Source organism: Phocoena sinus, chromosome 7, assembly GCF_008692025.1.
Source record: "Phocoena sinus isolate mPhoSin1 chromosome 7, mPhoSin1.pri, whole genome shotgun sequence".
In the NCBI taxonomy this organism is placed as follows: Eukaryota; Metazoa; Chordata; class Mammalia; order Artiodactyla; family Phocoenidae; genus Phocoena; species Phocoena sinus.
Window position 1 is genome coordinate 44345351 of NC_045769.1, and position 122409 is coordinate 44467759.

Consider the following 122409-nt stretch of genomic DNA (forward strand, 5'->3'; position numbering starts at 1 on the left):
TATGAAAACAGCAAACTTCAGACTATGGGAAACTTGACAAGGCAAAAAGCTTGGGTTCTTCAATAGATAAATCATAAAGAAAAGAAACAATGGAAGAGTGAAACTGTACAATAAGAGAGATTTAAAAGACATCCAAAACATTTTAATGGGCAAAACTGTCTATGGATGTGCATTTGGGTGTTATAAACTATAAGGAAACAAGTGAAAATGATTACTATGAAAATCAGGATGGTGGGTACTCTGAGGGGCGGGAGGTGATATGAAATTGGAATGAACACATGGAGGACTTCTGGAATAGCTGGAAAATTCTATTTCTTGACTTGGGTCTTGGCTACAAGAGTGTTTGCCTTATAACAACTCATTGGGGTATACGTTTATTTTGCATTGCCTTTTAAATCTTTTATTTTACAATAGATACAAGGATTAAAAGTAATAAAAACCTATTTAACGTAAAGGATACCTATTCCACGAAAGGGAGAATTTCAACAAAATCCTCTCATATATGTTATTCAAGATTGATAAAGTATCAAAGAGAACCTATTATATTTCCAGTGATTATTATATCTGGCAAAGAGTGGAATGAGGAAAAACGAGGAAAAGTCAGTAAAGAACCAGGTGAGATGGTGAAATACAGGCAGGGACAGTAACCTCTTAATCCTAAAAAAATCCAAGCAATATTGGTAGGTTTAGGTGAGCTGTTTTCTCTGAAGTGGGTTTAGATTGTACATAGAGGAATAAATCTCTATAAAGCCCCAATCATTTGGAAAGTCTGGCCCTTTGAAACTCAGAGCCTAAATATTTCCTTGTTTTAATTATTGCTGAGACAAGTTAAGAGCCTTAAATACTTAGATGGATTATTTTAAACATCATGGTTAGGCAAATTATCTTTAAATGAAAAAAAACAGGAGTGCCCTCAGAACACTACTGCCAAGCCACATGAACATGAAATGAACATGAACATGAGTTTCCAGGGACACACCCGAAGTGTGGTTAGGACCAACAAATTCTAACCTGCAAAATGCACGCCTGAAGAGTCGGCTTCCTCCTCCTTTTCTTCTAATTTGCTCCAATGTCTTAATGGCTTATCCTGCCCATCATTTCAAGGGGCAAGTGACCTAGTTAACTGAACTCTGTCACATTAGATCATCCAGATTAGTCATTGCTCATTCTACTCTATCCCTCCTTTTTTTTTCCCCTGCCTTTTTTGTTTTCTACCATTCCTATTATCTTCTCCTCATTTTCCCCATTATAACCCACACTCCTTTGTCTAATTTTTCTTCTTTCATTATTCTAATAGAAAATATTTGCTATTTTGGAAATTGAATGCTTTACAATGAGGATATGTAAATCCACTAAACAAGACCGAAAGAAGGAAAAACATATGATTTGTGTAGAAGTAACTCCCATTTTGAGTCAGTGTGTAAATTTCAAAAAGAAAACTTTTATCGAAGTTGAGAATAATGCATAAAACTCATTTTTTAAGTCAGCATAAAGTTTCAGACTACCATTTTCAGACACTTATGAGGGCTTTCGGAAGCTGTCAAAAATATCACCATAATAAATTTTTCCCTATCTGTTGTTCTTCCAGTTTTTGTTTTCTGTGATACAACTTCCCACCATCGAGACTGGAAATGCCCAACATTCACTCCACACAGCTTAACAAGGGCATGGGCCAGTCACTTGCTAATGGGACTAGCAAGAGAGTTAGCTGAGAGCGTGAAGGTGAGAGCTTCTAAGAAAGGCTTTATTTCTCTCTTCCAACGATGGAAGGGAAAATAGTGCTCCTGCTTTTGGTTACAGTTGTGTGAGGGAGGACCCAATATCAGTGGCAATGGCAGCTTTTTTCAATTATGAGGAGAAAAGCTTGAAAACAAGTCCCAACAAGCTGAGAGCGGTGGAGTAGAGAACTGAAAACAGCCCGAGACCTTGATAGGATGGTTCAGCTGCTGAATCAACCTGCTGGGACTTCCATGTGACATAATAAATGTCTTCATTGTTTTACTTGGAAATTCTGTTACTTGTAGTTGGAAGCATCCTAATACATACTCTGATAATATAGGTAGACTTCTTGACCCAGTCAAAAGGGACAAGGTATAAATCAAAGTAAACAAATGTAATTGAGTTGGGCAGAATGTTACTGAAATGTCCTAAATAATTACTATTTTTTTCATCCATCTTTACAGACTTTGCTTAATGCAAGCAAAAATATATCTAATTTCTGTCAGATAGACTCTATCGGCAAAATATGATTCATAGTATTAGCAAAACAGAAGTACATTAGTTGAATTATTTATACTTGCCACAATCTCTATTGAAACATGACTAATCTAGAAATTATGATTTGGTTATAGGAACTGCTCAGAACAGATAGCCTTTCTTGTGTCAATTTTCTTCAAAAAATAAAGTATTATTTTATTATAAATAAAACATTATAAATTTCTTCCTAACAGTAGCTTACACTGTCTTTCCACACCCATGGTCACAATAACATCCTGGAAAAATAAGGGAGTCAAAAATCTGTGTAACAACTCCATAATCACTTGGGTCAAGCCAGATATAGAATACAAAGAGACAGCAATATTGGAAATAGAGGCTATTGAGATCTGACTTACAGAAGCAAAGGGGGAGAGAAACAGCAGAACAAAACCTGAGACATATTTATCTCCATCTCCCAGCCTCCACATACCCTTTTAAAAAAAGATTTCTTTCTAAAGACACTTGAAAGAATATAGGTTGAAGAATTTTTCTGAGTAGGCTGTGACCACTGGGGACATCCTGAAGTAGCTGGTGGGAAACTGAAAGCAAGAAGAGAAAATCTGTTTTAACTGAATTGAAGGGCTCCTTAAATTACACACAGTTCTTTTACATTGTCAGTAAATGACTAATAAAGGCAGTTAAAGAACTTAACTAAAAGGATATCTGCAGTTTATAGCTTCCCCTGAAGGAAGAAAAGACTTTCAAATATAATTTTCTCACTATAAATTATTTTTTGGAGAGATTACTCCAGTGGGGCAGGGGGCAGGGTGGGAGGACCAAGATTGTAGAGAATGGCAGATTAAGAAAAATGCTCCCTAAGGGTGAGTTGGCAGAAAAGAAGACTTTGGCAGAGCTTCTTTAGGAATCAAGTCAAGTGGAGTGGCGGGATTGGATGGTGTCCAGGTAAGAAATAAACTAGAATCCCAGTGCTGGGAAAATGTATGCATTTTACATGCAATCCTGAGCTTACTCACTGCAATTTAAACCTATTTCCTTTTTGCTCTTAAGAAAACATAACAAATAAATGGTGACTATTTTTCTGTATCCTAGTTCCTTAAATTAACTCTTAGAAAGCTGCAACTCTTCAACCTTCTTTTCCTCAGATTAACCAAGAACATCCATCTTTTCCCATAGATACAGTACTATTTTCCAGCCATCATCAACTAATCATCCATCACTTTTGAATATTTTTTCCCCACCAGTTTTATAGCATGGTCAAAAGACTATTTGCCTCAGAATCGTAAATGTGGATTCCCAGGCCATACACTGTACCTACTGAATATGAGTCTTTGGAGATGGGACTCTTATCCGCACCAAAATTTGAGAACCACTACTTTAAAGGATTCCACAGCTCTCAATTTGAATGGAAAGATCTGAATTGAATTTGACCAATTATCTTTTATCAAGGACTTTAGCAATTTAGTTTAGAGAACATTTGATGTATTTCCTAATAAATTATATTCTAATCCCTCCCAACATCATTTATTCATACTGAAAAGCTACCTATCTTTTACTTCTGACATGAATTATTAAAATTACTGAACTAGTATATGGCAAGTCAATTTCAAAGTATTTCTTAAATGAAACATGCTAAGAAAATCATGATCCAACAAGTCAACATCTATTTTTATTCTTTTCTTTTATGGAGAAGTCTTGAACAGCCTGTTTTTTTCTCTTGATATATAAAATTCTAAAAATGGGAATTTTTAAAAGGAAGAAATGATGGCATATAACTTCTATAATCTTTGCGGCATTGGTGGATATCATTACCGTCTTTCTACCGTCTTTCTAAATTACCGTTCCTTTCTTTATGAAGGAACCCAAAGTAGTAGAACTGCCTATTTCTTCTAATACATTTAATTAAATGTTCTACCTACCTAGAAACCAAGTGAAAGCTCCTAAATAATTTCTGACATGAGCTAAATTTTACTTCTGATTCATAATGACTGATTATAACCCTATGACAGTTACAGAAAATTAATTAGTTATGAAGAGCAAGAACTCTAGAAATAAAAATGCAGAGGCAGAAATTTGAATTGTAATCTTTTTCACACCATGTGGAAATAGTCATATGGAATTAAAGAACTTGGGTCATTAAAATAATATTAAGGAAGCTCTTTATTATACATTTTTAAAAAATAAGTATAAGTCATATTCTAACAATGTGAATTACATAAAATGCACACACAATATTTTAGCTGTCATTATAAACTTGCCCAAAATTCTACTAACTGTCAAGCATGAAACTTGTAAAACTCAAAATTTAGTCCTAATACTCTTGACTCACTTGGGTTACATGTTAAGAAGAGATATTTGGGGCTCTACACCCGATGGACTGAATCAGTCTCTGGAGGGTATGTCCTGGGAATCTGCATTTACAATGCTAAACATTTACATATTACCCACACAACTAGCATTCTGGCAAGAGTTCCAACTTCTTCCCTATCTATGAGATCCAGATCCCCCAAGTGGCAGTGCTTCGTTTTGTCTTAGAGACGGACGTGGGGTGTTTACCAGAAACGCATAGCTGAGGGACTTCCCTGGTGGCACAGTGGTTAAGAATCCACCCGCCAGTGCAGGGGTCACGGGTTCGATCCCTGGACTGGGAGGATTCCACATGCCAAGGAGCAACGAAGCCCGTGCGCCACAACTACTAAGCCTACGCTCTAGAGCCTGCGAGCCACAACTGCTGAGTCCGCGTGCCACAACTATTGAAGCCCGTGCACCTAGAGCCCGTGCTCTGCAATGAGAGAAGCCACAGCAATGAGAAGCCCGCGCACCGCAACGAAGAGCAGCACCCACTTGCCGCAGCTAGAGAAAGCCTGCGTGTAGCAACGGAGACCCAATGCAGCCAAAAATAAATAAATAAACAAATTTAAAAAATTGTTTCCGAAGCAAAAGCATCAGTGACAATACTCAAAGTATTGCCAATGTTGTTATTAAAAAAAGAAAAATCCATAGCTGAAATCTGTAGGCAATACAATTGGACATCTTCTTCAAAGAGATAATGAATTTTGTCCTTTTTCAAGCATCTCTTTTGGTGTAGAAATGTATGGGCTGGTGTTAAAATCCAATTACAATTAATCGTTTTACATCATCTGGGCAAATTTAATGGTGACCCCCCAACTACAACTTTCTCACCTCACTGACCCACTGATGGGCAAAAATATTCTCTATTTTCTAACAGAAAGATAGAAAGCAAACCTGCATAATAATCCCAGGAGGCTTTGAACAGAAGATTCTGCAGGTGTCCTGTTTATATGGGATTCGGTTTTGGTTTCGTTTGTTTAATCAGTATAGTTCATCTCCTAGAAAGAGGCACACAAATGCTGGTGTAATTTAAGAACAATAGACTGCACTAATCACAGATTGTTAATCCCATCTGCTCCTCATGAGAAGGAAGCAGTGTTCCATGATGTGTCAAAGGGCCTATGAGCCTTCCTAAATCTGACCACTCTCCTTATTCTGTCTTCTTGTATTTCTTTCTCCACAGTTCTTTGGTGTCTTTTTTCCTTTCTTCTCATTGCATTGTCACCACAAAGCTTATCTATTTTCATATGAGAGGTTTTCATATGAGAGAGAGGTTTGGGGAGGTTAGGTCAGATTTCATCATGGTCCCCCAATGACAAAATTATCACCTCCTAAGAGTCTGTTATCTCTGGAAAAAAATTATTGCTATCCTATAAAGAGGAATGTGGTGTTTTGAGTTAGCTTCTTTACTAAGAAGCTAAAGATATTTATTAAGAGTATGCTACATGAATAGCACTTTAAATATTAATTTAATACACTACTTCCTGTCCTTTTATTTCTCTACCTGATACAGCTGTAGGAAAACACACTTGTCGTTCAAGAATATACCTGTTTAAAAAAAGAAAAAGAATATACCTGTTTCTTTTAGCCACGTTTCGTAGTGCCATTCAAAATTAAACTAAATCAAAATGAATATGGTTAGGGAAAATAAATGTTGGGCAAGAGGCAAGTGGGGTCAGGGTCTCTGCTATTTCTCTGGAGATTGTCTGCAGGGTAAGACAAGGTAGGAGTTCAAGTAATAACAGTTTATCTGTAAAAATCATCCTCCCCAGGAGTCCTTTACAAGATTTCTGAACTTTCAAAAAGCCATATATGGGTGTGCACAGGGCACCAGGGGGTTGAAGGCAGTTGGTTAAACCTAACTTTGAAGCCAGGGAAAGTCTAGTGAGTTCTACTCAGACCTTTGGGGAAAATGAGGCTAAGCTAGTTTTAGAGGTTGATTTCTGTTACAACTGGCTTCTCTGAAGTACCTTAGCAGAAGTCCAAAATTAGAAAAGAGGAAATGACCTTTTGTTCTACCGAGTGTTTAGTAGGAAATATTGAATCACATTAATGGGTTTCCAAGGCCTGAGGAGGGTTTGGACCTTAAAAAAAAAAAAAGTACAGTATAATAGTGTTTAAGACTACAAGCTCTATACTCATTATCAATATTAAAACCACACAAGATATTTTTCCAGGTTTATTGAGATATGACTGACATATAACACTATTTGTTTTAGGGGTACAACACAATGATTTGATATATGTATATATTGCACATATAATTTAACATCCGTTTCCTCACAGTTACACATTTTTTTTAATGACGAGAACTTTTAAGATCAACTCTTAGAAATTTTCAAATATTCGTTACAGTGTTGTTAACTTTAGTCACCATTACATCCCCAGAACTTACTTATCGTGTAACTAGCAGAAGTTTGCACCTTTTGACCGCCTTCACCCAGTTCCCCCACCTCCCCCATCCTGGCAACCACCAGCCTGTTCTCTACATCTTTTTAAACACACACACACACACACACACACACGTTAATTTTAGGGGATATATTGGTGAGGGAACGTTTTACATGCCGTTTATACTGAAATGTGAAAAGTCAATGCTATTTAAGCAACCAAATTGCCAATCTGTTATTGTTACAAACAAAAAGGAAAAATAAACTGATTTTTATTTCTAAATAAAGGGTTGCTGAAGGACCTTCGCCTTCCTGGGGTATGACTCTGAGAAGCTCTGACAACTGATCCCTAAAGCCCCACAGTCACGGGTCAGGGCAGTTTTAAGCACAATTCTCAAACGAAGGGTCGGCTCCTCCCCAAACGCTCCAGAGTGAGACGGGGCGGAGCCCGGAGGGCCCCGAAGGCGGGAGGGGCGGGACAGGGCACGAGCGGGGCAGCGGCGGAGGCGGGGCGGCGGGACCTCCGGGTTCCCGCGCGCAGGCCGCAGCGGCCCCTGGTCTCCTTCTGGGCCCCGCGCCATTTCCGCTACTCTCGGCCAAGCGGGACCCACAGGTCTCGTCCTGCCGCTGGGCCGCGCGGAGCTGACCGCCTGGCGGGATGCGGCCGTCCCCGGGGACGTGCTGGCTGCTCTTCTGGCTGCCGCCGCTGGCCGTGCTGCCAGCGGACGCGGTGCGCGGCGAGGAGGACGAGGCGGCGTTGTCAGGTAATCGCGGGCACGGGCGGCGGGCGCGCGCACGCTCCTCGGCTCCCCCGCTCCCTATTCCCACCCTCCTCGCCCCCTCCCCCCCGTCTCGCCCGGCTCCCCCGAGATGGACCAAGCTCTCCTTCTCCGGCGGCGGGGGTGCGGGGAGCTGTTTCCCTGCCCGGCTTTAAGGTTCCCTCCGCGGGCGCGGCCTCCCTTACCGCCTGCTTGGGCTTCCCGGTCTCTGCTGGCACTTGGACATTATAATTTTAGGATTAGAAGCAACTGCAGAGTTCATTCTGGCCCAGTTCCCTCGTTTTGCAGAAGCAGCCGAAGCCCAGAGAAGTTTTGATTAGTCCAAGGACACACAGATAGTCATTGTACAGATGATCCTAGTCTCCCGACTTTAAACACGGCATTTGTATACATCAACTTAGGTTGAAATATTATTATTTATCTAGGTAAAACTTTGGACTCAAGACTAGAGAAGGTTTGGCTTTAGAATTGGACTAAACTTCCCCTGCCCTTACTAGCTCTGTGACCTTGAGTGAGTCATGCTACTACTGGTCACATGTAAAACACGGATAATATTTCACAGGATTACTGTGATGTTTAACGTGTACTTGGTACAAAGGAAACAAGAAATGGTAACTGTTCATAGTGTTGTTATGGGCTGTCTGGAGTGGGGCAAGGCAGGAGTTCTAACTCCACAACTGCTACTAATTTGCTATGAGCTTAACGTTTCTTTTTCATTGTTTTCACTATTTTTAAAAGATTTCCTGGAATCACTGTCCACTAACTTCATCTTATTGCCCCCCTGTGGTTGCAAGGGAGGCAACCAAGTGTAGCTGGGCATAGCTGCTACCCTCCAATAAAATCAGGATTGTTTGTGTAAGGATAAAGGCAGTTATCAGATTGAGCTGGAGCTACCAACTCCTCTGTATCTTGCAGTGAGGTACGCCTTGGGGGACTCTTCTATACCAGTTTTCATTGAATGGACATTTGTTGAGTATTTACTATGTGCTAGGCAGTGTTAAAAGTGCTTTAACTGCATTATCTTATTGAATACTCATAGTAGCCGTATGGGGTAGGTACCAATTATATACCCATTTTACAAAAGAGGGAACAGAGCCTTGGTAGTAGTAGAGGTAACCAGTATGTACTGATGAAAAAGTAAATCACAGATCTGTCTAAGAAGGAGGATTTCTGAGTATGGCTGCAAACAGAAAATTGTAAGTAGCCTTGGACCAGCATCCAGAACCTTGATCTCTCTAGTTCGGTCATTACATTCAGCCACCCACTTGCAGAATTACGTTGGTCCAGGCTCGTCTTTATGGGCCATAGTTTTCTCAACAGTAAAGATGAAGAAGTTCTATTACTGAATGTTCTCCAATAATTTCCTTACCTTTTATTTGCCTCAATGAACCCACTGTTTTTCAGGTTTTTGTTACCAGATGTAGTGTTAACAATGTCAACTAATTTATTTTGTTAATCAAATCATACATAAATGCTTCTGTTCTGCCTGAGACATGCAGGATGCCCACTGAGTTGATAAAATTCTAGTCGACAGCTAAGAGAAATGGCAACCTCTGTAGCCTTATAGCAACACTTGCCCTTACAGATGGGCTTCACAACTGAGACTTTTTTTTCTTTTACATCGTTATTGGAATATAATTGCTTTACAGTGGTGTGTTAGTTTCTGCTTTATAACAAAGTGAATCAATTATACATATACATATGTTCCCCTATCTCCTCCCTCTTGCATCTCCCACCCTCCCTATCCCACCCCTCCAGGCTGTCACAAAGCTCCGAGCTGATCTCCCTGTGCTATGCGGCTGCTTCCCACTAGCTATCTACCTTACGTTTGGTAGTGTATATATGTCCATGCCTCTCTCTCGCTTTGTCACAGCTTACCCTTCCCGCTCCCCATATCCTCAAGTCCATTCTCTAGTAGGTCTGTGTCTTTATTCCTGTCTTACCCCTAGGTTCTTCATGACATATTTTTTTTTTCTTAGATTCCATATATATGTGTTAGCATACGGTATTTGTCTTTCTCTTTCTGACTTACTTCACTCTGTATGACAGACTCTAGGTCTATCCACCTCATTACAAATAGCTCAATTTCGTTTCTTTTTATGGCTGAGTAATAGTCCATTGTATATATGTGCCACATCTTCTTTATCCATTCATCCGATGATGGACACTTAGGTTGTTTCCATCTCCGGGCTATTGTAAATAGAGCTGCAGTGAACATTTTGGTACATGACTCTTTTTGAATTATGGTTTTCTCAGGGTATATGCCCAGTAGTGGGATTGCTGGGTCATATGGTAATTCTATTTGTAGTTTTTTAAGGAACCTCCATAATGTTGTCCATAGTGGCTGTACCAATTCACATTCCCACCAGCAGTGCAAGAGTGTTCCCTTTTCTCCACACCCTCTCCAGCATTTATTGTTTCTAGATTTTTTGATCATGGCCGTTCTGACTGGTGTGAGGTGATATCTCATTGTAGTTTTGATTTGCATTTCTCTAATGATTAATGAAGTTGAGCATTCTTTCATGTGTTTGTTGGCAGTCTGTATATCTTCTTTGGAGAAATGTCTATTTAGTTCTTCTGCCCATTTTTGGATGGGGTTGTTTGTTTTTTTGTTATTGAGCTGTATGAGCTGCTTATATAAATTTTGGAGATTAATCCTTTGTCAGTTGCTTCATTTGCAAATATTTTCTCCCATTCTGAGGGTTGTCTTTTGGTCTTGTTTATGGTTTCCTTTGCTGTGCAAAAGCTTTGAAGTTTCATTAGGTCCCATTTGTTTATTTTTGTTTTTATTTCCATTTCTCTAGGAGGTGGGTCAGAAAGGATCTTGCTGTGATTTATGTCATAGAGTGTTCTGCCTATGTTTTCCTCTAAGAGTTTGATAGTGTCTGCCCTTGCATTTAGGTCTTTAATCCATTTTGAGCTTATTTTTGTGTATGGTGTTAGGGAGTGATTAATCTCATACTTTTACATGTACCTGTCCAGTTTTGCCAGCACCACTTATTGAAGAGACTGTCCTTTCTCCACTGTACATTCCTGCCTCCTTTATCAAAGATAAGGTGACCATATGTACATGGGTTTATCTCTGGGCTTTCTATCCTGTTCCATTGATCTGTCTTTCTGTTTTTGTGCCAGTACCATACTGTCTTGATTACTGTAGCTTTGTAGTATAGTCTGAAGTCAGGGAGCCTGATTCCTCCAGCTCCGTTTTTCATTCTCAAGATTGCTTTGGCTATTCGGGGTCTTTTGTGTTTCCATACAAATTGTGACATTTTTTGTTCTAGTTCTGTGAAAAGTGCCAGTGGTAGTTTGATAGGGATTGCATTGAATCTGTAGATTGCTTTGGGTAGTAGTGTCATTTTCACAATGTTGGTTCTTCCAATCCAAGAACATGGTATATCTCTCTATCTATTTGTATCATCTTTAATTTCTTTCATCAGTGTCTTATAATTTTCTGCATACAGGTCTTTTGTCTCCTTAGGTAGGTTTATTCCTAGATATTTTATTCTTTTTGTTGCAATGGTAAATGGGAGTTTTTTCTTGATTTCACTTTCAGATTTTTCATCATTAGTGTATAGGAATGCCAGAGATTTCTGTGCATTAATTTTGTATCCTGCTACTTTACCAAATTCATTGATTAGCTCTAGTAGTTTTCTGGTAGCATCTTTAAGATTCTCTATGCATAGTATCATGTCATCTGCAAACAGTGACAGCTTTACTTCTTCTTTTACAATTTGGATTCCTTTTACTTCCTTTTCTTCTCTGATTGCCGTGGCTAGAACTTCCAAAACTATGTTGAATAAGAGTGGTGAGAGTGGGCAACCTTGTCTTGTTTCCTGATCTTAGTGGAAATGCTTTCAGTTTTCACCATTGAGGACGATGTTGGCTGTGGGTTTGTCCATATATGGCCTTTATTATGTTGAGGAAAGTTCCCTCTATGCCTACTTTCTGCAGGGTTTTTATCAAATGGGTGTTGAATTTTGTCGAAAAGCTTTCTCTGCATCTATTGAGATGATCATATGGTTTTTCTCCTTCAATTTGTTAATATTGGTGTATCACATTGATTGTTTGCGTATATTGAAGAATCCTTGCATTCCTGGAATAAACCCCACTTGATCATGGTGTATGATCCTTTAATGTGCTGTTGGATTCTGTTTGCTAGTATTTTGTTGAGGATTTTTGCATCTATGTTCATCAGTGATATTGGCCTGTAGTTTTTCTTTCTTTGTGACGTCCTTGTCTGGTTTTGGTATCAAGGTGATGGTGGCTTCGTAGAATGAGTTTGGGAGTGTTTCTCCCTCTGCTATATTTTGGAAGAGTTTTAGAAGGATAGGTGTTAGCTTGTCTCTAAATGTTTGATAGAATTCACCTGTGAAGCCATTCTGGTCCCTGGGCTTTTGTTTGTTGGAAGATTTTTTTTTTTTTTTTTTTTTTTTTTGCGGTACGCGGGCCTCTCACTGCTGTGGCCTCTCCCGTTGCGGAGCACAGGCTCCAGATGCGCAGGCTCAGCAGCCATGGCTCATGGGCCCAGCTGCTCCGCAGCATGTGGGATCTTCCCGGACCAGGGCACGAACCCGTGTCCCCTGCATTGACAGGCGGACTCTCAACCACTGCGCCACCAGGGAAGCCCTGTTTGGAAGATTTTTAATCACAGTTTCAATTTCAGTGCTTGTGATTGGTCTGTTCATATTTCTATTTCTTCCTGATTCAGTCTTGGCAGGTTGTGCATTTCTAAGAATTTGTCCATTTCTTCCAGGTTGTCCATTTTATGGCATAGAGTTGCTTGTAGTAATCTCTCATGATCTTTTGTATTTCTGCAGTGTCAGTTGTTACTTCTCCTTTTTTCATTTCTAATTCTATTGATTTGAGTCTTCTCCCTTTTTTTCTGATGAGTCTGGCTAATGGTTTATCAATTTTGTTTATCTTCTCAAAGAACCAGCTTTTAGTTTTATTGATCTTTGCTATCGTTTCCTTCATTTCTTTTTCATTTATTTCTGATCTGATCTTTATGATTTCTTTCCTTCTGCTAACTTTGGGTTTTTTTTGTTCTTCTTTCTCTAATTGCTTTAGGTGCAAGGTTAGGTTGTTTATTCGAGATGTTTCCTGTTTCTTAAGGTAGGATTGTATTGCTATAAACTTCCCTCTTAGAACTGCTTTTGCTGCATCCCATAGATTTTGGGTTGTCGTGTCTCCATTGTCATTTGTTTCTAGGTATTTTTTATTTCCTTTTTGATTTCTTCAGTGATCACTTCATTATTAAGTAGTGTATTGTTTAGCCTCCATGTGTTTGTATTTTTTACAGATCTTTTCCTGTAATTGATATCTAGTCTCATAGCATTGTGGTCGGAAAAGATACTTGAAACAATTTCAATTTTCTTAAATTTACCAAGGCTTGACTTGTGACCCAAGGTATGATCTATCCTGGAGAATGTTCCATGAGCACTTGAGAAAAATGTGTATTCTGTTGTTTTGGGATGGAATGTCCTATAAATATCAATTAAGTCCATCTTGTTTAATGTATCATTTAAAGCTTGTGTTTCCTTATTTATTTTCATTTTGGATGATTTGTCCATTGGTGAAAGTGGGGTGTTAAAGTCCCCTACTATGAATGTGTTACTGTCGATTTCCTCTTTTATGGCTGTTACTATTTGCCTTATGTATTGAGGTGCTCCTATGTTGGGCACATAAATATTTACAATTGTTATATCTTCTTCTTGGATCGATCCCTTGATCATTATGTAGTGTCCTTCTTTGTCTCTTGTAATAGTCTTTATTTTAAAGTCTATTTTGTCTGATATGAGAATTGCTACTCCAGCTTTCTTTTGGTTTCCATTTGCATGAAATACCTTTTTCCATCCCCTTACTTTCAGTCTGTATGTGTCTCTAGGTCTGAAGTGGGTCTCTTATAGACAGCAAATATATGGGTCTTGTTTTTGTATCCAGTCAGCCAATCTGTGTCTTTTGGTGGGAGCATTTAGTCCATTTACATTTAAGGTAATTATCGATATGTATGTTCCTATTCCCATTTTCTTAATTATTTTGGGTTTGTTATTGTAGGTCTTTTCCTTCTCTTGTGTTTCTTGCCTAGAGAAGTTCCTTTAGCAGTTGTTGTAAAGCTGGTTTGGTGGTGCTGAACTCTCAGCTTTTGCTTGTCTGTAAAGGTTTTAATTTCTCCATCAAATCTGAATGAGATTCTTGCTGGGTAGAGTAATCTTGGTTGCAGGTTTTTCTCCTTCATCACTTTAAATATGTCCTGCCAGTCCCTTCTGGCTTGCAGAGTTTCTGCTGAAATATCAGCTGTTAACCTTACGGGGATTCCCTTGTGTGTTATTTGTTGTTTTTCCCTTGCTGCTTTTAATATGTTTTCTTTGTATTTAATTTTTGACAGTTTGATTAATATGTGTCTTGGCATATTTCTCCTTGGATTTATCCTGTATGGGACTCTCTCTGCTTCCTGGACTTGATTAACTATTTCCTTTCCCATATTGGGGAAGTTTTCAACTATAATCTCTTCAAATATTTTCTCAGTCCCTTTCTTTTTCTCTTCTTCTTCTGGAACCCCTATAATTCGAATGTTGGTGTGTTTAAAGTGGTCCCAGAGGTCTCTGAGACTGTCTTCAGTTCCTTTCATTCTTTTTTCTTTATTCTGCTGTGCAGTAGTTATTTCCACTATTTTATCTTCCAGGTCACTTATCCGTTCTTCTGCCTCAGTTATTCTGCTAGTGATCCCATCTAGAGTATTTTTAATTTCATTTATTGTGTTGTTCATCATTGTTTGTTTCATCTTTAGTTCTTCTAGGTCCTTGTTAAATGTTTCTTGCATTTTGTCTATTCTATTTCCAAGATTTTGGATCATCTTTACTATCATTATTCTGAATTCTTTTTCAGGTAGACTGCTTATTTCCTCTTCATTTCTTTGGTCTGGTGGGTTTTTATCTTGCTCCTTCATCTGCTGTGTGTTTTTCTGTCGTCTCATTTTGCTTATCTTACTGTGTTTGGGGTCTCCTTTTTGCAGGCTGCAGGTTCATAGTTCCCGTTGTTTTTGGTGTCTGTCCCCAGTGGCTAAGGTTGTTTCAGTGGGTTGTGTAGGCTTCCTGGTGGAGGGGACTAGTGCCTGTGTTCTGGTGGATGAGGCTGGATCTTGTCTTTCTGGTGGGCAGGTCCACGTCTGGTGGTGTGTTTTGGAGTGTCTGTGGACTTATTATGATTTTAGGCAGCCTCTCTGCTGTTGGGTGGTGGTGTGTTCCTGTCTTGCTAGTTGTTTGGCATAGGATGTCCAGCACTGTAGCTTGCTGGTCGTTGAGTGAAGCTGGGTGCTGGTGTTGAGATGGAGATCTCTGGGAGATTTTTGCAGTTTGCTATTATGTGGAGCTGGGAGGTCTCTTGTGGACCAGTGTCCTGAAGTTGGCTCTCCCACCTCAGAGGCACAGCACTGACTCCTGGCTGCAGCACCAAGAGCCTTTCATCCACATGGCTCAGAATAAAAGAGAAAAAAAGTAGAAAGAAATAATTAGTGGAAGTAGAAAGAAAGAAAGAAAGGGAGGGAGGAAGGAAGGAGGGAAGGAAGGAAAAGAAGGAAGAAAGAAAGAAGATAAAGTAAAATAAAATAAAGCAAGATAAAATATAATAAAGTTATTAAAATAAAAAATAATTATTAAGAAAAAAATTAAAAAACAAACCAAAAAAAACGGACGGATAGAACCCTAGGACAAATGGTGGAAGCAAAGCTATACAGACAAAATCTCACACAGAAGCATACACATACACATACACACTCACAAAAAGAGGAAAAGGGGAAAAAATCATAAATCTTGCTCTCAAAGTCCACCTCCTTAATTTGGGAAGATTCGTTGTCTATTCATGTATTCCACAGATGCAGGGTACATCAAGTTGATTGTGGAGCTTTAATCCGCTGCTTCTGAGGCTGCTGGGAGAGATTTCCCTTTCTCTTCTTTGTTCTTACAGCTCCCAGGGGCTCAGCTTTGTATTTGGCCCCGCCTCTGCGTGTAGGTCGCCAGAGGGCGTCTGTTCTTCGCTCAGACAGGACGGGGTTAAAGGAGCAGCTGATGCGGGGGCTCTGGCTCACTCAGGCAGGAGGGAGGGAGGGTCACGGAGTGCGGGGCGAGCCTGCGGCGGCAGAGGCAGGCGTGACGTTGCACCAGCCTGAGGCGCGCCGTGCGTTCTCCCGGGGGAGGTGCCCCTGGATCCCAGGACCCTGGCAGGCTCCCCGGAAGGGGGGTGTGGATAGACCTGTGCTTGCACAGAGGCTTCTTGGTAGCGGCAGCAGCAGCAGCCTTAGCGTCTCATGCCCGTCTCTGGGGTCCGCGCTTTTAGCCGCGGCTCGCACCCGTCTCTGGAGCTCCTTTAAGCAGCGCTCTTAATCCCCTCCAGGTACGTGGGGGGTTTCTTGCCTTTTGGGACGTCTGAGGTCTTCTGACAGCGTTCAGTAGGTGTTCTGTAGGAGTTGTTCCACGTGTAGATGTATTTCTGGTGTATCTGTGGGGAGGAAGGTGATCTCCGCGTCTTACTCTTCCGCCATCTTCCTGGAAGCCTGAAGTTTTGACTAAGTATTTTTACCTTAAAAGGTAATTTAGTTTATGACTAAACTCTTTAACTTAATTGTATCTTTATACATTTAGGTAACATAAATGACAAAAGTAGTACAAAAGAGTAATTCTGAATTTATCAGTTAAAGCAAGTGATGTGCAGTTGTCTCTTTTTTTTAATGTATGATATGTAGTCCTAACATTAGATTAATTGAATATTTTCAAATTGAATGGTATTTTATATGAACTAAGGGATTTCACTGGTAAAGGTAACCCTGACTCACATCCTTTGGTAATGTAAAGAATTGCACTTTGTCATAGCAGTTTGGGCACAAATGTCCAGAAGTACACTGTTCTCCAGGAGTCAGGTTTATTGAAAGGTTCAAGAGAGCCTGCCGAGGACTACAGGTAGTTAAGGAGGGCCGTGCTTGGTCCGTGGCCTTGCTGTGGTAGCCATAATAAGCATGGCATTTGGGGTTGGTCCTGCTTATACTCCTAAGTTTTTGGGAAATGAGGCAGAGCTGGGATAGCCCACACTTGCAGACCCCTCTCCTGACCTGAATCAGGCTTGAGGAAATGAATGCCTAGGTTACGGGAGCACCCTCTGGGGAGGAGAAATATTTCAGCTCCAGGGGGAAGCAGTGGCTCTCCCTAGGCAGGTGGTGTTCTCGTCTGACCAAATGAATGATTATTATTACATTTTTATGAATCCCTAGAAATTCCCTTTTGTTTTCTGGATTGCCTTGTGAGGGGATGTTGTTGATACTGTGATATATTTGGATTTGCCCGGATCTGACACTAGGAGGTTCCAATCCTAGCTGAATCAACCAGCAAAGACTGAGACTGCATGAATAAATGACACCTGCAGACCTCCAGCAGCTTCACAGCCCTCAGTGTCAGGGCTGGAACAGGTGGTAGAGTTCACCCAGGCGGTGAAGCTGGCTATAATTTTTGTTTCCTACCCGCAGGCAGAGATAGAGGAAGTAGAAACTGAATAATGAAATGTCTCTAGAAGCTTACTGAAGGGAGGAGGGGCCTAGGAAAGACAACATTTATAAACAATCCAAGATTAAAAGATCTGGTTCCCTCTAGGAAGGCAGTGGGCCAGCTGTGGTAAGAATCTTGATTGTCAAAGTCACTGTCTTATGCTAGTTGGCCATGGCTTAAGATTCGCCTGAACTCACTTGGAGCTAGGGTTGTGGTTTCTTGTGGCTGTGAGTTTCTAGTTCCCTAGATGATTAGGAATTCTTGTGTGGGTGGATTGAGATGCATTCGCCTCAGGAGACAGGTGATAACAATGAGGGCAGCCAGAGGGCACCATGAATTGCTGACACCTTGTCTATAATGTCTCATGTATTGTGTGAATTCAACATCAGTTTCACCTCAAAAGCCAGAGGCTGCTCTGGAGAATTCCAGGGGAGACGCCGTTTGCAACATGCTTTTAGTAGTGTTTCTATAAGTATCAAGAATCAGGGCAACGTACCCCTATCTGTACTTTCCTTAATCTGTTTGAAGACCAAGGTGAAATCAGAGCAAGTTCTTTTCTTCTAACTGGGAGGTCTTTACACGGAGTACACTGATGTACCATATAGAGTACAACAAAAACACGCTGATCACCACCTCCTGCTTCCCTCTGCCCTCTTCTACCTGGCGAGGAGAAAGAAGATGGTTCTCAGCCCAAGGGATATTAAGGGTTACAGCTCTCCACCCTCTAGTTAAGGGTCCATTGATGATGGGGTAGGGTAAGGCGGAGGTGTAGCCTGCAGGTTCTGTGGGTGGGATGGCAATGGCACAGGCTGGACAGGTGTCCAGCATTAGGTTGCTTCAAGGGGAAGAGCAGAGTGCACCCCCTTTTACGGTGCTGGCACTGGCCAGCCTCTTACAAAGACTGGCCAGGCTTTCACTGGGTCGGCTATGCACGCCCAAATAACCTACCAATCCTCTCGAATTACAACACACACATGAAAGACAAATATTTAAATGCTACAGATACGGTAACGAACATGCCATGTCCCTAACTTCATGGAAAGAGAGTATAAACTAAAAAATACATATATAATATGAAGAGAATAAAGCAGAGTAAGCAGAAAGTGGGTGAAAGGGGTAGGAGTGTGCCATTTTAGACAGTGGGGCCAGAGAAGGCCTTCCTGAGAAGGTGAATTTTGAGCAAATACATACGTTATCTATCAGAAGGAGCCAGCTCTGCCGAGATCTGGGGAAGGCCAGTTGCAGGTGGAGGAAACAGCACGTAGGAAAGGTTGAGGCAGGGGCGGCTTGGCATCCTGAGGACAGGACGCTTGGTGTGGCCAGAGAGGCTAAGCAGGAGGAAAGGTCAGAGGTACCCAGGTCCTAGGAAAGGAGGGTGGGTTTCCTTACGGGTGTGATGAGAACTCATTGGAGGGTTTTGAGCAGGTAAACGCTGTGCTCTGGTTGATGTTTCTAAAAGATCCCTGTACTGATTAGAGAACAGGTTGTAGGGGAGCATCATAGGGGCGATTCTGTAAGCAGACCAGCTAGAAGTCCCTTATAGTAACCCAAGTGCAAGAAGACTGCGGCCTGGACAGCAGAGAAGCATTTACTCCTAAATTCAAGCTATTGTGCTCTACCCAAATTGCGTCATCTTGCTCTTAACTGAAGAGTTACAGATATCAAATGATTTAGGAGACAGTCTTAGGACCAAAATGGAAAAAAAAAAAAAAACCTCACTGGAAGGCAGCATTTGTTTGCAAAGCTCAGGCTCCAAAGGGTTTTTCCTCAGACCACTAACAAGAGGGTAGTTCGTGTACTTAGGGGAATTGACTCAGCCCTCGTAGTGGTGGAACGCTCTCTAGGAGAGGGGATGGCCGGAGGGACCCTGGAAAGACCACAAGAAAAGCCCCTAGTGAGCATGCGTATGGTGTTAGGAGTAACCCTGAAGAAAGAACGGGCTGCAGTTAATATTCTCATGATGGTCTGGGCTGCTGGGGTCTGCAGACCACAGACCTCACGCTCTTCACCTGACCCCAGCCCCAGAGTGTGCTCCCTTCCCGACGATAGGTAGGAATCCCCTCTTCCACTGGGGACTCCCAGCGTAAGGTTCTCAACTCCAGCCGCCTGATTTCACCCTGTTCCTGCCTAGAGAGCCCACAGGGGACCGCGGAAGGCAGAACATGGGATACCAGAAGGCGAGTCTGGAGCCCTCCCTGTGGTCACTAGCTGAGGGCTTTTAACGTGCGTGGTGTGTTATCATCGCAGTCGCTCAGGTTCTTCCAGCGTCTGCACTGCCTCCTTGGACACGCGTCTTTCATACGGCCAGCTGCAGCCCCTTGGGGTCCCGGGAGGGCCCTGTCTCCTGTGCAGCCCGTGGCCAGGAGTCATTTGTGTCTCAGATACACGCAAGAAGGCTCCTCAGCATCTGTTGCTTTGTGTGTGTTGTTAACACTGTTCTGCATTCTCCTTTTTGCCCTTGTGTATAAACAGACCATGAAAGAATGCATTTTTAATTTTTGTATCCTATATTTAAAAGAGAGCCTCTAGAGCTTCCTTCTCGTGCCTTTTTGAGATCTGCCTCTTAACCTGGATTCTTATATTTGCATCTCAAACTCTGCAAATTTCTTGGTATATTTAAAAACATATGCATCACAGTGTTAAGAGTAAAGATTAAATGGTTTCACAGCATCACAGTGGAGGGTACTGGATCCTCGTGTAACTTCCCTGCTTTGTGCAGCCACCTGAGAACCTTGACTTTTATGTAGTTGTATTTTCAGAGGTGATGGGCATTCACAGTGTCTGTTTCTTCACTTTTCTCCAGCTTAATGCTAAGGTGTTTCTAGGCAGGATCAGGACCTATCTGGACTTACTTAGTGTTTTTACCTAAATGGATATAATTGTTGAGTTGTTATTACTGGTTACCCGATCCTTCCCCAACTTTGGTGTAGCAGGTTGTTCTAGCTTCATTTCAGGTTTTTCTGGAGGAACAACTGATCACACTCTCCGTAGGGGAGTGAGGGTTGGGGCATAAGGCCTGTTTCTCGATGTGCACGTAAACATTCCCTGTTGCTGTTTCACATTTGACAGACGTAGTGGTGATACCCTATCCTGGGTCCAGAAGCATCTGTGACTTTCATCTCACTTCATTTTAAATTCAAATATAGCAGCAGCCTCAGAAAAAATGAACCCCATTACTTCATAAATTTCTTGTGGCATTTACTACATTTACCATCTGTAATGCTGCACCTGTCTTCTCTCTCTCTCTCTGTTACACTGTGTTATATTGTATTATATATTACATACTATATATAAAATATTTTTTGTGTATTACACAGAACACATGCACATATGTATGTACTACATCTGTCTCCAGCCAAACTTCTCCTGTGCTACAGACCTATCCATCTTCACCTAGCCCCACCAACCAAGACTCAGTACTTCTAAAATTGAACTCTTCCTCTTTTTTTGCTTCTTCTCTAGTATTCCTTATCCCACTCACCGGAACCATCAGGTCATTTCTGGATCTCTGAGTCTGTTGATTCCACTTCCTAGGTGCTCTTACATCTGTTCTTTCTCCTGGCTTCTTAGTTTGTTTCTTGTTTAGACTGCTTCGGGAGCCTCCACAGCTCTTCTGCTTTCAGTCTTCTGCCCCTCTAACATTTTGCGTGGCCTACAGAATGCTCTTTCTAAGACATGACTGTGTTCTCTGTTCCCACAGGTCCATTCTGTGCCTTGCTCTCCCCTGCTCAGTTCCTGGAAACTGGCCTCTGTGGGCTTCTTTGCCCTCTGGCTTCCGATTGGGTTTGGCAGGTGAGAGGCACTGACGGGAGGGCGGGAGAGAGCTCCCCCTGAAGCTCTGGCAGGGCTTGCATCCCCTTAGACTACTGTCCTCTTGGCTCTGGTAACAACGGGTCCTCCCTTTGCCATTTCAGGCCTATGGATGTTGAAGGCTTTCTGCTGTTGTTGGTGCCTGGGAACTTCACGGTTCCTTGTTGTTAATGCCTTAACCCTGCCTACATCTTCACTGAACTCTTCTCAGTGAAACCCTTTGGAATGTCAACAGTGTCTTGCCGAGACTTTGACACTTACCTAAAATCCTTCAATGCTCTGCTTTCTGCGGGAAGTCCACCCTCCTCAGTGTAACAGAAACCACCTAGCTCTCTAGCTGCAGGTGTTGAAATGTCCTGTGTATTCCCTACACTCCGTCCTCGTGAATGGCCGAAGCACTTCCATGATTTCCCTCAACTCCATGGTTCTGTACACATTTGTCACCCCACCCCCTGACTTCTGTCTCGCTGCCTCTGACTGTGCTTCAGTGCTCCTCTCACGTTTCCTCCTTTCTGGGAAGCCTCCCTCAATCCTTGCCCTCTACTTCAAGATTGAAGAAGTGCCTATTCTCCATGCTCTTGCAGTCCCTCCATCTGTCATAAGAGTATTGGTACTGGACTGTAATCTTTTTGTCTGCCTCCTGCTAGATTGGAAAGACTGAAGGACTATAATTACCACGTAGAAGAATTTACTGGCCATAGACTACAAAAACAGCCGTCATTAACCCTGTGAATAAAAAAGAAAGAAGATAAGATTCTGGGCAATTACATATTTAGGAAATATATTCTTTTTTCCGTTTCTCAGTTGCAAGATGTAAAGCTTTGAAGGAAATGGATTTAATTAAAACGTCTCAGTCAGACTGTTACTGCTACAATCAAAAATCCCAAGTGAAATGGAAGTATATGTGGTCAACTGTGCAGGTAAGAGCCTACTTTCAAATTATGTCTTAGGAACAGGGAGTTAAAACGTACTATTTCAAGAGTAGAAGTAGCTTTTGTATGACATAGAGCTGTGTATCAGTATGAAAGCTGCCTGGGGGATTACACACAGCAGTTCAGGTTGGGGGGGGGGGCTATGGGAGGGGACATTAACCTCCATACTCTTCATCAGCCCCTCTCCAACCACTCCAAGTATATATACTATCTGAGTGCAGTGTGCTTGCTGTTCGGACATGGCTCAAGACAATACCTTCTTGCCTACTTTCCAAAATAATTGCTATCTCAGACCCTTCTCTATAGAAACCTGAAGTTACCTCTGATCCCAGGTGTGGTCAAGGTAGTAGTTACTCTTAATAGCCTAGCACTTTCCTTCCTTCAGCATTTAATGAATATTTATTAAGCACCTACTAAGTGCCAGGAATTCTTCTAGGCTCTTAGGATCCATCAGTGAACTAAATAGATCCCCGCTCCCGTGATGTTTACACTCTTGGGAATGGGGGTAGGGGGTAGGGTGGGGTTAGCTATAAATGTAAAAGAGGAGAAAATTATAAAACTAGTAAGTGCTATAAAAAAGAAAATGTAGAGTAAGATAAGTGGAATGAGGGGGGTGGAGGCAAGTTGCAGTATTAAAAAGAGTGGTCAGGGTCTTTCTCATTGAAAAGGTGACACATGAGTAAGATCTCAGTGATGTGAGTTACCCAACAGGGTATCTGAGGGAAGAGTGTTCTGGCTGAGGGAAGAGCTAGGACATCATCATATCAATAGGCACTTGATGTTGCTTTGTACTATTACTGATAACATACACCACTTTGGTCACTTGGTTAAGGTGTTATCTGTCAGTTTACAGTTTTACCACTGTAAGATAACTATTTTCACCTCTGTAATGAATGACTATTTTGAGGGGATAATTTGAGACTATGTATATATTTTATTCCTCATCAAACTTTTACCCCCTAGTTTTATTATCTGTTGATGATGCTTGCCTGAATCAGTTATCATCACGATGTTTATCAAATGGTGATTTTCTAATTCCATTATTCCTTCTACATTTCACTGGCATTCTTCTATAAGGAAGAGTTTTACCTCCCCAATTTATTTATATCCATATAGTTTCATGGATTGCCAATTCATTTGCTGGACTACAATTCCTTACTTTTATTATTTGTTTTGTTATTCAAATTGTCCTAGATTTGGCCAGTAGGAGCCCCTTCGAACTAGCTCTTATGTTCTTTAACTTGTGCCTATCATTATTTGAGCACTTCTTTTACCTTCTGGCAAACAAGATGTTCCCAAGCTTATCCTATAATTTCTTAGACGCAGCTCTGGAGTCATACATTTTTCCAAGGAGCATTCAGTGTCAGGTGTGTTCATTACTACCGGATATCATTATCATATGTGTATATACACACCCATACTCCTATACACATGGCTGTTTCTTCCTTCCTTTCTTTCTTCTTACTTCCTGTCTATCTGTCTTCAAAAACCATGAATTCTGATCTCTCCAACACCACTGGGTTCACTCTAGTCTTTCTCCTTTCCATATCTATAACTCTCTTCTCTGATTGTGAGAAACCTGGTTCCCATTCTCATCAATATATTGATTTATTTGCCTAATCCTAGAGTAATTTCAGAGTTGCTAAGCCATACTGTTGTGAAAAACAAACCTAGTAACAAGAGCTCAGTATTTGTTTACAGTGTGTTTTATCTTTAGTTTGAGGGGTCACAGTCTAAATATTGTGCTCAAAAGTTACTTGGGTTAATTCATTCCTACCCATCCCCCTTCAATATGGTTATATTATTCATTTGAAATACACTTGTTTTTATTTGTTTCCATTTCAGAGTGTTTCCTCATCCTGGTTGACTTTATTGTCATTATTTTTTAGTATGTACAACATTAATATGGCTCAAAAGTCAAAACTACACAAAGGTGTTCTCAGAGAAGCGTCACTCCCCCTCATCCCTTCCCACCCAACCCATGTAGGTAATCAATCTTGTTAGTTTCTGGTATATCTTTCCTGTGTTTCTTTTTACAAAAGTAAGTGGTGATGCGTATTTATAGATGGTGCTTAAAGCCATGGGACTAAGGAGTGAGTTTAGACGGAGAAGAGGAGAGGACCAGCGACTGAGCCTGGGTCAGTCAGATATATTAAGAGGTCTGGGAGGAGGAAGGGGCCAGCAGAGGAGAGAGAGAAAGGGCAACAAGTGAAGGAGGTGCCCAGGGAGCCCCAGGAAGTGCGACAGGGAGGAGGGAGTGATCAGCAGCGCCAGACTCTGTTGATGGATCAGATAGAATGACTGGGAATGAGTTGACCATTCGGTTTAGAAACACCATGCCACTGATGACCTTGTCAGGGGCAGCCTGTTGGAAATGAAAGCCTGACTGAAGTGGCTAAAGAGAGAAATGGGGGAGAGGAACTGGAGGCTGCAGGTATTGGCAACTTTGAAAAAGAATTTTATTGTAGTGGGAAGCGAGGAAAAGGGGTGATAGCTGAAGGGGAAAATGGAGTCAATAAAAGGGTTTTTTTGTGTTTTTCTTTTAGTGGGAAAAATGCCAGCATGTTTGTAAGCTGATAGGAATGGTCTAGTAGAGTGGGAAGAAGTACCGGTGGGATGTCCTTGAGTAGCAAAGGTGGGTCGGATCCAGTGCACAGGTTGGGGGCTTGCCTTTAGAATGGAGCATGTAAATCTCCGTGGCAGGAATTTCCTCTGGAAATGCACAGGCCGGAAGCAGAGCGTGTGCCTGCAGGTGCTGACAGGTGGGGGGATATGGGGATGAGAGCCCTCCCGGTTCTCTTCCGAGTTCTTCCATTCTCCGTGAAGTAGGAAGGATCACCAGCCAGAAGTGAGGCAGGGAGAAGTCATTGGGGTATTGAGGAAGGAGAAGCCGTGAGGTCATCGTTGAAGAGAGTGGAAGAGCCACTGGATAGGAGTGTGTGGTATGATGGCCAGCAGCCTTCCGGTCCTCCTTCAGGTTCACAGTCAAGGGTTTGAAGTGAGAGCACTACGAGTTTCTCCAGCATGATCGGTGGTACAGATGCAAAAGTGGAATAGGTGGAGGGTTGGATTTTGCAAGTGAGTGTGACAAAGCACGAGGGGTACAAACAAGTTAAGGGTACATATAAGGGAATGCTTTATAATGATTGATCGTGGAACTTAGCTGGAAAAGAAGGGGCTGAGGACATCAAGGGTGAGGAGCAGAGGAAAGGTGCTTGCTCCCTGCTGGGGTTAATGCTTGCTGGGGTCGGGGTGTTAAGGGAGGCACGCTGGAAAGGTAGGAGGTGGTGGTCAGCTAGTGGGGTGCATTTCATGCAGCCTGTATTGGAGGCTGCAGTGTGGGACTGACAAGATTGGGGTGTGGCCGCAGGCATGATTAGCTGAGGTGAGTGGAGCATAAGAGGGGAGGAGTTCAAGGAACCAAGAGGACAGGATATTGGAAGGAGTTTTGTGTGTATCTTGTGTATATTTAATCCCGGAGACATGACAGGAAGTAGTATTGGAGAGAGAGCAGCAGAGAGCCAGGAGCTAAAATCCAAGAGAATCGGGGCGTTGGTAGACAGATACTGGGTGATTTCACCTGAGGCCTGAGATTCAGAGCTGGTGCTCTCTTTCCCCTTTTCAGGCTTGCCGTATCCTTGGACAAAGAAGAGAAATAGAGAGGGACAAAGGCAGCAGCAGAGTTGTCCTTTAATGATCCCTGGGCTGTCATCATCTGCTTAGTATTGTAGGTGGTTCTTTGCTGTGAGACTTGAGTAGGACCTGGGGTTGGGTTCTGATCCTTCTTCAGCGGGCATGGTGAGAGAAGCCTGAATCACATATGCTCAGCTGATCTGTAAGATAGAAATGCTTTTTTCTCAGTCACAGTAGAAGTGGTAGATATATAAACCCTATTCTCATTAGATTTATAACCAAATAGTTTGCTACCTATTATTTTCTATCTCATCCATTTTCACATGTCCCTTGGCCACAATAACCTGCTGGAAGAGGGAATTCCATCATCCACAACTCAGGGGAAGAAACACCCACTTTAAGTGTCTGTGCTCCAGTGTGTGCTGACTAAACACAGATCTCTGGATCTGTCCTTGGGATCAGAATGTTGCCAAGTACCTCTGAGTGTTCTTTATTCAACCAGTCTTGGGCTCTCTTTACTCCTTTTCTCATGATTTTAAGAAGCTTATAAGAAGTTTTAACTTCTGTGTTTGTGAATTTGTTTGTTCTTGTTTTGTAGGTGAAAATTACCAGTTCAGGCCTGCTCAGTATTGTATATATCACAGAAAGATATAATTGCCAGTATCCAGAAACCATTCTATCTATTATCAAATGTGTGATTCATAACCTTTGGACACCAAAGGAGTCTAATGATATAACCATAACCATCAATCCGTATGGGGAGACTGTGTGCTTCTCTGTGAAGCCTGCCAGGAAGATATTTATCTATACCGTAAGAGTGAATCGAAACAGTAAGTCTCTTTTTATTATACTTGATTTCTGGAATCAGTTTTTCTGGAGTGACATTTCAGTAAATTGACTTTTTTTCACTACACTACATTGACACAGAATCTTTGTTTGTTGTGTGTCTGTGTCTTTTTTGCTCCAGTTGTGGATTTCAAACTCTTCCTTGTGTTTGTGGCGGGCATTTTCCTCTTCTTTTATGCAAAGACCTTGAGTCAGTAAGTATTCATTTTTACTTTCTTAAATTTGTGAATCAAAAAGAGTAGGACATTTTTAACCCTGTGCTGAATAGTTCCACACTAGTTTGTAGGTCTTGCTTTAGATTTTGCAAACAATTGGTCTGAAGACAGTGTTTGAAAGGTTTTAAAACCAGTAACATTTGTTTGTATAGTATGATATGTACTGGTTACAGAGTACTTTCACATGCATTACTTTGTATTATGTATCAATATACATTTTTTAATAGATTTATTTTAATTAATTTATTTTTTGGCTGTGTTGGGTCTTTTGTTGCTGCGCACGGGCTTTCTCTAGTTGCAGCGAGGGGGGCTACTCTTCGTTGTGGTGCTAGGGCTTCTTATTGCGGTGGCTTCTCTTGTTGCGGAGCACAGGCTCCAGGCGTGCAGGCTTCAGTAGTTGAGACACACAGGCTTCGGTAGTTATGGCTCACGGGCTCTAGAGCGCAGGCTCAGTAGTTGTGGTGCACGGGCTTAGTTGCTTTGTGGCATGTGGGATCTTCCCAGACCAGGGCTCAAACCTGTGTGCCCTGCATTGGCAGGCAGATTCTTAACCACTGTACCACCAGGGAAGCCCCTATACATTATTTTAATTGATTTGATTCTCTTAACAACTATGTGAGCTCTGGATTATTGTTCTCAATTTATAAATGAGAAAACCGACATCCGTCATTACGTGAGTAGTCTTGCCAGGGCTGAAATTTATACTCAGGTTTTCTGATGCTGGGTGCCTTCCTCTCTCTTACATTTGCACCACCTCCTAGATTTGTGGCTCTGATACAGAAGGTTGGATTTAACATATTATCCTGATACTTTTTTTCTTATAACTTCTCTCATGAAAAAGCAATTTCTTTCCAATAATATTTTACTTCTTAACTTGCTATTCTGGACATTATTTATTTTCAAGTTTTTCCTTATGGCTTAAGAGAGTGTGTTTCATGTCCTCCATGGTCTTAATAAATTGGATGTTGCTTACATAGCCTAAAGAGTAAAGCTTGGACTCAGAGGAGATGGGCTGCAGGCCTGAATCCTCCAACTGACAGGTACTGACTTGGGAAAGCCTTTAATTTCTTGGCGCCTTAGTTTCCTCCCATGTAAAATTTTCACAGGACTGTTGTGAGGGCATGTTAAGCTCTCAGACAAGTGCCTGCTATGTGATAGGTGCTCCAATAATTATTATTGGACCAGATTCTAAACATAGAAGATAACTCAGACATTCTGTTTCAAGTTAGTGGCAAGCTACCATAAATTTCAAGTAGAGATTTCATTTTTTAAGAGTATAGGATGTAATTAAAGCTGCCATCTGAGTTTTTCTTCTTAATAATCTTTATGACTACTGTCAAGTTAAACATGTTTCTAATACTGAAAGAGCGACTTGGCATTTAAATGGCTTTTATCTGCTTGTCTTGACAGGAGCCCTGTTTTCTTTTACTCTTCGGGGACTGTGCTAGGTATTCTAATGACATTAGTCTTTGTCCTGTTGCTGGTGAAAAAGTTCATTCCTAAGGTAGGTATACCATGTACAAATGAATAAAAAAATGGAAATCATGATCTCATAAACATGAAAAATTGATTAAAATTAATTCACATTTATTATGAAAGTTCCTAATTCAAACCGTATTTCTACATTGTATAAACTGGCTTAAATTGTATCTTTTCCAAGAGATTCCATTTTTATTTATTACTATGTGTAGGCTTAAGTATTAAGTTTTAACGCTACTTTTTTTGAGACCCTTTTCTTTTCTGGATAATACGTTTTTCTTATGAGTGATGGGGGCTTATTCTCTGCTGAGTGCAGATTTCTCCTGGCTCAGCTGAGGAATGTCATGATGCTGAACCATTGGGGCCTTGAATAACAGCATTGCTCCATCTGGGGATTTCTTCATCATTATTAGTTCCCCCAAAACACGTTCAATGAAAGAATGCCTGGCATTTAGTTGAGGATACATATATATTAGTTCGTGATGCTCATGTTGTAGTCACTCTGATGAAAGCTTGCAACACCAGCATTATTTTGAGATAAATTTATTCTTTAGAACAGTGCTTCTCCAACTGTAGTGTACATGCAAGTCACCCCGGGGGTCCTGTTGAAATGCAGACTCTGATTCAGGAGTCTCAGTGGGCCTGAGAGTCTGCATTCCAGCAAGCGGCCAGGTGACATCGAAGCTGCTGGTGCGTGGATCAGACCTTTAACAAGACACAAGAAGAGTATCTTGAGTTGACCTCAGTGCAGTTTGATACAGAAGTTTTGAATACAAAGGGTTTATTTGTTTCTTTCTATTTTTATGAGAGTGAATGAACCAAAAACTGTGTCATTTATTTTCTTCCACACACAGTATAGCACGTTTTGGGCTCTAATGGTTGGTTGTTGGTTTGCTTCAGTTTATATTGTGTGGCAACTGATGGAAGAGCTGAAGTGGCTGTGGTGTCAAAACAGAATATATATATTAGGTAGGTAAAGCTTTAAATAATATGGTCTATTATTGGTAAAGCTGAGAATTACAGCCAGGGGCCTTCTTTTGACATACGTTTCTCTCCAGAATCCAAATTTTCATTTTGAACTAAGGAGAAGAACTGTTAAAAATAATATTTTATTTTATTCCCATGCTTGGTGACTTCAGTTCACGAGTTCCCATTTTAGACTATTTCTGTATGACATCCTTCTTAGTTTTCTATACTAATGATCAAAAGAGCAAAAAAGCATTTGCCCTTTTTGACTGCATGTGCTTTTGAGTTGTGGTTAAGCTCTAACCACATCTAAATTGTAATGAAAACACTTCTCTAAAATGTGGCTCTTTATTTCTTTTTCTTAATTTATTCAGTATGAAGGTGAGAAATCCTAAATATAAATGACTAATGAAAACTTGACTTTTCAGAAACAGAGACACTTGTTCTTCTTGTTTGATGTTATTTTAAAAAACAAACAAAAAAGAAAAACCCAACTTTTTAAAGTGTTTTATTTGGGAAATTATAGAGAATGGGAGAATCAGTTTTCTCCTAACCTCTTAGTGCCAGATTTCTCCCGTAAGTCCACCCACCCAGAACAAAAGTAATCAATTCTTTGTTTCACTTGAAGGTTTTATGTTTTTAGCCCATTTTTCTTTTTACGCTAAAGTATTTTCAAAGTTAATTATTGCTATTATGGTGTGTTTCCTTAAATACTTCACTAAGCATCTCTACAAGGCAAGAGCATTTTCCTCTATAGTTAAATAACTCTTAAATCTAAAAAAATGAATAATTACATAAAATCATCTATTATCTAGGCCATGTTCAAATTTCCTAAACATCCTTGATGCTTGTTTTGTATAAGGTAGGATATAGTCCAGAATCACATTCTGCATCTATTGTGTCCTGTAAGTCTCTTTTAATCCATAACAGGTTTTGGGGTGTTTTTTTCCCCATCACAATGATATGCCGAAGAGACCAAGTTGTCCTATAGAATGTCCCACTTTCTGGATTTCTCTGATTATTCCTCTGTAGTATAATTTAATTTGTTTCTCTGTCCCCTGTATTTTTTTATAAGCTGGAAGTTAGATCTTGAGGCTTGCGTACATACAAATGAAACACTTGGCGAAATACGTAAGAGGCAATGTGCACGTGACATTGGATCACAACAGGAGACACCACAGAATATCTCACTGTCCCTCTTTTGGTAATACAGAAACTGAGCACTGGACTACGAGGGTGACAGCCCCATCCCTGCACTGTAAAATTATATTTTCATTTAGTGACTAGAAAATAAAAATTAGGAATAGCTTTTGTAGCAGACTGTGACATACACTGAGGCTTATTCCTGACCAAAGCAACTGTGGTAACATTTGCCCTCTAGGACTCTGGACCAGAAAATAGGGATACTTACATATTAATATTATAATAATTTATTATTATACATCCTTAATTATTACAAAAGTCAGCCTAATATCTCACATGGAAGGAATAACTAGCCCTAAATGCATTTTTCAACTTCATTGGAAAAAGAAGACAAAAAGGAAGGTTTTCTGATATGTTCTTAGCTCTAAGCCATATGGCTCTGCCGGTTTTTTCCCCATAACTTTTCAGTTCAGTGTTACGTTGTTTTACATTCTTCTGCTTTTACAGGCTACGTCTTGATAGTTGGGTGTCTCAGCTTTACTGTTTGTTACAAGCACGGGCCCCTCGTGGAGAAGAGGAGCGTGACCCTCTTGGCGTGGGCGCTGCAGCTCCTCTCCCTGCTCCTGGTCTATGCTGGCGTGGCCATTCCTCAGTTCGCCTATGCAGTGATGCTCCTCACCCTGTCGTCCAAGATCCTGCACTACCCACTGAGAGCACTCGCTTACGTGAGATGGTGCGTATCTTTTTTTTTTTTTTTTTTTCCATCATAAATTTGACATTTTGAGCTCTGGTTTTATTTATTTTGGGGGGGGAATTTTTTGGACACATCATAGTTAATCTCACAATTAACTCCACTTCATCTGGATATTTCCCTCTGAGAGGGGGACAGTTAGAGAACATAATAAGCATCTGATTCCATCCCCATTGCTAGTCGTCATTCATCTTTCGGAGGTGCACCACCAATTACTAGGTAATGACAGCTCACCCAGAATTCACTAAAATCAGTGGCAAAATTACTTGGGCTCGGAGTCACCTATAATTTCTACTTCCATTCTACGTTTCCTTTTTTTAGGGCCCAGGACTGCTTTAGAGGTAATTGTGCATATGAGATGAGAGTTAGGGAACAGAAATGAATCACAAATGATTGAAAGTTATGATTTATATAATTCGGTTAAGCCTTTGGAAAGTACAGAAAGAAAGATGAGACAAGTTCTGTTGTCACGGCTTTATGATGTCCTCAGTCACGGAGTCTGAGCACCTGTTTTTGTGTCAGGTGCACAGGTGAAGGAGATGGTCCCTACCCTTGAGGTGCACTTGTTGACACGTAGGCATATGTTTCTATAGCTCTGAAGTGTTAAAGTAGGCCTGCACAGGAACTGTGGTGTGTAGAAAAAGTTCAGGAAAGTTCCTGGAGGAGGTCACTGCGCTGAATTTTAATGAATCAAAACAGCCAGATGAATAAATATAGGAAGGGCCTTCCTGACGGGGAGAAAGGCCAGTTTGGTACCATCACAGGGCCAGTGAGCGAGGTGGGTGTCGGCCAGGTCATGGAGGCATCACAGGCCCTCCTGGAGAATCTGATCTGATCCTGTAACGTGGCGGAGGCAGCTGACCGTTACGTATCTTCGTCAGTGCTCTCTGACTACTGCCTCGACAGGGTTAGAAATCAAATGCCTGGGGCCCAGAAGGTAGTGAAGGAATGAGCCCGAGCAGAGGGAAGGCAGTGGTGAGGACTGTGAAATTCTACAACATTGCTTCCTTGAAAGGGGGTCAGTTGCCATTCACCCTGAGCTGACTGTTGCCATGTGGGAATATGGGCCTTGCCTTGCCAGCTCTTCTGGTTTTCTAGAAAAGCTGGGAATGTGGGTTAGAATGTAAATTCTGACAATGTTTAAATGTTGGCATCTAATCTGAAAATAAAAATACATTCAACAAGCAAAAATCAAAGCAGAGACCATGAACATGCCTCGGGCAGTAGGAGGGGCCCATCTGTCTTCTGGCACAGAGGGTGGAGGTTAAGGGGAGGTTCCAGGGCAGGAGACCAGTCGTCAGACATCACAGCAATCCACGCAAGAGGCGATGAGGGCCTGGAGTAGGGCAGTGAGATCAAGGCAGGAAGAGGGAGTTAATAAATATTTACAAGCTAAACTTGGCTGTGAGGAAGGAGACTCTGTGGTAACTGGTAGTTTCTGGATCTGATGACTGCATGTGTGGTGACGTCACAGGGTTAAAATGCACCAGCGACAGGGCAGGGCCCCTCTGCAGAGGATGCTGGGGAGACTGAAAGGCAGCAGGGTCAGGGGACTGATGCTGACTGCTTCCCCCTGCCCTGTCTCAGAGGTAGACAGTGACTGGGGGTCTCAGAGGTCCCTCTGTCAGGAGGACAGTGGCCACTACACATCCTTCAGACCTCTGGTCCTTTGCCAGGCTTGTGGCCCAAGGAGCCCAAGAGAGAATTCCTTCTACTTTCCCTTTAAACATCCACTGCCCTGCCAAGAGCAAAGTGTGTTCTGTCACGGTGATCCTTTAATGCATTTGCTGTGCGTTCTGTTAACACAAACGTAATGATCAAAATATTGTAACTTCCTCAACTTTTCATCTTGCTAGTGAGTAATTATGTGAAACATTAGGGGATAAAACAGGAACTTATAGGTTAAACAATAAACCAGAGGAAATACTTTGATTTGTATAGTACTTTCTAGTTTGCAAAGAGCTGTTTGAATATATTTTAATAATATATGGTAGCTGTTCTTCTGATTATCTTTGTTGAACACTTATTATAGACCGCTCACTGTGCTAAGCACTTGACACAAAATAATGTATTTCATCTGTACAGTGACCTCCTTGTTGCTTTCATTTTTTTCCATGTGAGCAAGGTGAGGCCCAGAACTGTGAAGGAATTGCCCCAGTTCACACGGTGGGTAAACCTCAAAGCCAGGACTGTGTCCCGGGCTTCTCCTCAGAGCCCAGGAGTTTTCCTCTAGGGAGACAGTGTAGGTATTCAGAAAAGGAGAAGGAAATCATGTCAGTGGTTCCCTAATTGAGCTCATCAACCACCAGACAATCAATAAAAGTTTAAAGATTTTTCAGGTCCCAAACCTCAAGAAAATGTATGTTTAAAACACCTCCTGGTGATTCTGATGCTCATTTATATTTGGGAATCTCTGGTTAAATTAAATTTTAAACCACCTAAAAACATTTTTTTTAACTCATTGGTAAGTATAACATATATGCTAAAACCTTTTCATCATTACCATTTTTATGAGATTCTTCACTTTAGGACTTTTTTGCTTGGAAAAGAATTCCAATCGTGAGCCCCTCAGCATGTAGCAGAGGAAGAATTATTATAAGTGACTGTGTATACACGACCCTTGTACAGTGTTTACTTCCTCTAAGGTTAGTCAGAATCCCCACCACTAGGTGGAGGCGATATTCCACAAATCTTCCCGGCTTCTCTGTTCAGACTAAGTGGCAAGTGATTCTGCTAGGTCTCCATAAAAGGACATCTCAGAGGCTTGCTGCTAAGAAAACCAGCAGGGCAGGCATAAAGAAGCCAGACTTTTAACTGCCTGATTTGAAATCACTGAGGAAGAAAAATGCAATCAACATCTCTATCGGAAATCGATCCTCAAACGCCGTAGGACATTATTTCAGATGGTCCAGGAAGAGGGGAAATGTACTGATAGGCCCAAACTACACGTTCTGTAAACCTCCGTCATGATAACAATAAAGTATAGTATGATATAGAGGAAGTTAAGAATTATTACCGTTACTGTTGAAGAAATGTATTTTTATAAATCTTAAGGGTTGAATTGAGCAACCAAATATGGCCAGGAATCTAGCAACCAAATGCCGCCTGTTTTAGGAAAATGAAGAAATGGTTTACATCAGAAAAGCCGGTGGTTAAGTTTCTTACTGAAGACGAGTACAGGGAACAAGCCGATGCTGCGACGACCCGCGCCCTGGAGGACCTGCGCCAGGCCTGCCGCAGCCCCGGCTTCCCATCCTGGCTGGCCGTCTCCAGGCTCCGGGCGCCTAAAACGTAAGCCCCGCTCCACTGCCCGCAACACAGCTTGGGTTGGAGTTACCATGAAAATAGCATGATGGTTTGGATCAGATACTTCAGGCTAGAAACAGACAACTTCCCTGGATAGCAAATGACGTGGAAGCTGTCAGAGTCGCTTTTGCTTCAGTGCTCTGCCTCGCCCTGTGGAAGTGCCAGTGTCAGAATAAATGTTGATCAGATGTGTTTCATAGGGAAGGCCATAAAGATAACTCATAGGAGAAGGGAGACGGAATGGGATGTGTCACCTTCTTCTCTTCCTACGGGGGACGAAAAGTCATTTGTAAAGGTCACCAAGAAAGACATCTCTGCCCAGCATCTTTTCTCTACTGCTTTCCCTTCTTCCTAGCTTTATCCAAACGACAGTGCCCTCAAATTAAAGATTGAAGGGGGAAAGTCGTGACACTAAAATAAAATAAAATAAAATAGTACTAAAATAAAATAGTACATTTAATAAGAAAGAGAGAAAGAAGGAATTAGAAAGCAGGAGTGGGTATATTTGGCAGCATTCGGTGCTCCTAAGTCTGCCTACTTCTCGATCCTTTCCCTGAACGTCTAGAGAAGGATCACATAAGCCATTCCTGTTTTTACACCCACTGTGCAAATGCCATCCTCTATTGATGCAAAGTCAAATTTAATTAAAGGGGATAAGTAGCCAGGGAACATGTTATCTTCCCAATAAACCTCTCTGTGATAACATTAACTTTATTTAAAACAAATACTAGGTTTGCAGACTTTGTTCTTGGAGGAAGCCACTTGTCACCTGAAGAAATTAGGCTGCATGAAGAACAATATGGCCTTGCGGGTGCCTTCTTGGAAGAGCAGCTCTTTAACCTGAGGACTCCTGACAGTCTGCCTGCACACTGACTTCATTCTGGACAAGGAAGTGGGGAAGGGCAGGGATCCTATTAAAGGTGGGCAGAACTGTACCGGGGAACAGTGGCAAAAGCATTCACTATGGAGAAAAATCAAGTCACACTGGAAAGGAAAACTAAACTGTATTGAAGATAACTGATCCTTCTTGGATAGTTCTGTGTATTGTACTGTAGGTGGCCACCAAGATTCTGTGACAGTCATTACCACTGTCCTTGAATGAAGATTCTCATTAGGAACAAAGGGGTCATGTTGATCTTCAAGGGGCCGGTTAATTTGAATAGGTGCCTTGTCAACTGCAGGGCATTATCCTCTCTTAATCCCCAGAACCTGTGTCAAAAGACTCTGCATTGCTCTTCCTGCGTGTTATCAATGTAAGTGCTGGAAGAGACCTGAGATACACTGGACCAGTATTTTCCAAAGTGTAGTCCACAAGATGCTAATAAGTGTTAGTAGGTAAAGGAATCCTGAGGCCAACTAAGATGGATGCATGATTAAACGTACTGCAGGACTTCTCAGAGCCTTTAATAATGCTAATGCACACTGTGAACTTCCTAAAGAGGAGAAATTGTGTGCAGCATTCTCTGGCTTAATTTGACAACAGAACCCTTTTTCATGAGATTAACATTTCTTGGAACACATGTTTGGAAAATGCTGATGGTGGAGGAATGGAGGTTTCAGAAGGTTAAATAACTTGTCCAAGACCACAGGGCTTTTTAGAGGTAGCCCTGGGACTAAAACTCCATCCCTACTGTTTGCAATGACTCAGGTAGAAGAAGAGACCTTTAGAAATGAGGCGCCATCTCGCCACAGCCTTGGGTCTCACAGTATTGGTGTGAGGGGCCATCTCTCCATAGCCTTGGGTCTCACAATATTCATGACTTATTTTTTAATAATAGCCAACTAACTGTTTGATAACTGTGATAAAGAGAAACATTTCCTATGGTTATATTTTAAAGTTTTGATAAGACTTTTATAGACATATATAAAGATTAGAATTTAGAATTACTTTTTACATTTTTTTGTATGTTGAAATTGAAGGCATTTAACCTCACGTCAACTGGCCTATTTTATTTTATTTTATTTTTACTCCCTAAATTCAGGTCTCAATAGTGTTCACACCTGAATTTCTACAACAATTCTGGCTTGGTTTTTTTTTTTGGCTGCATTGGGTCTTTAATTGCTACACGTGGGCTTTCTCTAGTTGCGGCGAGCAAGGGCTACTCTTCGTTGTTCGTTGCAGTGCATGGGCTTCTCATTGCAGTGGCTTCTCTTGTTGCAGAGCATGGACTCTAGGCTTGGGGGCTTCAGTAGTTGTGGCACGCGGGCTCAGTAGTTGTGGCTCGCGGGTTCTAGAGCACAGGCTCAGTAGTTGTGGTGCACGGGCTTAGTTGCTCTGCAGCATGTGGGATCTTCCCAGATCAGGGCTCGAACTCGTGTCCCCTGCATTGGCAGGCGGATTCTTAACCACTGCACCACCAGGGAAGCCCCTCGACTGGCCTATTTTAAAAAATTGTTTAGTTATACGTGTTTATAACAATTTCCTACAAAACAGATTTGTGATCTTTCTTATAGAGAACAAATCATTTTTCTTCTTGTGCTTCATGATTTTAGACTCCAGAGTGAAATGAGGGACTAACCATGAGCTTTGACCCTGAGGAAAAGAGGCCAAAACATAGGTCTGGGAAAAGATCTGAACATGGCAAAACAATCCAAGGGTTAAGATGTTGCCAACTTCTCTTTAAGAATCAAACGCAGGCTCTTTTGCTGTGGTGGGGCCATAAAGAGTAGCAGCATAAAGAATGAGGAATCTCCCTTTTCTAGAAGGGTTATGGAGGAGGGACACACAGATCACTTGGGCACTGCTTTCCGGAACCAAATTTAGTATAGCGTTTTTCTAAATTGTTCAATAAGAGTGTGGCTGCCTGTTTGGAATTCTTTAGATTGATTTCCAAATGATATTTCCTCTTTGAAGCAGTGTGTCCGTGTTTTACGGGTCTCTATTTTTGCCAGACACCTTTTAATATCAGGAGCTTTGCTATTTTTGTGGAATACACTAAATTTAATCTGTGCTTTCACATAGACTTTGATATAAAAAATCAAAGTATCTTCCATTCAGATTTATGAAGATGATGACTTTTATAAGTGTAAACAGTTGTAATAGCGTTTTTGTTACAGTTTAATCTGATTTTTATTGTTTTGTAATTCTATTTATTGGTGCTATATTTTAAACGTATCAGATGTGTTTGTGGTTGTGCTCACCAAGAGACGGTGTGTGTACTACATAATGTGTGTGTGCATAACGTGTGCAGTCTGCTGGAGTTCCCAGGGGACATCCCAGCCAAGACAGCCACTGGGCCTCACCTGCGCCAGGGTGAACAGGTGCCGACAGTAGAAGAAAGCAGCTCCTGGTGGGCCAACAAGCTAGGTGTAGCTATTTTTATTGTGATTTTTAATTGCAATAAAAATAGCTAAAGGAAGAGAAAAAGAGCAACAAGAGGCTTTGGGGATATTGTTTTTCATTTTTACTTTTAGAGGAAACCATGGATTTGTCAGTTTCTATTATGTGAGTACTGTGAGAAGCTAAATAATTAAAAGCACTGCTTGCGATATATTGGGTGTATTTCTGTTGTGCTTATTTGAATTGGGGTTTGTTATAGTGCTGATCATAGGTCTAGTCCCCATCAAGCAGTATGTATGTCAGCTCCTCTAAGAGATCTTTTTTCTCTCCTTCCCTTCTTCCCTTCTCCTGTCTGTCTATCCGTCTGTCTGTCTCTCCCCACCACCCTACTCCCTCTCTCCTCTTTTTCTTCATTTATTTAAAGGCCTTTAAACAATTTAAATGACCATTCAGTAAAATGGTTATGCCCTTCACAGGTTGTTGACAGTTGGTTCTGTGCCTCATGCCACCCTAGGTGTGCAGTTGTGGAGCACAACAGAACCTTTGTTGTGTTAGTGCGCCCACGAGGTGCCTCACAAAAGCTCACTGTTGTTAGCAAGTTGGACTCTTTGACCCCAAAACATATGAGTGAGATGTAGTGTAGGTCGCCATGCTTAAACAGTCATATTCAATGTTATTTTTTAAAGGTTTTTAAAAAATATTTATTATTTTTGGCCACGTCGGGTCTTGTGGCACGCGGGATCTTTCATTGCAGCGCGCCGGCTTCTCTCTAGTTGTGGCGCACATGCTCAGTAGTTGTGGCGTGCAGGCTTAGTTGCCCCGTATCATGTGGGATCTTAGTTCCGCGGCCAGGGATCAAACCCACGTCCCCTGCGTTGGAAGGCATATTCTTAACCAGTGGACCACCAGGGAGGTCCCTATTTTTTGAAGGTTTTAAAACACATTTTACATTATCACAAAAAATGTTTTGTCAGTTGTATAGTTTGCCAATAATACTTAGAGCTGAATTACAGGGGAGTGTCCATCTGACATTTAGGACAATACTTGAATTTATGACTTTTTAAATCTAGAAATTTATGAAATTTTAGATATTAAGAGATTTGGAATAGCTGACATCGAAACATGTGGAAGAATTAAGACCTCCAGAATGATGTCAAGAAAAGAAAAAGGATCTTATATTATTCTGTATGTGATTATTCCCCAGAGTTAGAGAAGTACAATATTTAAATCACCTTTTTCTTTTGTCCGACTGAAAGAAGGATCCTATGCATAGATAACATAATAGATGTGGAGTTCTGAATATCCCCCACAGTGAGACAGGTATTTTTATCTGACCTGGGAGCCAGCTGTTTTCTGTATATTTTGGATATTAACCCCTTGTTGGTCGCATCATTTGCAAATATTTTCTCCCATTCCATTTTTTTCCCCCCCATAGGTTGTCTTTTCATTTTGTTGATGGTTTCTTTGCTGTGCAAAAACTTTTAAGTTTGATCAGGTCCCGTTAGCTTTACTTTTGCTTTTATTTTTTTTGCCTTGGGAGACTGATCCAAGAAAATATTACTATGATTTATGACAAAGAGTGTTTCACCTGTGTTCTTTTCTAGTTTTATGGTTTCATGTCTTACATTTAGGTGTCTTAGCCATTTTGAGTTTATTTTTGTATATGGTGTGTGGCAGTGTTCTAATATAATTGTTTTGCATGTGGCTGTCCAGCTTTCCCAGCACTATTTGTTGGAGAGACTGTCTTTTCTCCACTGTATATTCTTGCCTCCTTTGTCACAGATTAATTGACCATAGGTGTGTGGGTTTATTTCTGGGTTCTTTGTTCTGTTGATCTACGTGTTTGTTTTTGTGCCAATACCATGCTGTTTTGATTACTGTAGCTTTGTAGTATAGTCTGAAGTCTGGGAGGGTTACACCTCCAGCATTGTTCTTAGTTCTCAGGATTGCTTTGGCAATTTGGGGTCTTTTGTGGTTCCATATAAATTTTTGGATTATTCTAGTTCTGTGGAAAATGTCCTGGTGTTTTGATAGGGATTGCATTAAGTCAGTAGATTGCTTTGGGTAGTATGGCCATTTTAATAATAATGATTCTTCCAATCTAAAAGCATGGGATATCTTTCCATTTCTTTGAATCTTCATTTTCCTTCATCAGTATTTTATAGTTTTCAGCATATAGGTCTTTCACCTCCTTGGTTAAGTTTATTCCTAGATATTTTATTCTTTTTGATGTGATTTTAAATGGGATTGTTTTCTCACTTTCTTTTTCTGATATTTCATTATTAGTGTATAGAAATATTTTGCATTTTGTGTATATTAATCTTGTGTCCTGCAACCTTGCTGAATTCATTTATTAGTTTTAATAGTTTTGGGGTGGAGACTCTAGGGTTCCCTGTATAGAATATCATGTCATGGGCAAATATTACAGTTTCACCTCTTCTCTTTAATTTGGATACCTTTTATTTTTCTTGTCTGATTGCTGTGTCTGGGACTGCCAATACTATGAGAGTACACATCCTTGTCTTGTTCCTGAATTTAGTAGGAAGCTTTCAGCTTTTCACCATTGGGTATTGTGTTGGCTGTGGGTTTGTAGTAAATGGCCTTTATTATGTTGAGTTATGTTCCCTTCTCTATCCACTTTGATGAGAGTTTTGGGTTTGGGGGGTTTTTTTCCCCCTCAGCAAACAGAAGATCCTTTACTGAATCCTGAGTGTGAAAATCTACCATTTAGTTCTTTCTCCCTTCTCCCCGTGAGATTCAATAATCCCTTGATTTGCATGGAACATTGGTGTGTCTGCTTGTTCTTGCTGTTGTGTCCATTTTGTTGTTCTGATGAGAATTTTATCATGAATGGATGTTGAATTTTGTCAAATGCTTTTTGTGCATGTATTGAGATGATCATGTGGTTTTTGTCTTTCCTTTGTTAATGTGGTGTATCACGTTGATTGATTTGTGTGTGTTGAACCATCCTTGTGACCCAGGAATAAATTCAACTTGATCATGCTATATGATCCTTTTAATGCACTGTTGGATTCAGTTTGCTAATATTCTTTTTTTTTTTAACATCTTCATTGGAGTATAATTGCTTTATAATGGTGTGTTAGTTTCTGCTTTATAACAAAGTGAATCAGTTATACATATACATATTTCCCCATATCTCTTCCCTCTCGCATCTCCCTATCCCACCCCTCTACGTGGTCACAAAGAACTGAGCTGATCTCCCTGTGCTATGCGGCTGCTTCCCACTAGCTATCTGTTTTACGTTTGGTAGTGTATATGTGTCCATGCCACTCTCTCACTTTGTCACAGCTTACCCTTCCCCCTCCCCATATCCTGAAGTTCATTCTCTAGTAGGTCTGCATCTTTATTCCTGTCTTGCCCCTAGGTTCTTCATGACCAATTTTTTTTCTTTTTTTTTAGATTCCATATATATGTGTTACCATATGGTATTTGTTTTTCTCTTTCTGACTTACTTCACTCTGTATGACAGACTCTAGGTCCATCCACTTCACGACAAATAACTCAGTTTCATTCCTTTTTATGGCTGAGTAATATTCCTCTGTATATATGTACCACATCTTCTTTATCCATTCATCTGTCGATGGACACTTAGGTTGCTTCCATGTCCTGGCTATTGTAAATAGAGCTGCAATGAACATTTTGGTACATGACTCTTTTTGAATTATGGTTTTCTCAGGGTATTTGCCCAGTAGTGGGATTGCTGGGTTGTATGATAGTTCTATTTTTAGTTTTTTAAGGAACCTCCATACTGTTCTCCATAGTGGCTGTACCAATTCACATTCCCACCAACAGTGCAAGAGCGTTCCTTTTCTCCACACCCTCTCCAGCATGTATTGTTTGTAGATTTTTTGATGATGGCCATTCTGACTGGTGTGAGATGATACCTCATTGTAGTTTTGCGTTGCATTTCTTTAATGATTAATGATGTTGAGCATTCTTTCATGTGTTTGTTGGCAATCTGTGCATCTTCTTTGGAGAAATGTCTATTTAGGTCTTCTGTGCAGTTTTGGACTGGGTTGTTTTTTTGATATTGAGCTGCATGAGCTGCTTGTAAATTTTGGAGATTAATCCTTTGTCAGTTGCTTCGTTTGCAAATATTTTCTCCCATTCTGAGGGTTGTCTTTTGGTCTTGTTTATGGTTTCCTTTGCTGTGCAAAAACTTTGAAGTTTCATTGGGTCCCATTTGTTTATTTTTGTTTTTATTTCCATTTCTCTAGGAGGTGGGTCAAAAAGGATCTTGCTGTGATTTATATCGTAGAGTGTTCTGCCTATGTTTTCCTCTAAGAGTTTGATAGTGTCTGGCCTTACATTTAGGTCTTTAATCCATTTTGAGTTTATCTTTGTGTATGGTGTTAGGGAGTGTTCTAATTTCATTCTTTTCCATGTAGCTGTCCAGTTTTCCCAGCACCACTTATTGAAGAGGCTGTCTTTTCTTCACTGTATATTCTTGCCTCCTTTATCAAAGATAAGGTGACCGACCATATGTGCGTGGGTTTATCTCTGGGCTTTCCATCCTGTTCCACTGAAGTTTGCTAATATTCTGCTGAGGATTTTTGCGTCTGTATTCATCAGAGATATTGGCTTTTGATTTTCTTTTTTTGTAGTGTCTTTGTCTGGTTTTGGTGTCAGGGTAATGGTGGCCTTGTAGAATGAATTTGGGAGTGTTCCTTTCTCTTCAGTTTTTTGGGAACAGTTTGAGAAGGATAGGTATAAGTTCTTCTTTATATATGCTTGGTAGAATTCCCCAGTGAAGCCATCTGGTCCTGGACTTTTATTTGCAGGGAGTTTTTATCATTACAGATTCTATTTCACTTCTGGTGATTGGTCTGTTCAAATTGTTTGTTTCTTCGTGACTCAGTCTTGGCAGGCTGAATATTTCTAGAAATTTGTCCATTTCTTCTGGGTTGTCCAATTTGTTGCCATATAACATTACTTGTCATTTTCCCCCCTTCTCTTCAACTTATGTTTTGATTAATTTTGTCCCTTAACTAATTCATATTTCAAACCACTTAATGTTTACAATGCACGTTGGAACTGAATGTCTTACTAGACAGCTTATTAGGTATAGGTAAACGTTTAACATAGCACTGTAGTTTGGGAGCATGCAGTATGGTTATAGATTAATGTTAACAAAGTACTAAGAGCTAGGGCCTGGATGGGAAATAAGACAACACTCCCCTTGCCATGGGCTATTTGTCACACAAAAATAACGGCAACATTTATTGAGTATTTACTGTGTGTCGGGTATGTCATTTAACCATCAAAAGAACCTGTAAGGCAGATACTGTAATCATCTTAATTTTACAGAGGAGGGCCGTGAGACCCAGAGAGGTTACTTAATGTGAGTTCTCACTGGCAGAACTAAGACTCAAGTCCAGACAATGGGGCTCCAGAGCCGGCAGTCCTAACCCCAGCACTGTAAGGTCCTTGGGTTGCCATCTAAAAACTGGGACCTCCCTGGAGCCACAGTGGGGCACGTGGTCCTGTATTAGCCGTCCGAAGCAGATGGGAGTTGAGTGAGAGTAAGGTGCTCACCTGGACCGGCTCATTTCTTCCCCATTCTGGACATCACCAAGTTTCCAGTTACTCTCTTATCTTAAACCACAGTTTGTCCTCTCATAAGGTAAATTACTTAGTGATTTGAGAACCCACTCCCCCTTTCTCTCACCCCTTTATTCTGTTCCCATCCAGGCACTGACCTTTCTCCCATCTGCCCGATGGTTTGGAATTTTTGAGCCAGGAATTCTTAGAGCTTTGCTGAAATGACACCGGAGTGGTTTGGGGCTTCAGAAGTAGCTTTGTCTTGTCCCACTGCACCCAAGGAGAGAAAAATTTCTGAAGGGAAAATCATATTTTATTTGCCTACAGTCAGCTCTGTCACAGCATGCCCTCATCTTCACAGAATAATGTTAATTTTAGGGTCCAGCCTTTCACAATGAAGATGAGAAAACTAAGACCCAGAGATCTCCCAAAGGTAATTTTCTTCCTCTGTTCCTGCATTGTCTAGTATGGTAGCCACGAGCCACAGATGGCTGTTTAAATTTAAATAACATGAGAGACTTCCCTGTTGGTGCAGTGGTTAAGAATCCACCTGCCAATGTAGGGGACACAGGTTCGAGCCCTTGTCCGGGAAGATCCCACATGCTGCAGAGCAACTAAGCCCGTGCACCAGAACTACTGAGCCTGTGCTGTAGAGCCCGCGAACCACAACTACTGAGCCCACATGCCTAAAGCCCATGCTCTGCAACAAGAGAAGCCACCGCAACAAGAAGCCTGTGCACTGCAACGAAAAGTAGTCCCCACTCACCACAACTAGAGAAAGCCAGCGCACAGCAACGAAGACCCAACGCAGCCAAAAATTAATTAGTTAAAAAAATAAATAACATGAGAAATCTAACTCCTCAGATGCACTAGCCATACTGTAAGCACTTAATAGCCACCTGTGGCTAACGGCTACCACACCTGACAGTGCTGCTTCACGAAGCTGTTGCCTCAGGTTACTGAGCGGTGGGTGTGTCTTCCCAGCTCCCGTGGCACTGGTCTTCAGAGTCCCTGCAACCTCCAAGTTCTCTCTGCAGGGTTGCCAGACCTTCCGAGTTATCTCCAGAGTGGCACTCATGATTAACAGAGCAGCAGGAGTTTGAAGGCGCTGGATTTCTATGTATCTGGGAATAGCTAGCGATCCTAAATGGAACTGCAACTACACAGGGAGTATCAGGCACACAAGGTAAGGGTTCAGAATGGCCGGGGCTGCTTTCAGGCTTGTTCCACCACAACAGAAGCAGAGGGTGGCCTCCCCGCCTCCTGGGGTTGGAGAAGGTCCTGGGTGGACCTGCACTTAGGCATCAGGTGGATCTGAGTTTGAATTCTGGCACTGTGACCTTGTTCCCATAATGTAAGCCGAGTTCAGCTCCAAAATCCTATTTAAAGAGGGGATAGTGATATGTATTACAGTGTGTTGTTGTTAGGACAAACCGATAATGTCATCAGCACACACCAAGCACCCAGTAACAGTGGGTGTGGCTCCTTGTTTCCTGGAATCATTGCTTACCTCCAGATTGGCTGCAAGGAATACCACTTAGATAATGGTCTCAGCACCATCAGTAGCCTCCACGCCCAGCAGTCTTGGAGGAATGGCAAATCAGAGGGGAGCACTTAGCCAACTGCCTGCTTCGTGTGGCCCGTGACAAGACTAATAAGCCAGTAAGGCAGCGATATTCTTCCTGTGAATTCCTGAGGCTTTTCATGAGGTTTATTGGCTGGTGGAGGTATGTGTGTTATTGTCATCTATTATTCTACTTAAGGCCTTGAGTAATAGTTTAATAATCAGTAACTAACCTCTTTGGATCCACATGAGCTCAGCGCTTTGCGTAATTCACTTTTTCTACAATTATGGGGAAAAGCATATGAAACAAGTCATTACGATCGTGATTACCAACCTGGGCTTTGTGACCTCCCTGGGTATTTCCAGGGGATCTCAAAAGGGATTAGAAAATTCTCAAATCAAAATATAATTTGAATTCACTTTAATTTTTTTTTTAAATGGCACTTTGAGGACAGGAGGAAGTCACAAAGTCCACAAACCCATGAAGGTGTCTGCTCTCAAAGGCTGGAAATTACTGCACTATTTAATCACCTCTCACAGTAAACGTCTCATAACAAAGGCCTGTAGAGTTTGATCTCATTCATTACAGAGTGAAGGACTTTTATTTGTTTGGTCACATCGTTATCATTTAAGAAATACTTAAAAATGGTATTTATTTTTATTTCAACATGTCAACTGTGCATTTCCAAAACAGCAGGCTTTTCAGAGGAATAAATCAGAACTGTAAACACAAGACACAGTAGAAGTTTTTTGACTTCCTACAGTCAGTTTCACAAATCCACATACTGTACATTCATAGGTGAGGTTCAGCCTGTCACCCATTTCTTTATTTCTATAATTACATAAGCATAATAAATACATCTGATTTTTAAAGGTCACTTAAAATGAGTCATGATAATTTACAGTACAGTACATTTCAGTTCAAGTGCAAAAATAACTATTTGCTTAATTCTGTTTCTTCCCGTTATTTTGTTTTTAAGCTGTGTTCTGTGGTGAAGCTAGATATCCGAGTGTAGACTTTCTTCTTGCAGATGCAGCTGTGGGCAGAAGTATTGTATCGTGGAGAAGTCCTCACTTTATAATTGGTCCTGCCTAATCAGAGTCAGAGAGTAAGGTGAGTTGCTCATTTTTAACTGTGTTCTTTTCTTTCCTCTCTCCTGTACTCATCCACAGTATTGTACACACTATATAATCGACCTTCCTTCAGCTAAAGCAATGTTCCCTTGTCCACAGCCCTCCCCCAAGGCTTCCCATAACCTCAGCTTTCATTTTTAGCAGCAAGCTTTATGCATGAGTCACCCGGCCATTGTCAACTGTAGCTGTAATATTTACAGTAGCATGCCCGTATCTGAACTGTCCAGTGTCTGACTATGTCTTCGTGGGAAAGAATATACTGAGAATTTTTTCTTTAGTCATTAGAAAGTGTACTTACTTCTTATTTTCCATTCCTGGTTTCCTATTCACCACCTTTTCCCCTCACCAAAAACAAAACAAAAAAACTGAACCAGTGTGTAATTTTTAAAAATTGTATCCCTTCCCTAGGCACTTAAATCTTATACTGTTATTTGTAAGTAAGTAGTACTGCTTAATTAAAGAAACCCTTAGGAATTCAGTGATTTTGTGTGTTTGTTTTAGTCCATCAGCTAATTAGAGCCCAGATCACTATAAAGTTGTAAGTAGTGATAGAGGCTATTTACAGTATCAGTATATTTAGTAAACCCTTGTCTATCAAGCCACAGGATACTAAGTTGGTTGGTTGATTTCAAATATCCCCTCCTCTGGTCTTAAAGCCCATTTAAAACAAAAGGCATTTTAAAGCCCAGCTTAGCTTGCAGTAGTCAGTAACAGCTTTTGCCACTCAAAGAATTGACTATTTTCATTATACACCATACCCATATAAAAATATATTTGCTAGAGATATGCCAAGTTTCTGATGAAACTTTTTCCTTTTTTTTTTTTTTTTTTTAAACAAAAGCATAGATGCCACTAACTTTTATCTGGTTACTTTTAAAATACGTCTTAATTTTTTTTTAATTGTTCTCTTTAAGAGAAACAAAATTATAGATGTATTCTGTTTCTTCCCAGTTTGCATTAAGAACCAAATAATTAGGATAAATAATCAGAAGAGGGAAATTGTATCAGCATTCACCTTGAAACACTTTCTTTCCCTCCACTCATTTAGTGTAACTGCTGGTTTCGACTCTTACTGCCCTGGCAGAGAAGTCCTGTAGTCCTTAACCTACCAATCCAAGAACTGAAAGTCCTCACTGAAATCCATTTTCCTTCTGTGACTCCAGTGGGACTACGGAAGTTGACCTATTTCTGCCAGTATGTACTGTAGCTTCTACATGTGTGAGCGTGTGTGTGTGTGTGTGTGTGTGTATTTCTGCGTTGATGAGTTCAGGTATTCAGCAGCGTATGTGGTGCTGTGCTCCTCAAGGTGCTCCCTCTGTGCTGGCAGAGGAGCCCAGTTCCACGCAGGGTGTGAGATGAGCAGGACCCCTCAGTGTCCCCCAGAGGCAGGCTGAGCCTGCTGGTCCTCAGTCTCCTCCCTGCACGGGTCTACACTGGGGTGAGTGGGGCTGCTCTGCGTCTGAGATGCTGCTGCTTGAGGGGACGGCTGGCTTCTTGATGGGTCAGAGGGAGCCTCACGTGGTCCAGGCCGGGCTCCACCAGTTGGAGAAGTTTCCCGATCCTCACTGGTCCCCTGGAAGGAAAAAATAGGAGGTGCCCCATGGTCAGTGCTAGCAAACTTTTTATACGCTTTCAAGTAAGATATATGAAACATGGGGAGATCATCCTGAAATAAACACTTCAGGAAACAAGTAACAGAGGAATAAGGATAGAATGTCTTACCTTTCATCTCCTTTCCTACGTGCAACTGTCCAAGCCGCATGAAAAACACAGACACTATAAGCAGACGTATCTTGTGGATAAAGGAACGTTACTACCAACATGCCTGTTACTCCTAGGAGAACAATTTACATCAGCACATATTTACTGGGCCCCCACCAGCCACTGTGGCAAGTCACTGGGCAAGCGGCACGGAACGGGAACTCAGTCCACTTGCTAAGACCAGAGAATTCAAGGCTGGAAAGCACCTTGTCCCACAGGAAGTGAGGAAGGCATCCTCAGCCTTGGAGACAGGGCCAGGAAAAGAATGTCCTGAAATTGAGTCCTGATGTATAGTTGGGATTTTAAAGTACACACTAAAAGTTGGTTTGTAAAAATCAGGAAACATTTCTTTTTTTATGGATTTTCCTCTGAATTTAGTACCCATCACTTCAAAGAGCTGAGCACCAAAAAAGAAAAACAAAAGTTTTATTTCTGTAGTTCTAAACTGTAAAAGAAAAAATATTAGTATAATGACTTCTTCATAAGAGTAGCTAAGCCATACTAGCCAGTTTTTATTAATCTTAATATATCATAAAAAATGTTAATGATACTTAAGCCTAATAGGCTTCTGTGAAAACAAGGGTGAGTATCCAAAGTAATGAAAACACTGCCATTCAGGCAGAACTCATCTTTCCTCCTGCATCACCTCCTTGCTTCACATCCTTTCTATGCTCCTCCTACCCTGATATCGTCCTTGACTTGTGAGCAGAGGATTTGTGTGAGTTTATTATCTCGATAAACCAATAGGATCATACATGGACTAGAATGCATTATGGTTATCAGCGAAGAATCAGATTTGGTTTAAATTAGAGAAATATTACAGGTCAGTTTACAAAATTGTGATAAATTTAATTGAGGTAGTTCAAATTAAGGAAATTACTCAAACTACTCTTAAAGTCTTTCCCCTTTATTTTTTTCCTCCTGTGTCCTCTGAAGCTACTCTAGATACAGAGCTGACATGATTCATCAAGTGAAAGGGAGTGATTAATAAAAACACAGGGGAAGTAGACTCATTACTTTGGCTAAACTGTTCATAGAAGTTACGCTTAAACATTTTCCAAAAGTATTATATAGCTTCAGTTACAATTACCTACAGTGTTTTTATCCATGCGATTCGACGCTACTCAGGAGAGACCACACCTCTAGGGACAAGAAAAACCACACTTTTTATCTTTCAGGTGAGCCCGCTAGCAAAACCACATTTCCACTGAGTTAGGTGTCCTGTCAGACCCTTTTAGTGGCTCAGAGTATTACTTAATTTATCAGATATTTATTGAGGTCCTATTATATAGAATGTCCCCATTAGAATTTTTAAATTACAGAGATTTATAATTCACCAAGGCAAGAACCATATATCCATACTGTAACTAATGTCCACCAAAACAGACATTTCAAAGAAATATATAAAATCAGAATGGATTTATTTTCTTTCTTTCAAGAGGTACTGTCTTCTCTGTGAGGCCTTCCTGAACCACATAAGGCAGAATTTTCCCTCTATGGAACCTTGTATACAGCTCTATAATACACTTGTCACAAAGCACTGAAATTATTTGTCTGCATGTCTATTTCCCCCACCAGACCTCCCATAAATCTTGTTGAATGAATAACAATAACTGAAACAACTGAGCCTGCTTAAGGCAAGGCAGCAGAGGAACTTTTTACCTGTAAAGGCTGTATCTCAGAAGCACGGTTGTCTCTTGTTAGCTGCATCATCTCTTTGATTTGGTAGAGTGCGTAAACAAAGGTCACCCAGGGAGAGGAGCTGACACCCCAGGCTGGCTTGTTCACATCCTCCTGTTCTTCCTGGTGCTTGGTTTTCTTAGGTGGTAGTCTGGGCTCAACGCGTGGCAGAACATCTTCTGTCTGTTGCTGGACCAAGTCGATGGTTGCTATGGGAACAGGACTAGAAGGAACAGGAATCCTTTCTGCCAGCATCGTCTTGTCTGGAGAGAAAGCCATGTTTAAATCGTTTCTCAGCGTTTTTACATATTTAAACAGATGTATGTATGTATGTATAAATAAATAATAAAAACTGAACAAATGGACAACCTCGATAAGCCCGTTCTAGTATGCTTGGGAATGTTGATAAGTTGCCGTGTAACAAGGGCGGCTTCTCTACTTGGCTCAAGTACTGAGCAAATGAATGTGATGTTTACCTTCCAGGGTCTCCTTACAGGACTTAACAGACATTAACTTATATTTATTTATGAAATGTATTGGTTCAGTTAACGCATCTGTGGGGCATAGGTTATAGTGAATGTTGCCTTAGGCCCACTTACAGGATTGAGATTTTAAAGATAAGCATCAGAATAGGAAGAATCACACAGTAGCTGCCTTTATTGGCCTTTTACTGAAGGCATGGACTAAACTGCATAAGAGAGATGATCTAGTTAGGATTATAAAAGAACAAGAATAAGAAAAGTCAGTACTGGTCTTTCCTTCTGAGTAACTTGTTGGAATTAAAATCTGTCTCTGGGGTTTCTGTAACAAGTTAGTTTTTCTCTTAACAGAAGCACTTCGGGTACTTGAGGCAAATGCTCCTCAAAGGACAGGACACCACAGAAGATGAGCCCTGTTCCAGGACCCAAGAGCTGAGAAAGAATATTTGTTTTAATGGTTGGCCTTCTTCATTGAAAAAAAAAAAAGTTGATTCCCCCAAAAAGTTGAAAGCTTGTTCTCATCAACACATTATATTGGATATAACCTTCTTTCTGTATGATACGTTTAAGAAGGCCATGCCTAATTAAGGGAAAACTTCAAATTTAAGGTTTAGACATTTTTATCAAATGAAGGTAAAAGCACAGAGATTAATACCATTTCCTACCCCAATAGTAAAATTACTGTATAATCCTATATATATCTGATTTAAATTTTAAATCTCTTTAGAATACCAGAGAAATTTAAAACCAATACTTTCCCCAGTACCTTGTACCGTAAAACAAAACAAAAGCAAGCTGCCTAAAACAACCAGTGTTCTTTTCAACATAGCAAGTGGCTTCTCTCCAGCAGTGGTGCACAAGTTCACTGATACACCCCCGAGAAAATCTAGCCACGCAGGTCTGTGGTACACTCTGTTTCCACCTCTGGGTTTCTGAGGGGTATGTGTAGAACTCCCCACGGCTTCAACCTTTAGAACCATTAAAGAACAATGAACATGCTTACCTTCTTCCTCATCTGGCACCGCCAGCCACTGGATCAGGGCAAAGAACAGGAGGATCACCAGGCAGGCCATGCCAATTCCTCGGAATGTTGCAGCAGCCCCTGTGGAAACAAACAGCACTCTGTAGAGTAATTCCCGGAAAGACAGGTAGCCCTCATCCAAAACTGTCGGTGTTCTAAAGTTCAGGGCAAAGGCAGCAGAGCAAAGAATGGCAAATGGCCATCAGCTTCATATAGTAGGAAAAGCACAGGTCTGGGCAGGTGTCAAGAGATCCAAGTGCTGGTGTTGGATATCTGTCATTGATCAAATTTTAAAACTGCATTTATAAAGTAAAGGACTGTCTCCGAGTGCCATTTTAAAATTCAGTGGTGCTCTCTTCATAAAGACAATTTACCTAACTATATATTAAACAACCTTATTAATCTGTAATTAGAACAGCCGAGCTCAAGTAGTGCTATATATTCAGACATCCCTGAGTCCACCTTCTAGGGACCTGAATACTCAGGATTCCTGGAGCAGAATAATGCCATCTCCACCTCAGCCCCGCCCTTGTATTTCCAATAAGGGAGATCTGACAGGGCAGACAGACTGTGTTGTCACAGATGCAGTGACATTACCAAAGCCAGCATATAGTTAGATTTTTTTGGTTCAAAATCTCCTGATGGAACAACAATGATGAACTCTCTTTCCTCTAGCATTATTATCAGCTGGTTTAGGGTACTTTACTTCAAACCAAAAGCACATGTGATTATTCCTTTGTTTGGCTCCTTTCAGCTATCTGTGTAGCATCGCAGTAAGCTGTCAGAGAAGCGTGCACGGTTACAAGCTGGCTCTGATCATCTTAACCACTGAAGCATATACTGCTCTGCAATTCTGACTACCATGAGAGCTAGAAAGAGAATATATGAACAGTGGAGTTTAGCTTCTGGCAATCTTCAGTAATAACTTGAGTGTTTACTGAGGGGTTGCTAAAAAAATTTGTTAAGTTTTCATCAAAGAAGAAAGAGAAAAAGAGAAAACCTTTCTTACCAAAATAATTGACTAACACGCCTCCGATCATGGCTCCACAACCTCTCCCCAAACCCAGATGAAGGCCCTGCAGGATGCCCTGGGCAGACGTCCTCAGCTCTGGGGGAACCGCAGCGCTGAGATAAGAAATGCAGGCTGCCCAGATGGCCGCGTGTGTCACTCCTGGAGAGGAAGAGGAGCGGGCAGGGTGACCGATCAGCACTCCTTACATTACTCTTTTTTGGAACATGAGTTATTTACTTAACTAGATATATATATATATATATATATATACACATACATATACACACAAACACACACACACACATATACATACCTAATAAAGATAAATATTTTGTGGTAAAATATACGTAACAATATTTATCGTTTAAACATTTTTAAGTGTACGGTTCAGTGGCTTGAAGTACATTCACACTGTTGTGCAACCATCACTACCATCCATCTCCAGAATTTTTTCATCATCCCAAACTGAAATTCAGCACCCGTTAAACAATACTATCTCCAGGCCCTGAGAAACACCACTTACCTTCTGTCTCTATGAATATGACTATGACTGCTCTGGGTACCTCATATAAGTGGAATCATACAGTGTTTGTCCTTTGGTGTCTGGCTTATTTCACTTAGCACAATGTCTTCTGTAGCATGTGCCAGAATTTCCTTTTTAAGGCTAAAGGATATGTAGCCTTGTAACTTTTTTACCCATTCATCTGTTAATGGACATTTGGGCGGTTTCCACCTTTTGGCTACTGTGAATGCTGCTGCTGTGAACGCTGATGTGCGAGTATCTCAGTCCCCGCTGTCAGTTCTTTTGGGTATATACCTAAAAGTGGAATTACTGGGTCATATGGTAATAATATATTTAATACTGTGAGGGGCTGTTTTCCACAGTAGCTGCACCATTTTACATTACTACTAGAAATGCACAAGAGTTCCAGTTTTTCCACATCTCACCAGATGTTATTTTCTGTGTTTTTTTTTTATAATGGCAATCCTAATGGGTATGAAGTGGTATCTCATTGTGCTTTTGATTTGCATGTCCTAATGGCTAGTGATATTGATCATCTTTTTATGTGTTTTTTGGCCATTTGTAAATCTTTAGAGAAAGTCTTTTGTCCATTTTCAAATTGGGTTGTTTGGGTTTTTTGCTGTTGAGTTGTCAGAGTTCCTTATATATTTTGGATATTGACCTCTTACTGGGTACCAGACGTATAGATCAACGGAACAGAATAGACCCCAGAAATAAACCCATGCATGTACAGTCAATCAATCTACAACAAAGGAGGCAAGAATATACAGTGGAGAGAAGACAGTCTCTTCAACAAGTGGTGTTGGGAAAGCTGGACAGCTACGTGTAAATCAGTGAAACCAGAACACTCCCTCATGCCATATACAAAAAATAAACTCAAAATGGTTTAAAGACCTAAATGTAAGACATGACACCATAAAGTTACTATAAGGGAATATAGGCAAAACATTCTCAGACATAAATTGTAGCAATAGTTTCTTAGATCAGTCTCCCAAGGCAAAAGAAATAAAGCAAAAATAAACAAATGGGACTTGATTAAACTTAAAAGGTTTTGCACAGCAAAGGAAACCATCAACAAAATGAAAAGACAATCTAAGAAATGGGAGAAAATATCTGTAAATGACGCAGCCAACAAGGAGTTAATACCCAAAATATATAAACAGCTCATACAACTCAATATCATAAAAACAAGCCAATCAAAATACGGGCAGAAGACCTAAATAGAAATTTCTCCAAAGAAGACATACAGATGGCCAACATGCACATGAAAAGATGCTCATCACTGCTAATTATCAGAGAAATGCAAATCAAAACCACAATGAAGTATCACCTAACATGGGTCAGAATGGCCATCGTTAAAAAGTCTGGAGAGGGTGTGGAGTAAAAGGAACCCTACTACGCTGTTGGTGGGAATGCAAATTGGTACAAACACTATGGAAAACAGTATGGCGTTTCCTATAAAAGCTAAAAATAGAGGTACCAATCCCACTCCTGGGTATATATCCGGAAAAAATTCTAATTTGAAAAGGTACGTGCACCCCAATGTTCATAGCAGCACTATTTACAATAGCCAAGACACGAAAGCAACCCAAATGCCCATCAACAGATGACTGGCTTAAGAAGATGTGGGATATATATATATATATATATATATATATATATATATATATATATACACACATACATACACATACACAGTGGAATAATACTCAGCCATAAAAAAAGAATGAAATATTACCATTTGCAGCAACATGTATGGACCTAGAAATATTACACTTAGTGAAGTAAATCAGACAAAGACAAATACTATATGCTTATATATGGAATACATATTGCTTATATGTGGAATCTAAAAAATTATACAAATGAATCTATATACAAACCAGAAACAGACTCACATAGAAAACAAACATGGTTACCAAAAGCGAGAGGGAGGGCAGGAGGGGTGACAAATTAGGAGTATGGGATTAACAGATACTAACTACTATACATAAGTAGATAAGCAACAAGGATTTACTTATAGCATAGGAAATTATATTCCGTATCTTATAACAACTTATAATGAAATATAATCTGAAAAAAATATAACTGAATCACTTTGCTGTAATCTGAAACACACACAGTATTGTAAATGAACTGTACTTCACTTTTAAAAGATTATTTCCAATTTTTTCCATTATAATTAGCACTATGATTAACAGTTTTGGAGATAAAGCTTTTTTTTTTTTTTTTGCAGTACGCGGACCTCTCACTGTTGTGGCCTCTCCCGTTGCGGAGCACAGGCTCCGGACATGCACGCTCAGCGTCCATGGCTCATGGGCCTAGCCGTTCAGCGGCATGTGGGATCTTCCCGGACCAGGGCACGAACCCGTGTCCCCTGCATCGGCAGGCTGACTCTCAACCACTGTGCCACCAGGGAAGCCCTGGAGATACAGCTTTTTACATATCTTATTTACATTGGCTATAATTCTACAAGTGGAGTTAATGATTCAAAGAATATAAATTTTTTTTTGCCTTTTAATATACAGCTCCAATTTGTTTTCCAAGAGTGTAGAGACTATTTACAATGCCTCATTACCAGTTTCATTATATCTCCACCATTTGTTGGCAGGGAGGGGAGGGTAAAGATAACAGGTGAAAGAAAATTTGATTATTTTAATGTACAGCAACTGTGCATTGTATGAATTTAAATTTTTACTAGAGCACGGCTTTAAGTGTAATACGAAGAGGGACTTCCTTGGTGGTCCAGTGGTAAAGAATCCACCTTCCAATGCAGGGGACATGGGTTCGATCCCTGGTCGGGGAACTAAGATCCCACGTGCCGCGGGGCAGCTGAGCCCATGCGCCACAACTATTGAACTCACACGCCCCAATGAGAGAGCCCATGTGCCACAAACTACAGAGCCCACATGCCCTGGAGCCCGCGTGCCACAACTAGAGAGAAAACCTGCATGCCACAACTAGAGAGAAACCCGAGCAGACTGCATGCCATAACGAAAAAGATCCCACATGCCTCAACAAAGATCCCTTATGCCACAACTCAGACCCAATGCAGCCAAAAAACTAATAAGGAAAATAAATGTAATAGGAAGGTATTGTCACAACAGGTTTTATAGATAGCTGGAAAGGATTAAGAGATCATCTGGTTCTGCCTAGATTAAGTCTTGGACTTGCTTCCTGAAAAATAATCTCATTTGGAGATAATATCAACAGAAACTCAATCTATGTTTTAGAAAATTAAACTGAAAGATTAATATTCATTTAAGATTTAATCTGACAGTCTGCTTCTGCCCAAAATAAAACAACAGGGACTGGATTTACTTCCTTCTTGAAACAACAAACAACTGGACAAAATATATGAAACAGTAGTTCCCAAGACACTGGACATCACCAACAAGGACAGTGATCTCAGAGAGATGGGAAACAATGAGGCGCTCCAGCTTACTGCCTGGTCAGAGTTTGAAAGCTGCAGGGCACAGAGGGGGAACCAGTGAGTTGAAGAGATGGAGCCGACAGTCTGGGGAGACCAAGGCAGCTGGAGCTCCAGGTCAGAGTACCAGAGAGCAGAGAGTTTCACAGAAACTCGAGATCTGCAGATGGTTTCCCTCAAGTATTCAGCAGAGTACTGATTAGCAAGAGCGTGTATAGAAACTATCCAAAGCCAGGGAAAGAACCGCCCAAAAGCATTACAGAAAGCATTCCTCAGAACCCATACAGGGCTGGGAATAATACCTGTTTCCACCAGCCACACTGGAAAAACCCATGATTCCTGGGATTGGTAGAGTACTCAAAAGGGTCTTGTGTTAGTATTATGAAAGGGTTAGGCCTAGTTTAAACACTGCTCTGGTACCATCTAAGTAATGTTTAAAAGCAAGACGCAAAAGGATCACACTAGTTCCAAGTAATCGAGTTGTGTCCCAGAACAAAGCTCAAGAATATCTGTAGGAATACAAAAATATCCAGCACCTAACAAGGTAAAATTCACAATGTCGGACATATAATCAAATTACCAGGATGATTTTACTTAAGTAGATCCATAATAGAATAAACACTATTTTCACTGGGTATATTAGATTATATGCCCTATAGTAAACTGAGAAATATCAAAATAATTTTTCTTATATGTTTCAGTAATTTCAAGTAGGCTGTTTTTTTAACTAGCAAGATGGAAGAGGCAGTATGCACACTTAATTTCCACAGAATTCAAATGAAGTGTTTGCTTTATCTGACTAAACAATTGCAGTACCTTAGATAATGCCAGCCTTCTCAGAACTGAATAATGCCTGGATAGAGTCTTAACTGTAAATGTTGACACAGTAATACACAATTAAAATATTATATGTTTTAAAGAATAGATTATTAAAGATGCAGCTAACTCCATTTCTTTTCAGATATGCATAGTTTTTCATTAACACCAAGGAAAAAACTCAAAAATATTATGAGAAATAAAATGAAATTTATTCAACATTAATTAGATTCAATAGTAACATCCAGCGTAGATTTTGAAATTATTTCTTAAAGATGAATCATCAAAGACCTGAAACCACATCAAATGGTTGTCAATTAACTTTAATGGTGATGCCAAGTCTATTGTTATGTCTATGTTTGACCAATCAATTACAGGATTTACAAGTAGACAAAGATGGGTCTATGTACTTATGTAACCAAAACAGTAACAAATATACTTTCGCTATAATTCTAGATCAAATATAATTCTAGCAGTTATTCTCTTAAATGTGAAGGCTTGGACACACACAAAATCTTCCAATAATAGGGTTTCTTTTTTTTTTTTTTAATTCTAAGGGTTTTCTAAACCTTTGAGTCTTCTAAGATAATTAAAGCATTTTCCAGCAGGATGACTTAAATTAGGATACTTTTAAACTATTGTTAAAATTTGTTGGCTGGTATTAAGTGGCAGTTATAAAAGATTCTCTGTAGTTAGAATTCCAGAGTTTCCTCATTGCTTTTTTGGGACTGATTAGATCACTGGAAACTACACTCTTTAAAGCAACTCAGGGCATTAACTGAAGGGGAAAATAGTAAAGCATTCAGTAAAAAATTTTTTCTCTGGTACTAAAAGCAGAAGAATGAAAGCCATTTGGCTTGTATGTTCCAACATTTTCCAGGGTAGATGTAGAATTAAACTTGGTTTCTCTGAAATACCTTTATTTCAAAATACCATGTAAATAGAAGAATCCATATTACTTCCTAGAAAAGAACTAGCAAATGTAAATCCACAAAAGGGGACTGGGTTGATAACAATACCTTGTATACAAATGACAATTGTGGAGTTTTGGTTCTTGTCCTTAAACTTGAGTATACAACCTAGTAATCATATTAATAATCTGAAACTCTTGCCAATATTTTTACTACACTTGTGTTCTGGTCCTCTATAATAAAGCAATCTAGAAATCTAAAAGAGTAAATGCCACCATTTTCCGTATTTGTAAAATTGTATTTTAGGTATAAAACAACTTTCCTTTAAAATTTAGAGGGTAAAAGATATCATAAGCAGAAAAAAAGAAAATGTTTCTACTTCTTTCCCTTTTATTAGAGAACTGTGAAAAAGGAGTAGATGATTATTCTCTACATGATGAAATAAATAAGCAAATGTATTGCGTCACTGGTAAATGTGTTTACCCTAGAGCTATACCTTTTTAAACCTTTTAGTATGAGGTAACTAAGTTGGTGGATCAAACAGTAAGAATAAAAGGATGTTACCTCCGTGACTGACAGTAGTAACAAAGGCACATGAATTGACTCTCCTTGCAATGTTATTAACTCTTCCTTGGCTACTTGTTACAAAACTACTGATAATTTTGAGTGGCAATTCAACACCAACTCACATAACAGGTGCTTAATAAATATATTTGAGTGGCAATTCAACACCATATGTTAACTGACAACAAGTAACGCTCGAAGACCACACAGGTCATGGAAACTTAGCTTCTCCGTCCTTTCTTACCTTTACTGTGGTCCCTTGGGATTACCTTCAAGGCTAACAGAAACTCAGAGGTCTTTTCACACCACCTACTGCCAAGACCTTAACTGTCTGTGAATACACTACATTTGAATAACCTAGAACCATTAGAAATAATTATGATTAACGTTTAATTTCTCTCATTAATAACATTACTATAGCAGCTTACTCTACCAGGAGCTGTGCTACGTATTTTACAAAGATTATCTCCTTTATTCTTCCTAGTAATAGGTACCATTTTTTTCTTCATTTTCCAAAAAGGCACAGAGAGATTAAAGTGCCTTGTTCAAAGTGACACAGACAACAGGGCAGTGGAACAGGATTTGAACCCAAGGTGTCTAAGCTCGGAACTTCAGTGCTTAAGTACTATACTATACATCCTCATAACCACTGTTAAAAGTATTCTATAATAAATGTAATCATCTAATTTGAGAGGTTTTCTTGATAATATCAAACATGCCCAATAATCTATCAATTTTTTTAAAATGTACATTCTTCCTACCTTCTTCCCCTCCCTCCTAAAAGAGTTCACATCACACATAATATGAAGTTTTTTATATGCCCCAAATAACTCTTTACCTTATAATATTCAACATTCTTACCTGATCCTGCAACACGAATTTCAAGATTGTTCAGTCTCGGCCCACAAGAATGCTCTATTGCAATACACGGCATGTACTGATAGGAACAAGAAAAACTCCTCTCTTCCCAGGAAGACAGCTGCCTTTCGCACAGTGCTGCTTGGCTTGGGAGAAATCACATCATAATGGCACGGGAGGGGTGAGAACTGATGCGGTATCAGGGAACTAGTATTGTTTTGTTTTGTTTTTCTTGCTCTGCCACTGACTTGTGCTTACTGAACACAACACACATATCCCTTTAGCAGTGGCACACTAAAGCAGTTGTGACAAACCTTTTCCATTGATGGACCAAAGCATACATTTCAATTAGCTCAGTGTACCTCTCAAATGCTGAGATTAAAAAAAGTTTCTGAAAGATCAACCTGGTAAAAACCAGTAAGAGACTACTCTTCAAACAACAACGCAAGAAAACAAAAACCAAACCAAAGCAAAAACAAACCCTCCCCTGGGCAGGCGATAAAAGGAGGCAGTCATTGGCTAAGGTAATGCTCCTGTTGTAAGAGAGAAACCTCAGAATCTTAGTGGTTTCACCCATTAGATGTTTTCTTTTCTTGCCCATATAAAGTCCAGTGGTCAAGGGACAGGAAGAGTAGCAGCTCTGCTTCACATAGTCATTCAGGGACCCAGGCTGCAGAGACTCTGTCTTCTTCCTCACATGGTTACCCTGGGCACCGATATCCAGCAAAGGACGGAAGAGAGGATGGCACATGGAAAATTTTATGGGCTGGGTTTAGAAGTGACACGTCATTCCTGCTTACATTCCACTGGGCAGAATCAGTCATATGCTCATACCTAACTGCAAGGAAGGCTAGGAAGTGGAGTCCAGTGTGTATCCATGAAGAAAAGGAAATAGCAGGTGAACAAAGAGCCAGTATCTCTGCCAAAGTCAGGGCCACCAACAGCAATGGACCTTCCAGAAAGAGTAGAGGACCCCACAAAGAGCAGTGGACCTAGCAGAAGCTTCATGAACCTTCTTGTGTCGCATGAAAGAGACTTTATATATGACATGCAAGCACTTCCACGCCCACCCACGTGCAGCACTGCAAGAATCTCCCGCATTCATTCACTCAACAGTCCTTACTGAGCACCCAGACCACGTGCCGGAGCCCCTGCTCTGCACTGAGACTGTGACAATATACAGAACACGTGTTTAACCACCACAGAGCTTATAGTCTGGCGGGTGGAAGGGGGCAGGATTTACCTGAAGGAGGAGCAGGCTGAGCTCCTTGAGGAGAACAAACATACCAGGACCTGGCACAGGGCTTGACACGTAACAGCAGCTGAGCAAAAGAGAGCTGAAACGAACTGAGCAGGCAGTGGCCTGCGGGCTGGGATATGAGGAAGAAAGCACTTGTGGATAAAAGGTACCCTGGGTAACAATGGAGAAAACTTCCAACTCCCACGTATGAGTAAAAACGGAAAGAAGAAATGAAGTTTCTATAAGCTTCACTTTGCAAGTTAAAAAAAGAAAGACATGTAAGTTGCTTAAAAAAAGAAGTCTATAACTAATACAACAATGTTTTGGGGGCCTTTGTGAATTTTACATGCTGGCGTTATACCCTTGGCATACCTTCAAACAGCTCTTAGGAGACTGCCACCCCAAACTGCCTGTGTTTAAGGTCAAGACTTAACAACACTATATACTATATGCCCAATGTCTCCTCATAGCAAGCCACACGTGAGAACTGCTTTTACAGCAAAGCCAGTAAAAATTTCACTTCCCCAAAGATAACTTTAAAAACACTGTACACTGACTAGTCATTTATGGCCGGGCTCTCATGCATAATTGCAATGTAACCTCTGAGGGTAGACTCTTCTAAGTTACATTTCCCCTGGTCCTGATTTTTATTATCACTTTTTATTTTACTTTTATTGCATGTTATTTAACATTTATTGAAGGCTAACTATGTGCCAGGTAATATGCTATATACTTTGCATAGAATAGTTTATTTAATACTCATTAACCTATTCTGTAGCACAAAAGTCTACGAGGCTTAAAGTGATGAAGCAGCTTGCCTAAAGGACACAGAGCTTATAGGTTGGGGAGCTGGAATACAAGATAGTCTAATTCAAGCCTGAGCACTTTGTAGAATGAGGCGGGGACATTAAGTAAATGATTAAAACACACTGCTGTGTTTACAAATGTGCAATGGATGGCAGGATGGTATCCTAGGGGAAAAGCTAACATATTAAAGATTCAACTTTTAAACTTAGTTTTCAGCTTTCCTTCACATATTTATAAGCTTCTGAGATAGAACTTCCTCTATTATTCAAAAGCTTTAATAATTAGAAAATATCAACTATAGTACATTTTGCAGGGGACTGTGAAATCAAACAACAAGCATTTACAGTATATCTTCCTGTGTGCATGCTTCTTTGGAGAATTCAAAAACTGTAAGGTGTGGTCTTTGCACTTAAGGGTTAAAACTAAGTCAGGAAGTAAAACTAGTATTTGTTAAATAAAATAATTGGGTAACAATTAAGTGCTAAACTGTGTAACATAGTCCATAACTCTGAGAACAATTCAGAAAAGGAAGAGCTAAGTGTCAGATGCAGTTTGCCAGAAAAGGATTCTTGCAGCAGAAGTATTTAAAATGAATTCTGAAGGGACAAAATAATGTCTATTTTTAAGAGATTGTATAAGAACTTTTAGTAACTGTAAAGCATGGGAATGATAAAGCATAAACTGCTCTATTACAATCTATGACTATTCTGATGAAAAATTAACTTTAGCAGTAACATCAATGACATCCGTATGCCAATTTAGTCACTGAAATACTAAACTTAGAGCATTTCGTGTATCTTATATATTCATGTGACAAGCTACTTGTGTTTTAAGGGTTAAGTCAGACAGAAAGTTTCCAATATGGATGACAACAGCCTGGAATCACGGGTAGGATTTCCACTGTCAGATAAGGGCTACGTTGTAATGCTTTCATAATTTCTCCACGTTCTTCCTGAGAGGAAGGAAAACGTGATTCTCACTCGGCTGAGTAGGCATACTAAATAAGAGAGTAAAGCTTCATAAATGTCAGTTCAAGCTCTCCTACTGGTGACATTAAAAAACCATCTTTCATCATCATCTTAACCCGGATCCTACTGATCAAGCAATCTGCAGAGAAGGACGCGACACAGACCTCATTTTCACCCTTCAGTGCTTGAGCCATTAATTTGAGTATCACAAAAGGACCTCTTTAGTTACAGCAGCCCTGGCCTGGCCTTACTCTCCTTAAATACATTTTAACAGCAAAAATAATTTGAATCACATCCATCTCAAAGTCTTGCAAGGATTCACAACAAACACCGGCATAAAAATGAGCATAAAAAATGTGACTGTGATTTTTATCAGAAGTGTGTACTCCGGATCACAATCAAGAATATGTGTAAATGCTTCTCGTACAGAAGTAAAGGAGAAAAACATGTGGGTTCTTAAAATGAGATCCTATAAATAAATATAAACTATCCTAATCCCTCCACTGCACCCAGCAATGCTTTTAGGCACTTAGACCCACTGCCTCTTTTTAAAATAAATTACAGGCTCCTTATGAGTAGGAAATACATCTTCTGCTTCTTTACATGGTGGCACCCGTTGCCTACTGAATAACATGTTTGCTGCAAAAGACAAGTGAACGGCTAAAAGGCTGCAAGAGACACTGGCTACTAAATGTGAGAAAGATCATAGGAAAGAAACATCCTCATAATCCCCAACAGTCTTACCTTGACCCCAAAACAGATACCCACATAGCCTCCTTCCTAGGGGTCTAGAGAGGAGGAAATTTGCTTTATCCCCATCCCATCAGCTAATTATTACCAACATAGCCTGAGGAGACACATGCTGAGATGATGAATAAGAGCTTCAGGGAATGAAGGATAACAAGGAATCTTCCTCCATCAGCTACAGGTAACCCCAAAGAGGAAGAGATGAGTAGCCAGAGATATGGAATAAAGCACATCCCTTGTCTCCTCCCCTTCCGTTGCTCCACTAGGTGGTACTAGTTCTTATGGTGTTTTAGGGATGAGGCACGGGGTGAAAGGTTGACAGCTAGACCTCACCTCTATTTTTTTTTTTTTTTTCGGTACGCGGGCCTCTCACTGTTGTGGCCTCTCCCGTTGCGGAGCACTGGCTCCAGACGCGCAGGCTCAGTGGCCATGGCTCACGGGCCCAGCCGCTCCACGGCATGTGGGATCTTCCCGGACCGGGGCACGAACCCGTGTCCCCTGCATCGACAGGCGGACTCTCAACCACTGCGCCACCAGGGAGGCCCCTCACCTCTATTTTTTTAAGAAGACCCTCTGTGTGGCGCTGGGGCCGGAATCAAAGAGTGGAAGTGCTGACTGTTCAGTGTTACAACCATCAGTGATGAGAGCCAATGTCCTGCTTCCCCACCCTCCCCCCTCCTAAGGCTGGGTCTTTGGAAATCGTCAGGTAGCAGTTCCAGTCAAGGGATTAAGGGGCATCTATCATGACAGTGGGCTGTTCCTGTAATTAAATCATTCCGTGTTTTGTCATCATTTCCTGTTTTACTGCATCCTAAGTAGAGCTGCCTTAAGCACAGGGACTTTAAAGTCATTTGGATGAGCCTTGTAAATCTGGAAGAGTTCAGACTGGAAAAACAAACCTGTTCAGTCAGAAGTGTGTTCCTATGAAACAGGATTTATTCCACATAGATAATCCACTGTTTTCCGTAGGGTGGGCATGGGTCAAACAAAGGCAAGGGATTTTTTGTTGTACAGCCAAAACACTCAGCACTCACTTCTGCCAGGGAATGAAACCGTCTCCTCCAGTTTTAGACGCAAAGAGCTCTGTGGAACTGGTCACAGAGCCCTGTGTTAGATGCGGAGACTCCCCGTATTTACAGATTCCCCCTTTTTACTTGCTTCAGATCAGTAACGAGGTTTCTACTGGCACGGGGGAAATAAAATGAAACACAGAGGTATGAACTGTAGCCTGCCACGGGAAGCAGGGATAACTGCCCTAAGGTGCACATAAATACATATTATAAAAATATGTACTGGGTCAGCAGCTTAGGATGACAAACCCATCGAGCCCTAGCCAAAGCCTCCCACTCAGGTTTCCTGAGATGCCATTCCGCTCTCCACGGCTGTGCTTTGGCACGTGGCTCTTCTCTGTGCCAAAATGTCTGCTTTTCTTTAGGCCACTGGGTGGGGTCCTGGTCACCCTTCAAAATCCAGCTTATCTGTGATTTCCTTGGGGAATCTTTTAATAATATCATCCTCCCACTCTCTGCTTCACAAAGCTAATCATTCCCTCCATGGAGCTCCTTCTCTGTTACCTGGCACATTTTTCTGATTCCATCTAACACACTGGGTAGCAATTATGTATTTATACATCTGGCTTCCAGAACAGTGAGACCTTGAGGCCTAAGTTAATATATTGTTTTTTAATTATATTCCCAGCACTCAGCATGCTGCGTGACTCTTGGTGGCTATTTAACATATTTTTAATAAATTAACAGGAAAAAAGACATTTTCGATTCACAACAGCATTTGTTTTTTCCCTCTTATAAAATTCTTCTCTTGTTATAAATGTCTTCTTTAACCACTGTTTTAAAAAAGCTTCTCTCTTTTGCTCTCTTTTCTTTTTTTAAATATATATATATTTATTTATTTGACTGCACTGGGTCTTAGTTGCGGCACACAGGATCTTCAGTTGCGGCATGTGGGATCTAGTTCCCTGACCGGGGACCGAACCCAGGCCCCTTGCACTGGGAAGCGCAGAGTCTTAGCCACTGGGCCACCAGGGAAGTCCCTGCTTTATTTTCTTAAGTCACTAATGCAAACCATCCTTTTTAATCTAATTCATATTAAATTAAAAGGAGAGAAAAAGGTATATGCATGTATTATTATAACAGGTATACCAGTTTTTTTGTTTTTTGTTGTTTTTTTTAAGTAAGAGTCTGCACGTGGTGTCATACCAATAAATAAAGCAGTTAAGTCAGGCGAGCACCCTGCCTCACAGAATAGAGTCTGAATTAGAGGTGGGAACCCCTAAGGCTGTGTTGCTTATACCTTGTTGTTGCACATTTCTTTCCTGCAGTTCATATTTTGTGCTTTGTTTTTCTTACATGACACAATACTGAGATGTATGCCCCACCTCAAGACTATTCAAGAGTTCTAATTATTACAAACAATAATTTCTTATTATAAGACCAAATTTCCATTTTCTATATATTTATAAACAAAATCTCTTTTCATCATTTATACCACTGCATCAGACCTGAGAAAAGCACCTTTAATGTGTGTACATATTTGAATTTTGTAATTTTAATGTGACTATAAATTATGTCACCTTTCAATTAGGATAGGTTTTTTTTTTTTCATTGCCACGATGGGATTTGGTGAATGAGCTTTTGCATTTTATACATTTTGTTTTGATATATAATTGTGAGTCTTTCATCTTAGATATTATGTTGATTGTATGGCATTTGCATCCTCAGGGTCAGGGAAAATGATAATGGCAATCTATAAAGCTAATAAAATTGTATATAGTCATAGACTGTTTGGTACAATTAATGATTTAGGAGCCTGGGCATCCCCGGAAGACCTCAACTCCAATGATGTTATCCTGAACCTTTATTTTAATCATAATGCCAATCACCAAATGGTTTAGCCAAGCTGCTAATAGAACGTCTCAGGATACAGTCTGGATTATATGAGCTAATGAATAGAAATCAATGTTTTTACTACTCTTAAGCCACATGGCAAGAAATTTTTTTCAAAGTTACATGTTGAAGGATCCAGTGAAGCAAAGAGAAGAACTCTGGTCAGGATATTTGAGCAAAGATTTTAAAGGTGCATGGGAAAACAATAGCCTGACTATAAAGCTTGCGTTACAAATCACTAGGTGTGATCAAAGTAACTCAAGAAATATAATAATTATGACCTTTTTTTTTTTTGCAGTAAGCATAGTTAACCTACAAAAATACCAAAATCTTTAAAATATAAATCGTTTTATATTTAAAACCACCTTTGGATGTGTACACCTAACAGCTGTACATGAGAGTTTATTGCAGAGTTCCTCTTTCTTTGTTTAAACACAAGGGTGTGGGAAATAATCCAGCTTTGTTTAGCTCAACAAACACAGAACACTCAGAGGAAGTGAAGAACCAGCGCCCTGACGTAACCTGTTCCTTCACAACCACTTCAAACTCATATAAAACAGTGCCTCTGCCCTTCCTTTGTAGAGTCAGATGCTGAGGGCCACTGAACTTTCATGTAGTCATAACTCAGGTAGAAAAATAATTCTAATTCCAACTGTTAACTTGCCTTGAAGAACTTCCATGGGGAGAACAGTCCAGGCATTTTCCAGGTAGGAAATATAAATATAGCGAGCAGTATTGCAGGCCAGGCCAATGTACAGAACCCTAAAAAAAGCAAAGGAAAATAAGTTGAGGCTCTGGTAGAGATACAAAACATGCAAATATCACCTAGTTTTTCCCCTGCCCAAAACATCCATCATCCAGCAGGCAGTGTTCCAAACTCAGAAGTGGGGAAGCTAAAGGACAATTAAATTTAACCATAAACTCTTAGGAATAAGAAAACTGCTTCTAACACATCTGCTCTCAGCCTTTTCAAAATGCTTGTTAATATAAAAGCAAACATCACCCTTCCTGAAACTTAATTAGTAGCAGAGATGATGCTTTTTTAAGATAGTCTGGGCATACTGCCATCTGTAATGACATTGCTGGCTTCCTTCCAGGTGGCTGTAGGGTAAATATGCCTGGGATTGTAGCCACTTCACTATGATGGGGGAAGGACAGGCTAAAAATGAGAACATGTGAATATGTGGCCCGGCTTGCAATACCCAAGACACCAAGCAGTTTCACAAAGAGACTCTCAAGGTCATTGAAAACTGTCATCCAATGATGAATAATAACTATTTGGAAATCAAACACTTTTTCCTATCAGTTCAACTAATACAAGTTCATTATTTAAAAAAAGAAATCCATGACATCACATGTTTACAAAATTGATAAATATATATCAGCCTCTAGCTTTCACTCTCACAATCACCACCACAAAAATTATGAGTATAAACAAAGGCCTAAAATGGTGAATCCAAGCATAAGGTTACCATCTCTCTCATTCTGAACTAGACAGGCTGGTTTGGAAGCAAATGGTGGCTACTTCTCTTTACAAAAACACAACCCAGGGGATTTCTTTTTCTTGGTTGTTTTCCATTTTCTGTTAATTTTCCCCAACCTTAATGCTTTTCTTGTGTTCTAAATCCAAGTGGATGAAAACTAGAAGGTAAAAGAAATAAACCAATTTGACAATCAGTGGTATTTTCCTAATCTTACTCAACTGTATTTTTATATTAAAATCATTCTTATAAACGGTGTCCTCTTTTTCCAACACTGGATCAAGGAAACGAAATGCTCTGAGGCATCCAGCTGGTATTAACTGCAAATATGGAGCGGAAAGAAATATGGGGAAAGACAACAAAAGGGTTGAGGGGGTGGGGATGGGATAGGAAATGGATATTAGAATGGATTTAGGAGCTCTTCAATAACGAAAAGGTCTGGGTTGTCATATTCTTTGGACTTTATGCTCTTTTTACTTGTATGTTTTGAAGAAAAAAGTATGTTTCAAACCTGTTTGATAAAAAATATGCTGAACAAACTTGCTATAAATCCGTCAGCCAGGGTCCCAATGCTAGGAAACAGCAACGGAAAGCCCACAGGAGATTAAAATGCAAAACACACTATACAAACACACAAGTTACACAAATATGTTTCCTTCCAGGTTCTAAAGCAGCCCTGCTGATGACTTCAACTTAGCCTAACTCATGGTCAGCAAACATTTTCTATAAAGGGCCATATAGTAAATAGGTCTGGTAGGTCTTTTGCACATTCTCAACTCTGCTGCTGTAGCATGAAAGCAACCATAGACAGTATGTAAATGAATAAGCATGGATGGCTGTGTTCTAATAAAATTCGAATTACGAACACTGAAATTTAAATTTCATGCAATTTTCATGTATCACAAAATAGTATGCTTCTTGTGATTTTGTTTTCAACCACTTGAAAGTATAGAAACTTTTCTTAGTTCCTGGGTCCTACAAAACAGGCAGTAGGCCAGATTTGGCCCCTGGCCATAGCTTGCCAACCTCTGACCTAGCTCATTAGTTCTTATTAACTAACTCTGCCTGTACATCAGATTTACTCGGGCAACTGTTAAAAACTACAGTGTCGAGGCCCATGCCACCCTCAGTTAAGGCTCTTTAGGATTGGAACTCAGACTCCGTGCTTTTGAAAGCTCCCCAGGTTATTCAGATACTGAGCCAAAGGTGGAGAACCACTGACCTAGCTCATTCTAAGCAGCTCCAAGTAATTCTTGCCCATAATCCCATCATAAAAAGATTTGGTACGACATCTTCCTTGTGTTCATATTGCCTATCCTGTACCTTTCTTTTGAGCCCACTTCTGAATCAGGGTTACCATGACAACCGTTATTCAATCCAGGCCACAGTCCACAGGGCCTGGCCCTAAGTAACACGTAAGAGGTAGGTTGCGCTATGCCTTCAAACCTCTCTCTACCCCCGTGGAATTCAGCCACTGGAGTCTGTAATTTCTCGGACCCTTAGGTCTCGGATTGCCACCAACCAGCCCAGTGACTACGAGCTTGATATACCTTTCAATTCTTTTCCATGTTTCTAATCTCACAACTGATAGTTCTTTGGGACCAAAGAACTGATAGGTCTTTGTAAAGGTGAAAACACAAAATCAGAAGTATCCAGCGCAAATTACTTCATCTCCTAGAGCCTCAATTTCCTCATATATCAAGTAGACAACAACATCAACTCTGCAGGCTTGTGATAATTACAACACAGTGAGTTGCCCATAATAAGCACTCAATAAAAGGTATTATTATTACTATTCTTATTATTTTAAAGAAAAGTGTCCAAGTATCCTTCTTTTTTCTGATAAAACTTTTATCCCAGAATTCCAAGAGAGAGGACACTAGCATTCCTCCCTCACCAACCATTCTGGTGAAGCCGGTGGCTTAAAAAAATCGGCAAGTGTAAAATGATGAGCAGAAAGGAAGGCAGCATTTTGATCTATGAAAAGGGAAAGAAGTAGACAACACACTTATTGAATAATCACTGAAAAGTATTGCAGCAACCTAAGAATCTCTTTAATATCTGAATGGGATATTTAAACTGCCGTAGTATTCACTGTTATGGGCTGAACTGTGTCCCCTCCAAAATTCATATGTTGAAGGTCTAAGTCCTAACCCCCAGTATCTCAGAGTGTGGCTAGATATGGCGATAGGGCCTTTAAAGAGGTGATTAGGTGAAATGATGTAATATGGGTAGGCCCTAATCCAACATGACTAGTGTCCTGATAAGAAGAGATTAGGACAGAGACAGACACAGAGGGAAGACCAGGTGAAGACACTGGAAGACAAGCCAAGGAGAGAAGTCCTCAGAAGACATACATCCTGCCAACACCTTGATCTTGGGACTTTTAGCTTCCAGAACTGTAAGGAAATAAAATTTCTGTTTTTTAAAGCCAGTCTGTGGTGCTTTGTTATGGCAGCCCTAGGAAATGAATACATGCACACTCATGAAATTAAGGATTTGCTAATAAAAAGGAATTTATAATATGTTTTACTAGATCATCTTCTGGACAAATTATGCTGAATATAGAGCGTATGTCTGGAGTCCTAGAATTTGCCTGAGCATTAAGAGGTCTGGAAATACAGAAAAATAGTCTGAAAAATGCCTCTCAGTGACATACAGAGACCCATTGAACACCTACAGTGAAATAGCTCAGAAACAACATCATTGCTTTCCTATTTCACAACAAGAAGTCAATAAGTATAAAAGCAGACAAGAAATAAAGACCATTTTAGAACAGGTGTTATAGATAACTGATCTATAAAGAACACAATTGGTAAGGAGCAGATGATTCAGCAGGAAACACTACACCATGGAAAACCCAAATCACTGGTCAAACTCCTTGATTCTTTATTTGAGCAAAATATAATGGTAGGAGAAAAGTACTTATGAGTTTCTAATTTCTTACAAAACCACAACCCACAGTGTTGACAGGATAAGTTGATTGGTGATTATCTTATAATGAAACTGGTACTTGTTTTTTTGTTTTATTTTGTTTTTCAGAATGACAGTATTCAAGATACAGAAGCAATTAATTGTGAGTCATCCTGCAATTCCTAACAGAGTGTGGGTTAATTATGATGTCCTACTTTTCTAATTTAAACCATCTATAATATAACATGACTGAATAACCCCTGAGAACATTTCTAAATTACAAAGAACATGAATTTTGCTCAATAAACATTAACTGAGATACCACTATGTAACATACACTGTGCTGGATGAAAGGGAATAAAAATGAAGAGAAATCCTCCTTGCCTGCAAGGAACTTAGTCTAGTGGGGAGACAGGCACAGAAGCAAATAAGTTAAATACAATACCCTAAGAGGTCTGCACAAAGTGCTATGGCTACACAAAGGAGAGGTTCTTAGCTACCCCTGGGGATCCCAGGACACTTGGGTTAGAAGCAAACGGACAAAGGAGGAGGGACAAGCATCACAGGCAGAGGGAACAATAGAAAGGTTAACCATAAAACCTCAAGCATTTGCAGGCAGAGAGGGTATTTGAACGATGTAAGAAGGATCGAAGTCTAAGGATTTATGAAGAGATAAGTGAACTTTTCCAGCCCAGATCCAATCTGGAAATTATTCTCTATTCCAGAGACAATACAGGTTATGAGCAGCAGAGAAAGATTTAAGTAGGATTATCCTACAATGCTCTCAGATATATGAGATGAAAGAGCAACACCACGCAAAGAGGACCCATTCTCAGCCGAATGAGTAATTGGCAGCAAGCATGTTGCAAAGCCTCTAATGGAGAAACAGAAAAGTTCCTCAAAAAAGAAAAAACACTGGATGAAAACAAAATGCCCTGGATAAGGATGGTTCTTATCAACCAGACATGGAGCATTTGCAGATGGAGTCTGAACATGCGCTCAACTTGTGGTACAAGCCCTCGCACAAAGACACAGTGTTCCAACGCACAGAAGTGTTGCTCCAGGGCTGGGTGGAGATGAAGACAGACTAGCAGGACTTCCCTGGTGGCGCAGTGATTAAGAATCCGCCTGCCAGTGCAGGGGACACGGGTTCAAGCCCTGGCCTGGGAAGATCCCACATGCCGCGGAGCAACTAAGCCCGTGTGCCGCAACTACTGAGCCTGCGCTCTAGAGCCCATGAGCCACAACTACTGAAGCCCGCGTGCCTAGAGCCTGTGCTCCGCAACAAGAGAAGCCACCGCAATGAGAAGCTCGCGCACCACAACAAAGAGTAGCCCCCGCTCGCTGCAACTAGAGAAAGCCCACCTGCAGCAACGAAGACCCAATGCAGCCAATAAATAAATAAATAAATTCATAAAAAAAAAAAGACAGACTAGTAACGAACCATGATTCAGAAAGTAATATTTTGACAGGTTAGAGGCCATTGGGACAATGTCCTCAGCTAGAGGACAATGTCACCTAGCTAGAGTTTCATTAGGAACACCAGTTCCTAATGGGAAAGAAGTGCCTCATGTATGAATCAGCTTAGGTTTTCTGTATGGTAAACAGTATATGGACTCACCCTTAGGCTGGGTTCCATCATTCCCAGATCATCCTTTTATGGTCTATATGAACTTGTCAGTAAAAAAAAAAAAAGTTCTTTCAGATATTGCTACACATGTCTTTCTAGAGCAGACAGACACCAGCTGCTAATTAAGGTCAGGATTCTGGTGCTTAATGCAAGCCTTCAGTGTAAGCAGTGCCCACCTCCCCAAGAATGAAGCTTATTTCCAGCATAATCACCCAATACTGACAACCATAGAGTAAGATGATGTTCCCGATTGTCAGCTTTATCAGTAGGAAAATATAAATCCAAACTCTTTAGAAGATAACTAAACTAGAAGGTTTAAGCCTTGAAGAGTTAAATTTTAGTCTCGAAAATTACTGTTTTTTCATATTCATCCCCCTCCTCCCAACCAACCTGCATGATGTAATGTCACTGTGGGTGTCCTCCCAGGATTTCTCTGCCTCTATGTAGCAGAATAGGGTTTTACTGTCACCGTCTGGAATCTCTTGTCCTGCCTCCCCTTTCTTGTCCTCTCTACCCTGTGTCCCATACCCAGGGCTGGCTGGCTTGAACGGATCCTAGCTGGCATTCCTTGGAATTCCCACCCTAAGCAGAGGGCCCGAGCTACCATCACGGGACACTTCTCATGCCACAGTGGTAGCAAAAGCAACCAGAGTGAAGACGTGGCCGAGAGTCAATGACCTGAGCAACATGTGGCAGGAGCTGTCACACCCCATGCCCAGTGCTCACCTAGAAGTGGCAGAGGTGATGACACACCTGTTCCTTCTTCCAAGACATGACTTTGGGCACTAGTATCTCTGATTGTGAGAGTCCTACACTTGAAAGTGCTCATCTCTTCTAAGAAACCATCTCAAATGTCCCCAGGTATAACTGATCCTATCTCACCATCTCAAATGTCCCCAGGTATAACTCTTCCTCTGTTATACTCTCTGTTTCCATTAGAATACTTGTCACAATCTACAAGTGCTATACACAGAAGACTGTGAGTTCCTGGGAGGCAAGGACTGTGTCTTTTTCATCTTGTACTCAAAAGGAGCCTGCCTTACTCAAGTGCTCAGTGAATTATAGTAAAGTAATTTAATATAATCTTATGTAAATGAATAAAACATGAGGACAAAAAGAAGCACTATTTCCATGAAAACAGCGTTTCTCGATGGGCCACCATCATTTTGGATGCTATAATTCTTTATCATATGGGACCCAACCATTCATCGGGGGATGTTTAGGATCCTGGCCCTTGGGCGCTAAGTGACAGTCTCTGAAAAAACCAAAATGCCCCCTCACACATTTCAAAACACCTCGTATTGGGAAGCACTAGATAAGTCCCTTAAAACAAAGGCTTCCTGGTCACTGTATCATAAAATGTCCTGTGTGTGTGTCCATATTCAAGTTATATTAGTACCTAAACAAATCTAGAAAGAGACAGACACCAAACCATGATCAGTGGTTACCTTGGAGATTTATGATTACAGACCATTCATTGTCTAAGGAGTGTACTTCTGTAGATTTTGAGTTTGCATAGTGAGTTATGTACTTTTTGAAAATCACGTAAAAATAACATTTAAAAGATGGGGGAAAAACTATCAAATTAGGCATGGGAAGGTAGCCATTAAAAACTTAGGTTAAAATAATAAAAAAAACTTGGGCTTCCCTGGTGGCGCGGTAGTTGAGAGTCCGCCTGCCGATGCAGGGGACACGGGTTTGTGCCCCGATCCGGGGAGATCCCACATGACACGGAGCGGCTGGGCCCGTGAGCCATGGCCGCTGAGCCTGCACGTTCGGAGCCTGCGCTCCGCAGCGGGAGAGGCCACAACAGTGAGAGCCCATGTACCGCAAAAAAAAAAAATAATAATAATAATAATAATTTAAAAACTAATAGAATTCTGTACCCAAATTGTTTTTAAAGTATCTTTATGTCTGTGTTCCACACAAAAGAAACCAAAACTGATGGAAATCATAACCCCAATAACAGAATCATTTTCAAAGAAAATGTTTGGCCCTACAACCAAAGATTAGCAAATGTTTTTATATTTGTGTTTCAAAATGTTTAAGTTGTGAATATGTTACATTCTTATCATTAAGCCACCAACCACTAACTATTTGATACTGTCACCTAAAGCGAGCTAAAAGTCACTGCAGAACAGCAAGTACAGCATTGTAATCCTCACGTCAGGGAAGGAGAGTTACATACACATGTATTATGCACTCACATGTGAAGAGACTATCTCTGGAAGAAGACACTAGAACCTCATATCACTGATGGGCTCTGGGTGCGGGGTGGAGCTGGGGGACTGTCCCAAAGGTGGGAGAGACTTTACTGAATATCTTTTAGAACTCTTGAATTTCTTCCCTTGTGTGTATCTACTTTCTCAAAGAATAGAGATTAGTCACTGTGCTTCATGTAGCTATAAATAGGCACAGTAAATGATGTATGATGCTTGACCCATGGTTTTCCAACCTGAAGGGATCATTATCTGGGTTCCTATTTTGGTTTAAAAATAATACAACATTCTAGCTTAATTAATATTCAATATTATTTCTATCTTTTGAATCTGTTATGAGATTGGGTGTAAGTCAAAGACTCATACAAATTAGTTAAGAAAGGCACATGAAATATTCAGCATTGCCATGATTGTGCTCTTTCTGGGCAAAGAAAATTGGCAGTCTATAAACTTAAGAAAAGTATTCATTTGGTTCAAGAGCCACTTGGATCATCAGAAAGTATTGTATGTAATACAATGGGAACCTTTGAATCAAAACCGCTAAGAACCACCAAAAAAAAGATTCTATTATAAAACATCTTTTTTGGGAGACTATCTGGCACAGTGCGCTGTCTAGCTTCTGTCCTCTAGCCACATGAATTCCCAGTGGACCCACTGGGCCACTGTCCCCACCCATCCCTACCTGTGACCTGATTCCTACTCCTCCTTCAGATCTCACTCAGCTCCTTATACATGATCACCTCATGTGCCTCTCCTCATGACCCTTATCTCAGTTGTAACGGTACATTGACAACTTGACTGTATGCCCCATGCAGAGTGATGTCTATTTCATATTATGTCGGCTCAGATTTATCTTGTGTGCCTGACACATAGCAGGCACTCAATAAATATTCATGGACTAGAGGGAAAATATAAAGACGTTAAACAGAACATCACACAACAAATATTTATTGAATGAACATACTCTGTGTTAAGTGCCAGGCATATGGTAGTGAACACGATATAAATGTAAACTATGCATATACTATACCTGTAATTATATGTGTATGTAGGCACCTATTATATTGGTAATTATATATGCATACTTGTAATTATATATATATGTATAATAAGATACTTGATCATGGTACAGGAATAAGTGATGGGTATGTAAAAGAATGAATTGACTTATAAAAGAGGCCTAGAAATAGAATGATTAAAAACATGGATGTCCACATTTGGCTATATTTTTGATTAATGTTAACAGGCTACGCTCGAAGATAAGTATTCAGTCACTTATGTGGACAAGGAAGAGTTCAACGAATAACCGACTGTAGTTTGCTTTTGCGGGGCATCCTGAAGCACCATGCAATGGATCCTCAACACATGTGCACAAGCAGATAACAAGGATCTTGGGTACCCACGAGCCTATCTCACCAGAATAAGAGTTAGCATGTAAGCCACAAAGCTCAAAGAGTCAGTGGCACTGCCATACCAACCACAGCATAGCCAAAGGGATCACCAATAGAGACCCTGGAAGCCACCAAGCTTCTATCGCCAAACAGGTGTATGTAGCTGGCCATTGGCCCATCTTTGCAGAACAGAGAAGAACCACACTGTATATCAGAAGAGTAAATGGGGGAAAAAGAATATTCATCTAGCTATGTATGTTTTCTGCAGCTACTAATACTTCCTTCTATTTTTTCCTGCTAGAAAAAGAAAAGCTAAAAGTGAAGTCTCAGTCTCTGCTGGTCTTAGTCATTATTTTGCTGCCTTCAAATCTTTCCTCTTCAAATGACAGATAAGCTAAGCTAAGAGTATAATACTAGTAACCGTCAGCCGGGTCACAGTGCTGGTTCCTGGCCGTATTTACATCTTTGCATTACTATTTTAGTTTATCTGCCCACTTTTTCTTAGCTTGCGTATATCTCTAGGTAGAAAAATAAGGATGCTTAAAACAAAATAGAACCTTGCTTAATGGAACCCAACCACTTAAAAGATACAATATGCTGTTTTGTTGTTATACCTTCCATTAGGGTAAAAGTCAAATGACCAAACACACATACATAGACAGCACACACCCACGTACACCATGATTTTGTTTAAAAATTTTCCATGTGATGGCCCGAGGTATACATACAATACAAATTCTATAATTTCCAAACAAGAAGCATTGACATTTGTCATAGCAATTAATTTGAAAAAGGCCTCAAGAGTTTTAGTTGACCCTAAGCTAAATTTGAGGGAACTAAACAAGTTCATCAAAATTCAGACTGAAGGAATATCACGACCAAACCAAAAGGACATAATAATCCTACTGTTCTTGACTTTGGCCAGACCACAGCAGGAAGTGGGTACAATTAGGAGATCGCTGACAAAAAAAAAAAAAAAAAAAAAAGAAAGGAGTCTGAATGAGGGGGAAGATTAAAAAGAGGAGAGTCTGGGATAAGATGTTCTGGGGAAAATCCCTGAGGGAGCTGGAGAAGCAAAGCGGCAGAAGGGACATTCAAATATGTGAAGGGCTTTACTGCTGAACAGGGTGTGGGCTGTCTTAGCCCACACCTGAGAGCAGTCAGTACAATATTGTTGTTTTAGCTGCTAAGCAGAAAATAAGGGAATGCGGCATTCTCTCTTTTCAACTGGACTTGATCCTGGGAAGATGTGGACCTGCCTGGGACCTCCGGTGTAAGCCTAGAAATGAAGCCTACCCAACAGGAGGCAGAGCTAGTAGATGGAGAGACCAGGCTCTGATCACATCATTTGAGACCCGATTAAAGCCACACCTAACGCCATCTGCTAGACTTTTAAGTTAGACAATACACTCCTTGTTTTGCTTAAGCCACTTTGGGTAAGGTTTTCTGCCACCTCAAGTGAAAGAGTCCTAAGTGACACAAGATCTTAGCTACCTTGTGAGATAGCAAGTTCCATATCACTAGAAGGGGCCAAACAAAGGCTTAGTAACAATCTGCCAAGGATTAGGGGGAAGTGAACCAAACTGGGATGAAGCTAGGCCTACGTGACTGTATTATTTTGCTAGGGCTACTGTAACAAATACCACAGAGTGCGTGGCTTAAACAACAGAATTTATTTTCTTATAATTCTGGAGGCTCTAAGTCTGAGATCAAGGTGTTGGCAGGATTAGTTTCTTCTGAGGCCTCTCTCTGTGGCTTGTAGATGGCTAACTTTTCCCTGTGTCCTCACGTGGTCTTCCCTCTGCATGTGTCTGTGTCCCAATCTCTTCTCCTCATAAGGACATCAGTCATATTGGATTGGGATCTCCCCTAACAGCCTCATTTTAATTTATCTCTTTAAAGACCCTATCTCCAATGCAGTCACATTCTGAGGTACTCGGGAATAGGACTTTAACAGATATGCATTTTCAGGGAACACAATTCAGCTCACAAAAATGACCTCCAAGGCTACTTACAACTCCAACATGAAACAAAATTTAGTAAAGAGTGTCAGGTTTTTTTTGTTGTTGTTGTTGTTTTACACAAGAGCCATTAACTCTGTGGGCCAGAAATAGAGCCTGTGATACCAGTGGCAGCTTCTCTGGCCTCTAAAGTCAGGGAGTGAGTCTGCACCCTTAGCAGAGGATTGTTAGCATTTTGTACAACCCAACCTGACTATATTTATTCATTTACGTTATCTAGGGGATTGCTATTTACTTTTCCAGAGGTTGGTGTAAAATGAAAGGCTTTGACAAACAGTGCTAATAAATGTGTTTTCACAAGGCGCAGCACAGTGGGACGTATGCTGCACCTGGGCTGAAGTGGTGGAATCCGGGGCACGGGCATCCTGGAAGTGGACTTTTCTCAGGAATGGTCCTAACTGCCCGGGCTCTACTACAGGGGTTTTGAAAAGATCAAATAAGCACGTCAAGAAAAACTGCAAACATCTTGCAAATGTGTAAACTACCATTAAATACAAGGCACATATTTCACCAAGAGCAGCCAAGTCTTTCACAAATTCTGTCTGAGCCAGCGCATGGAGAAATGTCTAAGGTTTAGGATTCTAACTTCCATTCAAGTCAGCTGGTGTCGGAGAAACAAAATTCTCTACACACCGATCCCAACGACTGCTATCATAAATCACATCCCCAGTCACTGGCTAGACAGTCTGTTGTCATGGCATGGCCTGGATGAGTTGGCATGAATGGCTGTGTGTACATTTCCGACTTATCAGCAAAAACCATTCAAAGCCTGAGTCCTTGGCAGGGTGGGCAGGGAGGGGTGAGATCTGATGTGTGGTTTTTCACACACTGAAACCAAGCAAAGTAAAACGTTAGATCATTAGAGGTAGAACTAAACAAAGACACAACATCAGGTCCAATCCTCTTATGTTAGAGAGACAAGGAAATAGAGGTCCAGAGAGGTAGAATGGGGCCACTGTTAGTGGGCCAGTGGAAGGTCAAGGTCCCTGCCCCCTTGCCCTAGGGCTCTTTCGGCAGGTAATAACAATGTGCTGTGTTCCTACACCAAGGCCCCTGCGTGAAGTCAAACCTAGACACGGACTTGAAGAAACGCCTCTGGATTGGACCAGTGGAGACAGGGACTGGTCGTGTTGGCCTAGTTATGCTTCTGGTAGCAGCTGTGCACTTGGATTAAGGAAGTTGGGTGTATGTTTGAGTTGACTTTAGAAGATGGTTAATATTTTAAACTTTGATGAATGATTAGTAGGAATGAGGTAAGAGAAAAGTAGAAAAACAAATGCCACTCAACGGCTGCCCAATATCCTGGATCACAAAAGAAAAATTTACCCAGCAAAATTTTGTGTTCTGAGATGAAATGGACCAAAAGACCATTTCTACTGATGTAGCCCCAGAGGCCTCAGGTCATCAAGGCAGAGGCAGGACACAGGATGAGCCAGGATTTCTGCCTCCACCTGTGGGCTGGACAAGGGCTGCCTCGAGCAAGCAGACTTTGAAATCAAATAATCAGAAGTTGACTGTAGGGTTTGGGTGGCGTAAGGAGCAGAAACTATGCAGGGGCACATCCCCACTCCCCACCCCCAACCCCACACAGAGAACAGGACTGTGAGAGGAGAACAAAGACAGGGGAAGTTCAGGAGGCTGCGTCTTGGGTAGATCCGACCACAGGCACAGGCTCTGCTCACCACGCCTGCAGGTCTCTAGATGAGCCTGGGAAGTCTCCGAGATGGGCTCACCCCCCAGGGGCGCTGAACGGCGCCCCGATCTTCTCCATTCCTCGACCCCTGAGGTGGCTCCACGGAACCCACTGGGAGGGGTCTCAACTGCTCCAGCAACACTGGGTTTGGGGCCATCTCCCTCTCTTTCTTGAACGTTCACTTCCAGACTTAATTCAATGTGATCCCAACTCACAATGCTAAACATCTTCCCTGAAGTGACAATGAACTTCTGGATCGTTCAAGTATGGAAAAAATAATGTAAATACAATTACAATAAATTCCTGCCCCAAACTTGTCAACTAACAGATTTTTGTGACTAGGAATTCTGTGCTATTCTTTTTGAAAACAGGGAACTTAACTGAATAGTAGATTTTGTTCAAGCCACTTCTGTCCCCTCTTTTTGTGACATTCGGGAAGAAAGAGCATCAACATCAGTGGTCTTGAGGCTTCTGTTTGCTGCAGGCCCCTCCCCATGCCCATCCCCCCATACGAACATTTTTGTAATATTCTCCAGTTCTTTCGCATTTTCCCCACTTAGTATCTCATTTATTCCTGCCAATAATCTTCTGAGATAGGAAAGGCAAGAGTTATCGTTCATTCTGTTTTACAGCTGAAGAAATCAAGGCCCTGAAAGGTTAATAACCAAGTTGCAAGGTCTAAATAAATTGCAGAACCAAGACTCAACTCTAGGTCTTCTGCTGTCAAATCCCAGGCCCTTTCCATGGTCAGCAGAGCCCCTCCATCATGAGTGTAAGACTTTGACGGGAACTCAGGGAAATTTAAAAGGTGCTCTTTTTCACACAGAAAAATATTAATGGCCACCCTACCTTAAACATCTTGTTTCACAGAGATTTGCTGTAATATTCTCTCTGTACTTGAAACAAATTGTTAGGTTTCTAACAAAATCTCATTAACAGAACTAAGAATAACTCAATTATTAATAATAACAATAGTAATGAAAGAGTAAGAGTAATTAATAGTAACTTGATTGAGTAATGAAATAGTAATGATACTGGTCTTCATCTACTTTGATGAATACCACCATTGCTCTTGATAAACTGAAAAGAGCATGGGAATTATAAGCCAGAGACCCTGGACTGAGTCCCTACTCCATCACTCAGAAGGGTGGACCTTAGGCAAATCATAGCAAATCTGTTCCTTCCTAGGCTTTCATGGTAGCTCTGACCAACCAACCAGTATACCTGCTACCAGGAATGTGTACACAAGCAGAAGAATAAGTTTGCCACTGCCAGACCCACTCTAACTGTCATCCCCATGTTGGGCCACAGGTCCCTCCTACTCTAGTGTCCTCTGACTCTTAGAATCTTTGGGAATCCCAGCCATCTATACCCTCCTCAGGCTCTCCTTGCTCTATCTGTTTAGGCACATGTCTTAGTCTGCTCAGGCTGCCACAGCCTGCTCTGGGTGGCTCAAACAACAGAAATTTATTTTCTCACAGTTCTGGGGGCTGGAAGTCTGAGACCAGGGTGCCAGCACTGTCAGTTTCTGGTGAGGACCCTCTTCCTAGCTTGCAGATGGCTACCTTCTCACTCTGTCCTCACATGGCTCAAAGAAAGAGCTAGAGCAAGCTCTCCAGTGTGATTTCTTATAAGGGCACTAATCCCATCATGAGGACCCCATGCTCATGGCCTCATCTAACCTCAATTATCTCCCAAAGGTCCCAACTCCAAATACCATTATATTGGGGGTCGGGGCTTCAACATATGAATTTGGGGGGACACAATTCAGTCCACAGCAACACAGTTCTCTACCCTAATACCCACACTCTCTAACACAATTAGGAACAGACCCTGGGGCTCCATGAACCCTGACTGCAGGTTCTCAGGGGCTCCACCCCAGGCCCCCTGGGAGTCAACATGGTCTTTCCACCAATGGAGGATATCAGGCTCTCATCAAACCACTGTAAAATGAATATAAGAAAACTTAACAGTTTTGCAAGGTGGTTGTAACAATAAAAATATTTATGAAAACTGTATAAATTGTAAAGTCTACAATAATATTATTTCCATTTATTTTTATTGGTGATCTAGAAATTGGAAATGGAAACAATGATTTTCTGATTTAGCCTAATGAGGAAACTGAGCATAAAATTGTTCCCTATTAAAGATACAAGAATCTTCTTTGTGGAATAAAGTACAGTCCACCTATTAGTAGCAGTCCTGAGGTAAGGCAATAAAAACAATCCTACACTCGGGCATTTGTGTTAAATACAATAACAATGATTTCTTTGCTGTTATAGTCTTGGCTTGATTTCTTTCTCAGTTTACACTGTACTTAACAGATAAGCACTAGGCACAGAAAATCACACCTAAGCCATTAGGCTATTTTGGGCATCATATTCCCTCTGGTACTGTGGTTCTCCAGGCCCACAGAAACGCAGGGGCCACAGTTCTGAGGGTGAATGGAGGCTCACTGTAGGATGAAGGTCTTAAGTTATGAGTGAATAACATCAAGAGAACATTAAAGATACAGCCATTGGGCTTCCCTGGTGGCGCAGTGGTTGAGAGTCCGCCTGCCGATGCAGGGGACACGGGTTCGTGCCCCGGTCCGGGAAGATCCCACATGCCGCGGAGCGGCTGGGCCCGTAAGCCATGGCCGCTGAGCCTGCGCGCCCAGAGCCTGTGCTCCGCAACGGGAGAGACCACAGCAGTGAGAGGCCCGCGTACCGCAAAAAACCAAAACAAAACAAAAAAAAGATACAGCCATCAAGACTTCATGTTCTGACTTTAGAATATAATTTTCATCCCCATCTTAGAAGCACTGAACTTGTCGCTTGCCAACAGTCCTGTTCTATGGCACTGCTTCCAGAAGTAACACTGATAGCAACATGTTTCTTGTTTGAGGTAGACGATTTCCCAAAGTAGATTTACTAGCTGACGGGAAGGGAAGGGAAGGGACAGGAGTAGAGGGGGAAGATGATTACAGAAACCTCAAATCACTGGGATGGAGCTAGCTGTTCTACATGCCAATGTTTTGCACAGATGTCTCTAGCCTCATCCTCTCTCCCAAGATCTAGCCTTATAAATGCAACTTCCCAGTGGGCATCATCTCATAGGATTTCCACAAGTCCCATACTCCAGAACTGATAGTCCTTCCCTGGGTTCCCTTGCTTGGTGAGTGGCACCACCACCCATCTGATATCCAATTCATAAGATAACTCTTTCTCATCCCACCTACACTAGGCCCTGCCCAAAAGAACTCTCAATTTTATTTGCTTTACTCTATTCCAACTCCCAATGTCTTAGGTGCCTAAGTTAACACTTCTGTAGCATCCAGCATTTTCTTTTTGTTTTATGATCATCTGCCCCCCACCAGAAAATGGACTCCATGAAAGAGGGACCTTGTCTGTCTTGTTCAACACTGTATCCCTAGAACAGAATCTGGTCACTTAATAAAGGCTTCTTTAAAGAAATATTGAATTGAACACAATACTTAATTGTGAATTAACTCTTTCTATATGATACCTAGTCATCATTAGAAAACAGTTTTTGCCACTTATATTCGGTGTGAGTTGGTTTAATCACCTACTGTCTTCCTAACACTGCTTGAGGGTGGCTAATCTGGAGGAATGAGAGTGTCACTGGGGGTAAAAGGGATAATTTGAGAGAATGGGGCATTTTAGAGGAATGGAGATCTTACCAGGAGGGTGTTGGTGACAGATGAAAAAGTGGTACCAGGCACTGATCACTCAGAGCAGAAAAGAGTAAGATGAAGAGGTGAGACTGGGTTGCATAAAGGGACAAAATACTGGCCAATCGAAGTCTATGTGCCTATGAATCTATAAGGCAGCTGAGAACATAGGCTTTGGAGTCTGAGTGGCTAGGTTTGAATCCTACCTCTGCTATTTACTAGCTGTGTCACCGTGGAAAACCTATCTTACCATTCTGAACTTCCCCTCTCTAAAACAGAAATAGCAATGCCTAACTCACAAGGCTGTTACAAGGATGAAATGAGGGCTTGAAGGTAAAGCGTTTAGCACAGTGCCTTGGTGAGCACCTGTATGTATAAGTGCTGAAACGGCAGTGTAATAGCTATTATTATTTTTATTAATAATAATAATAATATTTTTTTTTTTTTTTTTTTTTTGCGGTACGCGGGCCTCTCACTGCTATGGCCTCTCCCATTGCGGAGCACAGGCTCCGGATGCGCAGGCTCAGCGGCCATGGCTCACGGGCCCAGCCGCTCCGCAGCATGTGGGATCTTCCCGGACCGGAGCACGAACCCGTGTCCCCTGCATCAGCAGGCCGACTCTCAACCACTGCGCCACCAGGGAAGCCCCTATATTATTAATATTATACTGTAATTATATTTTTTGTTAAGGTTGGAGGTTTTTTAATTTAAAATTTTTATCTTTTGTTTATCTTCTAGAGTCTAGGGCTATTCTGAAATTTTGAAGTTGCTAAAAAAAAAACCTTCATCTGGGATTGAAGGCATTAAATCAACAAAGGTCCTGCATGAGTCACCAGCTTATGACTCATAGAACAACTCATAATTTCTCTGAAACTCAGAGGATGAAGTAAAATGGGACTTTTCTAAACTAGGGCAGGATACACAATAATAAATGCTCCACCCATGTAAGTGTTTTAAAGAAATACCAAAGTAGAAATGTGTTCATGTCACCTCTTGCTCACATTCACCAATGGCTTCCCACTTCTCTTAGAAAAACATTCTCTCTCTCAGTGTGACCTGGAGGCCTTGCACAAGCCCTGCCCACCTCGCTGACTTCTATTATTCTTCACTCTCTCCTTAGGCCATTCACACCTGTGGCTTCCTCATCTTCACTGGGTGGCTTCCATTCAAATGTCTCTCTGCTCAAGTGTCTCTTCCTCGGAGAAAGCCGCCGCCCGCCTAACTCAAGCCGAAACAGTTGCCTCTCCTCAGTCGTTCTGGGAACCCTCATCCTGCATTAATTTTGCCATGTATCACTCATCGTTATCAGCAACATTATCAGTAAAAAGTGTTTACTGTCTACCCCAATAGGTTAGTTCCATGAGGACCAGGCTTTGTCTATCTTAATACACACTCCATATATCCCCAGGGCCTAGAAAAGCGTCTGTCACCTAGTGTGTGCTTAATAAATACTTGTTGAAGGAGTGAGTTAATAATAACAATAATATTGATAATACTACCTGCTGTTTACAGTTGAGCACTTACTATGTGCTATGCATTACCTCATTCATCTTAATGCTATGAAGTTAGATACAATTATTACCACCACTTTACTAATGAGGAATCTGAGGCTTAACAAAGCTCAATTGCTAACTTACCCAAGGTCAGACATACAGTTGAGTGTGGGATTTGAACCTAGGTCAAATGCACACATACACACACAGACATGCACACACAAACACGTGTGCACTCTTTACAGGTGAACTGGCAAAAAGAAGAATATAAGGAAACAGCATAGCTACTAGACTACTCAACACTCCTACCAGGGCTTGGGAAGATGACTGGAGTCAAAACTGGACCAATTTGCTTCCTGCTCTTGTTCATTCTCCTTAAAGGAGTGAAATGCTTGGCCAACATCCACAGTTGTAACCCAGAACCATGCCAACCCTCCATCGCTGAGGAGTCCTCACTGCACTCGGCAGTCCACAACACACAGTAGCATGGTCCAAAGATACAGTCCCCAGACAAACGTAACCTAACACTGATACTTTCCAAAAATGTCTGAGCTTCCATCTACATGTTATCTTTCTAAAGGAAAGAAAAAGTTAACAAGTTACTGTTTGTCAGCCTACAGATTACTATTCAAAGATGTTGTTGTCAGCAGAGAAAAGGCAGAGAAAAGATGATGAATACTTGAGAAATAAGAATGGGGTGGTATTCTTCCTTCCAGTTGGAAAGGCTTTGGAGGGGTATGCTATGAAGTAAGCTCTAAGAATACTTCTTTTCTTATCTACTCTTCAAAGTATCCTAATGAGATTATATAATTACAGTCTACCAAATACTCCAAGGATAAGTAGAAATATAGTTAGCCAGATTGCTTAGGTTTTTGACTTGTACAAAAAAAGCAGTAAGTTGACACTGTATGACGAGATAATTAAACAGCTGGTGCAAACTCTCATACCTGGACTCACTGTCAGCAATAAACTTCATGATCTTTGGGATATCACTTGGCTTTCTGGTACCCTGATTTCTTTTTATATATAAAGAAATATCAATATTATGATTATGACCCAAATCAGGGTTGTTGGATACATTCTGACACGAATTCCTAATGAGATAGTATAAATTTGCACCTGATTTCATTTTAAAGAGAAAGAAATAAGACCTGAGGCCATGATAATTATGTAAAGTAGGCTTTTAATCACTTAAATTTATGCTACTTAGGGAAAAATATACGGGCAATATACATATTAGTGGCACAAAATCTCAATGTTTACCTGATATATGTGGATACAGTATGTCTCTTTAAAACATATACAGCTACACACACACACACACACACACACACACACACACACAGTTGGTCTTTTTATGGGAGGTTAATTATATTGATCCACTGTAAGGAGACCTAAGCTTCAAGCTATTTTCCAATATAAAATACCAAAAAAGGTAGGGAATACATATATGTAGCACCAAGAATGGAAATTATGAATATTTTGCTATATTTCCTTAAATAAACAAAATGTTACAGATAAAGTGGGGGCTTTCCTTGTCCTCTTTGTTCCCCATCCCAGTCCCTTCTTTTTATGTCCTGTCCAGAAAGCTAAGGCTAATATGAATTCAGAATGCATTTCCCCTCTATAAATGTAAATGTTTTTCTATACAATTAGGTATATCCATAAAAATATGTGTAACTTATGAAATGCATTGTTAAAATCTGCATAAGTGTACCAAAGTGTGTATCATTCTGAAACTTGTTTTTTTCCCATTCAACATATTTTTGAGAGCTTTCCATGTTGACATATTGATCTAGTCCATTCCTTTTAACTTCTCCATAATATTCCATCTTATGACTATACCATATTGAATGTATCCACTCCCCAACTGATGGATATTTAGACTAATTCTCTTTCTCACTGTTAGAAAGCTGCAGTAAGCAAGTAATAAGCATCCTTGTACATGTCCTTCTGTGTGTGTATAAAGGTTTCTCTAGGCAGGTATATATATCTTAATATGCAATTTTCAAGCCATAGGAAATGTCCAACTTGCACATTACCATGGACTACTGAATTTGTCTCCACAGTGGTTATCTAGGTCATGAAAATTTGTAGGAGCTGTCTTTACTCTTGTCTGGGGCACACTTCAAGGACTGTCCACCTTGCCCCATGAGATGGTGAGGGGGGCCACCTGCAACTACAAAAGCTACAGCTCGTTCGGAGTTAGTCCTGCTCTCTTTAACTCAGTGAGTATCTCATTCAATGCAGCCACCAAAGGTGGAAGAGAAAACAAACCAAATATGACACCAGTAACTAAAAGCCCTGGATTCACTTACACTACCTTGCAACAATGGCCTTTTATTCTGAACTATGAATAGCTCAATTATCAGTAATGCTGTTATTAACAAGTCAGCCTGGTAGCTATGATGTAATATAGTAATATATTTCTTAGCAAAGATGTTCTTTCCAGGGGGCTATAAAAACCAAATTACGCCCTTTCGGCTCTTGATCATAAATTCTTCTACTTTTGAGACTCTACATCTTACAGATTAATAATGAGAATCTATACTTGAAATAGCTCTAAAAGACTTTTCCTATAAAAATGAATACCAACATCTTTGAAGGTAAAGTGGGAAAGGAATAGAAAAAAATAGAAACCTACCCACATATAAATAATAATGGCTACAATTACAATCATTCTGTATGCCAGCTATTACAGAGTTAGTCACCAAGCCCTAAAAAATAGCACAGAGAATATAAACAATCTACAGTCATCACAAATTGCGGGGAGAAGATCTCAATTTGACCAAAATGTTTTTGAGGAGGAATTACTTATTTTGAAAGCCACAAACAACTTTGCAGCCTTAATGATCTGTACACAACCGATAATATACCAAGTCACTGTATTTTTATCAGATCCAGTGGGTCTTGTACTCATAAGCAACATAATGTATCAGAAGATTGGCAAAGTAATAATAAAAAAACCAACTGAACTCCGAATATATGCAAGTCACTGTTCTAAGCAATTGCTGTGTTTTTATCTCATTTAGTCTTCATAAAAAAAAATCAGAGGTTAGTACTAATGATACTCCTATTTACAGGTAACAGAGATACAAAAAGTAATATAACTTGTCCAAAACCACATGGTTCCAAGTGGTAGAGCCAAGCTCTGAACCAGGCAACGTGACTCCCAGTCCATGCTTGTAACCACTATGTAACACTGCCTTTCATGAATAAGGACAGGAAGAAACCTTCCCCTGGAGACAGCAGCGATTCCTCTCGCTATTTTCTTACTTTCGATCTCTGTTCCTTATATTTCCTCTCCCTTGACTTTTCCCTCTCCCTTGCTTATGTCTCAGGTCCATTTATAAAACACTCCTAGAGGGCGCCTGGATCAGGTAATGGCATTGGAGGGGTGCTCAGAAAGTCATTTGCTCCTGAAGCGAGATGTGGAAACAGGTACAGCAAGTATCATACAACACAATTCCTCATAAGCATTAGGATACTTACTTTAAGCAATAAAACATAAACTAACATTTCAATAAGATCAGAAACTCAGAATAAAATCTTGGGGACAATCATAATTGATTTTCCTTAGCCCACGTCTCTTCTTTCACCACAAGGTTTCCTTGCTGATCTTATCCATATTTCTGGTTTTAACTGTCCCAAATCTGTATCCCCAATCCTAACCTCTTTGTTGAGCTTCAAGTTTTATAAGTCAAGTGTCATCTAGACATTCCCGTCTAGATGTTCCACTTTTAAGCTAAACACACCCAACACTGGATTCTAATTGCCTTACCACCCTCTCCCCAATTCTGCATCTCCTTCTTGAACTTCCTACAGGATTTAGTGGAACCACTGTACCCAAGCTGAAACATGGGGGTCTCTACATCACTTCCCACATCAAACCATTGCACTGATTTTACCTCCCTCAATTTCTGTTGCTACTGCTGCATACCAGGACTGTAACACCTCTCACTTGGACTATTTTGAGAACCTTCTCAGTGGGCTCCCTGCTTCAAAGTTACCCACTGCATTGCAAATAAATGAAAATCTGTGGCCCTCCCCTGCTCTGAACCTTGCTATAATTCCCTACTGCACCCAGAATAAAGCTCCTTTTCCTAATCCCAGCACTCATCTGGCCTTCAATCTCCCTGTCTTTTCCAACTCCCACCCTTTTAGTGCTCATCCTTGCATCCTATTAATCTGGGGCTCCCCAGGCCTAAATAAACTGTTTGTTTAACTAAACGTAACAAATATCCAGGGGTTTGATTTTTAAACAACACCGAGTAATACTCCTTTATATTATGTGTAAATTATAATTTCAAATTTACTATGAGTTCAAATTTACTATGAGAAATTAAGCCTTAACATTTTTTTTCTATTGTGGTGAAAATCAATTTTTAAATAAGAAGTAACACTCCATTAGGACATGAGAAGGGAAAAAAGTTGTTTAAGGTCCACCATCTTGTTTTATTTTAAATCAAGAATTGAGTTTTTCTATTTCCATTCTATTCCTTCACTGCGGCGATTGGCATCAGAAGTTCTAAGCAGTTAAGGATTGTGTATAAGTTAGGATATAATCAGGGAAACAGGCACCGATCTTAATTTGGGGGCTTGGTTAGATAGGTGGCGGAAGAGCCAAGAAGCCAGAGTACGGTGAGAAAGCCACAGACAGCCTCCACGAGGTCCAGGTCCGAAGGATGAAGGGTGAGGGCCACGTTACCAGAGCTCAAGGTCCCCCACAGCGGGCAGAGCCATAGGTGAGAGGCAGCAGCTATCAGAGATGCCGTCTGACAGGGTACAGAGGACTCCTGAGTTGAGGAGGTAGGGCTGAGAGTCTGGGAGCAGGGCTGAGTACCATAGTGGAGGGAACTACATCCAGAGAGGGCTGCAGAGATCTGCAAAGGGTTCCCCTGCAGTACTGATTCCCTGCAGTTCCCCTGCAGTCTCCAGCTGAGTACTGATCAACACCTGCCTGTGAAGAAACCACCCGAGGCCAGGGCAAGAACCACATGAAAGGATTAGAGGGCACAATCTCCAAAGCTCACACAAAGGGTAAGCTGTGACAAAGCGAGAGAGTGGCATGGACATATATACACTACAAAACGTAAAATAGATAGCTAGTGGGAAGCAGCCGCATAGCACAGGGAGATCAGCTCGGTGCTTTGTGACCAACCTGGAGGGGTGGGATAGGGAGGGCGGGAGGGAGGGAGACCCAAGAGGGAAGAGATATGGAAACATATGTATATGTATAACTGATTCACTTTGTTACAAAGCAGAAACTAACACACCATTGTAAAGCAATTATACTCCAATAAAGATGCTAAAAAAATAATAATAATAATAACCCTACGGAGAGCTAGGGTTTTTTCCCTTCCTCCCTCCCTCTCATCCTCCACCTGTGCCTCTCACCAGTCTGGTGGTTAGCAGTTTTGGCTGGAATGACTGGGAACCCCAAGAGAGTCTGATGTAATTTGTCTAAGTGCAGGACGAGCATTAGGAGTTTTAAAAGCTCTCCCAGTAAGTCTAATGGTTGAGTACCACTGCAGGAGGTGAACCCAGCAGACCGGGTCCTAGAAAAAGCGGCCTGTGGAAATCTGCACCATGCCATGCAAGGTAAGGAGAGGACCTGAGAGCCAGGGGATCCAGGATCAACAAATATGGCACAAAGAGGTGGGCAGAAACAAGGAAGAGGATAGGAAGCAAAACAAACATAAACACGATCCTAAATCGTTCACTGGCTGGCTCAAATTCAGCTTCCCTGATCACCCCAGCTGCAGTTTCCTCCCTCTTATAACGCTGACTGCTATCCCTCCAATGACAAAATGTTAACATGTACTACCTCCCAAGTGTTCTCAGTTGGTAGCCGGCGTCTTGCTGTCTGCTCTGGGTCTTCCTGCAGTGCCCACCAGGAAAGTCTGTATGTTCCTCCTCTTGCTAATTGCATCATGCACTTCCTTCTTTCCCTGACTGACTGGCTAGCTCATTTGGATTCTTAGCTACTATTAAGTAGTAATTAATGGCTAATAATGGTTAATATATTACCCCTTCCAGATAGCACATGCATGAAAAAACTGACTTTAAGAATTTCAGGGCAGTCAGAGTTGCCTGAGTAGATCTTTGTGTGTCCCTTAAAATGTAAATAAATTTGAATCACATAACATAGGTGATGGCCTAATATTGAATAGTAATGATTTATAAATTTACAAATGATTAATTGCAATGTATTTTGATCACAGCCCTACTCATGGCTGCTGAAACATTCAGCAAGGTGAATATAGCCTAAAAATACATTTGTATCTCTAGTTAAAGAAATCTAGTCATCACCATTACATAAATTAGCCTAGAAATATGCTTGTAAATTCCAAAATCTTGAGGTTTCAAATTAAAAGACATTTACTTTTTTTAGTGGAAATAGTAAACATTATCTTATTTGCCTGAGAAAGCCACTTTCCAAAGAGGACAGAACCCAAGGTCAAAATCAGAAATCATTTAGTGTGTGTGTGTGTGTGTGTGTGCGCGCGTGTGTGTTTAGACTGATAGGTTTTTCCCTGAAAAACGGAGCCCAAACTGCAGAAATGTTATAATAGTAAATGGTTCAAAATTGGACATGCTGTTTTAAAAATTGTTTCCTCATTATGAATCTATATAAAAATTTGTGACAATCCACTTTTGACTCTTTTAGAATAGTTACAATCTTTGTGGTAGTGCTGACTCCTAGAAACAAACTCCCATAAGACAGTCACAGAATACTGAAAAACATGCATGCATACATAAGGGCCAGACAGATATCTCCTTATGATCCTACAAGGAAAACATAAAGACTGAATTTGTACAAAGATGATTTCTCTTCATCAACTAATGCATAATATTCTTCCAGTGAAAAGTTCAAACTTCCATCACTACATTTTCAAACCCCCAAATCTCAACCACCACTAACTGGGCTCCAAAAACTCTCACCAAAAGAAACATATCCATTCTACCTGAATACGTGGGCATAATCTCACTACAACTATCAGAATCTTCTAAACGCAGTTAATACATTTTAATGGACAGAATAAAATTCCAAAAGAGGTAAATGACCACAAATTGATGGAACCCCAGTAGGCTTTGGGGACCAACAATGCGACAAGAGCTTTCTTCTTCCATCACATCATTAAAGAAAAAAAAAAGATGCTTTTGTACGTAAAACTAGAAAATTAAGGTTAAGTGAGCCATTGGTTTTTACGTAATGAGTAACTTGTAATACTTAGGAAAGAAAACACAAGTGTAAGTTCATGTAATTACCAAAATTAATAGTAAACCCACTAGGATTTTATCATGTTCGGTATATACCTCAGACAAAAAGCAAAGACGGAAAAGAAACTACTTTTCTTAGCATGTAAGAAGAACCTAACAATTTCTTTGAAAATAAAACCTATATACATACTCTGTACTAAGTCAACATTCAATTAACGCTATTTAGTGATTAAATCATGATGTCTAGGAACTCCACTCATGGGTAAGACCTGACAGAGTACCTTTCTGGGAATAAATGGCTGTGGTTTTTAAACACACTATTAGCCGAGGTGAGATCCTGCTCATACCAATAACCAAGCTGAAGAAATTCATCACTGTGAGTCGGAATCATCACGGTCAATCCACACAGCTCAGAGAATGCAAACATGACCTGGACAAGGTTAAAGGACATCCCCAGCCCTTAATATTACAAGGCTTTTTTCTGATTGGTCCCAATGAGTGTGCCTCGGGGACTCTGTGTCTCTGGAAACTGCCCATACAGTGCCTGACTTTGTTTGTGACAACAAAGGGGTCAAAGATTTGAGAAACAGAAGGAACAGCACACAGCCTCCCAAAGCAAAACCAAACCAAACAAGGAAAAACACTCACAACTGTATGGGGAAAAGAATGATTCTAGGTTGAAACTTCACATTAGAAAATATTTTCTTCAGTTAGTCAAAGGGAAATTAAAGGAAAAAAGATCCATGTTTCTCAAAGCTTGTATCTATTTCTCCTTTGTAATTTCTCATGGAAACAGCAGATTTAAAGATTACCACATACACACAAACACACACAGTTGCTTTCTTTTAGTTATGGCAACTTCAAATTTTAGAGACAGACATGTCATACTTTTCTATGAGGTAAGAATGCTTAAGTGTACCTGGCTCTACATTTTAGAGCCAACAGCAAAGCAGAAAGACTTATAAAGAGCAAGGTACTATTCAAACAACTTCAGACAAACATTAATGGTGAGAAACATTACACAAGAAACACTGGGCATTTATAGATTTTTTGCTTAAAAGGATTACATGGGAAATTTTAGGTAGAAGCAAGATTTTAAAATATCCCATGTCTTCATGGCAGATAAAAACAGAGGCTTATGTAATAATCAGAAAAAATTATGTAAGATTCTCTTCCACATAATATCATGGGTTAGGGATGATGGTGGGTCACACCACAGCTTTATTAAATATAATGGACATCTTCATATACCATATATTCAAGGTCTTTCTGTGTCAGCAAGTGGCTGAGAATAACTGAAAGCTGAAAAAACATAATCCTCTTTATCCACTTAAGCCCCTCTTCATAAATGGCTGAGACAGGTGGTCGGACCCTTCAAGGTCCATGGAATAATACAGTTGACTAAATTGGTGTTCCTATACCTGAAAACATTTACTGTAAGATTCTCTTAGCATACAGAGCAGAAACAGCATATTTTGTTTATTTGAGATAATCCAACTAGGTTCATCACTTCCTTCCTTTTGTTTTTATTTTTAAGAGAAAGAGAAACAGAAATCCCCATTCCCACCCCAACCCTACCCCCAACACAAATGATAATATCCTTAAATGTGCTCAAAGGAGCTATAAACTACGAAAAGATAAAGTTCAATTGCTGAGGGGCAGCAACAGTACACATGTTCTTACCTGATGTGGCCAATCAATTCAATAAGCTTGTGACTAAAAAAATAAGCTGTCAGCTCAGACACATGGCTCAGGACTGAACAGACCCCAAAGAGGGTTGTCGTTCCATTCAGGTCCTCCAAATGCCAGTAGAGAAAGGTGAACACGAAGCCGTATCCGAAACCCATAAACCAAGCCACGAACAACACGGAGCCATACTGCACACTGCAAAGCAGCCTGATTAAGTCCCAGAAGTTGAAGGCCTGCACGTGGCTGGTGGTGGTTGGTGTCTCCTCAGAGGATTCTGTGGAGCTGTTCCTCTCTACTTGAGGGATCTCCACCTCTTTCCCTTTATTTTCACTGTTTTTGAAGTGGTTGTAGCGGAACCGGAACTGAGTAGCGACGATCAAGGCCATGGTCATGAGAACCCCAAAGACGATGAAGACAATCTGGTAGTTCCGGTATTCAGGGGGCTTACACCCCTTCCCATTGATGAGCACGTCCACGTGGGTGTAGTCAATGCCAATACCCACCGACAGCATTGCCAGGCCCCAGCCCAGGGAGCCCCACATGCGTTGCAGTCCATAGCGGTCTCTGTGCTTTCCCAGATACTGGAGTGTTACCGTGTCCACAATCGTGACAGAGGAGGCACTGAAAAATTCTCCTATTATGACAACTACCAAGATCACCAAGAATATAGCTTCTACTTCTTGTTGATCATAAACAAGAGTGACTTGGTCAGAAGGTAAAGATTTGGTGGTAGTGACAATAGAAGTAGTTGTCTCCCAGGTTGCATTTCCTGGGGGAGCAGAGGTTGCAGTGCTTGGGTTCATGGTCAAGTTCATAACATGGTCAGTAATTTCATCAGTGTGAGGCTGCAGAGTGGGCGCACTGGTCTTGTTTGGAGCTGTTGAGAAGATGACAGTTTCCATGACACTGTGCCCTGCTTCTAACATCTCTGACCCATTGTAAGGAGGCAGGTTCCTTTTCTCACGAATTCCTGGTGATGTAGTAATGGAAGAGACAATGGAGGAATTCGCTGGCAGGAGAGTGAACAGGTGACTTGAACTGGTGGGATGAGCTGTCGGAGGAATCTTTGGTACACACCGCAAGGTAGCAGGTTTGACAAATCCGATGCCCAGGTTGAATAAAACCCAACACAAAAGAGAAAAGAGGAGGACAATTTTGCCTTTTTTAAAGCGATCTGCAACTACACCCCAAAAGGGGGCACTGCAGAATTCAATGAAGTATCGAATACCTACCAGCAGCCCACTCTGGCTTGGTGACATTCCCAGCTGCTTATAATACACAGGCAAAAGGGGGTAAAGAGAGCCATATGCAGAGTAAAAGAAAAAATAAAAGACCTTGGAAATTAGAAGATCATTGTTTATTTTAACGCAATGTTTCTCTATCCAGTCTATTTCCTCCTCAGGAATAGCAGCTGTTTCAGAGGGGGAGGGTGTTTCATTTGAAGGTGGTTCTGGTTCCCTGGAAATACCATTAAAAGGATCGGCAAGCACATATTTTCTCTTCTGTTCCTCTTCATCATCGGTTAAGATGGCAACTTTATCATCTGTCGCCATGGCTTATCACCACCATCAGAAAGTTGATGACCTTCAAAATTTTGGTTGTTGATCTGTAAAGTAAAATTTAAAAGAAGGCTTAGTATGAAAATAATAACATTTAGACATAGAGCTTCATCTTGCCGGAAACTGAGGAGTTTCAAACTACATCTAAAAATGGTAATTGTGAGAGAGAACCATCACCACTTATCACTTGCAGCCATATAGTACTGATAAAGAAAAATAACTTTCAAAAAATCAAGTACTCGCTTTGTGGCCACTGACTGACTAATGACATCTTCTAATGACAGGTGTATAGCTCACGTTCATTCTCAATCTCTTCATTGATTCCTAGGGAAAATGTACAAATGACAGGGTTTATGTCCAAACCAAATAGAGAGAATTGAAAGTAAACAGTATTTATAGTTTCTTGGTTTTACTTTTCAAATAAATCCACTGCACTCTGAAGTCCAGAATTCTTAGAAAATAAAGGTAGCTAAAACCGTTCAGTGTTTAGAGAAAAACAGAAATAAGCTCTTAACCACAACTGCAAATGTGATGAGAAAGAGAGAGCCAATTGCACGTTTGCATCTGTAGTTGGTCACTACAGCCATGCCAATGATATCCTGGTAAGGAAGTAGTCTTTACGCTGCTTATATCACATACATTTTCCAGATGTGCTTTTATAGATTACAGTTTAAGAAAATGTCAGAAAAAAAATAGCAGATAGCATTTATTGAGCATGTACTCTGTGCCAGGCAACACTGAAAGATCTTTAAATGTATTAATTCATATTCATTAAAATAACCCTATTATCTTCTCCATTTTACAGATGAGAAAAATGAGGTATGGTGAGTTTAAATAACTCACATGTGGCAGAGCAAGGATGTGAACCCTAATATTATGGCTTTAGGACACATGCTCTGTTACACCACACTGAACTGCCAAATACCATATTTGGATAATAAAGTGCTATTAAACCTTTTTATGAGACAGGGTGCTTCATATGAAAGATAAGCAATATATCAAAGGCATAAATTTATAGGAACTGTGCCACATTCCACCAGAATTTCCCTTTCTTCTATTATACAAATGATTAAAGAGTCAAAAGGTCTTGCTTGCATCAAGATTTGTCAAGTTGCAATGAATATAATTGGATGTAGGACGTATACATATTAAATAGTTATTAATTCATTTCATCTTCTTTACTAGAGAGAAATAACTCCACTTGCCACCCCTTGGAACACATCTTGCTCTCCCTTTTCCCCAAATGAAGAATAAATTTCTGAAGATCTTCCAGAATCATGCTTGTAAACATTTTAAAACCTCTATATAGCTCCTAGGCAGACAATAGAAACATAATTTACTGAGGCCTGTGTAATAAGTCAGTTTATCTTTTACCCCCAAAGCCAGGTGTTAACGTAGCTATAAGCTTTGAAAACGTTCATGTATTTCTTTTTCTTATGTTAAAATTTTTTTATTTGAGGTAAAATTAATATAACATAAAATTAACCATTTTAAAGTAAATGATTTAGTAGAATTAGTAGATTCACAGTGTTGGGCAACCATCACCTCCCTCTAGTTCCCAAATCATACTAAAAGGTTTTCCTCAATGTTCTCTACTTATTTTTCTTTCATCATTATTGCCTCTACCTACCCAAGTCAGCAGCTCCAATTCTCTTTCATTACCTGAAAAGAACGGCAATTCTCCTTTGGACTCATTTTCTAAATTAATTTCATTTTGAGCTCAAACTTGAAAGAAATATTTGTTTTTAAAACGTATAAAATTATATGACATTTCTAGGTAAAAATGGCAGATTGAGTGCATCTGGTTTTACTCCATCCCTAAATCCAACTAAAATAACAACACACACACACACACACACACACAGACACACATACTTCTAAAGTCATAATCCAAGCTGGGAAAATTAAAGGGTACATAATAGCAATAAAATAATATTCTGGAAGCCAGAACATAGACAATTGGTAAATCACGGTAAATCTGAGAAAGCTGAAACCCTGGTTGACAATGGGAGAAGCAAGAACTAATACAATTTGTTCCTCAGAATCCCTCAAAGGCTCATGGGTTGGCCATATTAGGTTATTCTGCAAGTAAGAGTGTGTGTGTTTGAGGGGGGCTTGTGTTTGAGGGGGGCTTGATTAACAGAGTTAATTGAAAGTCTGGACCCCCAACTCCGAATGCCCAATTCCCTTCTCCACTCCACATAGCTAGCCAAACAACTAGAGGTTTTTCCCTCTGGAGAGGATGAAACAGAGGTTCTTGAGCCATAGAGCAACAGGAACAGCTGAGAGTAGGGGTGCCATATTGAAAACAGGGGGCATTAAGTGAACATACACATCCTAGATTCAAGCCCTGGCCCCGACTCCAGCCTCCATCCCACTTACCTCACTAGGTTCCCAGAGGCTGGCAAGGCTTTTATCCTCCAAGGCTTTCATCCTCCCAGAGGCTGGCAAGAACTGGAAGGTTCTTCCGGGGAGAATCTGACTAGCCCGAGAGAAATGACCTCTCAATCCTGATATTGAAGCCTCCCCAACTAAAGAACCCAACCAAATCACTCCACACAGGAGTTCAGAGTCTTATCTAGCCCTGCCACTAAATATGAGCAGTCACCGAGAATTACAAGGTATTTGAGGAAAGTCTCTTCCAGGAAAGATAGAACCGAAACAAACAGGGGAAAAAATCAATATGGAGAAAACAGAAGCTCTGTGAGGAGGAAAATATTTTTTTAAATATATTATTAATATCTTTAGAAATAGGAAAAGAAATGCAACTATGAAACAAAAGTAAGATAATACATATTTTTTAAGGAGAAGGAGGAAGGAATAAAAGGAATGCTTGAATGAAAAAAAAAAAGGTATAAAAATGTGTTATAGAAAAAAGAGCACACGGACTTCCCTGCTGGCACAGTGGTTAAGAATCCGCCTGCCAAAGCAGGGGACATGGGTTCGAGCCCTGGTCCGGGAAGATGCCACATGCCGCAGAGCAACTAAGCCTGTGCACCACAACTACTGAGCCTGCACTCTAGAGCCCGTGAGCCACAACTACTGAAGCCCACGCACCTAGAACCCATACTACACAACAAGAGAAGCCACTACAATGAGAAGCCCATGCACTGCAACGAAGAGTAGACCCACTCGCTGCAACTAGAGAAAGCCCACATGCAACAATGAAGACCCAACACAGCCAAATAAATTTATTTTTAAAAAAAGAAAAAGAAAAAAGAGCACAAATGGAAAATTAACAGATGATGTGAAAGGAAAATTTGAGGTGACTTAGAAAAAACAAAAACAACAATAAACAGATACCTCGACCTCATGTCATATAAAAATCAATTCCAGATGAATTGTATATCTAAAAGTAAAAGATAAAATAACATAATTTTTAGAAGAAAACACAGAAAAACATCTTGAAGATCTTAGGATAGAAAAAAGATTTATTAAATAGGACATAAAAAGTGCTAAGCATTAAGGAAGAAAAAAATAAATTGGAGTACATTAAAATCAAGAGCTTCTGTTCATAAAAAGGCAACATTAAATCTGAAATGGCAAGGCAAAGAGTAGGAGAAGGTATTCTGGTGAGGGTGAATGTTATATATATTTGACACAAGAATGTATCTGATATATAAAGAATCCTTCTTAAATTTTATAGGAAAATATCAAGTAGCCCAATAAGAAAAATGAGCGAAAGACTTGAACAGGCACTTCACAAAAGAGCTTATGCAAATGGTTAATAAATATATAAAAAGATGCTCAAGTTGACTAAAGTGAGCAGTGAAAGCAAATTAAAGCCAGAACGCAATAATGTAACATACCTCCAAAATGGGAAAAATAAATAAGACAAATAATACCAAGTGTTGGTGAGGATGTGGAGCAACTGGAACTCTCATATATTGCTGGTGGGAGTGTAAAGTGATACACTAATAACTGTTTGGGAATAGTTATTAAACCTGAATGTATAGCCCATGACAAGTCTAAGGTATGTATATTAAATAGTAATATATTCACCAAATGATATCTACAAAAATGTTCAGGACAATTTTAATAGCCCCAAACTGGGAGCAACCTGTCCACAGCAGAATATATGAGTTGTGTTATATCCATACAATGAAATGCCATATAGCAATAAAAATGAAAAAACTACAAACATGTGCAATGACAAGGATAAATCTCACAAACATAATGTGGAATGAGAGAAGCGAAAGCCAAAAGAACATATACTACATGATTCCACTGATACAGAGTTCAAAAGTTGGCAAAACTAATTTATGCTGTTATAAGCCAGGTAGACTTCTGCTTCTGAGAAGATGAAGTAGATATACTTTTCCTTACTGCTCCTGCTAAGTACAACTAAAAATCTTGGACATTATATATAAAACAAACATAGAAGACTCTAAAACGTAGGCAGAAAAAGGCAGACCTTCTGGGGGCCTTGATACCCAAAGAACAACACAACAATGAGTGGGGCTAAAGAACTCAGAAACATTAATGAGGATGGACCAAAAAAAAAAAAAAAAACTGGGCCTTTCCAGCCAAAGAACCAGGAAAGGGCAGCCTAGAAAACCAGAAAGCTATAGATAATTGCTCTATTCCAGTTAAGTACCACAGAGAAAGAAAAGCATGTCCCACTCCCACCTCTACTAGCAAAGGCCAAATGGGAAACCTAGACTTCCACCTTCACCAGCTATAACAGAGCACCCCAACCCCTCAGCCGAGTTGGTGTCAGAGAAGGTCAAGTATGGAGCTGAGACTTTCATCACTGCTAGGTGATAATGAGGCCACATCCCCACAGCAGTGTCAGTGGAGGCCAAATGGGGAATCTGGACTTCCACCCCAACTGTCAGATTAACAAGGCACCCTTTCCCCACTGAGGTGGTGTCAGAGGAGGCCCGGTGAAGAGTCAGAACTTTCACCACCACCCAGCAGTAACAAGATTACTCCCTCTACCTCCACTGTGCTATCCACGGGAGGCCATGTGGGGAGCAGTAAAAAGGCACTCCTATCCATCCCAGCCAGGGAGGTATCAGTGGACACTAATCATGAGCCAGAACACCCATCTCTACTGCAGGCGTCAGCACAGACTGAGTGGGGAACCTGGACTTCTACCTCCATCTGGAAGTAATGAGGCAGCGTCTCCCATTCCCTTGCCAGAGCAGTGTCAGAAAAAATCCAGCTAAAACAGAAGGCTTAAGTAAGATCCAGAGTCTCACAATATAAAACCCAAAGTGTCCAGGTTTCAATTAAAAAAACCATCATACCAAGAATCAGGAAGACCTCAAACTGAGTGAAGAAAGACAGTAGACGCCAACACCAAAATGAGAGGAACGTTAGAATAAGGTAACAAGGATTTTAAAACGGCTATCAAAAATGCTTCAACAAGCAATTACAAACATGCTTGAAACAAATGAAAAAAATAGAAAATTGAAGCAAGAAAGTCTCAGCAAAGAAATATAATATATAAAGAAAAACAAAATGGAAGTTTTAGAACTGTAAAATACAATAACCAAAATATGAAAAACTCAATGCATGCATTCAACAGCAGAATGGAGGAGAGAAAGGGAAGAATCAGTGAGCTGAAAGAATAATAGAAATCATACAATCTGAACAACAGAAAGAAAATAGACTGAAAAAAATTAACAGAGCCTCAAGAACCTTTGGGACTATAACAAAAGATTGAACATTAATGTCATCAGAGTCCTTGAAGGAGAAGAGGAAAAGGGCAGTACTGAATTACTCAAACGAATAAAGGCTGAAAACTTCTCAAATTGGCAGAAGACATAAACCTACAGATTCAAAAAGCTGAATGAATTCTAAACAAGAAAAACCCACACCAAGACACATCATAGTCAAACTATAAAAACCAAAGACAAAGAAAAAATCTTGATGGCAGAGATAGGAATCACAACTTACCAACAGGGGAAAATCTATTCAAATGATAGCAGATTTTTTATCAGAAACCATGGAAACCAGAAGGAATACAGTATTTTTTAAATACCGAAAGAAAAGAATTATCAAGTGAGACTCCTGTGTCCAGAAAAAAAGTCCAAAACCCAGAAAACTATGGACCAATATCCCTATAAACACAGACACAAAAATCCTTAACTAAATGTTAGAAAAGAAAATTTAGCAATATGTAGAAAGAACGGTGCCTATGACCATGTGGGATTTATTCCAAGGATGCAATGCTGGTGCAATATTTGAAAATCAATCAATGTAATCCACGATATAAACAAGGTAAAGAAAAAAAAGTATCATGATCCTATTAATTGATACAGAAAAAAGCATTTGACAAAATTAAACACTCATTCAGGAAAAGTCTCAGAAAAATAGGAATAAAGGGAATCCTCCTTAACTTGATAAAGATCGCCTACAAAAACCCACAGAGGGGCTTCCCTGGTGGTGCAGTGGTTGAGAGTCCACCTGCCGATGCAGGGGACACGAGTTCGTGCCCCAGTCCAGGAAGATCCCACATGCCGTGGAGCGGCTAGGCCCGGGAGCCATGGCCGCTGAGCCTGCATGTCCGGAGCCTGTGCTCCCCAACAGGAGAGGCCACAACAGTGAGAGGCCCGCGTACCGCAAAAAAAAAAAAAAAAAAAAACCCACAGGTAACATTACACTTAATGGTGAAAGACTGAATGCTTTTTCTCTAAGATAGGGAAGAAGGGAAGACTGTCTGGTTTCATCATTCTTATGCAACTTTGTGTTGGAAGTTCTAGCCAGGGCAATAAGGAAAGAAAAGGAAACAAAAGGCATACAGATCAAAAAGGAAGAAACTGTCTCTATTTGCAGTTGGCATGACTGTCTATGTAGCGAATCCCAAAAAAGCTACAAAAGCTTCTAGAAGGAAGAAATATTTCAGTATAAATTAACAAAACATGTACAGGACTGTACGCTGAAAACTACAAAATGCTGATAAAAGAAACTAAAAATTTAAATAAATGGAGAACCATACCATGTTCATGGGGTAGAACACTCAACACAGTAAAGACTTCAATTATCCTCAAATTTATATACAGTTTTAACACAGTCCCTATCAAAATCCCAACAAGATTTTTTTGTGGATATAGGTGAGATTACTCTAAAATTTATCTGAAAAGGAAAGGGAACTTGAATAGCTAAAGCAATTTTGAAAAAGAAGACATTACTTAGCCACATACTAATCACCGCTATGTGGTAATGGTGGAAGAACAGACACATAGATCAATGGAACAGAACAGAGAGCCCAGGAATAAATCCACAAAAATATGTCCAAGTGATATTTGACAAAGATGCAAAAACAATTCGATGGGAGAAAGATAAAAAACTTTTCAACAAATAGTGCTGGTGCAATTAGTCATCAATAGGCAAAAAATGAATGTCAACCTAAGTCTCATACCTTATATGAATACTCACTCAAAATGGATTCATGGATTTAAATGTAAAACTTTTAGGAAAAAAAAACCTAGGAGAAAATCTTCGGGTTCTAGTGCTAGGCAAACAATTCTTAGACTTAACACCAAAAGTATGACTCAAAAAAGGAAAAAATGAAAATTAGACTTTATCAAAATTTAAAACTTTTGCTCTGTGAAAGGCTCTATTAAAAGAATGAAAAAACAAGCTATAAACTGGGAGAAAATATTTGCAAGCCACATATTCAACAAAGGGCTAGTATCTAGAATATGTAAAGAATTCTCAAAACTCAACGGAAAATATACCAAACAATCCAATTAGAAAACAGACAAGACATGAAGAGACATTTCACCAAAGAGAACATACAGGATATACAGATGCAAATAAACACACGAAAAGATGTTCATTGTCATTAACCGTTAGGAAAATGTAAATTAAAAACATGATACATCACTATACACCTATAAGACTAGCTAAAATAAAAATAGTAACACCACCGAATTCTGACAAGGATAAAGAGAAACTAAATCCCTCATACATTGTTGCTGGGGATGTAAAATGGTACAGCCACTCTGCAAAGCAGTTTGGCAGTTTCTTATAAATCCAAACAATGTGACTACCACGTGACCCAGCAACTGCACTTCTGGGCAGTTACCGCAGAGAACTGAAAACTTATTTTCACACAAAAACCTGTACACAAATGTTTACAGCATCTTTATCTGTAATAGCCAAAAACTGGAAGTAACTCAGATGTCCTTCATGGATGAATGGTTAAACAAACTGGTACCTCCGTACCATGGGAAACTGTTCAGCAATAAAAAGGAATAGGGCTTCCCTGGTGGCGCAGTGGTTGAGAGTCCGCCTGCCGATGCAGGGGACACGGGTTCGTGCCCCAGTCCGGGAGGATCCCACGGGCCGCGGAGTGGCTGGACCCGTGAGCCATGGCCACTGAGCCTGCACGTCCGGAGCCTGTGCTCCACAACGGGAGAAGCCACAGAGCAGTGAGAGGCCCGCGTACCGCCAAAAAAAAAATAAAATAAAACTATAAAATGAAAAGGAATAAATGATTGACACATACAATAACCTGATTGAATCTCCAGAGAATTATAAAGAGTGAAAAAAGCCAATCTCAAAAGATTATCCACTGTATGATTCCATTCATATATCATTCTCAGACTGACAAAAGTATTGAAATGGAGAACATATAAGTGATTGTCAGGGGTTCAGTAGCGAGTACAGGTGGGAGGAAAGTGGAGGCGGCTACAAAAGGGCAACGTGAGGGACCTGGTGGTGATAAAAATGTTCTGTATCTTGACTGTATCAACATCAGTATCCTAGTTGTGCTATTATACTGAAGTTTTGCAAGATGTTACCACTGGGGGAAAGTGGGTACTGGATAAATGGTCTATATCTGTATTATTTCTTATAACTGTATGTGAATCTATAATTATCTCAGAATAAAAAAGATTAATTTAAAAAATTCAAGATAGTAATTACCCTTGGGTAAGGTAGTAGCTAGAAGGAGTTCTGGGGTCCTGATAATTTGGGGGTTTTGGGGTTTTTTGTTTTTGTTTTTATCTGGATCTTTATTAAATGGAAGTATTCACGTTATAAAAAGTCAGTGAACTATATTATTTTTCAACAACAAAAAAAGAACTTAAAATATGAAGCGAAAAAGAAAAGAGATGAAACTAGCAGAGAAAAGACAAGACAAATATAGGATCACCCAGAAAGTCAAGTACCTATAAAACAGGAACTCCAAGAGAAAAATAGAGAAAATTGAGAGATAGGAATCTTTTTAATTCAAGAAAATTTCTCAGAACTGAAAGATATATGAGTTGTCTGAAATGACCACGGAGTACGTAACACAGTGGATAAAATACATCCAAGCCAAAGTACATCATCAAGCTTTCAGAACATTAGGACAAAGAGACGACCCTACAAACTTTCAGAGAATAAAATGTGTCACATACTAAGGATCAGGGACCAGAATGGCTTCAGATATCTCAACAACAACACTGGAAGCTGTACTCAACCCAATTATCATTCAAGTTTATAGGTAAAAGAAAGACATTTCACATATGCAATTTCTCAAAAAAAAATGTACCTCTCATATACCCTTTCTCAGGTTGTACACTGCCAAAACAAGGGAATAAAACAAGAGAGAGTAAGACATGGAATTTAGAAAATAAGAGAACATAGGAGAGAGGCAAAGGGAATACGGCATGCTGGTGACTGGAGATCCCAGGATGTCACAAAAGGCGGCCAGTGTAGCTGGGTCAGGTGTGCAGGCTCCAGGAGAGGCTTTGTCAGCAAAGTGACACCGGCAGAATAACAATAGATCTGAATGTCCTAAGAGGAAATTTAGACCACTGGTGAAGAGTTTAGGGATGAATTACTGGTAAGTTTAGAGAAAGGTAAACAAAACACTACAAGAAAACAAAAAGTTGCACAAGAAAAGAAAAATAATCATAGTTTACTACATGTCTCAGCTTCGATCACATAGTCATACTAATGTAAGGAAGGGCTACTGAACTAACCAAAATTGCCACGTAACTATATGGGGAAGACAGGGAAATGAGAAGGCTGAATGGGCACAGAGAGCCGGGACAGCATGGAGAGTAACTCTGTATCTTCCATAGCGGAAAGACAACAGATAATGCCTACATTTAAAAATCATGAATTAAGAATACAAGCTTTTTATTTCAAAATGCACTGGTGAATATCAAAATAATCACCTTAAAGACAGAGAATGTAGTTGCCTCTGGGAGGGAAAATGAGGAGGGATGTCTTAGAAGTCTGATTTAAAAAAAAAAAGAAACAAGTCTTGTAAACTTGGTAATTTTTTTAAAAAAGCTTTGTACATGCATAACTCACCTAAAAAATAAAAATCAAAGCTAAAAAAGAAATATGCAGTCACATGGGCTTTGTCTTGGTACAAGATAATCAAAAGCAGCTACTAGTATCTTTCTCTCACAGACTAAAAATAGTTTTCAGAATTGCACATAAGGAATGCTGACCGCATGAATTCTTGTCAGGTGGCTTTTATTTAATTATCCTCCATAAATCAACTGCTGCTTCTATAACAAGTAGGTCAGAGAAGGACACAAAGTTACCTTTAAAAAGCATAATTCCCAAATTGTTCAAGTGATGATGAAGAACTGAATCAACCCCCAAATGCTCATTCAAAGCTGCAAAATATATTACATTAGGAGGTTGATTTAAACCTTGATGAGTGACTTCCCCTAAACCACTCATTCCTCTCCATCTGATTCAAATGATTTTTAATTATCATAGGTTATGCAAAGTTTCTCTTGTTAACATGAGTCCAGATGTTAAGTAGTTGTCAAAATATCAACAAATGCAAAGTAGTGAAGAAAATGTTCCTGTAGTATGGCATTCAGTACCTTTTATATGAATGTCACATTCAATAACTTCTATATGAATTGCAAATCTAAAAATACAAACAAAAACTTTTAGTTTCAACTCTGGACATTAGTGTTTAGACTCAATATTTTCAGGTCATATTTAGATACTGATGAAAAGGAACTGAAATAATCACATTGTAAACAGAGAAACAAAATAAAGTATAACTACAGTCATCTGTGTAATCAAAGGATCAGGGACAAAAAAGAAACAAATGAACCCCCCAAAAACCTCTGCATTCTAATAAAATTAAAATATGTCCCAAAGCAGGGCATGCTTTGGATGACTTAGATTACATTTAATTTGCCATAAGGATTGATAGAGTAAGTGTAAGGAGAAGTTAGAATATTTATATTTACATGCTATATGAAGTACTTAACCTGTTTACAAATCTAGGGGAGACTTTTTAAATTTAATAGTCCACCAACATGAACCCATTAAGCTAATATTTTGTTTTAAACTTCTGAATCTTAAAGATTTTTTTAAAGAAACTTTAAAAAAGAGAGAAGACATTTCAAATTATAAACAGAAATAAATCTATGAATTTCTCTAGAAAAATCTATATTACAGGTTTGCAGTTAATCCTACTTGGATAAGAAGGGCTTTTGTTTGTTTTTTAGAAAAGCTTTCTCACTTGGCACTCTCTAACGATAGTAATCAACATCATTACTGTGAACGTATATAACACAGCCTTTAAAAACCTGGAAGGGCATTCATTCTACTGGTACCTACACTGAGTCATTAAAAAATAGCAGCTATTTCTGAATTATTGATGAGGGGTGATGAAATCATTCTTGTTAAAATTGATAGCTTTCTTCATTAAATATTTAAATTAAAGCTGCTCAAAATTACATTGAGTTATCCACAAATACATGAGTATGGAGATGGATTCAACTTTTGAAGAAAGAAGATCTTAAACCTGAATATATTCCTTGGAATAATAATTGCCAAAGGTCAGATCTACCAGCGCTACGATAATGTGTGCTCTAATGTATCAGTGACATAACTACCAGTGATGGAGAGGAAACAATCCCTGGATTACACAGAAGGGACCTTCCTCCTGGCACCACAGCTATCAACACGATGTTGCCCAGAGACCAGGACTGAAGCTGCAAAATGGGCAAATCTACTTCCTGAACCCTCAGAGCTATAGCTCTACCCTGTCGACTCTTACTGGCCACTCTCTATGCCTCTGAGCGATGTGAATCCCAGAGCAGAACTCTAATCACTGCTGCAATGTATTCCCAACATAGACATACAGAAAGAAGCTCCTCTAAATAAGCCTTCGCATCCTGGTATTTACATACTGTACTGTGAACATTCAGTTCAACCCCCAGCATTTTCCAGAATAGAGCTTTCCTCAGAAGCACAGCGCTCAATTTCAATTCCAACACATCTTTTCTCAATAAGGATTGATTTAGCATCTGCTACACGTTTAGCCAATGTCATGAAAAAGAAATACAAGGTTGGTTTTACAACAGTTACACATGCTACAAGGGCATTAAGGTGTGCAAAGCTGAATGACTATTTTGGGACCTTCCTCTTCCTTTTGGAGCATTTTGACGTGGCTCCTTTATGGCTACATCAAATTGTGAAAGAATCAAACTAGCTCTAGTTTTGTCAGCCCCGATTCTCCGGAGTCTAGTTTGGGCCCTGCAGGCACTCAGTGCTACACCCACAGGCTCCCCACAGCTGCTAGCGACAGCATTCCACTTGGACTGAAACTCTTCCCAGAACCCAGAACCTGCAGTCCTTGTCATTCTTGATGGACCTTTCCCAGGCTCACAGCAAAACTTGTCTGCTAGGTGACAAACTGATCCATACAGTGGTTAATTCACAGCCTGTGGTTGTCCCCCTTGGACAACATTTTTGTATTTTAATAAGAGTTTTCAGTGGGCTATATTATTCTCACTATTATTCTCACTACACCACCACAACACTTAAACAACACTTGCTATGGGCTTAAAATGTACTAACTCATTATTCCTCACAACAGTTCTCTGGGGTAAACATGATTACTTTCCTCACTTTACAGATGAGGAAACTGAGGCACAAAGAAGGTAAATAATTACCCCAACGTCACGTAGGGAATATGCAGCAGAGCTGGGATTCAAATCCAGACAGTCTGTGCTCTTAGCAGGTCCTGCCTGTCAACCCACCGTGCCGCTACTAGACAAAGAGGTCTTGGGCCTCGAAGACTTTATAGTTGACAAGGTGAGCCCAAAACACAAGGAAGATTTAAATGACAAGTCAGAGGAATAATACAAGAGAAGTCACAGAACACTGCATAATTAACCAAAAATGTTACTGATAACAGGGGTGCTTCTGGAGTTCAGAGTAGAGAGTCCAAACTCCAGATGGGAGTTGTCAAGAGAATGAGGGACTCAACTTGAACCTTGAAAGATGTGTACGATTTGCCTTAGACAAAGGATGGAAAAACTACTCCAGGATGCGGGAAAGAAAAGACAGCAGGAGATCCTTACAAGGTTAATACTGGGGCTGAAGGGCAAATGAGGCTAGCAAACAACAATAGATTACAGATGCCCTCAAGTATCAAGCTGAGGGATGACTGGGTAGAATACAAAACACTACATTAGAGAGTTATAGTGAAGATAAAGACATGCTTTTTTTTTTTAATCCCACAAGCATGAATTTAACACCAACCATTACATGGGATGCATGCTTGGTGATCAATAATTCAAATGGTGTAAAGACGTAGTCCCTGCTATCAAATCCAGTGGAGAGAGAGAGGCAGGGGTCTCTCCACAACCATAACCCACTGTGCCAAATGTTAAAATAGGTGCAAGCACGGGTGACACAGGAATCTCTGGGGTGGGGCCTTAAGGGGAGCCTTAGCAGATGAGTAAGCGTAACCCACAAAGGAGGACCATGGAAGATGCTGATCAAAAAAGGCCTTCTGCACAATGCCAAGGGGTTCCTGAGTCGGGAGTGAGAGACTGGCCGAGATACGGATCCTAGCTCGGCCACTGTTGAGTTCTGTAGCCTTGGGAAAGCTTTTAATTTCTCTAAGTCTTACTCTTCCTCATATACAAAATAAGGAACATAATAATATTTTTCCGTTAGGGTAGCCGTGAGGATGAAAAAGGATAATGTGTGTTGAGCTCTTAGCACAGTGCCTGATACATAAGAACTTGTGCGTATTATGTATTTTGAGTATAATGGGGAGCCTCCAAAGAGAATTGAACAGGAGAGTAGAAGGGCCACATTTGTATTTTACAAAGATCATTATAGCTTCAGTGTGGAAAACAGATTGGCAGGGTTCTGCCACTGCAACCTCTACTAAGGATTCCCTAACATCTGACCTTCTATTTTAGTGTAACACTAATTGCAAATACTGATATCCTGTGATGGAATCATTTTAGACAGTACTTTATGAACTGAATCTAAGGTAATTTTTTATAACATCTGGAAATAGAATAAACTTGCAGTATTTTCCTAACTCCTTCCTCTACTTCTGAAGATTACTCCCACACCTGAGCTGTTGCATGACGTAGGGGTAATTTTATTGCTCTTTTTATAGATATTTCCTGTTTGCCCAACTAGATTATAAACTCTTTGAGGGAGGAATCCAGTACTTAGCATACTGCCCTTTACTCTTGTAAGCTCTCAATAAATATTGGCTATTTTTGACAAATACCTGATGGCAAAATACACATAAGATTTTACTAAAGCTTAAGGTGACAGACATTAATTTTAGGAAGTGCAGAGAGAAGTCTCAGTTGCTCTCCTGGCTTTGACAAAGCACCGCCTCTTTGAAAAGCCTCCCTTTCCTCATTGTAAAATGGAGATTAAAAACACAAACCAGACTTAATTAACTCTCAGGGGGGTTCTAGGGCTTAAATGAAATAATGTATGAAAAAGCATTTTTCTAACTCAAAAGCAACGTAGCAACATTCGGTGGTGGTGGTGGCTGTGATCTCATTCCAGGGTATGATATTTCATTACAATGCTGGGCCTTATTTTGCAATCACTCCAAAAGCATTCTTCCCAAGTGTTTTCGTAATCCCTGGCACCACCCTTGAACCCTAGAACCCAGCTAGCATTTTATCCATCACGGCTCATGAATTTACATCCATATCCATTTCCACGACCACAGCCTAGCTAGGAGGTGGGATGGGTGCACAGGCTTATTAGAGAACACATTGTTGGATTATGGACTAGAATGATAATTAAGTATCCACGGCAAGAAATAACTATTCATTTAAAATAGAGCCCCCTGGGACTGAGTGAACTGATGAGGATGATTATAATTTTTGTGACTTTCTGTTTGAATAATAAAAAAAAAATCCCACAAGCACTGAGGCAAAAAATATACAAATCAATTTTCACTGCAAAGTAAAGGAGCTGTTACAGTGGAGGATTACTGGACTGAATGTCAATATTATGACATAGTATGAGTGTGTTTCCTGTTTGGTAATTGCAATCACTGTTGCTTTTGTTGTGGTCATCCATTTACAATGCTTGGTGTCAGTCTATTTATCTCTTGTAAAAATAAAATACAGTGTGTGTGTGTGTGTGTGTGTGTGTGTGTGTGTGTGTGTGTGTGTGAAAAAATAAAAAAATAACCAGGTGTCTTTGGGCAAGTTATGTTACCACTCAGGTCACTGTCCACACCTGGGAACAGGGGCACAAGCCCAGCCTATTTCACTGGGCAATTAAGAAGATTGATTGTGCTTAGAAAGGGTGTCATGTCATAACTAAGAGGGTGAGCACTAGAGGCTGAAAGATCAGTTTTGAAGCAATTACTAGCCACATGGCTTTGGCCAGGTTTCTAACCTCTTCACCTCTTAGGTTTTACATTTATACATCTGTAAATCTCATTCGCACTAAACTCTTAGGATTGCTGCAAGGAATAGATGAAAACAATGCATGTGACAGGTTAATAGGGCTGGTACATGGTAAGCTCTTAATAAATGGTAACTTTAAGAAAAAAATAAAAAAATAAAATATAGCCCCCTGGGACTTCCCTGGTGGTCCAGTGGTTAAGACTCCGCGCTCCCAATGCAGGGTGCCCGGGTTCCATCCCTGGTCAGGGAACTAGATCCCGCATGTCCCAACCAAGAGCTCGCGTGCTGCAACTAAAAAGATGCCGCAGGCTGCAACGAAGATCCCGCGTGCCTGTGCCGCAAATAAGACCTGGCACCACCAAGTAAATAAATATTAAAAAATTTTTAAAATATAGCCCCCTTAGGAACACTTTAATTGTATCTGTAACATAATAAATGTGAAAGAAAGGAGACGAAGCCCCACTCTAATATATTTCCCTTCACCTACTAAGATGGTAAAAAGAACAAATTATTTCCATGGGGGGTGGGGTGGGAGCGCAGGGGCATGGCATAGACTTTAACCCTAAATGTGGTTTTAGTAATAAAAGCCAAGGGGGTTTTCACTTTCACTTTGTGGAAGACACATTTAAATGTCAATAAAAAATTTGTAATGTAGGTCCTTAGACCTTATCAACCATCATGAAAGCAGATTTCTATTTATTCGTTGTAGGCTTTTGATTAAATATTGTGCCAAGAGCTTACAACATAAATTTGAAGCAGGCCCCTGAACCTCATTTCCTTCTGTCTCTCAAACTTCCTAATACTACCAAATGTCAAATAGATAGCTAGTGGGAAGCAGCCGCATAGCACAGGGAGATCAGCTTGGTGCTCTGTGACCACCTAGAGGGGTGGGATAGGGAGGGTGGGAGGGAGACGCAAGAAGGAGGAGATAAGCGGATATATGTATAGCTGATTCACTTTGTTATAAAGCAGAAACGAATACACCATTGTAAAGCAATTATACTCCAATAAAGATGTTAAAAAATAAATAAAATAAGCCCAGTGTGAGGAACAAGTAACAGTTCATAGTACTGCATGGAAGAAAAAGGTTTTTAAAAATATATTTATATCTTGTTTCTGCAACTAAAAAAAAAAATCCAATAGGTGTTGAAAATAGGAAGTAAAATTAATTGAATATGCTGCTGCTGACACTGCATTCATTTGTCAAGAAGGAAAACAATGTAAGGATTTAAGGGGGCCACAGAAACTTTGTAAAAATAGAACCAGTGCATAGTCATCTCTCTCTAAACCAAAATCAATAGCCAGACACGGCAATGAAATTGTTTGTTTAAAATAACCAACCTCCTGAACGGCCGGGTTTCCAATATTCCTTGTACTTCAATTGCTGAAGCTTAGAAACCATTTCCCCACCGAAATAATCTTACAAATAGGGGTGGTACTCAGATTACTGAACCAAGAGTGCCAACCTCAGTGCTACAAAGCGCATAACTTTTAAATTGGGGAAAATTCTTTCTACTTTTCAATCTGGAATGCCGGCAACAGGTCTCAAAAGACAAGCCCACCCAGAGCTTCCCTACCCACTCCCCTCCAGCCATGAGCCACAGAAGTGGGCATGGACTCACCAGCCACTGGCTTCCTCCAGGGCAACAGTTCTAGCCTGTGGGAGCCGTGGAGTTACTGCCAGTGGTCTTTGAAAGCACTGAATAAATGTGTCATACATACATGTTCCACTCATTTTCCAATGTATATTGATGCTACCATCATACATCTATTTCTCTAATAAATGTTTATGCAATTCCTATTAGCTTTCCAACATTACGCAGTTTCTCAGATTGAGAACCCTACAAGTGCAATTATTTTCATGTGGGAGCCTGAGAACTATGCTAGCATTGCAACAGTGTCTTCAAACACCTTCTAGGTAATAGAACAGGTACCGGGTTAGAAGAGAAGAGAAAGAGGGAAGGCTGGAACCTGGTCAGCACGGGCACAGGCCACAGTGAAAGCAGAAGCCACAGCAAGTCACCTCTTGTCATTTGAAAACTGTCTCTATTATCAAATTATTTACAATTTTAATGATTATAGACACAATTTTTGTTTCTTTGCCAAGAAGTTAACACAGAAAAATCTCAGCTTTTCTTTTTCATTTCTTATCTTTTCGAAGTATAAAACAAAGGCTTTTTTAAAGATATTGAAAGCTATGTTATTTACTTAAAGTTTCAGATTTTCCTCTATAAATTATTGCGTGCTATACTTGAGAAGCAATTTATACAGAATATATATGAGTAAAAAAGAAATTAAAATTCTATTAAAATGTTTTTTGGTTTATTTTTAAACCTAGTTATGTGAATATCTGTTCTATACACACAGACACACATTCAATTTTTTTTTCAAATCTTTTCAGAAAAGGACTTGGGCAAATGCAATTAGTATAGGACTATGGGTCCAAAATCTAAAAATACTAGGAACACAGGAAAAGTAGACTGTGGAAAAATAAGAATTATAATGAGAAATAAAAATACAACTCCAGGTATTGGTACTGTAACACTGGGTTAGAGCACCAGTACACATATTATATATGTAAAATAATGCTATATTTATAATGGGTGCTTGATAAATGCTTATTCAACAAAAGACTGGCATTATTATGTAGCTATTCTGGCACTATTAAGACACTGAGAAACTTAAGAGGCTTAAAGAGTATACAGTCTATCTATCAGACAAGGCGTTCTAAACAGAAATTTATAGGTGTTTCTTTCTCAGACATATCTTTTACGAGTTTATAGTCTAGATGAAAATACAGACCTCAAAGTTTAGGATACATTCTTCTATAGACATGTAGCTACTGTCAATGACTTTTCTTTATATCCCTTAAGCACACTATAGTCTAAAATAATCATTTATATCCTAAGCACATTCCAACATATGTAATCTAAAATTATCTTGTTTCTTATGCTGAGAGGTACCAAGTGCTATCAGTTTCTTTCAGAAAAAGACTTATTACCTCGCCCATTAAAGAAATGAGATACTTCAATAAACATGCCATACCAATATTTTTGAAAATGAAAATATTCAATGCTGGTAAAGATGAAGATCGATAGTCACTCTCATTAACTAAGAGTAGAAGTACAGTCTTTCTAGAAGACAAGGATTTAAGTGTATGGATGTTTACCATAATGATCAAAACTGAAACAAAGTGAGCAATCAGTAACAGAAACAGTTAAATAAATTATGGTATGTCCACATGAGAGAAAAACAGAAACTTACATCCACAGGATGGAAAAACTGAAGTTAATTAATAGAACTTAAATAGAATTAATAGAATATGGGAAAATGCTCATGATTTGTGCACTGCATTAAGTGAAAAAAAGCAAGACACAAACCTGTATGTATTGTAAGAGTTTATATTTGTAAATCTATGTACTTCATACAAAATATACTTTAGAGAAAGATATGAAAATAATACCAAAATATTACTAGGGGTTATCTCTCAGAAGTAAAATTAGGAGTTACTTTAATTTTTTCTTAGACTTGACTGGATTTTTCTCCAATGAGCATATATCACTTTTAAAATATATGTTTGGTTAAGAATGTGCCTGCCAATGCAGGGAACACAGGTTCAAGCCCTGGTCCAGGAAGATCCCACATGCTGTGGAGCAACTAAGCCTGTGCGCCACAACTACTGAGCCTGTGCTCTAGAGCCCATGAGCCACAACTACTGATGCCCGTGTGCCACAACTACTGAGCCGCGCACCTAGAGCCCACGTGCCACAACGAAGAAAAGCCACTGCAACGAGAAGCCTGCGCACCACAATGAAGAGTAGGCCCTGCTCGCCGCAACTAGAGAAAGCCCGTGCGCAGCCACGAAGACCCAATGCAGCCAAAAAATAAAATAGTTTTTGAAAAAATAATAAAATAAATAAAATACATATTGTAAAGGCATTATTTGAAATACAAGGTATCTGAGTGATAACTGGGACACCCTTGACCCTGTAGTTCCTGAAAGGTCACCTGGAGTTGCTCAGCTGAAGTCTGCCTATCCTTGTGCTGTTCCTGCTCACCAGCAGGAACAAGTGAAAGGGCCAGTTACAAGAGCTCGGAGATACTTTTTTTTTTTTTTTTTTGCGGTACACGGGCCTCTCACTGTTGTGGCCTCTCCCATTGCGGAGCATAAGCTCCAGACGCGCAGGCTCAGCGGCCATGGCTCACGGGTCCAGCCACTCCGCGGCATGTGGGATCCTCCCGGACCGGGACACGAACCTGTGTCCCCTGCATCGGCAGGCGGACTCTCAACCACTGCGCCACCAGGGAAGCCCTGAGATACTCTTAGAGATATTACACCTTCAAAACACAGGGAACCTCATTAATGGGAAATAAAATTTAAAAGTGTGTCATTTTACCCCTTTGATACTCTTTTATTCAAACTCCCTCATAAAGGTGAGTGTGGGGTCTACCTGTTCATTAGTTAAACACAATTCCACAGAAAGCATTTTGAAATAGAAGAAAGAAGGCACCCCACAACAGCTACAGAAGCTTGGCTATGGTGGATCACATCAGTGCACTTCTTTAAAAAGTCATAGAGTGTCCACGTCGCTCTGTATGGTTCTGCTTTAAGTGTTTAGTGTGGGGCTTTGGGGCTTGGCTGTGTTGAGAAAGGCCTTATTTACCTTGGGCCAAGTGTGTTCTACCTTAACCTTGGGCCTAAAAAAGCCCAGAGCAGTTATAAGAGAAGAATTCGCCACATGGCTTATAGGGACTCACTCCTCCTCTGTTCTGGGGCTCAGAGTTCCTCTGGGAGTCCTGGACTCTACTGCTCCATTTCCGTTCTTCACCCCATAGTGGCCACGTGGGGAAAGTGGGGTGGGGGGCACCCAGGTCTCTCTACAGAACCACGCAGGGAGTTACTACTAGCCTAGGCTTCCCGCGCACTTTCACCAGGCACAATTAACCACAAATCAAGTTTGTTGAGACAACACCAGTTCCTCTTTCCAATTTCCCTTTTATCGCCAACAAATCCACGCCAGAGCTCCCTCGGCCACTGCTGACTCATAACGTCCCATCTCCCTCTCCCCCAAGTTCCACTCTTGGTCTCACATCAAAACATTTCCTCAGAGTCATTCAAAGCTGGACTTCCCTGTTTTCTACTTGCACATCATTCCCTGAATTTGTCTCCCCTACTCAAACACAGGCCAGAACAAATGTCAAAAAAGATGTCTCGGCCATCCTTTACTCAATCCTCTCTTATATCTCTGGAATACGGTTTTTGTAAGAGCCTAGATTTCTTCCTATCTTTGCCCCATTCTCTCCCATTCCTAAATACAGCAGGACCACCAGGTCACAAGGTAATACAGGCCAGTCATTCACATTTCCAAACCTTAACATCTCTTCAACACAATCATCAGCACATCTATGGCTCAGCCATATTCACATTACAGTGGACAAAAGCAGATGAAAGCTACTTTTAATACACAACATTTGGGGTACTTTTTGTTGGTGCTGAGGTAGCGGGGTGTGTGTGTGTGTGTGTGTGTGTGTGTGTGTGTGTGTGTGTGTGTGTTTGTGTGCTATTTAGAGCCACAAACTAGCAACCAGAGTTGCAATAGCTATAGCAGACACATATTAATATACAGGTTCAAAGTTTAGGTGTTCCACATTTTTTATTTGTTTTGGTTTGGTTTAGTTTTCTATTGGGCTCCGCGCCAATAAATCAATATCTTAGCAAATGGCTCTGATAGTCTCCAAAAGCTACCCAGCCAAGTAACTTAATTTAAACAATGCCATTTTACAAAGCAGTAAATAAGTGTCTTATAAATACAGAGAAGGAAAACCAGCTACAAAGCAAAGTTACTGAAACCCAACAATAGGGCTAAGTACTGGATAACATGTCATTCAGGATTTAGGACAACAAATCAGGCTGACACAGGCATTCTCACCCTCCAAAATGCCAGTAAAGTAGAATAAATGGCCAAAGACAGCTAATGTTGGGTAACTAAACATGGAGGAATCATATCCAAATGGAACGTTCCTGATGGAGACATTAAGGGTGTTTTCTTTGCTCCACACAGAATTCACAGCAGATGTGTACGTCTGCATTTCCCAGGAATCCAAAATGCTGTGCACTGGGAAATGACACATTCATTTTGCTTTGAGGAAAAGGTTTTACAAAAACTGGCTTTGTACTAGGGTAGGATTTTGCACTTGACTTCTGGGTTTAAAGAGAACCTACTGAGCAACAAAGTTTCCTAAATCAAAAGCCTGAGATTTCCCTCAGCCCAAAACATAATTAGAACCTTAAATGAAACGTTGGATGACACCTAAAATTGTCAGAATATCTCTTCTGCAAAATAATTTTACAATTATGTTTTTCTCGTTATTGCCTATTACGTTTATAATGAACCAACCTTATTCACTTTTCCTTTGGGTACAAAACACAAGGAAGAATGTGTTTTCTTGATTCTGAAAAGTCTGAATGTATTTGATTCTGGATTTCTAAGTCTGAGCAGGGAAATGTATTAATTTTTAAGGATTCTAAGCAATGATTTTTACTAGTATTACATAAAACAGAATTGTGGGATTTGTATGTATACATACACATCAGACAAGATTATGTACATATATGCACATGTATATGTATCTATACATATATGTTTATATATGCATCAGACTAGATTAACTTGACAACTTCCTGCTCCTGAAATTATGTTACTAAAAATAATTACACCTGAAGTCATCCAGAATGCCGCAATTTCAGGAAGTGACACAGCAGATAAATTTATTTCTCCTACTCCTACCTTCTACATAAAGAACAATTATGCTTCCAAAGACAGCCACCACTAGCAAGAGCAGGAAGAAATTCTTATCACCCTATCCAGCAGGTAAATTGGAGTGTGTGCACCAAAGCATTCTCATTGGTTAGGAAAATTGGGAGTGCTGTAGAACACCCTACAGATACTGTTAGAAAAGGTAAAACTTAGTCATTCAAGACTGGTCACCCTTTGCTCCTACACATGCAATTCCCAGAATACTACCTTCCTCTTTGATCTCCTCAGTCTCATATTTCACTTCTCTAACATTACAGAGTTTAGGCACATTCAATATTTTTCTTATTTTTTATTAAGTGAATCAATTCTATTCCTTTTGTTTCTCTTTTTAGTTTCTATAATAAAATAACAAATGCTTGTTGCAAAAAAAAAAAAAAAAAAAAAAAAGCTTTTTAAGCCCAAACATAACTTTATACGGTAAAAAGTAAAAGTACCCTCTTCTCTTTACCATCTGAACCCACTTCCTTCAGGAAGCCACTGTCAACAGTTTGGAGACAACAAGGTATACGTGTGCTTCTTTGATGGTTTGTATATAAATCTCTTCCTTTTTTCACTTACCATATCATGATTTTTTCCCAGGACAATGTGCCAAAGCAGCTAACAAATACATTTACATCTATTGCATTTCTCCCTTTCCCTACAATGAGACTGCTAAATCAAGATTTACTGAATATCAAAAGAAGTCAAACAAAAAACCTGTCAGCCTAATACTAAATATATCTGGTTATATGCATTTTTACACTTGCCTTCAACCTAAAAATGGTGAGAACAAATGGGTAAACATACATGCATAAATATATATGCACTATATAGATTATCTTACACAGATAAATGTTAACATATGTAATGTATGTATGTTGAAATGAAATTAATTTTCAAAGGCAAGAAGCAAAGGAAGGCACCTGTGTAGGTGGTGAGACTTAATGGGTCCTGAATAGGGAGGGACACCGTGTGGAAATTTCCTGGGCTTTGGAGCCAGAGACACGGGGTCAAACCTAACTCCACCTCTTACTGATTATGTGGTTTGTATAAGTTCCTTAACCATTCGAGCTTCCTTTTCATCATCCATAAAATGCGACAAGACTTATCTTACAGAGATATAGAAATTAAGTGTTTAAGATGGTGTCTTGAACATACTAAGTGCTCAAAAAGTGCCTTATTACTGTTAATAATCCAGAAACTATATATGCTAGACTTGGTGATCCAATACCTCATATCACCAAATACCTGCAAACCTTGCTGTTTCGTTTATCTTTGTGTTTTGGTTTGCCTTCATGTTTTTACATTTACCTTATTCATACAGATACAGAAAGTGCCGTAGAAATAAATTACTATAAACATGCTTAGTAGCTTTAATGCATTATTGAAATATGATCCTTTCTCCTCCTACTCCCCCAGGGTGTCTTGCCCAGGGCTCAGCAGCAATGTCCCAGCTTCCTCCTAAAAGCAATCTTAAGTTTTACAAGCCATCTGACTACCACAAAATAACTGAAAATATCTTCCGTGTCTGCTGATGACCATCAGCTTAAAGTGTCAAAAGCCGACCTTCCCAGTGAGGCGACTTCCTATCCTCTCCTTTTACTTAACAAGGCTATCAACGATGCATGCACCTTTAGCAGACTAGTGGCCACGTCTTGGGGAAGAGATGCTCTGCAGACACCAGAGGCCTACCAAAAACACATCTGCTTTTATCACATGTCGTTGGTCAACTGTACGTCCACCCACCCTTTACATTCATTTATTTTGAAAAGGTTAGATTTCCAGAAAATCCTAAACTTCTAGAACAATTAGGGGGAAGCTTGACCACTGTACTATCCAACCATCTCCTTTTACAGGTGAGAAAACTGAGGCTCAGGAAGATGTGACATGCCCAACAGCATAAAAATATTTAGACACCAGTTGGGATTAAAACCTCAACTCTTCAAGGTTCTTTTCTACTACTAATAGGCAAGATTTTATCTGTTCCAGTAGCTCTGTAAAATGTTTAATTATTAAAGATTTTCGGATGAAAGGAAATGTTTGTGGTTGCGAATATATGTGGGAGAGGCGAAATGCACCGTGTGCTGGCCTTACGGGTAATGAATCCACCTGCCTGTCCACGTGCAGATGGGATAAATGAAGGGGAAAATCGCATTTGGAATTTTTCACCCTCCTACTTAAATTTACAGGGAGCCGTGTAGGGGACACAAAGGACCCCAAAGGACTAGAAACCCCGACTGTTATCTCAAAATGGCTCTAGGGACATGTTAGGCCAGGCTGAAGTAAAGCAGTTCGGAGGCGGGGAATTTCTCCCAGGATGATAGCAGGCAAGGGGAAGAGGTATTTTGCGTATTTATTCACCTGGGTAAGCAGACGCTGTCAATTTCCTCCTCTTGCCACCCAAGGAGCTACGTCCCTGCACTCGGATTGTCTGGTGTTCTCGCCTCCCTCTTTCTCCCGAGGACGGTTATGGCAAGGGCGCGAGTGCGGCCGGGCCGACAAGGGCCTGGGCACTGGGGCGCAGCCCTCACCCGGCGACGGCTTCCTTGGGCAGCGCCTTTGTTTTCCCGACTGCAGTTACGTTTGCGGAAGTGCTGCTCGCGCTGGGCGCACCGGGGGTGCAGGCTGTAGCTGCCCTCAGCGCCCCAAAAGATGACAACCGACTCGGGATCCAAGGGGAGGGAGACAGTAGCGGGCGAGCGGGGCTGGGAGCGGAGACACCCCCCCCACGCCCTGGGGCCGGGCCCCTCCTCGGAAGCCTTTCAGCGACTGCAGGTGTGCGCGCCGCAGGGTGCTCCTCGCCCTCCGGCCGGGCCCGGCCCCTGCAGGGGAGCCCAGGGTGGGGCTACCCCGCCGCCCCGCCGAGCGCGCCCCCTTCCCCCTCGCGCCGGGCTCCGACTCACCTGCGGCGGGCGGCGGCGGCGGGAGCTCAGCGGCGCGGGGCGCGGGGAGCCATCTCCCCCGGGCACGGGGCGGCGGCTCCGGGCGCCGGGGCGGCGGCTGTCGAGACGGCGCTCACCATCTCGGGCGGGTCACTGGTTCCTCGGGAGCTGCGGCGGGGCGGGGCGCGGCGGAGGGATGCGGGCCGGTGGGGGGACCGGGAGCGGCGAGCCGAGCGCACCGGTCGGCGCGACCTTCTCTCCTCCTCCTCCTCCTCCTCTTCCTCTGGCCTGGGCTCCGCCGCTCGCTACCGGCTGGACCCGTTTCAGGGTTGAGCGCCGAGGACCCGCCGCCAGGTGCAGCGCTCCGCCTCCTGCGGCGGCGGCGGATGCGTCGGCGGCTGCTCCTCCCGGCCTCCCGCCAGCCCTGGCGGCCCCGGGGAACCCGCCGCCCCAGCCCTGCCGGGGAGGCGCGCCGCGAAGGGGGAGAGCAGACGCGAGGGTCTATCCCCAGGTCCCCGCACCCCGGCTCCCAGCTAAGAGCCCCCCACCCCGACCCCAGGCAAAAGATGCAGGCCTAGCTCCGGGGGGAGGGGGCGGAGAGTAGATGGCCGGCTGGTTGGGAATTGTAATAATAATAATAACAACAGTAGCAGCAACAATAATAGCCATCGTTTGTAGGGCATTTATTCAGTGTCAAGCAGAATGCTAACACTATTAATGCGTTGCCTCAGCGTCTCTCGGCCAGCGGTGGCTGTGGCCGACTGTCCTCAGTTGACCCGGGAGAGAGGAGCTTGGCAAGAGACCGGAGGCAAACAACCAGGGTTTCAGGACTCACCGGGGAAGGGCTGAGACTAAAGCACTCTTTCAAACTGAGAAAGTGCTGCGAAGTATCTGGCAGCTTGCTGAAGAGTGTGTCGCATCTGTAACGCAATTACAGTTGTATTTCTGGTTAGACACGCAGAGAGGGTGGGGAGAGTGGAGTTGGCTGTAAAAGGTATCATTCCTTCAGCAAGTATTTTTTTGGGTGCCTGTAATGGGCCTTTGGGGTGCCAGATCCTGTCCTCAGGGAGCTTATCGTCTTGTTCTGGGAATAACAATAATAATGGCAGCTAGCATCGATGAACATTTCTCATACATGAAACACTGTTTAAGTACTATTTAAACTTTACCATAATCCTAAAAGTATAAGTACTATTATTCCCATTTTACAACTGAGGAAACCAAGGCTGAAATTTAATGTGACTAACCTAAAATGACTAAATAGTAAAAGGGTGAGAAGTCCTTTGTCTCCAGTGTTTAAGCTCTTAACCACGAAATCATACCGATGAGAATTTTATAGGCCCTGAAGCTTTAGGATTTGAGGTCCCTCTTTAGGAAGAATAAAACAAAATTACAAAGTCACCGTGGCCCCTCCTGGAACCTACAAAGGGTCCCTGGGTCCCTGAAGTTTATGCTCCATTAACCTCATGATAAATCCACTTGCAATACTGATAAAAGCAAACCGATGAAAAGCAGTGAGTGCTCAAGTTTCAGATGAAAGAGATTAAAGTGGTTGTTGGACTCTGAGATTGACAGATTTTGGTCTGGTGTGGCCTGGAGACATCTTCCCCTGCAGTATTTGGAACTGAACGGCTCATAAAGTACCCAGTTGGTAGCTGTCATAATAGAATTATCATCCTTCTTATCTGTCCAGATATTAAAGAAGCAACCTTTTGAAAAAGAAGGAAAAAGAAAAGTGAACAGACTCCAGGTCTAATATGATTCAGGTTCTCTCCTGTATACAGAAGGAGGGCAGGAAGGAGCGGGCGGGGTGGGGCGGGGGTTTGTTCTTAACCTACAGCTGCTCAGAAATGGCTCCATGTTGAAAAGTGAAGCCAAATCAAACTAGAGGTTAATGCTGGTTTCAAATAGGACAGGGTAGCCTCCAGGGTCATCACAGCAGAAAATGTTGTTTTAATTGGCCTTATTAGGGCAGGATTTTTTTTTTCCTGGTGGCCCCTTCCCTTTTCAGTATAACTAAGGAGAAGATGCAAATATGCATGAAGAAAAAGTAACTACCACTCCTCCCACATCTCCCTACCCGCTGTGAGGTAACTAGTGGGTGTGGTGTGGGAAGTTAGCTTCCAAGTATACCAGGAGGCAAGCTATCCCAGAGGTCATTGTACAGAAAGGCTCAAAGACAGAATTAGGGTGTTGAAATCACATGGCTAATTGAATCAATTTAAAATGCAGAGTAAGAAGTCAGGAGATAGAGTAGATTAACACACTTAGGCTAGGGCACAAGCAGGGGGTATATTTTATGAAACGTGTAGAATCTGTGCCTCCCTCTCCTGAGTCAGCCTTCTGGTGCTGATGGTGTGATTACAAGGACCGGAGCTGAGGTTGATACTGGCAGTCAGAGGGTACCTGGGGCCAGAGCCAGCACACACTTTCTCTGTTGAGAGACACAGGAGCGAGGATGGCCGGCCAGTTCCAGCTCACCAATTAGCCCGATGAGCAGCTGTGGATTTTATCTGCATTT

The 122409-nt window shown here is 40.7% G+C and overlaps 2 protein-coding genes across 13 annotated transcripts; one reads left to right on the forward strand and one right to left on the reverse strand.

Annotated features, from left to right (window-relative positions):
* Positions 1–7478: 7478 nt before the first annotated feature.
* On the forward strand, positions 7479–56536 carry NEMP2 (nuclear envelope integral membrane protein 2). 11 transcript variants are annotated; one of them, XR_004350659.1, is made up of 11 exons: positions 7493–7720; positions 21880–21995; positions 26239–26470; positions 26608–26680; positions 28112–28205; positions 29035–29149; positions 30797–31022; positions 43567–43621; positions 44226–44374; positions 55959–55961; positions 56524–56536. XR_004350659.1 is itself a non-coding variant. In XM_032636854.1 (10 exons), the coding sequence occupies exons 3-10, from the start codon at positions 21906–21908 to the stop codon at positions 35217–35219; spliced, it is 1149 nt and encodes a 382-aa protein (XP_032492745.1). In that variant the 5' UTR covers positions 7479–7720; positions 20966–21057; positions 21880–21905; the 3' UTR covers positions 35220–37839. The 11 variants fall into 11 exon arrangements, 4 of the variants coding, with proteins under 4 accessions (XP_032492745.1, XP_032492742.1, XP_032492743.1 ...); XR_004350656.1 differs by lacking the exons at positions 55959–55961; positions 56524–56536 and adding exons at positions 45784–45866; positions 46935–46963 and having other exon boundaries at positions 44173–44374; XR_004350654.1 differs by lacking the exons at positions 43567–43621; positions 44226–44374; positions 55959–55961; positions 56524–56536 and adding exons at positions 34155–34331; positions 35078–35266; positions 45784–45866; positions 46935–46958.
* MFSD6 (major facilitator superfamily domain containing 6) lies at positions 45327–120205 on the reverse strand. 2 transcript variants are annotated; one of them, XM_032636849.1, is made up of 7 exons: positions 119910–120205; positions 93028–94639; positions 66271–66368; positions 51837–51998; positions 50810–50908; positions 49310–49590; positions 45327–47459 (listed from the first exon to the last, which is right to left on the reverse strand). In XM_032636849.1, the coding sequence occupies exons 2-7, from the start codon at positions 94584–94586 to the stop codon at positions 47256–47258; spliced, it is 2403 nt and encodes an 800-aa protein (XP_032492740.1). In that variant the 5' UTR covers positions 94587–94639; positions 119910–120205; the 3' UTR covers positions 45327–47255. The 2 variants fall into 2 exon arrangements, with proteins under 2 accessions (XP_032492740.1, XP_032492741.1); XM_032636850.1 differs by lacking the exon at positions 119910–120205 and adding an exon at positions 119368–119560.
* Positions 120206–122409: the final 2204 nt, after the last annotated feature.

Bases quoted from the DNA above. Each gene is read 5' to 3' on its own strand.
- NEMP2 (XM_032636851.1), top strand. From the start codon at position 7,615: ATGCGGCCGTCCCCGGGGACGTGCTGGCTGCTCTTCTGGCTGCCGCCG. The intron at 7,721-21,879 runs GTAATCGCGGGC...TCCGTTTCTCAG, and splicing joins GGACGAGGCGGCGTTGTCAG to TTGCAAGATGTAAAGCTTTG. The intron at 28,206-29,034 runs GTAGGTATACCA...TTCCACACACAG, and splicing joins TGAAAAAGTTCATTCCTAAG to TATAGCACGTTTTGGGCTCT.
- MFSD6 (XM_032636849.1), bottom strand. From the start codon at position 94,586: ATGGCGACAGATGATAAAGTTGCCATCTTAACCGATGATGAAGAGGAA. The intron at 66,369-93,027 runs GTAAGAACATGT...TGCTTTTTTTAG, and splicing joins GAATTGATTGGCCACATCAG to GGTTCTGTACATTGGCCTGG. The intron at 50,909-51,836 runs GTAAGAAAGGTT...TTGTTTCCACAG, and splicing joins CGTGTTAGTCAATTATTTTG to GGGCTGCTGCAACATTCCGA.